The sequence below is a fragment of the Rhyacophila brunnea genome, unplaced genomic scaffold (genome assembly GCF_057557595.1).
Source record: "Rhyacophila brunnea isolate RB1 unplaced genomic scaffold, BYU_Rbru_1.0 scaffold_20, whole genome shotgun sequence".
NCBI classification, from domain to species: Eukaryota; Metazoa; Arthropoda; class Insecta; order Trichoptera; family Rhyacophilidae; genus Rhyacophila; species Rhyacophila brunnea.
This window is the reverse complement of record NW_028232860.1, coordinates 26,912,670-27,056,848: the sequence shown is the minus strand read 5'-3', so window position 1 is coordinate 27,056,848 and position 144,179 is coordinate 26,912,670.

The window sequence follows — 144,179 nt, the reverse complement described above, 5'->3', positions numbered from 1 at the left end:
TGAACTGGGACTTAATAATAAGGATAATTAAGGATATAAAGCGATAATTAATTAATCAAATAAGATGTTCATGGTTGTTGCAGTTTTTCTAATTATTCTTTCGGGAGCAGACACATTAGGTACACATTATTTTTATTGAAATAATTGTGACATAAATCACAAAGCTATAATATTGTCATCTTAAATATTTAAAATGGTGCAAATTTATATATTTGATTGATGTATGAAAATTTAGGAAACTCGTCAGCGAAGAATGAAACTGAAACAGCGCGGCTTAGTAAACTCGTAATAATTTTGATGCATGTTTAATTAATCGAGCATTAGTGGCGTGGGATGGAACTAAACTCGCACTTGTACTACATTGCGGGCGTAACGTATTAATCGCCCATTACGTATTATAATATCAACCGGCGCTGCCTTGCATCACAGACAGGGGTGGCAAAAAATTAAATAAAAATAAAAATACATCTCAACACACTAACGAGGTCGGGGAACAGATGTGAATAATTATAACAAAAATAGAACATTTTGGGGTAATGTAAGTATAAAATAAAAACAAATAATAAATCTGCTCGAATTATATCAATGTTCTGGAGAATTTTCCCGTTTCAGGATTTTTGTCCATTTCCACTCTTCAGATACTGTAGAGGTCTTGTACTCATACACAAACCTACAAAATAATATCGTGTAGGCTACGCATACAGGCAACGGTCGCATCTCGACCGTCCCAAAATTAGTTGCATTTTGGCCTTCCTACTACGCAGTGAATATACACGCGCAACTCCGTGTAATATTCAATCAAAATTCAAATAATAATGTAAGCCTTTCGTATCAAACAAAAATCAATGTGAGAGTCTAATGTTAATGCCGTGTTAATAATATTAAATGTATTACTACAACATAAAACCCAAGAAAATACCCACTGCGCATTTATCAACTGTGTCTCATTCCTTACTACCCGAAGCACCATACCACACACACACACACACACACACACACACACACACACACACACACACACACACATACACACACAACGCAACCTTCAAGAACAGATATCAATAACATCGGGGCTACGTCAGCAACTTGTATTAATCCCCGATAATACCATCAGACTTTTTTCTTTTTAAACAATGTCCATTCCGTAATAATTAAGGCTCTGGCACACAGAACGCGATCTGTTACAAGTTGAAAAAACAATATGTGTACTTGCCAGATCCATTGCTAGACAAGGATTCTTGGAGGCGCAATTTGGTGTTTATGACCTATACTTACCTAGTACCTAAGGACGAAAATGGAGTAAGAAGAAGAAGAGAGATTATCCAGTCAAAGTAGATATACATATAGAAATACCTGATAGGGCTTCTCTGCATGGTTTCACACAAGTAGAAGAGAAAAGTCAAGTGAAACCACAATTTGTCGTTTATTTTAATGTGATATTTTACAAAGAATCTCTCTTCAAACGTCAGTGCACTGTTCCCAGATCGTGGAATTTTTAGGTTAGGTGTCTAAAGTGGACAAGCACTTGTTTCTTAAAAATGTAATCCAATAATTATATTTGATCTAATATTTCTCAAAAGTTAACCTAGTCTTTCAGATTCTACTGTTAATTTATATCCTACTAGTGGGGCTTCCCGCTTAGCCGTATTCATCCCTTTCCTTTGCTTTACGTAGAAAACAAGGTTTAAATTCCATTATCTCAAAAAGTATAATATACACGATGCATTTGTTTTTTTTAATATCTCAATCTTTTCTTATCTTTTATATCTGAAACCTAGATCTATTAATTTCATATAACGTCATTAAAATAAAGTATTTTTTAAAGCATTGTATGAAGACCACAGTTTGGAGTACTGGATGGTCCCAAGTTTGAATATAATGAATTGTCAACGCTCTGCGTATGCGGGAAATGGACAAAAAATAAACATGACTGTAAAACTAACCAGAGAAATATTACAGATTTTCTAAACAGAGAAATGATGCAGATTTTAGCTTTTAAATTGTGAAAATAGATTATCCGGTACAAGTCGGTTATGGGGAGCCAGCGGCAAACACATTTAATATACGATATCCTGAATTATTTGTTAGGTTGGGTTAGTTTAGGTTAGGCCAAGTTAGGTAAGGTTAGGTTAGGTTAGGTTTTCATTCTTGCAATTCATGAATTTTGCCAAAATCGGCTATGACAATTAGCGTGGTTCCCGCCTGGTTTCCCCATAACCGACTTGTACCGATTATCCTCATAACCAGTCCGATCGATCTATTACTGGAAGAATGCTTTCTTTATCTCATTTTAGTCTGTGGAAATATCTCAAGAATGGAGGTACCCAACATCGAAGAGGCTTCTCTGAATGGAATATGAAGATTGGGAAACATACGCTGATGTGGTTAGTTGAGATGTATGAAAAGACACACGTATCCGGGGTTTGCTGCAGACTGAGAGGAATGGATAGTATCGGTTTAGGGATATGGAAGCCAACGCACTGAGTCATTTTGAACCCACCCCTACTATTAAAATAAAAATAAAAACCGTAAATCACATCCTTCATCAAACACAAAATATTATTGATGATGACAGTCATATTAGTGGTCTAAATCTTTGTGTTCAAGGACGTATCTATTTGAGTGGCTATGTTAGAGGCCTATTTGATGTTAACTACAAGTTACAACATTAAATTGATAATTTTGTTTCAAGAAACTACTTGGAACAATTCAAAAACCGTTTTTAACCGTTTTTTTAATTTGTCGCTTTCTCTTTGAAATAAAGAAATAAATTTTATTTTTCCCATTGTATTTAGTTTTATTGATCAATTAAAATATGTTTGATTTTTTAATTTAATTTGATTATGAATTTCTATGCCTCTCCCCCTTAAGCTTTGTGTAATATTTTATAGACAATTTGTGAGAAATATGATATCTTTTTAAAGATTTAGCTATTTTAATTGTTTGAATTGTTCCCAGGCCGTCTTTTAAATCTTCTGACGAATTGATTGCATCATTTACGTCAAATAAAACCACCGCTGGAGATGAAGAAGTTTCCTGGAAGTCATCATGACTTATATTGGGTTGTTTTATTGATAATAATATTAATATTTGACAGAAATAATTTCCAGCAATTTGTATTGACAAAATACTTCTTTAAAAAACATTGTGAAAATGTGTTCTTGTTTATTTGACATACTCATATTTGCAAAAAAACAATTCCTTTTAAAATGGTTGTATTTGTGGGGTTCGATGTGAGTTACCACTGTGGGAGTCGTCGACGTGTCGTAGGTCATGGTGTTGAGGATGATGATGACGAAGTTGAAGATGGATGCAGCGAGTTTTATTTTCAGCCTAAACAGTCGGTACAAGTACTCGGTACAATGAGATATTGTGCGGGACGATACGGAGATTGATATAGTAACAGACCGGAAACGTATATTCGAGTGACATTTCTGATGATTCGCTATTTATACAGTCAAAATAATATTCTTTTTATTGAAATAATCGAGTCATTTATTATCTGGCGTTTGCGTCAATGGATGACTGACTAAGTGAAAAACGGATATGCGGATATTTATTATTGCCGTTAGCTTCTTACCGAGTTTGCTATAATTTGACAATATGGAAAAAAGATATTTAATTTGTAAATCTGCATCTCTATATATTCTCAAATAACATAATAATAATATTAGTATTAAGCCCGAGGGGTGGAAAAATACGTAGCCCTGCTTTTATTTCGGAGTGCGGCGTCATCTATTTTCGCGCGAGCGAAGCGAAAATTATGGCGGGAAACTTTAACGAATGTCGCCATCGCGCAAATACAAACTGTCGCGTCGCCACTTGACAACGTAACGGAACATGTTTATTATCAAGTGTATGGCAACATTACCAGCCCGTATTATTTTATACGGCCATACGCGATGTTGCAGTACGACGCACCTACAATGTTTCTGCTACATTATATTTTTGAAAAAATACACCGGTAAAATAAAATCACGGAAAAGGATGTAATTTTTGTATATTTCTTATTGTTATCATAACCACGGGATTTTTTATGGGTGTATAATAAAATATGAAAAGATACGTATTTGAAATATTCCCATCTCTATACCCAGTTTTACCCAACATAATAAAATACATAAAACGTCACGGAAATTATAGATCTACTATTCGGCTATATAGTATATATTGACATCTACGTCATGGCGTTGCATGGTAACGGTTTTAGTTCCAGAAACGTCCGCAATGACCTGTGTACGTCTTGATATAGAAGTCGGAGTCTACGTCATAATTAAATAATAATATATTAATACTATCGACCGAAGGTACTTGATGGAATTTGAATTTAAATTCCAATGGATTTAAGTTTTTTACTATTCCAGTGAGTGGTGAGTGTATACAGTGCCTGAAGATGCCGAAAGGCGAAATCCGGGTCGCAAAAAACGACTCAAATGGAATAGTACAAAACTTAAACACATTAGAAATAATAATAAATGATCAATTCTGTCTGTGATCACAGGCAATTAAATATGGCACTTACAATACTCTCTGAAGCGCTTCCGAGAGTCGCAGGTTTGATTCCTGCTGGGTGTTGTATTTTTTTCAAAAAAGATTTTTTCTATTGGTTGTATACATATTTTTTCAGAAAAATTATGCATGTTCAAGAATAATTAATTATCAATATTTACGTATACATAATATGTATATTATTTATTATATAATAATAATATGTTATTCTCACGATGGCCGAGTGTTAACGTCTTGGCTTATATTTATAAAGTTTCGAAAATTCATCTTAATGTGTGTATTGGAGCAAGTGGCTAACATTAATATTAATTTGAATGATGATATAAACATGATGATGTATGTATGTATATATAAAGTGGCGAATAGTGGAGGTAGGCTGTTAAGATCGACATAAATAGTGCACACTTAAGTTTGTCAGTCATTCTTATTAGTTTTAATTGAACTAAGAATACAATTTTCAGATGGTGCTGGTTAGTTTTTAAAATTCAATTAAACCCTGCCTAAACTAAATGATAATAATTTATGTATATTAAGGGATATCCGACAACATAGTGCACACCTTTTTTAATCATACTTATTGGTTTTCGTTGAATTAAGTATACATAATATTACCTACAGGTGGAGCTCGTTAGTTTTTTAAAATTCATTAAGAGCGTACATATGTGAAACGGCAAATAATTTTCAACACTATGGGCTTGCGCAGACAGAGAGCGGTCGGAGTTCTGCGTTCAACCGACCGTTGACCGCTAACGTTCAGGGACAGCAGACAGGTGGCGGTCAACAATAAGCGGTCCATTTGTTTACAAACGTTGTACTGACACAAGCGCTGCATAATGCGAGACCGCTATATTCCGACTGCGAGTGGAAGTGAGAAAGCACCGCTGTTGCGTACTCACTCCCCCGTGTGGTTTCGCTCTATGTTGTGTGACTGCTCAAATTCCTATGACGGGACTGGACGGAAGGTACGGCGTTCTTTGTAATTCCGGGCATAGAACTCCAGAACTCTAGCGTTCCAATTGACCGGCGCGGTCTGACCGCCGGCTGTGTACCCATACAGTATGAAGTCCATACAGTACAAAGAACGCCGAACTCCGAACGCGGAACGCAGACCGCCTGACCGCGCTCTGTCTGCGCAAGCCCTATGTGGCACGTAATTTCAGCCGCGTTGCCATTCGGAGAGCGATAGCCGACTTGTGAGCACGTCAATTTGTTTTGTGATGGCGTCGGAGGAATATATTCTTAAATCATGCAAAGATTACTAAAACCGTTCCGCATGTACTTGAAAAAGAAAATATGTCAATGAATATACTATTATTATTAGTAATATAACAATAAACATAACATTAAATGGACGGATGGTGGATTTTTATGACAAATTATATTTCGTTCGGCTCGCGTCATTTGCACAATCCGCGCATCACATAGTCACGATCTTTTTAGACCATGTCTCAGCTGAGGTATAGCCTTAAGCCCTGCCTAATCCAAACCATAATCGATATTTAAGAAATATCTAAAATTTTGTATGGTTTAATGGTATAATTTTAAATATTTTATAGATAAGCGAATATTTTTTGACTATTATCTAGGTACTATGGCTTGGATCAGGCAAGCTTAATTGAATTTTAAAAACTAACTAACACAGTGTAGTCTTCATACAATGAAAACAAATACGTGTGATTAACAATGTATAGTGTGTAATATTTATGTCGGATCTTAGCCTACCTCCACCCTTCGCCGCAGATAAATACTACATATATATATATACATGTCTTAATTTATGCATTCAAGCTTGTAGCGTAAATGTAACGCATATTCTATATTGATAATAATATTTGAGGACATTCAGGGGGCTTATATTTCTAGCGTTTAATGGATTGCCCCTCAGTAAGTCATTGACCTTAACTGCTGTAGATCCAGTAGTGGATTGAAACCAATCATTAAGTCATAAACCAAAACTGCCGTAGATCCGTGCAGTGGGTTAAAACAGGCTGATGTTGAACTCAATAGTAAACATATAATAAAATCTTTCATCTCTTTCTACTCATATTATTATCAAATTATTTTTCTTTCCCTTCTATACATTTTTCATCAGTAATATATTCCAGCTCGATATTTTACGACAAGAATTTACCATTTTGAGTGCTGCAATCTATAAAAATACGCGGAGATACTCTATCTATATGGAGTTTGGTTACATATATATATTCGTATATTACATAAAAATGCTTGGTTACAGGCAAAAATCTTTTGTGAAGTACTTACAATGTACCTGTTGGAAAATCTGGGGAGTGACCGTGCTTCCCTTTCGTTTTTGGAGAATATGCAACGATCATTTCAAACATAATAAAGAATCCTTCTTCATTTTTTACTCGTTTCTTCGCGCGTTGCATCCGTGTCAACTTACCATGATTTTATTGTTGTGGGGTGGGGTATTTTTGATAAATTCGGTCATTTGATTAAAAATAAATACCACCACACAAAGGCGTAGGCGAAAATATTTTAGAGACGGAACTTAAAATATGAATGAATTTGAAAAAACGTTTGTTTCCTCAGATTAATAATATAAAGAGAGTAGGTATTGTTCCGCAAAATGAAGCCGTATTTCTTGCGTAAAACGCACAGTAGAACCTTAATTTTATTATTTTATTGATTTAACTATGGAACGTTATACCATCACGTTGTTTCTCAGTACGGCTACCAAATTTAAGCACAACATAGTTAACCATATTTTCTACTTGCTTTTCTCTCCACTACCCGCCACGTCTCCACACCCGTTATGCAGGCGTATACCGTGGCGTAACGAACGTTAGGCGCTCTTCAAATTTGTGGTGAAAGTGTCCCAGGACCAACTTCCCAAGACCTTGGTTGGCGTACACTAGAGTGTGCGTGACCATATTATTTTCTACTAAATTTACTAAAAATAATAATAATAACTCTATATTCAATACAAAAATAATAAATTTCAGCAACACGTGCTTGCAGTTTTTAAATGACTGTAGTCATCCAAATCAATATTTACAGGCGACGTGTAGAAAAAATATTTAATTCAGCCGTAGAAATTATATCTTACTCTAACGCATGTTGCGGAGATATAAGCGTGCCAAATGCTTTCTCATTCGCACTTATGGATTGTTTTTGTTCAGGCCTTGTTTATTTCTCTTTGTCACGTCACACATAACCACAACTAGCTACACAGGAAGTTAAATATTGATACTCTCAATAATTATGTTTACTTTGGGCTTATCGTGAACCAACATAATGATATCACAAAGAAAATTAATAGGAAAACTATGGTAAAGAATAAAATATACTAACTTGCACACTTTAACGGCCCACATGCTAGTCGTAGGTCAAAATTGAGTTTTTATTTTATTTTCAAACCATGATCCTGGACACTCCTTAAACGTTGTAGATAATCTATTTATATAATTTTGAAGCCTTAATATCCTTTATATTTATTTTAAACATTTGATTTTGATATAAATAGATTATCTACAACGTTTAAGGAGTGTCCAGGATCATGGTTTGAAAATACAATAAAAACTCAATTTTGACCTACGACGAGCATGTCCCCCCTTGTCACAAGTTTTGATAACCTGGATATAGACTAAACCAAATATATGCAAAAAAAAACAAGACCAAAATGCGGAATTTATGGGCCAATCGGGGTCAGCAAAATTGACGTTAATAGCCTCACCAAACCACACCCACCCCGCACCGGATCTAATCTTAATCGGGCGTACCACAGGACACTACGTTTGGTGTGTTGCTACATATTTTTTATGTCTCAGGAGCAGTTGCCCAGAATTGAGGTCAACATGCACTAAAATGTGTTACATGACTTCAAGTTAAGAGTACTCATGGGGGAGAGGAGCATGTAGAGGCAAAATTAAAAATTGTGGAACAGTATAAGTGAAGAGATCTTCACTTCTGCAATAAGAGGGTGTAGTTCACCGCCACATGAGCATGTTAGTTTGGTTATAAATCCAAGCTGAAAGTGCTTGGCAGCCATTCATTCAAAAAAATGCTACCTTATTATTAGGTCAATAATTATTATAAAACAAGCATTATTCGTAGGATGTTTTATCACATTTTAATGGTCAAAGACATAGCTTATAATCAGTATCTTTAGAATTATCTTCGAATGTGTTAATTGTGCCCATTTTTTTAAAAATAATAAAATGCCTAATTCTTGTCAAATTTGTATTTTGAAATAATGATGTGAACCAAGTAAGTATACCAAAGCCACCCTCCACTTAAATCGCACAATGAAAGACTTCTAAGCATCCTATCACATAGGATCCAGCTAGGACGAGTGACAGTTAGTAGGTAAAAGGAAATTTGATAATGTCCTTTTTCAACATTTAAATTCAGAATATACATAATCAGTAAAAGCTTTAATCTATATCAGCCGTATATCGCAGGTGTGCATACAGGGACATGATTCAGAAGGGGGGGGAATGTTCCATTTTGACAAAAAATCATAATATTTTTTTATTGATTTTTAAGGCGGCGGCAGGGGTGGGGTTAACAAAATCTAGTACGTGCTACTGATTTCCGCATTTACCCCATGGACCTTTGCGTTTCCAGGTACACTCCCCATAGCCAGACACTCCAAACTTTGATTCAAACAATAAATACCTGGCCTGCAGGTATAACTGAGGGTGTTCACCTACGAGTTATTGCGAGCCGTCGGATCCACAAGTGGTTAACGAATGCGCGCGGCTTAACGGTCATAATTATTAGGATCGTTAGTGTCCGTTTGTATTATTCGAGCTTTCTTGTCTTTTCGACATGTAGCATCAGAATATTAAAGCAAATATTGGATGGCTCACATAGTTGTACCAATTTATGAGTACTGCGTGTTTTCCAGTGGCCTCAAGTCATGCGTGTCGTAGAATGCCGAGAGGAGTCTGTGGAGAAGACTGCTCGATAGCCGATTCATCCGGGTCACAATCCTTAGTCATGAGGTCCTGACGAACAAGAAGAAAAAATAATATTCAAGGTGGGAATCCGGACCCGAACCTCCCCTTGTGCGCGCACCTGGTTTATCCACATATCGATGGCCTAATGTCAATATCCCGTATGTGTCTTTTTACAAATTGTGGCGGAAGCTAAAAAAACTAAATATTTAATATCCCGTATCTGACTGTTAATGGTTCACACATGTTGTAACGTTGTAACTACATGGCATGCCAATAATCCGTAACATAAAAAGTGGAAAAGCAAAGCACATAACGCCTAATATAATGATACCATCAAATAAAATGTGACATAAACATCCAAATTTGTTATATTACTTACTGTTTTACCTTTTAAATAATTCTAAAGTGACATTTTGAAGCTGAATTCAACACACGTCATGCAACACGCTTGTCAGCTTAGAGGCAAGATGCGGGCTATTACAGGTTTATTTCTACAATGCTTAGATACGGGAAATTACTAAAATGGCTGTATCATTTTTTGTTAAAATAACTACAGATAATATGGGAATTTCGCAGTCGATGGGCAGTATTTTTGTTACATCAAAAAGTCATTTTTGTCATATAGGTCGGATACGCGGTATTGACATTAGACAATTGATATACTTTAATTTTAAATGGCTATTTGTGATTTCGAAATATTTTACTTTTGATCAGCGTTTTTTGTGTTTTGAGTATTTATATCATACTGAAGCACAATATATGGTTAATAAAAAACGATGTCTGTCTATATAGGTACCTATCTAGTGTTTGTTTTTTTTCTAGCTCAAATATCAACGCGTTAAACGTATCCTTTTTTATATATCTACGATGTACAGATAGTCTGCATGCTGGAAGGCACTAGATTCTCATCCGGGAGAGGTCACATCATTGTGATTCTCTCAAATTTTTGGGTGTGTCGGTGTTTATTTCACTGCTACTACTACTACAACACTGCTGTCATTAGGCTGTTGATCCGCCATACATAGTGCACGTTAAGCTTTGTCAGTCATACGTATTTTTTTATTGAACTAAGACTACAATTTACAGATAGTGTCAGTTAGTGTTTAAAAATCAATTAAACCCTGTCTAATTCAAACCACAATTAGTCATGGTGTGCTTTCGGCGATATCACAAAAATAACAAAATTGTGCACACTTTTTCATTCATACTTATTTATTTTCGTTGAATTAAGAATACATATTAGACGTATAGTTGGTTCATTTTTTAAGTTCATTAAGCCCTGTCTTAACCAAATTATAAAAGATAAAAAATATTATTCAATATATAAAATATCCAAAGTTATGTATGATTTAACTGCATATTTTTTAATATTTTATAGATAGACGAGTATTTTTTAACCATTATCTATTATGCTTGATTTTTGCAGCGTTTTATTGAATTTTTAAAACTAACCAACACTATCTGTAAATAGTAATCTTATTTCAATTAAAAAAAATACGTATGACTGACAAAGTTTAGTGTGCACTATTTATGGCAGATCTTAACAGCCTACCTCCACTCTTCGCCACTGCCTCATGGCCTATATTGTTGTGTTAAAAAAGAACAAAAAATACGAGGTTCAAAATATTTAGAAATATATCATTCACTATTCGTATGTGAAAATCCCATATAATATTATTATATGACTGCATTTTTGCTAATGAGCTTTTATATGATTGTGTAAATGTGTTATCTACCCTACGATAGCCTTGGTGGCTTGTATTATGCAGGGTGTTAAGGTAATCATTTTCTATTTAGTATTATAATAGATTATATTTTGTTGAAGGGTTGTGTTGTTGACTTCTTAGCAAGCAATTAATTATATTTTGTCACCATTTGTCAGTTTTGTCACTAGGTGAGGGGGAGGGACCACCTAGATTTGAATTTAGTTGCCTGAAAATTATCATTTATTTATGTAGTAAAGGGTTGAATAAACATAATTATTAAATATTCAAAAGTAGGTAGAGTAAAGACAATATATTTAAAAGCTCATTTGAATAAGTATTTTAAAGCTTTGGAGTGAGGCATTGAATAATCGTAATCATTAATGTATATTATTTGTGTGTAGGTTCTGTAGGTATACCATAGTTAAAAGCGAAAGAAAAATAAAAAAAAAAACAAATTATTATATCAATATTATATATAAAATTCTAAGAATTAGGTTTTCAATCCATATATATATCAGTCCACGTCTCGCAGCCATACGTGAGCACGGGTAGTGGACCCTCAACACGAGAGATGTCCAAAGGCTAAGAGTCGCACAGCGAGGCATGGAGAGGTGCATGTTGGGCATCACGCGAAAGGACCGTAAGAGAAACGAATGGGTTAGGAAGAAGACAGGAGTACTGCGATGTAATAGACGTTGCCAAACAGCTGAAATGGGGATGGGCGGGACACATTGCTCGCCGAAAGGACGGCCGCTGGACAAATGCCGTCATCCAGTGGTACCCAAGGGGCACAAAACGGCCACAGGGTCGGCCTAAAAGCCGCTGGATTGACGAACTGGTAAAGTTCGTCAATCGAACGACACAGGATCGTTAGAGTTGGAAGAAGCTTGGGGAGGCCTTCATCCAGCAGTGGATTGACCCCGGCTGATGATGATGATGATATATATCAGTGTCATCTTACTTGTATATGAAATTTAAATCTTTAAAAAAATATTGTTTATAAGTATCTAATATTATCATTATGATTTACTCGATAGACGAAACATCTGCTTCGTACAATAATTAGAGAGATTAATTATACATACTTTTTTTCTGAACGTTTATTAAATTTAGTATCTAGCTTCTTATAAAACAGATTTAATTTGTTACTGATTGCCTTTTTAATCACCACAAAAGCGTTGCATCGCCCAAGTTGATGGATCACTATAATTTAACTATTCAATTAATTTTCGTATTCTCGTGAAGTAGCCGACCACTAACATTTTGAAAGCGGTACGGTCCAACTGTTTACTGTAATTTTAATAACCATTTTGATACTAATCTGCATATTAGAAAAACACTCTAATCAATTCTCCATAAAGCAAGCATCTAGTCGAATATCATAAATAATAAATTGCACTAGGATTATTCATAAATTTGAGACATTATTTTAACCGTGGCTATCGTGGTCTAATGCACAAGGCACTGGTTTATCATATCGGAGGTTTCTACAGGGCTATTCTAATATATCACTCAACTCCAAAATCAATAAAAAAAAAATGATAAATATGCCGAATCGTATTCGATATGAACTGTCAGGCGTGATGTTTTCAATACTACTTACAACCGTGTTAATCGTTTTAGATCGAGATAGAGAATGACAATTACATTTGAGAATTAATATACATATTTTTATAGAGATATAGAATTACAAATTAAATATCTATTTTCCATAGTGTCAAATTATAGCAAACTGGGTAAGGAGCTGACTGCAATAATAAATAATATCCGTATTTCACTTAGTCAGTTATTCATTGACGCAAACGCCAGATAATAGCTGACTTGATTATTTCAATAAAAAGAATATTATTTTGATTGTATAAATAGCGAATAATAATTCATCGGAAATGTCAATCTCCGTATCGTCCCACACAACATCTCATTGTACCGAGATTCGGACCTTGGAATATTATCGTAAGTATTGTAACATAACTACTGTAACATACTATTGTACCGACCGTTACGCCGCAAATAAAACTAGCTCCAACATCCATCGGAGCAACCACCAAATAATATTGACTCTCCATCTACATCTCCTGGGCATCCATCACACCATGAACCCCACATTCATGACCCACATCGAACCCCACATTTTTAATACGCCATGATCCTAAGCGGATACATTTGGAATCAAGTAAGATGCAACGCCGCGTGTCTTAGCCCACTTATTACTACGTTACAAGCTATTATAGATACCCGCCTTGTATACGGAATTTCCCGGAGTGATATCTGTGTTATTTTTGATCAAGAAAAACAACGGAAATATGTTAAAAGTGTTAAACTAGTTAGAATAGTTCTGCTAATCCAATTTTAGGTGAGGTCACAACACCTACACGAATACTATTAATCGGATTATCTCAAGCCTTGGTGTTTTTGTGATCGTGATTTACAAAATGGAAACAGGAATTATATTTAATTCTAGAGGTTATTAGACATTAGTAATGCGTCAATTACATTGAGCTACTTTACGAGCTGTTTGTTGGCGAATTTAAAAGTAGGCGATTCAGCTACTGTGATTGTGATGATGACACACAAAACTTTCCATTCACTGAGAAGAAAACAAGCAAGCGACTATTTTGACAGAACGTAGTTAGTTTTTTACCGGGAGGTCGCTACTACGCTCTACTGTGCAGACGCAGTAAGCCCACACGGCGACGTGTAGCGTGTACAATTGGCCGGCTTTCAACTTTTCTCGGTAGATTGTTTACAATCTGCTTGTTAGCTTGTTCGATGATGACACTGGGCGACTTTAGTCAGATTGTAAATTCGCCAACAAGCAGCTCGTAAAGTAGCTCAATGTCATGGACGCATTAGTCGATAGCTATTTAGATTGTAACACTATTATCCAAAAAACCATATGATATTTAGTAAGCTGTTTAAAAGTAAATTTAATTATGTTAATACGGTTTCTAGCCTAGGTAGGTACTAGGATATTATTTCTGAATGGTTGTTGAAATAAAAAAGACGGATGATCCCGCCTCTTTCTGTAAGTTATTACACATACACAGATCGTTTATCTTTGTATTCTTGTAGAATCTAATATACTTTACTGTTTTGTCAAATTGAATTCCATTTGGTAATATGGTAACTGAATGAATTAATTGAATTCAGATATTTTTAAAAGAGTTAAAGTTACATAATAATATCATAGGTTTTATTATGTTTACGGCATTTTTACTAGTGTGACAGTTCCCAGTGCATTTCCTTCTGTGAAGGCGTGTCGTAAAATAGAAACGATCAAGAAAAATCAAAGACTGTGTTTTCGACGCGGCGACAAATCGTAAAATTTGTTCCGGTTTTCTCGAATTTATCTTCAAATTCGTTTCAAGCGTCGAGAAAAATATGTTGTGATCGAGTTGTAAAAGAAAATTCGACTTTGCAACAGTGTCGCTTTTTGTTACAGGGTATATAATATTATATTATAAAATAACAGGTTGATTGCAAAGAAGTCTTACCGTCATTTCGTAATTTTTATTTTATTAATATAATTATTTTTTGTGTTGGTTCGGGGCAATGCAAAAAGACATTGCTATCCGAATGAGAATGGCTGGAGCAACATTTTACAGTTACATGTAAATTGTACGTAAAACATTTCACCGTGGCACAGTTCGCCGTGAGCTTTCTATCGGAAAGAGATGACCGTATACTATACGGTCTCTAATTTTATTACATTCAATATGAAAATTAATTCAATTTTCATTGCTGATTTTGGCAAAATTCATGAATTCAAGAATGAAAATCTAACCTAACATATAATGCAGTATATCGGCTATTTTTTGTCAGTACTATTTTTATTTCAGTACTATACGACCCAAAGAAGTTGGACGGTCTTTAACTCATTCGCTGCTGACTATATAATGAGATTTTAATTAGCACCTTTAAAATGCACGTTAATTACATCGATCGGCCGCCTGATCATTACGCGCATGTGCGTCTTCAGCGTCCAAAGTATTAATATACGGCCATATATTTCCGATACAACATTTCACGGTAAAGTGTGATACTTCAAACTGCATACGTACAAGTTTCCTGACACGACATTCTACTCGATGCGGAATGTACACAATTAAATCCAAATGCGGAGATAGGAAGCCGGACCATACAGCTTACATTGACAGTGAAGAAGCGACGATGGACATGGTTCAGACAAGTGCTGCGGATGCTTCAAAAGAGTTTAAGCCCGGCCTGTCTATTCAAGCTATTCTGATTCTGATTCTTGCTTATTCTGGCATCTTGAAAGGCCGCTAAATTTCGGGAAGACGCAAAAACGACGAAGATCACAGGGGGGGCACCACGTGATGTCCATAATATGTTTCAACTAAGAAACGGACTAAATAAAAATAATTAAAAGATAAAAAGAATTTTTTATATACCACGTTTTTAAAGTTTCTGTTGAATCATATAAACTTGACAATTCTATGTATTAATAAAAACTTTTTATTGTACTTGATAGAAATACTGAATAATTAATATGGAATACTGAAATGTCATTTCGACATTTCATATTGATTTCCATAGTAACGCACGTATATATTAATAATTTAGTTGCTAGGACCCCCTTAGCAACCAACAATAATAACTTTCCATACAAAATAGAATTAACTGAAAATGAATTCAATTCTGCTTAAAAATGGCTAAAAGTATTAAAAGAATGCGTTGCCGTCGTGTTCTGATATATTATAAAAGTTTCAAATGTCCAGCTAGTCGGGAAGTTAGTTAAAAATCTTCAATCGTCCAATACAAATCTTGGACAAAGAATAAAAAAAATGTACTGAACACACAAGAAAAAATAAGTACTGGACAAACAAGAATACGAGGTAATAAAAACGTGGTAATAGAATACCATATTCGATCATACGCAGAACACATGGGGCGGGGGCTCCTTGCTTCCGGGGGCTCCAGATTCGACCCGGTGAGGTCACAATATATTTATATGATTTTCTCAAAACCTGCGTGTTTATTATTGTTTCTCTTTATAACGAGTATTTGTTCCATTCACCAACCCATTGAGCTTTTACTTTGGATCAAATAGACTTAGTAAAAATATACGGTATATTCTTCTCACTGAATACAGCTTTCACCTCAACATCACTCTAAGCTGGCTAAATGCAAGCCCCAATGCGCGAAGGATACTTACATCGGTAGTTTAATTGGATGAAAGCATCCTACTCGTTAAAAGATTTTTTGAGGCTTTTGAATAGGTATTTAATGATGTGTATTATAAAGAAATTTAATCTGAATTTTGATGTTTCATCAATATTCAAACCCAGGGATTGCAATACCGAATGAAAAATTCAATACCGGTTTTTCGGTATTTATTATTGAATACCGGTATTAATACCGGTATTTCTTAAAAATTAAAAAAAACAGAAGTAGGTACTTATCAATAAATATAGCTAATAAAATCTTTTTAAAATATTGTTTTATAGCAAAAACCTACATACCTATATTTATTATGTTGACATTTAAAAATATGTTTTGTTCATAATTGTAGAACTAGTGATTTTTTACAAATAATTTGAATATATTGATAATTTGAACTATAGCCCTCAAAAGTTCATCAAGTGCAAATAAGTCCGGCTGCAGGAAAAGTTTCTTAAATTCAACGCTTGTACAGTCATCAATAATTATAGAATAACTGAACATTTTTGCCACGGATGTTTTCTATTTCGAAATAATTTAAATTTAAATTTGGAAAATATAATAATCGATGAAATTTGTTTTATTATTTTTTCACCTCTGTTGGATTCACTCAATATATTTGCATTTTAGCAGCACATAAACTTATAATTCATTTTCAAAAACGTAAACGAGTGTGCTTTCTTAATACCGAAAATTCCGGTATTTTGGATTTTGAAAACCGGTATTTCAGTATTGATAAATACTGGAATACCGGTTTTGAAATACCGGTAATGCAATCCCTATTCAAACCATGTCGCTTAGACGTTGATTTACGTATTTTTGATAGATTTAATTTAATATAAAATTTCCACGTAAGCATGCAATGACATTTTAAAATATTATCTTAAATCATGCGATCGTAATATTAATAATAAGAAAAATGTTATATTTTAAATCGGCTCATTTTTTCTTATTTTGCACACATGAATGATGTCATTGCAATTTAAATTTGCAACGTGATTGACAGTATTTTATTATGAAAACACGATTTTGCTCTTAAACGATCTTTACGTGGTTTCTTACATATATAATATAATCACTATCATCAGCCAGTTTTAATCCACTGCTGGATAAAAGCCTCCTCAAGTTCTCTACACTATATTCGTTTTATTCACCGAACCTTAATATTTCGTCAAATCGGCGTTCCCTGGTGCTAATATCTTCCAGTTAACACTGGATTATCGCATTTGCCCATAAGTCATTATATGCTTACAATTAAATTATACGTAAAACATTTCACCGTGGCACAGTCCGCCGTGAGCTTTCTTATCGGAAAGAGATGACCGTAGCTGAGTTTGGGAAAATTCATGAATTCAAGAATGAAAACCTAACCTAACCTAACCTAACCTAACATAACAAAGTATAATACAGTATATCGACTATTTTAAAAATCTGTTTGTTGTTGGCTTCCTGTAAAGCTTAAACCGACAAGAATCGTGTTATATTTAGACAATTTTATGACAGTACTATACGACCCAAAGAGGTTGGTCGGTCTTTAATATACGGTCATATATTATTTTCGATACAACATTTCACGGCAATGGTGAGCGGTGAACTGGATGCGTACAGGTTTCCGGACACGATTATATTGTGTGACTGGCCTATCTTAATTTAATGGTACAAATGGCGGGACTTTTGAAAATTATAAAATTTAACTCGACATCTCGGTCAAGTCATTATTTTCCCGTCAAATCATAATAATACATCAGTTTACAAGACTCACCTATGGATACTACACCTGTTCGTCTTAAATTATCATTTTAAGGCGTGACCCGCAAATCCCAGGATTATAAACCCTCGTTTTTATACTTGCATAATAAACGTTTTTTAATTCCATAAAGTGCATTCTGCATTCATTATAAGTTGCATGTAAATAGCATGCATTTAGGTCAGCGATTCAATTAATTTTGTTAATAAAACAAAAACTGCACAATTTGAAATACATTATTGATAATAGAGTAAATTAACATAATAGTATTTCGTTACGGCGATAATTTATTGGATTATGATTTTACATAATTATAAAATTTTGATTTATTACTGTTTTAATATTGGTATGACTATTATTGCATATTACAGTATAAATAGACGAAGAAAGGAAACCTAACCTATGTAATAGTAAGGTTTGACCAGGCTGCTATAATCAGTTCAAAATAAGTAGTTAACGATGTTATTTTATTAAAATACTTTATTTGATTAATTTATTTGACATTTGTATTAAGAGGTATTTAACATACTAAGTTCGGTATGAAATCTGTAACAAAAGTCCGTCCTAATGGCACTGCGCAACATCTTATTTAGTAAGTTTCACAATAGATATTTTAATGTACCTGCGATATATTCACACGTTCAATACTTCACTGGGTCTTACTGATTGCAGCGTCGTATGGGAAGCGGGATAGTCCCGACTCTTCTGTAGACTCAACCATTTCAATTCGTGACACTCAGTATGCGGGTACACAAAGCGCTTAACGTCAGCGGACAGCAGAGCCAGTTCAAAAAAAAAATCTTTTCGTTCTTCATGGTTGCACCATCAGTCCCGTGCGGCTCCGTCTCGGGACTGGATGAGCACTTAAAATCACTTCTTTCAGACACGTTTAAATCATCATGGAAAACGGCCGTGTATATCCACGGCTGTACATATATGACGGATGGTGGTGGGAACTTTAACGTAGATATTTATTTTTGAATATAATTTTTTAAACATTTAACTATATTTTATGAAAATATTTAAAATATTTTACTATTTAATTTTTTATTTCCATTTCTATTTTGATCATTTTACACAAAGCATCCTAAATATCGACCCCAGGATTTAACATCACAGTTTATTTATTATTACTTCTAACAATAAAACTTGTGGGAACAAGCCTATTCTTAAAAATCTCACACAATAAATCTTCACTATAATAGGTACTTATTATAAAAGGTATCCCTTATTTATTGATTGAAAAACATTCCTTGCGATATTGACAATATGACATATTACTGTGGGAATCTGGTAACTTATTGACTTACATTGTAACATATAAAATAATTATATTTGTTCACATCTTATACCTAATTTCCTAACACCTACAACTGAAATATCTAAATGACATACATACAATTAGTATGTTTGTATAATATAATAATAACATATAATATTTTTTGCGCTTCAAATGCGATGTTTACATTAGTTCGTCAAACATGCATTATTGTAGTAAAGTTAAATACATTATAAAAAAATGTGTCGAGATTATATCAAAAGAAGAATGGTTGATATTATGTATTCGTCAAACCCAAATTATTACTGGCTAATTACACTGCATCAAAGACATTTTTTATTTCAAAGTTATTTTACTAGATCTAGAGAATACTAGGCTTCGAACCCACACTACTGTCCTCAGAGATGGGTGTTCTACTTACTACTCCACCATTAACATTTTTATGTTATTAATATTGTGAATTATTCATTAAATAATATATTAATTTCAAAACATTGAACAAGTGCAAGTACGCCAATAATAAATAATTACAAGATAAAAATAACGTGTTATATACTTACAACGTTTTTAAATTTTCTGTTGAATCTATAAACTTGACTTGACTAGCTTAAACGATCAAAAAAATTGTACTTCATAGAAATAATACTGAAATGTCATTTCGACATTTCATATTGATTTTCGTAGTAACGCACGTATATATTAATAATTTAGTTGATAGGACCCCAGACCCCTAGCAACCAATAATAGTGGATTGGATTACGGATTTCTTCCGAAGTAACTTTTCATACATAACAGAATTAACTGAAAATGAATTCAATTCTACTTAAAGATGGCTAAAAGTATTTAAAAAATGCATTGTCATCGTGTTCTGAGGTATTCTAAAAGTTTCAAATGTCTAGCTAGTCGGGAAGTTAGATAAAAATCGATTGCAAGATTTGTACTGGATAAACAACCACCGGACAAAATAAGAATACGACCAAAAAAAACGTTGTAATAAAATGGGAGAGTCGTGACGTCATCTTAGAATCAATTATAAACAATGGTCGCCTATATTAACGGAATATAGGATAATATTTCGGAAGCAATTTCGACGGAATTTTTAAATTTTATTTTCGGCTGCAAAACTGGTGCACGGGGATTTTTTTAAAGGATGATCAAAGAAAAAAAGCTTTTGAACTTACTTCTGCGTAGAAATTTTATTTTAATTATAAAAGGTGGCAGCACAGTGAAAAAGTTTTTTGGAAGGAACAGTTTAAAAAAGCTCTCGACCTCGGTTCTGGGTGTATTTTATACTCCTGAAATTTCATAAGAAAAAGTTGGCAACCGTATGCAAGTATATTTATATTTAAATCGTATGTACCACATCGCATCACAGTGCACATGTATGATTTTGCAATGATGTCGAACGTGCGGTTGACATATGATTATTTGATGGCACCATTAATATTCAGGGCCGGTCCTAGCAAATATGAGCGCCGATTGGATCATGTGCGCGAGACCCCTAGATAGAGGGCGCAAATGTTACACCCCCCCCCCCCCCAAAAGTGTGGTTAACGGAGAGAAATGTTGCTTAGCGGCGAATAGCTTAGCTTTAGCTTTAGAATAGCTTAAAAATCGTTTTTTTATCAATATTTCTACAGTAAGCATAACAGTTTAGTGGACATTTTGATAATTATAACAAAATTAGGTAGGTAATTAGGTACTAGAGGTTTTGATCGCGAATCTCGTCTTGAAAATTCTAGCGATATAGTTTGAAAAGACCAATCTCGATTCTTGAAAAAATATTTTTCAGGAATTTTCAGAATTCTTATTTCTCGAGATATTATCAATGAGATTATCGAGACTTCAAGAAACTCTAATAATCTAATAAAATCACTAGACTGAGCTGCCGAAAATAAACTGGAGTTTAAAAGAAACTAATTGGAACTTCTCAAATAAAATCGATTTTCTCGGTCAAAAAAAAGGGTTCTGGCAAGGTTCTGGCCTTTGATTTTTAATGAAATTTCAAAAATGGTCTTGACTTCCAATCTAACTGGAATTTATTAACTAATTTGATAATTTGTAGTGCGTCTCCCATGGTGCCAATAAGATATGTGTTTTCCTGCTCGGGCATTGATATTGTTTGATTTTTTATGTAAATATATTTATCTCCATCTCTCTTATTACATTAAGACTTAATATGTCAATGTGACTAATTATTGTTTTCGTATTCCCCAACACGCAGTGACGTCCCGTTGGGGTAGGCGGATTGAGCGTCGCTTAGGGGCGGCAGTTACTCAAAGGGCGGCAAATTGAGGAAAATTATTTGGTATAATATATAGAAATAGCTAAAACTATTTTGTTTACATGTTGTACAATAATAGCATAGTAAAAATCATGTGAAAATAATAAATCTGTGTACCTATTGCCAAATGGTACAAACCAAATAGAACCTCAGACTTCTAGTGATTTTGGTGTCTAACATAATTACCTATATTATATTTATTCGCTTTTTATATCTAAATTTAATTTTGTATATTTCAGTGGTATTTATTTTGTTAGTAATGTATCCATACAACATATTTATTTGATATTGGAGTCATGAAAGGATGATAAAAAATAGTGTATAAAAAATGGGGCAGCATTTTGTCTAGGGATGTCACTGTCAACACGGTTATTAATATAACACTGCATAATATAAAGTTTATACACAGTGTAACAGAAAAGACAATATGTATATATAAATGTAATACATATACTTATTACTAACATAATATTTAAAGTTATAATAAATGAAAAGTAATATTCCCAGTTAATTCCTGATTATTTTCGAATGCCATAAACAATGTTTTTCAGACACCCTCAAAGTCACTATTCCATGCACAGAAATTAAGTTTTACAGCCCTTGCAATACGGATGATATTCGGGAATCAAGGATATATTACAAGGAAATATTATAAGATGATATTCGTAATATCTTATTTTGTAGTACAGTTTTAAAATGACACTTGTATGGTAACTACTCATCCATATATCTATAAGTATCTCCTATATATTATTATCTCCTATATATTATTATCCTACAGCTGTGCCCGTTTTTGCGAGCGATTGTGTGCCTTATTCGTCATGTCCAATAGGTTTAAATGAAACATGCAGTAGAGAAACGTTCTTTATTCAGATAAAAAAAGTGTGAAATTTGATATTTTTTTTGCGTTTTAGAGTTTTTAGGGTTATTCTGATTATTTTACAATAGATTTTCGATCGGCACGTGACTTTTTTTACAACACATATTAATTGGGGAATTTATTTTTTCGATGTCTTTGCAACACTGAAAATATTTTTTTCAAAATGGCGGCTACTCCGTCAATCGTCCTGACAATATGATAAATAATGCCTTTGTATTAGAAACAAGAGATGTTTATTTAAGTTTTGGTGACTTTTCAAAACGGATACTACTCTCAATCAAGTGATTCGGCTAATTATTTATGTTTTAGTGAATTTTTAATCCGGATATTATTCTCAATCAAGCGATTTGGTGCGATCTTAATTAACATAATATTACGCGTTCAGTAGAGGTTAAATAAAATTACCTAATACATGTGTACCTTTATTATATTAAAACACTATACTTATCCTAATAATACATACAATCATTTGAAGTTGTTATTAGATAATATAAGATTATATTATTATCTCCTATATATTATTATCCTAAGAGATTTTGGAAAACGCACTAACAGCTCATTTAAGCGACATTTTATTGTTATTTTTACATCTTCACTTCAAAATGTGCGCTACCGATTCATCTACCGATTGAATTGAACACATTTCAGAAATTTTCCATGATTTTACATGTACGTGACGTTTATATCCGATATTTTCTTACACATCGTATACAATCGCCATATTTACTGTTTACGCCTCACAGAATGACGTCTTCGTCGCTTAAGACCTTCTAATCCTTTATTTGACAATCGAATTCGATTATTTTTATTCAAATATCCTAATGTAGGCATTGGCGCACTTTTTTCCGGTGAAAAAACCATAATCCTGGTACAATTCACTACGTATAATATCTTTTGACAGCAGCGTGCGCCACTGTCAGCCATTTCATAGATAACGTGATATTCCAAATTTGATTTTTTTAAATGCTTCTTTGTGGCTGTTCACACACTATTTTTATTATTGAATAATTACCTAGGCTACTAATTTCCATAGATCACGATATAGTTGCCATTGCAAACAATGAAAGAAATTAATACGAATTGTTATAGATATTAAAATGTGTGATATTGCATAATATCTACTTATTTTTATCGTCCCTATCATCATCATATCCTATCCACTGCTGGATGAAGGCCTCCTCAGCCGTATTCTACTCCTTACTTACACATGAATTGTTATATTTATCAAAATCAGTGATATTATATTATTATCTACCTATCTATATATAATGCCATTATTATCACGAGCCTCAATAAATCCACTGCTAGATGAAGGCCTTTCTACGTTGATTGTATTCTTGACAGTATTGAATTTCTAATGTTATTTATCTACATTATTCATATCGTCATCATAATCATCAACCAGGATCAATCCACTGCTGGATGAAGGGTTCCGCAACCTGATTCTACTACTATCGTTTTAACGAATTTGTGATAATATACCTATTTCTATCATTCTTATATCATCGACCTGAACCAATCCACTGCTGGATAATGGCCTCATTAGCCCGGTTCTACTCCTTTCTGTCATATGAATTGCTGTATTTATCAAAATCAGTGATATTATTTTTATCTACATATTCATATCGTCATCATCATCATCATCAACCAGGATCCATCCACTGCTTAATAAAGACCGCCCTAGCCTGACTCTACTCCTAGCTGTCATATGAATTTCTGTATTTATCAAAATCTATAGATGAAGGGTTCCGCAACCTAATTCTACTTATATATTATACCTATTTCTATCGTCCTTATCATCATTGACCTGAACCCATCCACTGCTGGATAAAGGCCTCCCATGCCTAATTATACTTCTTTATGTCATTTGAATTGCTGTATTTATCAAAATCGGTGATATTACATTATATATATTTATATTTCCATTATCATCACGACCCTGAATCAATCCACCGGTGGATGAAGGCCTCTCTAAGTTGTTTGAATTTCTGTCGGTCATATGAATTGCTATATTTATTAAAATTGCTGATATTATATTTACCCATTCATAATATCGTCATTGTAATCATCAACCAAGATCAATCCACTGCTTGATGAAGGTTATCCCAACCTAATTCTACTCTTCTTGGTCATATAAACTGCTATATTTTTTTTAAATTTGTGATTTTATGTACCTACCCATTTATATCGTCATCAAACTTTATCAATCCACTGCTGGATGAAGGCCTCTTTAAGCTGATTCCACATCTTTAGGTGTTATAAATTCATATTCTTATCAGAATTGTTCTATTCCTCTCAGATATAATATGTATTGCTTCATTATTTGTATCGATATGAATATCCCGCACCGGGAAACTATATTGTTTAAGGTTAATTTTTAATTCAAATTTTGATTTTTTTAAATATTATTCTATGGCTGCAAGCATTTATTTTTTATGGACAATGAAACAAAATAATGTTTAAATTAATTTTTTACACTGCTAACCTTCTATTATCTTAATGGAACCCGAAGGAGATTAATATCACGTTATATTAGATCGCTATTTATGATAATCACATAATACATTCTAATGGATTCAAGCTCTGTACTATTCCATTTAAGTCGTTTTTTGCGACCCGGGTTTCGCCTTTCGGCATCTTCAGGCGTCGTGTACACTCACCAAAGGCAAATACACACTGACAAGGTTCCGGAACCTACTTTATTGTATCGATTTACTATATAAGGTAGAGTTAAGGGTGTTCGTTGTCAGTATGTATTTGCCTTTGGTGAGTGTACACGACGCCTGAAGATGCCGAAAGGCGAAACCCGGGTCGCAAAAAACGACTTAAATGGAATAGTACAGAGCTTGAATCCATTAGAATTTAAATTCCATCAAGTACCTTCGGTCGAAAGTATTAACATAATATATTGCTTTATATTCGAATGATTGAGATGTATAATTATTTATCATATTTATCTGCACACACCTACACATATATTGTATTAAAATTAAAATGTCAGTGCTAACAAACGGTGATTGCCAGGTGTTCTGCTAGGCATAGCAGCCTAAGGCGGTGTTAGACGATATTCTGAAGGCCAGACTCCTGAATAGACTACGCATATGAATACATATTTATATTGGCAGCGACGACTTGCAAATCGTAAAAATGACAAATCAGCGAAATGTCAAACTGTCTGACGTGAATAAAAAACCCATCCCGAAGGGAATACTATGGCGCCATCTATGCATACTTCACAATTATATTAAAATCCAACACCGCCAAGCCGTCTGCAAGACCTAGCGAGACAGACTGGCGACCGCCAGCTGGCTCAGCTAGTATATTATAATATTAGATTCATATTTCCGGCGAAGTATACCATGTCACATTAATTTGACAGCTGTATGTTTATGATGTGTCACCGTCACCCTTCTAATTTAAGTTGTGAAGCAAATAGTATGTGTATCTACTGTTGATGAAGTTATACGACAGGTAAGTGCATATGCCGATCCATATAAAAAACTTTAGGAAGCTATTGAAGACGGAGATGAAGAGTGTACCTATATAATAATATATTCAACTTCTCTTTGCGCGATTAACAATAGATGACCAGGGAGAGTATAATGCTCCCAGCAGCACCAATGAAGTGGCTATTATTTATAGGTATATGTAGCAAATCATGGAGGTTCATTATCTCACAAGATATATGTAGCTGTTTGTCTACAAAGCGTAAGCATGTTATCTAAACATTTATATCCTATGGTGTTTCCACTTTTGTTTCCCCGTGGAGAATTTGGCTGGACCCCTGGTTTAAAACATCATTCTGGTTTTATTATTATGACATTATTTTAGTGCAACACTTGACGTATATTATTTACGGTCACATTCATATCTGATATTATATTTTTAGACCTTGAAAAACAATATAATATGTATTTGTCAGGTCCACGACATTATAAGCCGACATGTTAGCCACTCAGTCATTGTGGGTTTAAAAAACCTGAATCAATCCAAACCTTTATCAAGCTTTTCAAGCAAAGTAATTCCATTCTTTTCGTTCATAAATTGTGTTATCAAATTTGTGATAATATTTACCTAGGTACCTATTCAATTCATTATTATTATCACCATCATCCTGGATCAATCTACTGTTAGATGAAGTTCTCTCCAATCTAATTCTATTTATCTGGTAATATAGTATTTACGGTGAGTACGTAGATATATATTAATGTATAACGATGGAATTTGAATTAAAATTCTAATGGATTTAATACATAACATATTTTGTGATACGTTGTCTTGACTTTCAAATTATTAAGTTTTTTAGAATAATAATATTATGCACTATTCTGCTCACGCTTTTCAATTATGTTTGATAGTACCGATCAGTGCTACATTTTTCAAACTGTTTGAAATTGGACCCACTGAAGTTAATTTATTTATTATAAATATTGAGGTCAATTATTCTCTTTCCCCAATTTTGAAATATGGTGATAAAACTAGCTATTTTCACTCCAGGTTAGGTTTGGTTTGGTCTAAAAAGAAAGTTGTAAAATCTCATGTCCACCTCTGCGGCACATTTACTACAGATTTTTTTATTTTTACGATAAATGGATGTTAGCCACTCGGTTAACCTATTAGGTCCATACTGGTACAGTTCGGTTATGAGGAATACAGCGGAAAACACATTTTGAAAATAGCCGATATACTGGATTATTTGTTAGGTTAACCTAACCAAACCTAACATATCGGCTATTTACAAAATGTGTTTTCCGCTGAATTCCTCATAACAGAACTGTACCGCAGAATCTTATTAATTGCATTTTTCGACATTTATCCGACTGTCATTTATTTTATCAGCTGTCACAATAATTCACAATAACAACCATAGACTAAAATATTTTTATTCGAACTTATATATTCAAAGACAATGTAAACATAATTATTTTTAGGGAGGTAAATTATTAAAAATGACATTTACTATAGGTAATTATTACACAACGTTTATAATATTGTTTCATTTTATATTGTAAATATTTTATTAAGTACATAATATAAGTAAAATGCATGCGTGCGTATAAGCAAATAAAATGGTGAATTATGATAATTTCATACCCTAATCACACTATGAATCGTCTACGTCGTAATATCCATTATTTCCATTCGCGTGGTTATATAGAAGAATTAATATGTATCACTATGCTTATTCGCATTCCACTACTGGATGAAGGTTGTATCAATAATCCTATTGGTCATATGAACTACTATATCTATTAAAATTGGTGATATTAAAATTTACCTACCCATTTATATCGTCATTATTATCATGAACCAGGATCAATCCACTGCTGGATGAAGGCCTCTCTGAGCTGATTCCACTCTTTTTGGTCCTATGAATAATCGCTGTATAATATAAATAATCTGCCTATTTATAATGCCATTATCATAATCAGTTTATATCAATACTTAATTACTTCCTCTCAGATCTATGTGTTTCTTCTTTTATCAACATTTGTTTCGATATGAACATCCCGCAGCGTGAAACATATTATCGCTAAAATTTTAATTCAAATTTTGATTTTTTAAATATTATTCTATGGCTGCAAGAATTTTTTTAGACAATGAAACAAAATAACTTAATAGTTTAAATTTATTTTTTATATGGCTAACCTTCTTCTATTACCTCAAAGGGATACGCGCGAGATTAATATTTACATTATTTATTCAATCGCAATCAAACTGTCAGCTATTCTGCTAGGTCTAGCAGCCTGGGATGGTATCAGATGACATCCTGAAGGCCAAAATCGATAATAGACTATACATATGACGCCAAATTTATATCGACAGTAACGACTTGCAATTTGTAAAAGTGACAAATCAGCGACATGTCAAACGGCGCCGTCTCTACATACTTCACAATTTTATTAAAATCCAATATCATGTCATTAGGACGCCAAGCTGTCTGCAAGACCTAGCGAGACAGACTGGCTAGAGCCAGCTGGCTCAGCTAGTATAATAAAATATCTGAATGTCGCGTACATCTTTGTAATAATTCAAAATATCCATTGCAATGACGAAAACAAAATTCATTTATTTCATGAAACCCTTTTCAATCTTTTTTTATTATAATAATATAATATCTGCATACACGGTTCAAAACTCTTTCCTCCAGTAAGGGTGACATTAATGATGTGACAACAACATTTGGTTGCCGAGCATGTTGACAAAGCGCCGGGTATTCTCGGCCCTAATTTTGAAAGCGCTCACAGGCCTGGCCATTATAATGTTTGCGGTCAGGCCATGAGAGGCTATCTATATATGTCATCGACAATTTGATTATCCCCATGGCTGCCTACTCCTGCAGTCTGTTTAAGTTTACAGGGATAGTTGATTTAACGAGGTGGATTTAAATTTGCAGTCAAATGGCAGAGGTCGTGTGTCGTTTGCAAGCACGTATAGAGATACGTCTGTAGGACGAAACCAAGGCTGATTATAAACAGGAGGTAGCACTAATTTGCGATTTACAATGGTAATACTAGTTATTCATTATTTTTTTTAAAATAAAACGAGGTAACATTTTTGCAGAGGTACGTATTAGCAAGCCGTATCTGTGACTAGAGTTGGGTATTTCCCGAGAAAATCTCAATCTCGAGATTCGGGATTTCCAGAAAAGAATTCTCGAGAATTCTTGAGATATCGGGAAATTTAAAAAAATCTGTAAAATTCTAAAATCAGTGTAAAAATAGACAAATTCCAAAAAAATATGTTTTTTTTTATTTATATAAGAAGACAAACAAAATAGAAGTAGGAAAACAAGAACAATTCAAAACATTATTTATATTCAAAAAACCCAGAGTATCAATCGCTGCGTATGACAATGGCGTACCTACGCCTTTGAGACACAAAATTCCCTGATGTTTTGAGTCGACGTTGGCTTAATTGTGTTAAATGCCCCGATCAGTCTTTGAACGTTTTGTAGAATAGTAGTATATGGAAAATCGTTTTTTTAATTAAAATTTCATAATAAAGAAATCCTTTATCCCGAGAAAAGATTCTCGAGATCCGGGATTTCCCGAAATGTTAAAAATTTCAATTCTCGAGATTCGGGATGGAAACTCTCAAAAATTTCTCGAAAATTCCCGTCGGGAAATTCTCGAAACCCAACTCTAACAGTGACCGTTGCAGATACTGTAACCAACTCTAGATGTAGACGTGACGTCAATGACTCCCACGTGACCGATGGCGAACCGTCGTATCCACACTGTTCGTTCTGAGCTGAATTATGTCAGATGAATTTTGTCATTTGGGTCCCATAGTACTCTATTATTTTTGTGAACATCAATTAAAAGCAGGCATTTACTATCATCCCAGTTAGCAGCCATGTTCACGTAAAAAGATGTACAACAATACTATAGAAATATTTTCACTGTTCGCGGCGAGCAACGAGTATCACATTCAATCTCCACGAGCGACTGAGAGCTTCCCTTTGACTCGGGGAAAAACCAACAAACGACCAATCGCTGCTCGCGGCAGGCTCGCGAACTAATTATTTGGCGTCCATACTCTGCAACGATCACAGTTATGGCTCTAATGAGTACCCTGCTTTATAATACTATGTACGGCCAGTCCAACGATCACGAGTTGTGGCGAAAAACGGTGTTTATTTGAAGATGCAGATTATAATATTTTTGCAAATAGGCCAAATTCGAATCATCCAGGTATCCAAATCTATTACCGTTTCCACCGGGTAACGTAGCATGTCCCGGAACCAGCGTTCTTGGAATTTTATCAGCTAACTCTTGGCAGATAAAAAGTTTGACACATAAAATAAGCCTGTTATCGCGAGGGATGGTTTCCAATCCTCAATTACCTACATGGTCGCAGCCATGACTTATTCTAGATCGGAACCGTTTCTTCGTGTCAAATCAGGCACCATTAGCGAGGGGTGCTAGCTAGTAGTCAATGCGCTCCCCAAAGACGAAGACATTTTCTGTGACGTGCTAGGTATGTTTTTTGTTTTTAAAATCTTATTTTTCTGTATAAAATTTTACTTCAGTATGTTTTTATTTTTATTTATTATTATTATTATTTTATATATTCTCTACATCTCTCGTTATAATATAAATCTCATGTTGTGTACGTCTTGAATTTAGATTTGTTATGTCCACAATGTTTTGTTTTCTTAAATAAATAAATTGCAGCTAACTCAGGTTCCGGCGTAAAACATTTTTTTCGATTCATTCCGATATAATGTGTGTCCCACCGCGGAGTAGTTAGAAAAGTGCTTATCTTGATGGTATCCACAAATAATTATTAGCGCTGGGAGTCAGTAACTGGAGAAGGTGAGTGAAAGACCGAGAAGAATGTAACAGTCTCCTCAAAATATCCAAAATGCACACTGGGTTTGAAGAGAATGAGTCTAAATTCTAGGTATTTCGTTTATACCTAAAGTTTTCAATTTCCATCATGCTGCACTGTGTTGTTTTCATTCTTCTTTTCCAATTTAAAAAGCTTTGAGCGATTTTTACACGCGCCAGCTATCTCGCTGCAGAGAGATAATTTAAAATATGCGTTTTCTTTATTTATTATGTAAATTCATTTTATACGCTGCAATCAGTGAGATTAGAGTAACATAATATAGCTAAAATACTTTGGTTTATGCCCCACAAGTTATTAATAATTAGATATGTGTCTGAAAGTTTTGTGTTTAACATTGGGGTTAAAGCAATAACGATCGATTATCAAGATCACGAATTCAACATGTTTTATCGAACATATTGTATAGTTTTACATTTAACAGAATTTTAAATAACCTCTCAAAATGCATAGTTGATTCGACTTGTTCCTTTTCTTTACGCACACTTCTGTGGCAGTTCTGTCAGTTTTTTTAGCATTATTAATAACGATGTCCTTGCTTTTTCGTACAAGGTGGTTGTTTTTTGAACAATCACAAACACTCAGACTTAGAGAAAAACACATATATATTGTGTTCTGACCGGGAATCGAGCCCAGAACTCTCGGGTGGAAGGCAAGTGCCTTACGCACTGCAACACGAGAGCCGCATCTGTCAGATTATTATAACTGTAAAGTCATCTAGAGCGTGATGCAGAACCATACTTAGGCGCGTAAGTTTAAGAGGCCGATTTCGTCGACCTAAGTTCAGTGTGAAAAATATATATAATTCTTATTAGAATGCCTAAGTGGAAGAGAGAAAGAACATATATGACGTGTTTTCCTTGTTAGAACGGGTGCTTAACGTCAACGGTTCTGCAACGCGTTCCTAATGTCGAGATAGTTATAGTTTTACGTAACTTTCTGAATTCTTCCACTAGGTCAGTGGTAGCGAACCTATGGCACGAGTGCCACCAGTGGAACGCGAGATGATTTTGTATGGCACGCGTTTGAAGAGAGAAAAAAAACTATAATAACAATAAATGACAGATCGCATTGTATAAAGAATAGCAAGCAACTACTCTTCAAGAATAAGCATTACGTTTAATTCAAATATATAATTGAATATGTCGGTCCTTAGACTTTATGCTTCACATATAATATTATCGCACTAACCTCATCAGGCGGCGAGGAATGCCGCGCCGCGAACCACTAATTTTGATCGATTTACGATACTTGAGATCACTGTGGAGAGAGAATGCCTCATTTGATCGGAGAAATTCTGGTGTCAATTTGTGCGTAAAGAACTAAACTAATAAAACATTAACAAACATTTATATATTATTTATATTTATATTATTTATATCCGCAACAATTACTAAACTAAATAAGAAACAAAGACTTGACGAGGCTAGTAGTAGTAATTCTCGCAGACAGTTTCAAAATTGGTGGACCGAATGGCGTACAACACAATGCTTACGGGCCCTTTTAATTAATTTTGTAATTAACGTGTTAATTTGAATTTGAAAAGTAATTAGCAAAAACACAATTTTGTGCGGCCCGTAAGCTATGGGTTAATAGAGAAAAGTGATAAAGATATATGTATGCTATATTCTGTGAGTGGTATCTAGAACATCATTTTTTTAATAGAATTTGCAGTTTCTTTTCTAGATTTTCAGAAAGAAGTCATGAAAACACTGTCTTCATGACTTGTTGATGCGTTTTGTTTCGCGCACAAAGTGCGTCAATGATACTTATTATGCACGCCTGGATTTTTGTAGAACTTACCCATCTACCTGGCTGAGAGGCATGCTTTAAACTCTTTAGAGTTAGAAAGCCACTGTCATACACTATCATCTCTATTTACATACTATTTACATGTACCTAGTTATCGTAACAAGGTTTTGACAATGAAAATATTGATACGTTCACTAGCATTGTTTGCATGGCAATAATTTTCCGAGTGACAGATGACAGTCATTATTTTCGCGAAGGTGGACATAAAAAGATGATTGACGCGCGGAAAACTCGCGCAATTTTCACTGTCCGGTTAAAGCGGTCACAATATGTCATTCTTAAAGTCGCGAACAGATGAATGAAATGTAAATTAAAGTTTTAGTTGAAATTTTATTGTGTGAAACTTAATTAAAATCAAGAATCGAGAGATATTGTTCACTAATGAGTATTTTCATATAATTTCTCAGTGTTTAAAACCGTTTAAAAAATAGATTTTTTTTCAGTTAGGTACATGTTCAAACACGCGCGTTAACATGGTCTTACTCCCTACTTCAATTATCGTTTGTCAATTTATGGCTACGGCCGTATGTTGTAGCTTAACCACTGGGAAATGCCAATAGAAATGGCGTATTTCAAAAAAAAAAACAATCATTCTTCGTAAAATGTTTATCACATTTGAATGGTCAAAGACATAGCTTATATACAGTATCTTTAGAATTATCTTCAAATGAGTTAATCGTGCCCATTTTTCAATAATAAAATGCCTAATTCTTGTCAAATTTGGGATCACAGAGATTATAAAATATAATTTTTTATCGTAAATATTTCACTATAAGTATTATAATATTAACATTAATTTGACTAATGGTTTTATAAATGCGTTTAAAAATTAATACATCTAAAAATCTTAACACCACTGCACATTTATGTACTGAAATATGACTATATTCAAAAACATGAGATCGAGAGGTTTAAAAGAATACTATTTTATGAAATAAAAATACTTTATGCAGTCATCAAATATTTAAAATAAATATAAAGGATAATAAGGCTTCAAAATTTAAGAGCATTTAAAGAATGTGCAGGATTATGCTCTGAAAATACCATGAAAGCTCCATTTTGACCTGCACGTGGGCTGTGAAGATTTATTAGAATTACCTACTAGCCTTTTGAACTGATAAAAATTACATTTAACCATACAATCATATTTAATTACATAGAATTGATATTCTCATAATTAATCTTTTCAACAGATTCAGAGTTTACTCAATGGTAATTGACAATAATTTATAAAATGGGTTATAACTTAGTATTAACTACAATATTATTTTTACGACACGTGTTTCGCTCACATGTTATCACACGACACGTGTAGAAAAAATAATATGTACATGTTGTAAATATCAAGTCAGAACCCATTATGTAAATTCTAGCTTCTAAATTTAAGCATTTATTGAATGGTAAAAATATACATGCAGTAAAATAATATTGTCGTAGTTAATTAAGATGCCAGTAGTTTTTTTGGGAAAAACATACTAGTGCGAATCCAGCAGATACAGATACAATCCCGTGGGGTGTCGTATTTTTTTTCTACAAAGTGATTTTTTCTAGTGTGTATTATATCGTCATTGTTCTGACAGAAGACACTAATTCGAAAAAATGACATATTGATTTAGTTATACCAAAATGTTTCTTATTTCAAACTTTACCGTCTGGAAACCTTCTTAATAAATAAACAGTCTTTATTTTAAAGTCATCCTTTTTACGATTACTTAATAAACTCACATGATAGACCATTTCAAACATTTTAACAACTTCAAAGTCAAATTACTCAAAACTAGTATTCTCCAGTTAGTGTGTTCTGCCAGAACAGAGACGATATGCATGAGATGTTTTAAAATTATATATACCTATTCACTTATTAAACACCTGTTTTTTCATATTTAGAATATGTTTTTTTCAATAGTGACGCCTGTATAATACAAAGCATTAAATTTTGTCACGCGAGCGAAATACGCCTTCAATATTTGTAATATTTGAGGACATTCCGGAGGTTTCGTATTTTTTGCCTGACCGTCGTTAAGTAATAAATAAAATCTGTCTTCAAATCCTTGTACTATGCGATTGGCTTTTTTATTTCTGTCTTAATAATCAGTTCTGTGTTTATGATGTATTTGTACAATATTCTCAAGACAAAATAGCAAAAATATCTACTAGTTATATTGTATAATGTATTGTTTTTGGTGGTTCGATTGCGTGGTGTCAATGACATTAATATGGACGAAGCATCTGGAAAAAAATGACACTCACTTTTTTGTCGGGTCTGCCGAATGGCATAATCTGTTCTAACGCCATTACAATAAAGGTGATATTGCTATAAATTCCCGATGCTTTTTGTCGGGTCTGCCGAATGGTTCGGTTCGAACGGGTTCGTTCAAATGAACATTATTACTAGAAACACTGTTCAAAAGCCATTACAATAAAGGTGATATTGCTAAAAATTCCCGATGCGTGATATCGCATAATGGAAATTGCGTGACGTCTACCTATACATGTGCGAATGTCGCTATGCGTGAATTTACTTGCTAGCTGCTGTATTGAGTGCGTTGTCCATTAATAATGTCATTGCGTGGTGTACAAGAAATTAGTGGCAATAGTCGAGCGATTTGCGCGGTTAGCCGGTTGCGTGATTCAAGAACGACCGTAGGCATTTTTGATTTTTCGCTTTTCGAATCGTCTTTGATAGATTTTTAGACAGACACTCTATCTGCAAAATTGCTATACCGCGCATAAAAACGTAATTATATACTATATCAATCCTAAGTGTATGTCAAAATAAACTATAAGGCCAGTCAATATACCTATATTATAATAAATTAGACAGGAGCAATCTCTCTCAGGACACATAAACATATGACATATTGTAGTCGTTCGACTTTAAGCTCCCGATCGACATAAATAACAGATCGCATCAGTGGGGAAGGGAGTCCACAGACGATGCGGCTAGTATGATTTCCTCATGCTCACCTGTCACGGAACACGGGGCCATTAGGCACCTGCCGACCGGAACACCACTCACCAACACCCTACACTCGATTTGATTGATGGCCCAGTACCTATTATTCGTCCCGTCGCCAGCGGACTGCTTTATAGACGATCGTATTTTTTGTCACACGTTGACATTTCGATCATCGCTGCCGTGTTCACGGAAATCTGTTTATGAGATTTTTAACGTATGGCGCCGGATGATTTCCTACTAATATAAACTTTGTTTCTTGCGGTGAATGTTTTATATCAGAGCTGTCATTGCATGTTTAGAAGAAGCGAATCGCCAATTTACATAAATAAACGACGTGCTGCGATAATAAATTAGCTTTTATATACTATCAATACATATGAATCAGCACCGGGATTACAAGAATAATATAAATGATACCTAAGTACCTAATTCATTTTTAATACCATGGTCGATCCTAAGAAATTATATCAGGGAACTCAGAAATAATGGGAACTGAAATACATAACGGGTAAGGCGATAGCAGGTAACCGACTCGAGTAAGGAAGAATCCGTGTTAAACTTACACACGTGTCAAGAATACATTTTACGTCGAATACTGAAAACTGCTCTCGGTTTATGCATTCACGTTCATTTAATGTTGGTGTATTACACACACTATTGCACGTGCATAATGCGTGCTTCATTTTCGTAGGACACTCACACATTCAAAACCCTGCATCAAGATGCGGCGTATTGAATATCATCACCTATAGGTATTCTATTTATTATCTGTTCTGTGGATAATATATTAAAAAAAAATCACAAACTGAGTGTAAAATATTACTCAAAGTATAATATTCATAATTTTTAATTTTCTGTCCCTAAAAAACACATGACCTGTATACTCTCACACAGTAGCGAAGAGTGAAGGTAGGCTGTTAAGTTCTGTCGTAAATAGTGCACATTAAACTTTGTTAGTCATACGTTTTTGTTTTTATTGAACTAATACTACAATTTACAGATGGTGTTGGTTAGTTTTAAAATCAATTAAATCAAATCGATTAAACCCTGCCTAAGACAAACCACAATAGTTTTGGTATAATTTGGCCGATATAATAAAATTGTGCTTACTCTTTCATTCATACTTATCTGTTTTCATTGGATTAAGAATACATATTACACATATTGTTAGTTTTTTTTAATTCATTAAACCCTGCCTAAACCAAACTATAATAAGTATATTAAAATATTATTCTATCTATAAAATTTTCAAAGTTATGGATGGTTTAATAACATTATTTTAGATATTTTATAGATAAACGAATATTTTTTGACTATTATATACCATGACTTAGATTGAGCATCGTTTAATTGATTTTTAAAAACTAGCCAACATCATCTGTAAATTGTAGTCTTAGTTCAATAAAAACCATAACGTATAACTAACAAAGTTTAATGTGCACTATTTACGATGGATCTTAACAGCCTACCTCCACCCTTCGCTACTGTGTGAGAGTATAATACAGGTCATGTGTTTTTTAGGGACAGAAAATAAAAAAATATGAACATTATACACATATTTTTGATAGTAGGTTCCGTAGTTGTGAGATTTCTTCGCCTGCGTTATATATGCAACCTGCACTGTTTCTGGATAAACCATAATACTAAAACTAATGTCATATGCATAGATATAGTAAAGAAACCAATCTGGGTGATTCTATACAAAAATGCTACTAAATAAAATAATTTAAGCCAAGGAGGATCCTAAGAATGGATAATTTTGAACACATTGCACTACCCGCTATTTTTATTTTTTCAAATGGGATGAACCGTTCTTCGACCATGCCGATGGCATGGTACAATTATTGCATTTCCAATAAATCCCTGATTCGGTCTTGGTTTTATTGAAGAACTCAGAACAATTTTTGGTGGGTTATAAGAAAAAAATTAAAACCTCAATAAAAAAAAAAAAAATCACTAATCGCCTGGCAACATCGACATTATATATCTTTGTGACCCCTGGAACCTATTCCAATTGTCAGAATGCGTTCCGCATATTATGTATACGACAAGTCTATGGGATCCTGCACTATAATACACATACGAAAGAGAGTTCAAATATCAAGCTAGGCCCGTTTCAGATGGGACACTGGTGTCGCGCTCGATATAATATAGGAGGCCTTTGTATTCGAATAAAGGGACCTTTGTATTATGTTTATGAACGCCCAGAGCTAATGAGTCAACGCATAATTTCGCGTTATAAATTAGAACATAAAACTGTCTGTAGTAATAAAAACAAGTGTATCGGCGGCTTGAGAATGTAGCAGTCGACGGAAAAGTGTACCGACACGCGTTGAATCATTAGATCTGGGGCGTTCATAAACATAATACAAAGGCCCATATTTTATTCGAATACAAAGGCGAAGGCCTCCTATAGTACATCGAGCGCGACACCGGTGTCTCGTCTGAAACGGGCCTTAGAAGAAGTTAGGAGTGAGATTCATGACCACTTCTGAAGCTGGTACTACTTGTCATATATAACATCGTCTCAAGTAGATGAATTACAAAAGAAAATACGTCTATCATATTATCCATACAAAACCAAGGCGTGCGCGCGGTGCCCTTGGCATAATAATTTACGAAGGTGTGAATTTACGAAGAAGTGGAAGCCACAATCTCTTCACGGGCTGGCATCATGCCTTTAATGTATACTATTGTCGCAGGTAAACGAATCATAAAGAAACTGCGTCCCTTATATTATGTATACTCAATTATACTCTCCACCTGAACTATATAGACGTTTAAAACATACGGATTAATGTATCTACAAATAAAAATATAAAGTTAGAAACACAAAGGCATATATTATTAGGTACTCGTTATTCCTTTATGTGATGTATCTTTTAAGTATTGTAATATTCAATAAAAACTAATATTTAACTAAAATTTAATTTATTTTCCTAGTTTCATAACTTATTTGAATTTGTCTCAAAACTATGTTTTTGTAGATAGGCCCTTGTAAGCATAAACTCGAGTATACCATATATTATTTAAATTTCAAAACTATAACTATTTATAATATGTTCTTCTTTCATAACACTCATATTTAATTAAATACTTGTTTGAAATAAGGTATACATTAGATTCATTACCCAATTTTATATCGTAAGTAAACTTTTGAATTATTATCGTTTTCATTTATGTCAGTCGTTATATTATATTACAATCCACAGGCATGCGTTTGGTTATGAATTATTTACCTGCCTCTAATAGACACTCTTCGATATTGATGCATATGGTGTGATATTGCGGACAATTTAATACTTAATTATAATTTTTTTCTACGTCCACACCTCTAAGAATCTCTGACGATCGCCAAGCTTTGTAGATGGTCTCGTATATCCGTCTTATATACCGGCCACGGATATAGTAGCTTTCCAGGATGTTGGGAATCCAGTTAGTTTGAAAAGTGGGCAGGTCGGGTTGAGTTTCTTCTGAGGCATCCCTCACGTGGCTGAGTCGGCTGCAATTCTATCTTATTTGCTATACCACTAGTCCAGTCTAGTAACTGTTTGTAGCTAGCAACTATTTTAGAAACTCAAAACGTAGTTAGTCTAATAGTCTGACCACTGGTAGGGTGTCATAACTAGCTATAATAAGGCATACCGTCAGAATACAAATATCGAACAGGCGTAATTTTGTTTTAACTAAGTAACTACATCTCCGTGTCTGATTTTTTGATTAGAAAATTAAAAAACAATCTTTTGATATTTTGAAACATGATTTGATGTGCTGGCCTTTGGTTTCGTCGGGAGTTCCATCAATGCAGTAGCCATTGGGTGCTTGTAAACAAGACAGCAAGTGACTTGATGTTATCGCAATAATTATATGGAAGCATGGAAAATGTATGGTTTGGGATACCACTGGTGGATACTCTCGCGGCATCTCACTTGATTAAATCAGTTAAGATTCAGCAGCTCTTTTGGCTGAGTCTAACATAGCCAACCCTTGGGTTTTAGGACATTTGGTTACTGGAGACCATCTGCTTTAGAGACGGTGGTTGAGACCGGTCGTCGCTGATAAAATATATGACTACCATTCAACTGAGTACCTGGGACAGCGTAGAATAGCATAGCAATCTAATGAGGTAATGCAGTCGCTATTTTACATACTCTTAAGTTATCCACGAGACTGGAGGAGGTATTTTAAATTCTTTAAGAAATCTAGCATATCAATAGTTTTATAATAATTGTAAAAATATTAAAAAAAAAAAAAAAAACTAATTAGGTATTATCGTGCAGTAAATTAATCAAATTTTAAATTGTGTTTAAATTGACGTAGCGTAAAAATCATTCTTCCCACAGTAAACGACTTTGTCTTTAAACAATGTATCTCTATTAATTACTGAGTTAAAATGAAAATATAATTTGCATAAATGATTAATAAATATAATCGACCATCTGCAATATTCCATATATGTATTTTAGAGGATGAATAATTTGTGTTCTTAATTTACTAACCGCTATTATTAATTACAATTTTAATATTAATCTCTCTTATAGCACCATTATAGTAGTAGTAGAAGTAGTAGCTAACAACGAACTGGCTGTGTTCTGATTGCTTGAAAATGTAAAATAAATGAAAATCTGACATTTTTGGTTTTAATTCGATATTCAAGTATAGAATGCTGCGGATATGTTGTGGCAATATTAAATAATTACAAGATAAAAAGAACTTTTTATATACAACGTTTTTAAATTTTCTGTTGAATCATATAAACTTGACTTGACTAGCTTAAACGATCAAAAAAAATTGTAGTTGATAGAAATAATACTGAAATGTCATTTTGACATTTCATATTGATTTCCATAGTAACGCACGTTGTCATGTTATTTTAAAACATAACACACTAAGCCAAGGAAGTCTTTACGAGGGCAACACTACGCAAAAGTACGACCGGATCACGCCTGCGCACGGGATAGTTTGTACGGAGTTCGTGACACTATTTCCGGCGCTATACGAGATAGCGGGCTTTTTACACGAAGGTGAAGCAGGAGTCGATCTCTCAGTCTTGATCGCTCGAAGGAGGCAGACGTCTTGGCCAGTTCCGAGCCTCGGACCCGGGGCACAGGGCTTTCGATTTCCTGACGTTTTGGAAACGTGTACGATGGCCATCCGAAGGACGTTCCCCCCCACGCCAGGAGATCGGAGGAACTCCACGGTTCCCACACGTTTGAAGACGGACCCCTCGATTCCGTCCTGGAAGGAATCGAGGGCAGCGAAAAGGCTGGAGAGCCTTTTGTGTAATTGGTATTTATTGTTCTTTTATGTTACGGTCCACCGACCGAATTAGCTTTTGGGTTTTTGTTCTTATTTATTTAAATATTGTATCGCTTTAGGTGCTCGTAATTCACTTAGGTAATTATACTTCTTTATACACTGTAGCCCGCAAGTTATCTTATTTATTAATATACAATTGTTGAAATTTCTCTACTTGCTTTTCATTTAATTATCCTTAACACTATTGTCTCTATGCATCATCATAGAGTGGCGCTCAAATCCGAGATATTTATATTTATTCCATCTTTATGTACTTTATTATTATACAGGAACATCCAACGAATGAGTGTAGTAACCGGACAGGTAACTGAGGTCCTAGAGGTAATTGTCAATCTACCCACGACCCTGCTTCATCCTATTTCCCCGAGTCTCATGCTTATCCCTATCATATATCCCCATCCATACCTATATCCTATATCCCCATCCATACCTATTCCTTACCCCCACATAAATCATTACATGATATTGGCGCCCAAAGCATCGTATTTTCTGGAATATTTCACTTCAAAAACACGATGACTTATCTCTTAAAGATTACAGTTATTTGTTTCGGATTGTGAACTCATTCGTTATTTGGTTCTAATTTTCTAAATTTTATTTGTTCCGATTATAAAACTTTAAATTTTGCTAGTCACGAGTTCATACAATAATTGTTACCGTAACTGTATTTTGTTTTCAGAGTCATTACGTTCTAATTATACCGATTTTTGCCGGCTCACTTTTAAATTTTTTGGTTTACCGTCGTGTAGTACAACAAGCTAGGCCGCACGGCGTGATTTTAGACGCACTTTGATAATTATTCTATTTGTTATAAATTATTAAACTTATAAATTAATTAATGACAAATTAAAACGTATTATTTGCGTAATATTTTTCTTAAATTTTTTTGGTTCGGTGGTCGTAACTATGTGTGTTATATTTTTCTTATATTTATATAGTCTTTTATTGACTTACGCGGTACTTGCAACAGACGTAGGACTAGTCTATGCGGTACGCGCAGAATGGCGATCTAAATGATAAATCAATACGTCATATCAATTTTATTATTGTCCTGGTGGAATTTATTTAATTTTGTGTTGTGAGTTACAATTATTCCTTCGCAAATTATCACTAAGAGTGTTATATATGGTTTACACCTAATTTTGAAATACAATTTGCACATTTATCATCAATACATATTTCTTCTACATAATAATCTATTATTTGATACCCACATTATTGGCGAAATATCAATATTTGGGCATCGGAATTTGTGTTAACCTTTGATTGTTTCAGCAAAAAGTTTGTTTAATGTTTAGTATGGTGCTATAAGTGATTTAATAAAGTTCAAAGGAGAAGGAAGGATGTCAAGCTTGGACGAGATCGACTTGAACATTTATATACCTACTGGATGACAAGAATTATTAACCTCAAATTTGACAGAATCATTGGATTGAAACATACTATGTGGATGTAACACCAAATCAATTGGACAGCTGGATGAACCTTATTATGGAATGGAGTTTACAAAAGGTCCTTTCGTTCCATTTCTATATTGTGAATAATTAATAATTTCTATATCTCGAATAAAATCATTATCGGGTTATTCCACTATTTAGTCGACAGTCGAGCCGTCATCGATTATTTGAGTGATATATTTTCATTCTTGTTAAAATTTGACACTAAATTATTCTGAATTCATTTCTTCTTAATTATCAACTTTCTATTCATTTTATTTTACTATTACAATTAATTATTTGCGACGGTAGAATACATTTATTTCGGATAAATATGTTTTTACATTGTTTTTCTTACTTGTTTGACAGTTCGACATTAGTTTTTTCAAATCTGTTCTTTTTATAATGTAGACAATTGAAATTATTCATTTCGCGTTCATTATTGATAAAATTGAAGTAATCTTTCGTTCATTGAAATAAATTTAGTCAATTTTAATTCCTATTCAATTATTCATATTTCAAATTGATTTTTGTTTACAACGTCAAGCGCGCTTACATTTGCGGTCGCGAGATGACACCTTCGTAGAATTTATTTGAAATATTTAATTTCAAGATTCTGTTCTTTCGTAAGAATGATTATTTATTATACATAAATAATTATTTTTACAGGTAAATATTTTTGATAAAATTTTCCTTCTCGTTTCCTTTATAAAACTTCCGTCTACATATTTTTTTGAATCAATTTAATTTTTTCTCTCCTGTCAAATCCTTTCTAATTTAAAGACATATTTTTTTTAAATCTTTTTGATTTCATTCTAGATGCTTTCACTCAATTATATGCAACTTTCCGTCCTCTCCTAATTTTTTAAAAAGCATATAAGCTAACATTAATTAATATTTTTAAATTCTTTTTTTCTCTTTTCAAATCTTAGCAATCAGCTATTTATTATTCATAAACATTCAATTTACTTTCACTTAAATTATTAATTACATTCTTTTTGATTTTGCAATTTTTTTTATATAAATAAATAATTATTATTTAAAACTTCTCTATATGCATTTAGAGTACATTTTAATTTTGAATATTCTCTTTCATTGATATTTAAAAAATTTTCTTTGAGTATTAAAATTTTTCTTTCAAATACAATCTTGAATTTGATATTTAATTACATTTACATTTGAACTAACTAAATTATTTTTTCTTTCAATTTAACTTAAATTTAATAATTGATTATTTTTTTTTTGTTTGTTCAGCGTGCTTATTTCACTGGGCAAATTTTTTTTAAAAATGCTGATATTTTATTTATTATCAACTACATTTGAAACTTTTAGGAGTTGTCAAACCTTCATTCATTATGACACACAATGTCAAAGATTTTTGTTTTCTTTTGTTATTATGGAAAGGTGTGTTTCCGTGCTAGTCACACTCAACAAATTATTTTGAATTTTGTCAGGGCCGCATTTTAATAATGCCTATTTATTAATATTCAATTTTTTCGTGAAGGAATTTTGTACTGTTTTGTCTTTTGTCTAGTACACACCTCAGATATTTATAAATTATAATTATTATTTTTGCTCTTTTACAAGCTTCTTTTTTGGATTGATTTTTTATCAAATTAATTATTGAAAATCTTATACATATATTATGTCATTGAGTAATACTTTCTATTATAAATTCTATATTTCTATATGTCAATTTCTTAGTGAATTTTTACTCACCCATGGTAAACTATTTCAGCTACTGACTTCTTTCCTGCACATGGCAATACACCCTTGTTCCGGTGAACGTCCATCGCAAAGGTGGTGGTTGCAGACCTTTCGGAAAGGAGACCCACTCAATTCATACCACACAAACAGCATCTGGACCAACTTTTGGTAAACAAGCACAGTTCTAAATACTACCATAGAGCCAGGATGAGTGTTACGATGTCCCCGGAAGGTCCAACCGCTGCCTTGGCGTTTGGAGGGGCCTGTCAGTTTAGCTACCTAGTGATAAAATATCTATATTTAAAATTACCTACAATTGTCTAATTAAGTACATCGCGCTGGGGATCATGTGATCTTTATTTATACCAGCTGCCTTTGTACTTGTTTTTGCGTGACGGTTTTGTTTGCTATTTTTATTATATATATTTTTTTTTTATTGATTGTAGTGATTGGTTATACTTGTTCTGGTCAATGTATCTTTGTCGGTACAGGCTGCGGGGAGATTTTATTATTATTTGTTGGCTGCTAGCTCCTTGGAAGTCGTGGGAACTGAAGGTGTCTCACCAGTGGCGCATCCAGGATATAATATTGGGGGGGGCCCAAGGAGGAGAATGTAAATTAGTCCCATAGGCTCTTTTTCTTCTTCACAGCCTAATTTCTCGTTTATCGGTCTTTTGTCTATTGCACTCGGTGTACCTACACCATGGTCCTAACATCCTGAAACGGGCCCTCAGGCTAGGATATTTGGCGGCCCCCCTACCTACCGCTAAGATTAAAGTCAGTGTGAAACACTAAATTAACGTTTTCCCAATTGTGTTTTAGTTCAAATTAAGGGTACTTATACGGTGAATCATTGGCGGTTTTTAATACATCTACTTTAATAATGGAGCTGTCGAGTATCGACACATAATAATCAGAAAATATATTGCACAATTATATAAGTAATTGAAAATGGTCATGGCCATGAAGAATAATAGCGCCGCAGGCGACTTTTTTTACTATTAAAGTTAATTTATGATGTGTGTTTATCTCACTTATCTGGTCAACCCGACACGCCGGGCCCCCCATAACCCGGGCCTCCAAGCTAGAGCCCTGTCAGCCCTCCCAAGCTATGACCTACACCACTACGGAATTCGGGTGGAATCCGGGTGGTTTTTTGACAGTTCCATTAGGGGTTGGGTTTCTAAAAAAACCCGACATTTGTATTTCGAAATTTTGTGTTAGAAATTAAAATCTATTTGTCTAAGCCCTAAGGTATAGTTTATTGGCTTTCAATTACAATGTTTAAAACGGGGGTTTGTTAAAGTTTGGTAAAAGTTTAAAATGTTTTAAAATAGGGGTGCCAGGGCCCCTTGCCCCCCCCCCCCTGGGTGCGCTACTGACTGTTGGTCACTAAAGACTAAAATTTTTGGGGAGGTGAGCCTTGAATTTTTATTTTCTTATTTCGGGGGCCCGTGGTATGAAAAAGTTTGAGAAGCACTGGTCTAGACTCAAGAGCTACAATATGTATGCCAAATTCCACCGAAAAAAATGTTCTTTTGATTTACACCACCGCCGACTGTGGTGGTTTTAGTCGTTCTTTTCGCCGAATTTTTATTGTCGATTTTTTAATATTGAGGTTCCAAAATATTAATTGACAATGGACAAAAAAAAGTATTATTGTATTAAACTTATACACAAACCTCTTCAACACAATACAGCCTAATTTCTCGTTTATCGGTCTTTTGTCTATTGCACTCGATGTACACCAGTCCGGAATTCGAGTGGACACCGAGAATTTTTTGACAGTTCCATTAGGAATTGGGTTTCTAAACAACCCCGACATTTTTGAAATTTTTGTGTTAGAAATTAAAATCTAAGAAATTTTTCTATAAATGTGCTGGTGAATTACATTCTGATAATTTTTATTTTGGGGGGTGCCAGGGCCCCCTGGCCCACCCCCTGGGTGCGCCACTGTGTCTCACTACTGTCCTGTTTGTTTTAGTGATCCGGGGTGCCGAAGATGTTCCTCGGACGCGTCTGATTTTTTTTCCCTAGCAGTCAACCCTTTTGGTATTTGGGTTGAACTATCGGCACTGAAGGCAGTTCCGTTAGTCCCCTCTCTTTTTGGCGGTGGAATCTGCCGCTGATTGTGTGGATTCCACCGCACTCTGATGTTTATGGTGATGGTGAGTTGGCAGGCGTGATGCGAATAATAGAAGCGATCGTCTGCCGACACTGATGATGTTGTGCAGCGGCCTGAACTGTATGAAGGAAATCAACCTACTTATCAAAATTCCTTGAGGGAAGAAAGTGGACGTTATTATACGATCTCTTTAGCCTTTCATTTTTTTATTTTGTGCAGCTCCAACTTGAATGTCGGATCAGTTGCGAACCATGTTGTTCTTTTAATTACATTTAGTTTCCGATGTGTTCATGGTTTCCTCGTTGTTGCCTGGTTTTCGTGTGGTGCTTCCTTAACTTCGTTTTCTAGCTCATCCGGATCAGTTCTCTTCTTGCTGTATCACAGGCACCGAGGAGGGATCTGTCTCGAGTCATCGTCTCTCGCTTTGCGGGGTCAAGCGGATTCTAGCATTCACGGTGTGGTAGATTAAGCCCCCTAGAATAAATTCCCTTAGACTAAGCTCCTTTAGAGTAGTCTCGAAGATTGAACCTTGCTTGCTGGAGTTTGCAACACCTCGTTACGCGATCGCAGATGTTAACGTAGTATACTAAAATCGATGATTAATTTTAATTATATATTTTGTACTAGGAATTCTTTTCTAGCTTAGTTTTCTCCTTGTTCGCGTCATTCTATTTGTGGGAGCGCTGCTTGGGATCCGGACCATGGCTTGGAATTCCATCACACGTCATTTGTTCTTTCAGGCTTAACAGAGAATCCACATCACAGCTGTTGGTTGTTAGCCACACTGTTATTTTTATTCAGATTAGACATCTGAAAGTAGTATATTTTAGTAATGTTCTTTTTAAATATTCGGACGGTGCTTGACGCACAGTATTTATTACTTTCCGACAGACCCGCCCTCACGCAAAAGCAAACTGGCACTCATTGTTTATTAACTATTATATTATTTGTTCGAACCAAGTTGGTGAATTTATTGTATTTATTATTTTTTATTATGTATACTTGCCAAAAACCACGGCTTATACGATTGAGGATTTATATATTTTTTGCTTTGTGCACTTTATAACTTTTGCCAACTATTAAAGGTTCATCTTTTTTTCAATAACTTAATATCATTTGAAATCAATTTATTAAATCATTCACTGATCTATTATTATTTTCAACTTAATTACTCAATGCTTATATTATTACTCAAATTATGGAAGCAATTTTAATTTCTTGAATATAATTCTATTAATTACTTTATTATATTATACTATCTCTGCAATTTTATCAATTAATGAATTGAATTAAATTTCTTGAACTAAAATATTAATTCCTTTATATACAATATATTAATTTATTATACCATTTCATATATTATTATTATCTGAGGTGCATTTATGTAAATTATTGGCTATTATTTCAATTTTTTATACTGATATCAAATCTTTTCAAACTAATAATTATTATACAACCCTTCCTATCTTTTTGGAAGCTTTATCTAAATCAATTTTTATACATTCTAAATATTGCAGTTTTACACTGCTGGGTTGAATCCCAACTATTTGTTATGTTGTGAATTATCTGTGATAAACTATAATATTTTATATATTTCTATATACACGAGCTTAGGTGTTTTTATATTTATTAGATCTTTTTCAAAATTTATAAATTATTGGTGGACCGGTTAGGTAGGGTAAATCTACGAGACCTCTCCCAGCTCTTCACTCTTCAGCAAATAATCTTCTTCGTTTTTTGGATTCTTCATAAGCCTCTCCCTCTGTCACCAAATAACAGAGTGGAAATTTCATCTATATGTCTCCTTCACTTCGCCTGTAGCCGCGCTATCTCTAAGCATGCCGTCCATGATGCCCAACCCCTGGGAGGATTGATGCTATCAGAAGACCCCCCCGAGAAGTTGTCAGTCGAAGTCCTCGCTATGACTTGTCCTTCTCTTACCGAGGTTGGAGGTAATGTCATGTTATTTTATAACATAACACACTAAGCCAAGGAAGTCTTTACGAGGGCAACACTACGCAAAAGTACGACCGGATCACGCCTGCGCACGGGATAGTTTGTACGGAGTTCGTGACACTATTTCCGGCGCTATACGAGATAGCGGGCTTTTTACACGAAGGTGAAGCAGGAGTCGATCTCTCAGTCCTGATCGCTCGAAAGAGGCAGACGTCTTGGCCAGTTCCGAGCCTCGGACCCGGGGCACAGGGCTTTCGATTTCCTGACGTTTTGGAAACGTGAACGATGGCCATCCGAAGGACGTTCCCCCCCACGCCAGGAGATCGGAGGAACTCCACGGTTCCCACACGTTTGAAGACGGACCCCTCGATTCCGTCCTGGAAGGAATCGAGGGCAGCGAAAAGGCTGGAGAGCCTTTTGTGTAATTGGTATTTATTGTTCTTTTATGTTACGGTCCACCGACCGAATTAGCTTTTGGGTTTTTGTTCTTATTTATTTAAATATTGTATCGCTTTAGGTGCTCGTAATTCACTTAGGTAATTATACTTCTTTATACACTGTAGCCCGCAAGTTATCTTATTTATTAATATACAATTGTTGAAATTTCTCTACTTGCTTTTCATTTAATTATCCTTAACACTATTGTCTCTATGCATCATCATAGAGTGGCGCTCAAATCCGAGATATTTATATTTATTCCATCTTTATGTACTTTATTATTATACAGGAACATCCAACGAATGAGTGTAGTAACCGGACAGGTAACTGAGGTCCTAGAGGTAATAGTCAATCTACCCACGACCCTGCATCCTATTTCCCCGAGTCTCATGCTTATCCCTATCCTTACATCCCCATCCTTCCGAAATCCCCATGTCAAAATCATCCCATGATAACGTATATATTATTAATTTAGTTACAAGGACCACCCACTTAGCAACCAATGATAGTGGATTGGATTACGGATTTCTTCCGAAATAACTTTTCATACAAAACAGAATTAACTGAAAATGAATTCAATTCTGCTTAAAGATGGCTAAACGTATTAAAATAATGCATTGGCATCGTGTTCAGATATATTCTAAAAGTTTCAAATGTCTAGGTAGTCGGGAAGTTAGTTAAAATCGATTGCAAGATTTGTACTTGATAAACAACCACCGGACAAACAAGAATACGAGCAAAGAAAAACGTGGTAATAAAAAACACGCGACACAGATTGTCCGAACTATTAATTTATATTCAAAATTCTTAATAGTCTCAGGTTCGCTACAATCTAGTAAATATCTTTATACATCTGGAAGAATTTTTCTTCACGATAAAACGAGTATTGTCATTGTGCCTCGTGGTTTGTCGTATTGCTAAAAACAATAGCATAAGTTTAGTATATACGACATTTTTATAAGAATATTAAAATCTTGTTCATTAATTCATGCACGAATAATCGAGAGTTTATTATATTAAAAAAATACGTTCTGTATGTCGGTAGAATTGTTTATGGGTAAAAAATAACTTAGCCTGTTTTGACATCTCCATTTATAACTTTTGTATTTATATTAATTGTACAGAATGACTTTTTTTTAAACGTAGAATATGTTTTTCAAATTTCCCATATGTGGTATCTATTATCCTGAAGTACGTGTCCGGAAATTTGTGCGTATGCAGTTCGCCGTATCACATGTCACCGTGAAATGTTGTATCGGAAATATATGGTCGTATATTAAAGATCGTCCAACCTGTTAGGGTCGTATAGTATTGATATAAAATTCATGTCTAAATAAAATACAGTTCTTGTCGGCTTACAGGAAGCCAGAGGCAAACAAATTTTGAAAATAGCTGATATACTGGATTATTTGTTAGGTTAGGTTAGGTATTTTAGGTTTTCATTATTGAATTCACTAATTTTGCCAAAATCCGTTAAAAAAATTGAATTGATGTTCATATTATTGAATCTGATAAAATTGGAGACAGTATAGTATACGGTCATCTCTTTCCGATAGAAAGCTCATGGCGAACTGTGCTACGGTGAAATGTTTTACGTACAATTTACATATTGTAATCCCTGAAGTTGGGGTGTAATGATATTAGTAGCAACTCTTAACAGCTATAGATAGCTCAACACATAATCAGTGGAAAGTAACAAATTATATCTTGTTGACAAGTCAAAGGTCAAAAATTATCAATAAGATATAGGCTAGGGCCTAGATATCGCGCACAAAGTGCGGGGCTCGCCGGGAGGGGGTATACGATTATCCCGAACTGCGCCAGTCTGTAAACTTCAACCAATCATAACGCACGAACCATTGTCCGACAAAAAGATATCGTCGATAACCGGAAGTCACTGTAGTCGCATATGGAAGACTTCTCAGTGACGTACCTGTCATGACAGCAACGCGTGTTTAAATAATGTATCGGTTCTATTTCTAGATGAGACACTTTTTCTTCTTCGCAATAAACCAGAAGTTTAATAATAACAATTCTAATATCACTCTTGGTCGTTTTATATATATGTTGGGTCACTTTAGTGTGTGGTGTTTGATGTGTAGGTAGAGGATGATGATAATGACGAAGTCTACGATGTAGCGGGGTGAGATTTCTTAGCAGCGTATCGGTACAATAGTATATTATACATGATAGTTACTAGCTATGTACTCTGATTCGAGTGACATTGAGATAAATTGTTCTTCGTTATTTATACAATAAAAATTAACACATTAACATCAAAACTCTGTTACATAATCATATTGAACTAAATATAGAGTCAGCGTTTTAAATTGAATAGCGAAAAGAAATATTATTTGTTATTACAGTTGTAAGAAAATACTATGAGAAATGTTTATTCAGCTCATACACCGTAATGGTATAATGTGCTGTGATATGATGTAATAATACACCGTCTCTTATTTCGCCTAATCGACTTGCTGGTCTAGCTGCGTTGTTTACTGGAAATAGATTGGGAATATATTACTGCAAAGTAATTTGATATTTTTATAAACAATAGATATTCGATCGCTTATTATTCTGCAGCTACATATATTTTTATTATAAAAATTATCAAATTACGTAAATTGATATATCCGTACACCACGGAAGCGAAAAATGAAATTATAAATTTAGGGGCGTTCCTCATTTGAAACGGAAGTGCACAATTTTAACACCTGTAAGAAGTTCTTGTTCGACAATACGTAATTTTTTTTAAACTTGAATTAAATTGAATTTGATTTTTTTTTGAATATCAGTGCCGCAAATCTAACTAAATAGTGAAGCGTGTTACTTACAAAGTAATGCAAAATACCGAGGAGTTAATTTAATCATTAACCTTACAATGCTTTTAAACTTCGCTATTATAATATAATTATAAAAGCTTCATTTTCATTATATGTAGGATTTTCTTTAAAATCTTTGATATTTATGTTGTCATCATGAGTAGAAAATACACTAAGTGTAATAAATAAAGTCTTATAAACGCTGAAAGAAAGTATTAACAAAATTTTGTGGGATTAATGTCTAAGCTTTTCAGACAACTAATCGTAAAACTAAATTTGTAGCTAATTTATATTCAAAAAGCTTCAGCCGCTAACTGTATGTAAACAGTGAAGCCATTAATTTAAAAATTCGTAAAAAATAATCTCGTTAGGTGGATTACACTGAGTGATGTTTACTTTTCAGTATGATAGGATTAGAGTAAATTTAATATAAACTACGGTTTAAAAATAAACTTTATTGAATAGAAAAAATCGACGGAATCGAATTTAAATGAGTAATGTTAGAATAAATACGAGAGTCAAAATACCATTGAAAATAATATAAACAACACAAATATAGACCCCTCCAAACCAACCTGTCCCGCACCATACTCGGTCTTAATCGAGCGTATCACAATGTCCTACGTTTTGATGTGAAGCATAAGTAGTTTTTTACACTTGGGAATACCTAAGGAGCAGATTCCCAAAACTGAAATCGCCACGCTCTCAAGTGAGGTTTGACTGAGTTTACTGAAAGACGTAATTTAATAAAAAGTGTCATGTGAGACAAAGGCACGGAGATTTAACAGAAATTGAATTAAAATGAATTCAATGATATATAAAATACAAAGAACAAAGCTAAAACATAACGGGCAAACAAAATTATGTGAAGAGATCTTCACATATTTTTTTTTAAATTCAATATAATTGGCCTTTGTGGCGACCAGGTTGGACGGCCCAATAAGCCCAACAGCTGGTTAGACCGACTTAAGCATCTCTTCCCACTCGAAGCACATTTTCGGACATTCCTAGATAATGTGGTTTACATTCTGTGGGAATCCAATAATATAAACAGATTTTTTATATGTAGGTCTATAAATAAATTGGATTAAATTTGACGGTCTTTCTAGTGAACTTAGAATCCGAATGGGTATGGCAGGCATATATTCAGCCAACTTGGAGTCATATGGAAATCAAGACTATTGTGTGATTACTAAATATCGTTTGTTCAATGCGTGCGTATTGCCTGTGCTCCTGTATGGCTGTGAGATATGGCATCTTACTAAGCTTCAAAGGTCTTGGCTTTTGAGTTTTCATAATCGATGTCTCCGCCGAATTTTAGCGGTACATTGGTACGACCGCGAAAGCGGACAAAGGCACCCTTCGTGATTGAAGTAATCATGAAGAGACTTGGCTGAGACATGTGTTCCAGATGCTGTTAGAGAGCGCGATATTCTGTACTCTTGTGGCACAACTTCAAGGTTTTCGTCGCCCTGGCCGGCCCTGCCTCACCCTACACCAGTGCGACAAAAACGATCTACGTGCTGTGCAGGTATGAAATGGCGAGAGGCTCGAGAATTGGCGACGGACTGAGGGAAATGGTTTCATTTACTTACACATGTACACCGTCATAAAATTAAAACAAATGTATTTTTAAAAGAAACCTTAATTGGATCATCTTGTTTTAAATATTAAAATTGAATATATAGTAGTTTAAATGTTTAAAATGCCATTCATATAAGAAAAAACTTCTAGACTCTATACAAAGTTTTTAGCGTACTATGGAAAGAGATATCTACGTAGTTTTAAAAAAACTAAATCCAAGTAGGAAGTTTTACTTGAAGCTATGCAGGCACGCCTTTTTCCAAACAGTATTTTTAAAGAAAACTTCGTTAATATTATAGTCGAGGGCAAATATTGGAATTGAAATTTACTTCAGGGCTTTAGTAAATTACTATTTGTAAAAACTTTTCTAGACGTTATAATGCGCACTGCTTAAGAATAATATTTATTTTCTTCTCAATGTTGTGCTACCCCCTATTCCTAAGTAATTTAAAATAGTTATTATCTAGAAGTATGTATACTTCAGTGAACAAAAAAGCTTATATTATATTGTTTCTGAAACAAGTTACATTTCAACGAATGATCTCTCATATTCATTGACGTCCCGTGCGAGTAGGCAGATTGAGCGTCGCTTGGGGGCGGCAGTTACTCGAAGGGCGGCAAAATAGAAATAGTATATAGAAATAGGTACCTAAACTTATATCTTTCAATTAAAAAGTTCAGCTCACTGGTTGGAAACAAAATGTATTACTAATTAACATAAAAGGTTTAACAGGACTGTATTTTTTTGTCGGGGTTGCGATGTCTAGTTTACTTCCGTTGTACTTGAACGTCACGTCCTTGATAATCAGCAATAACACGTGAAGATTTGCGAATTATATTTGAATTATAGGTAGGTGCATACTAACATAATTAATTTATACAAATATTTTTACTAGTCACTTGCGAGTTTCGAAGGTTGTCAGGAGTATTTTTAAATGCATCTGAAACCGTGGACTCGCAATATTGAAGTAAAGATGGCATTTAAATTAGATCTAATGTTATGTATTGTGTTAGTAATGTACCAATCCATACAACATATTTTATTAGATATTGGAGTCATGCAAGGATGATAAAAAATACTGCTTACAAAATGGGCGGCATTTTCGCGCTGCCTACGGGCGGCATTTTGTCTAGGGACGTCACTGCTTATATTATAAACCTCTGACTGTTTTTTTATATAAGTATTGAGATCACAGTATGCGTACGCCAAAATTTGGCATGACTGATGGAAGACGATACCTGTTATTAGAGTGCAAAATAATTCGCAGTAAGCATTGATTATTTATAATTTAAAAAAATATTGAAGATGCATATAACGCAGAATTACGTTAAATCGAATTATCGTCAATATGATATGCATATATGAAAATAATTTATTAGCAGCTGCGAAAATCTCGAGGTATTCAGGCAACGTCGTATAGGAAGACAAAAATCCTTGCCATATTATAATTTTCAATTTTCAATTTCCGATCCTAATTTTTAATTACTTTTTAATTGTCATACAATGTTAAAAAGTATGCAAACGGCGGGAATATAAATTGATTAATTATAAATTGTTGTTTTTATTCAATAAAACGCAATTTTTTATAGTACTTATTCCACTTTTAATTAATATATTAGGAACGGTTTCGTCCGCTTCAGTGGGACATTTTCGACATGTCCTACTGAAGCGGACGAAACCGGTCCTAATATATTAATTAAAAGTGGAATAAGTACTATAAAAAATTGCGTTTTATTAAATAAAAACAACAATACAATGCAGTTCCACCATGAATTGACAGTTAACAAAATAAAGGAAATTAATTATAAATTAACAGTTAATTCATTAAAAAAGTTAACCGTTGCTTAATCGGTAGTTAACTGAATCAATTAATCTATTATGGATACAGTATACCTAGTAACGTATACTGGATTTGTATATAATTCGTTGACATGGCAATAAATTGTTATATTGTACTCAGAATTGTGCCAATAGTATTGATAATAATATCTATATTTAGACGTATTTAATACTATTGGTCATTCGCTTGCGTATTTAATCGATAATATAAGTATTTAAAAAGCTAATCATAGTTTATTGTTTGTATGAATACGCGACTGACAGATGTCACCTGTCACTAGTCGTATGTACATGTTCTTATAGGCACCATGTTTGTTTACATTTTTAGCAGCATTTTAAACAGCTGACTAATGGCAAAATAGAGTACATATAGCGATTCATGACATTCCATATATCTCAGGCTTGGCTTATAAAAGTAAAAGCTTGCATAAAAATATTACAACTATTTATTTTGGTCGCAGAAAATTTAATTGCCAACAAATTGTCCTGAATTTAATTTGATATTTGTGACATCATAATTCGTACCGGTGAAATTGAATGCCGCGACTTGTTTGCACTGACCGGAAATGGGTGAAGAATAAATAAAAAAATATTAAAACAAACACCAGGTAAAAGCGGAAACTGTCCGGAATACCTAAATGCGCCATTAGGTGCTTTTTCGAACCATTAACCGAGAGTGTTTGGTTAAGGGTAGAGAGTCTATTAACTTTGTGTAGGTACATCTGAGTATATCTATATTTTTGCATTGCAAATACGATCACAGGCGACCTTTTAACCGACCCAGTTTTAATAAATTTTAAACACGCCGCGAGATTTTGTAATTCTGTCCTAATAATATATTGTTATATGCGTCATACAACATAATAATATGATCGATTTAACATACCTTCATTCAAGTTACAGTGAAATTGAACCAATGTTAGTTTAAGGGCGGACGTGCTCAGCTTGGGTCAAAATGGAGCTTTTTTTCTATTTTCAAAGCATGATCCTGGACATACCTTAAACGTTGTAGATAATCTATTTGTATAATTTTGAAGCCTTATTATCCTTTATGTTTATTTTAAATATTTAATGACTGCATAAGGTATTTTTATTACATAAAATAGTATTCTTTTAAACCTCTCGCTCTAATGTTTTAGAATATAGTCATATTTCAGGACATTATGTGCAGTGGGTTAAGATTTTTTACATTTATTCATTTTTAAACGCATTTATAAAACCATCAGTATAATTTATATCGACATTATTATAGTGAAACATTTACGATAAAAAATTATATTGATAATCTCTGTGATCCCAAATTTGACAAGAATTAGGCATTTTATTATTCAAAAAATGGGCAAGATTAACACATTTCAAGATAATTCTAGAGATACTAATTATAAGCTATGTCTTTGATCATTCAAGTGTGATAAACATTCTATGAATAATGATTGCTTTATAATAATTATTGACCTAAGAATAAGGTAGTGTTTTTTTGAAATACGCCATTTAACATTCGTAATTAAATTTTGTTTATCGATTATGGTTTGGTCAGGCAGGGCTAAATGATTTTGAAAAAAAAACTATCCAACACCATCTGTAATATATATTCTTAAAACAAACTAAAACAAATAAGTATGACTGAAAAGGTGTGCAATATTTTTATAGCATACCTAAACTATTATGGTTCGGTTTAGGAAGGGTTGAATTGAATTTTAAAAACTATCCAGCACCATCTGCAAATAATTGTATTCTTAGTTTATTGAACACAAATAAGTATGACTGACAAAATTTTGTATGCACTATTTACTCGAATCCTAACAGTCTACCTCCACCTCTTGCCATTGGTAGGTCCATACCATGGCCCCCACAAAAGGGGGAACTGACGGGGCCCTAGCCTGGGGGCCCGGGCTTAGGAGGGGCCCGGTGAGGCGAGACGACCAGATAAGTAAGATAAACACACATCAAAAATTTGTTTTAATAGTAAAAAAAAGTTGCTTACGGCGCTATTTTCCTTCGGTAATATTATTATTTAAAGTTATGTGGTTGTCAATACAATTTTTAATTGTGTATCAATACTCGACATCTCCATAATTCAAATGGATGTATTAAAATATACAATAAAACACTAAACATACACATTAATTTAACCGCGTACACCATTTGGAAAACGCTACTGTAGAGCGTCACACTGCCTTTATCCTTAGCGATAGGTAGGGGAGCCCGCCGAAGATCCTAGCCTGGGGGCCCGCTCCACGATGTGGGGCCCATGGTGCATACTAATATCATCGTAAAATTAAGAAAATATAAAGAGTTAGTTAGTTTTTAAAGAGAGAATTTGATTTAGCTGAGATGTTGTAATCTCGATCCCTGCCGATAAGTTAAAAATCAATTCTCTAACCGTGTATAGGCAAATCGTTTTACAGTGGCACCATGGGTACGGCAAATGTGGCTTGCAGTTGTAGTGGTATTGTTTGCTAGCATTGAAACAGGCATTGTCGCAAGCAATTCAATACACGCGCGAATCGCCTATGGTGCCACTGTAGAATGATTTACCTATACCATAGGTATAAAATATGTATTTTGATGTAAATTAGTTCCAAAATAAATGTGCTTGGTCAGACCCAACCAGAAAAGAAGTTCCTATTATCAATTAACCTTCTCTCGAATCTACCTATTCATCAATAGTAATACCATATTATTATTGTTATTATTATCTTCTTAAGACCCATGACTGACAATCACCTATGCCTGCCTACCTATGCTCAAAAGTCACTCTCCGCTAGTCGCAGCTATGTAATGATTGTAATGCATTAACGAATATTTGTTTTTTTGTTCTGGGATTTAGAGTTCTCATCACACTCCCGTAGATCAGGATAACAGCATAGCCGAGAGATGGTTATAAATGATTGCTTCGGACGAAAACAAAGCGGTCGCCAGTGCATTATCCGGGAGACTCGTTGATTATTCAGAAGGACTCATTCGATACCCCCAGCCGTTCCTTACCCCCTGTTACCTCCTGCCAGCCGCATTTTCCGCCTCCCTCCGCAACGCTGATCCCCCCGCCTCGCACCCAGCCCCCCGGCCGACGTAAACCGCTGTCAAACGTTCGTTAACGGACCGCGCAACTCATCTTTTCAGCCGTGACGTCATCGGACAGAATTTCTCACGAAGATATCACTACTATGTAATATAATCAATTTTGAATGAATACATCATGATACAAAGCAGAGCGTTGGAGCGGAGCTCGGAGTAGGAGCACGGGGCAGTGGAGCAATGCGGTTTTACCCAGAGCAGTAGCGGAGCCAGAGCACCGAAAATTTGTGGTGCTCCACAGTTCCGGATGTTTTTTTTATTACTAAATTTTCGCCCTTAAATCCAATGTTATATTTGACATTTTGCAACACTGGAATTATTTGAAATACGGCAACACTGCCGGAAGATGCAAATACTGCAAGACGATTTGCTGTCGGAATTTTTTTTAATAGAATTAATAATAAAAATGACAAATTTGTATACATATTATAATCTTTATTACTACTACTGATTTAATACTAATAACTTTTTACCCGGAGCGAAGCAGACCCTGGAGCAGAGCTGGAGCAAGTATTAGGTCCCGGAGCGGAGTAACTCAAAAAAGAGTCCGCTTCAACGCTATGATAAAATGAATGGAGAATTATATTACAATGTGTGAGTTTAAGTTATTAATATATACAAGTGACGAAGGGTGGAGGTAGGCTGTTAAGATCCGCCATAAATGGTGCATACTAAACTTTGTCAGTCGTACGTATTTTTTTTTCATTGAAATAAGACTACAATTTACAGATGATGTTGGTTAGTTTTAAAAATTCAACTGAACCCTGCGAAAACCAAGACATAATAGATAATACTCGTATATATATAAAATATCTAAAATTATGCAATTAAATCATACATAACTTTGAATATTTTATAGATATAATAATATTTTTTATCTATTATAGTTTGGTTTAGGCAGGGTTTAATTAATTAAAAAAAAAAACCAACAATATGTATAATATGTATACTCGATACAACGAAAACAAATAAGTAAGAATGAAAATGTGTGCATAAATTTGTCGTATTGCCCAAAATATACCAAAACTATTATGGTTTGGTTAGGTATGGTTTAATTGATTTTTGAAAACTAACCAATATCATCTGTAAAATAATTGTGGTCTTAGTTCAATAAAAACAAATACGTATGACTAACAAAGTATAATGTGCACTTTTTATGGCGGATCTTAACAGCCTACCTCCACTCTTTGCCACTGAATACATGATACAAAGGCTGGGGAATTATGTTACAATGTGTGAGTTTAAGTTATTAATATATTATGTAGGTCCATTCCATTGTTCAACTTAATGTATGTATATTTGTCCAGTTCTTATGCAAAGAGCCTACTGCGCAACGGTAAGACGAAACTTCGCTTCATTTTAAAGCGCGGGGACTTGCATTTTCTCTTTCTATACTTTTAATGATACTTTTAATGAATCAAATGATACGACCAGGTCACTCAACCTTCCTCATGGTATTCAACAATAATGTTTTCCTCCAAAATGACATCATTTATTATATTACAACTAATTGTACTCATATACGTTTTTTAATATTTTGACGATCGACACATTTTATATACCTGATATAGGTTTATGATGGACTATTCCTTACTAGACCATCTACAAAATTGACTGCTTATCTCGTAATAGGCCGTAACTGGCTTTCGACGGTCTTATTACCAGGAGTTGGCAATTTAGATAAGATTATTATATATGATTTTATATTTTATGTTTATGTACATATTAGCTTTAATAATCGTAAAATATAGCGGACTATCGCGTGACATAAAATGACCTGCTTGTGAGCCATCTCTTATTCCGTTACAATGAGTTTCCGTAATGGAGAAAGCCATCAATAAGCAAGGAGTGATAATGAGATATCGTCACTTGCCACTCACCCGATGACGCAGGTAAAGGGTAGTTGGAACGTGGTCGTTTAATTATTTTACTTGAAAATTGTAAACTGTACGCTGTTTGTCTTCATTTAAAAAATATAAACCGTTCTCCATAAAATTTCTTGTTTCGTCAATTTCTTTAATTTTAAGTACATATTATAATGTGCATTTTTAACGTCTGATAATAAGAAATTTGATACCGACTGTGTTTAGGAGAAAGGGCGACCCTCGATTTTTCGAAAAGTGCTTTTATTGGATGTTAACAATGCATACAACTAAATACACGTTCTGTAAAAAGGAAGTAAGCCGCAAATGCCGATTAATTATCTAAATTCAGGTTTTAATTTAAGGAAAAAATCATTTACCTTCAATTTAAATGATTTTTCTGTAATAACTTCTTTAATTATTAATAGATTGAAAAGATAAAACACCAAATCATCAATCATCATACACCCAGTCTGTGCCCTTTTTTTATTAATATTGAACCAAAATCATTCAAAAAACGTTTTTTGCCTCTCCTGTAAAATTTGTTCTGTGTGGGTTACGCCCTTTTTCCTAAACACGGTCGATACGTATTGGGAGAAAAATGATGGAGTTGCAAACTGACTCATATAACAGTGCAGACAGAGCTTATTTTTCCATCAATTTTGTCTATATTTATCTGTTTATTACCTCTTTCTTAATGCCTTGCTAAATGCGTGAATTTTAAACAAAAATGGAATAGGCTCTGGTAGTACATTGTATATACAAACGAATACATCGTTTTTACCGATGTATTATTACGATGGTAATAGTACTTACCGATTTATTTTTGTTTGAAATTTGATATATTAATTATAATGTAAATACAACAACAATAATGAATAAAAAAAATATAAAAAGTGTTTACTTGACACGTGTATAATATTTTTTGTAAAAAAATGATGATTTTTCTTTTATTTAATAATAATATAATATGCCAATATTGTTTTCAATATAATGCAGGATAATGAACTTGTTATTATCAAAACTAAGAATTTATTGCAACTGCAATCGTATTTTCTACAGTGCTGTAAAATACTATTATTATTAATTGTCATCGTGTCCAATCCAATATGAACTTGACTGTATCCAGGAAATGTCTCCATTTTACTTTGTCTGTCTTTTTCGACACAGTTCAACCACCGACAGCTTTAGGTCGTTGGTTCTTTCTTTTCCCTGATAGTTCAATGTCTTTCATCCTTGAGACATAGCCCGACCAACGGAGTTGCCCACTTTTACGTGAGATGACGTAGAATAATTGTACGACGCGTATCGTAGAGTTCATGTTCGCACCTTCCATTTGTATTAAACTAAACAAATTCCATCATTTACATCATCAATACAGTAATCCTATAATTTAATAAATATATCTGCAAATTGCAAATGAGCACGTTTATGTTATCAGGCTATTGTTAACGGCTCATAACAACTGTTGCTTGAATATAGTGGATAAAGAAGTATAAGAAAACTCGTAGAATATAGCAGTATTAGAAATGTTCATTGTGTACCCCGAAACTTATATTTAATGTAATATCTAAAATAGAGTTTCGTTTCCCAACTAATGTGTAGCAAGAGATTCGGAAGTGTGTCGCAAAATTTAATACAGATTAGAATCTTGTGAATTTTGATAAAAAGCAATATTTTTTTTAAAGTTGGTTCAATTTAGATACAATAAAAAAGTCGCCTGCGGTGTATTTTTTTTTTATAATCGTTAACATAGAAATATATTCAATATAATTTTCGCAAAAATAACACTACTGTCATGTGAGCTTGTTCTTTTTAATAAATAAAATATATTAATAAAAAATCTCTTAAACTCGACAGTAAGAATCTAAATTATGTAAGTACAGCTGTGCATCTAGTTTATACACAAGACTGTTATCGGCCGCTATCGGCAGCTATCGAGGGTAGTGTTATATTGAAGTATTAGCACTTATTGTAACAATTTGTAATTATTACAATAAGTTAATTGTAATTGTTACATGATTTAACAGCACCTCTCTTGGGTGTGCTAAATTTTGGAACAAGACAGTTTTGACTGTTTAGACGGCTAACCTATTCTAACAATTATAATACTTCGATACAAACATATAAAAAACTACCCTCGATAACTACCGATAGTCGCATTGTGTATATAATAGATGCGGTAGTCTTAATAAATAAATATTTACATTGGTAGGTGACATGGCAAGAGGAAGTACTGATCCAAAATCGAGATATTTTTCTAAGATTTCCTTCCCAATTTAATTCCTCTCTACAATATACGTCGACAGCTTTTATTTTTTAGCTGTTCCGCCAAAAATAAATTCTATCTAGAATTTAAAAAAGAAAATTGAAAGCTTTCTTATTTTGCTTTTCTGTATATTTTGTTTTTTGTACCAACGGAGTTTTTCCCGATATGGATTTCCAGCAGGCCACGTTTAAATAAACGCTATGTTTAAATTTTTCTTAGCGATAAAAAATTTGTACTGACTTACAATTCTAAATTTAAATATCTTTTTAGCGGTATTTTTCAAAAAATCTCTTCTGTCATATTATTTCGACGTCACAACCAACACACCCCATTCGTTCCGTATCCCTTATACGCATGGACGTGTATATGGCGCGCGTATTTATATAAGAGAGTGTACTGGCAGCATCCAGGCTTAGTTGCCCGCCGACCGAGCTCGGAAAAGCGCGTGTCATTTCCCGCGCCGCCGCGAAAATCTACCCCCGATTCTCTCGCTTACGAATAAGCGACTCGTCAATAGGTTATATCTATGCACCATTAGACAAAGCAGATTTTTCAATGTATCTGTGAACAGTTTCCACCATTAAAAATAAATTTGTAATTCATTGAATCACTGTAAAGATATGTGTAAGTTTATTGGTGAACAAAAACACACTGCATTTACTGCAAATTTCGTATAATAATGTAAGTATTATTTTTACCATTCACACTAATATTTTACTGCAAATTTTCATTGTAGCTAAATTATATTTAAAAAAAAATTCTAGAGTATCATTAAACGTACAATAAAATCCATATTAAACTGTCAAGTGCTAGGTTATTTCTTCTTTTAATCGTGTTTTTACAACACATTCTAAATACATAGATGGGTATATGTCAGCATTAGTATTAATTATAAATAATTTGCAGCAAATCACCGTTTCAATAAATATGAATAAGGATAAATTATAATATATAAGTATATAGACAGATTATCTTAAAAATATGTTTATTTTCATTATAATACTAATGCAAATGCAAACACGTAAAGCAATTTTTTTCAATTCTTACCGATAAAAGTGAGATATTTACTGAACGGAAAGATGACTTGCGAATAAAGTTTTTAATAGTATAAAAGTATTAAAAGTTAATACAACTTATTATCCAATAATAAATTTTCTTTTGAATATAACATTATTATTATTTAACCGGTGGTATATTATCCCTATAGTATAACATCTATGAAGCTGTATGTACGGGTTCGAATTACACATTTTGACAGATTAATATTGTACCTGGTATTTTTCAATATCTATTTGACACAGAGTAATTAATACTAATTCTTTAAGCGAACGGTTAACAACTCCACTGATGCCTATACGATAATTATTATCAGCTGTTATGGTGCCATAAGATTTATTAAATTTAAAATACGTGAGTAATGTGGCAGTAGTTTTTTTTTGGTTAGGAATTCTTATAGATACAACAATGTTTTTTAATTCCAATTCTTTTTGATAATGAGCATATGATATATCAGTTAGAACACAATACGCTCTATGCAGTTATTAACATAATAAAATTAAGTGATTTTACATTATGTTTATTATTTTAAAATTTCCCTTTGTCATGTAAATATATTTTTTATGCATTTTTCTTTATAATGTGTTGGCAATTTATATTCGTTTTGGCTTTTGACATTGTTAAGCTATAATATTATAATATTATTATTGTTGTATTAATAAATTACCACCCACAGTGGCCCCGCGGCCAGCGGTCCAGCGGTGGACTATCATGTCGTGGGTCCCAGGTTCGAATCCTGGGTCTGGCAAGTACACATATTGTTTTTCAACTTGTGTGTGAGTCAGGGTGACATCCACCTCTCGTAAAAAACAAAATCTGTTAAAACAAAACCTCTACTCTGTTGAGGCCCATATGATCCTATTAGGATCGGACATGGTCGGGAAAAAAATATAATATACGGTTTTTGTCTGTTTAGTGGAAACCAACGGCAAACAAATTTTGAAAATAATCGATTTACTGGATTATTTGTTAGGTTAGGTTTATCGTTCATTCTTCATGAATTTTGCCGAAATCGGCTATAAAGATTGCCACTGACTTCCAGTAAACAGACTTGTACTGAATATTTATTTCGTATAAAGCAGTTCATATTACAATTTGATGCATTTCATAATTTAAAATAATGAATTTTGAGACAGTAGATTTAAAACTGCAACGCCATATTATTATGTTGTATGAAATTTCTCTGAATTCATATAAACCATTCTTATCACAGTGTCACATTACATATATTATTATTTGCTTTGATTACATATTATTGTAATTATAGAATTTATGTTTAATAATGTATTGAAGTGCTGACTATTGAGGATTGAAAGAATTCAAGTGAACTGGTAAACAAATTGATTTAATCGACTTATAAGTAAACATAGCTACCTAGTTATTTTAAATATTCTATAAATGAAGCCCTGTTTCAAAATGATACACTATTCATATGCCAATCTATTGCTTAATGTTTATTAAATTTTTTAGTATCTAAACAGGTAAAAGTTGTGTCAAAATATTAAAATTAAAGGAAATTAGTTAAATGATCGTGAATCAGATGATTTGGCCGTCTTCTCCACGGCCTGACTTCCCCCTCTGCATTTAACGACACGCAATGCCTTTGTCAGTATAAAACCTGTGGCATTTTTGATTTGTTTTGTTCAACTGGAAGGATTTATTATTAGTCCAGTTTTTCTTCGCATTCTTGCAAATTTGTTTCAGTTTCAGCATATGAGTCGCCTAGAATCTAGAGTCATAACTCACATTTTGCAATTTTGTAATTTTTGAGTTAAGTATACTAAGTGACAACCCCGTGCCACGGTTGCCGATGATGGTGGTATTTCTAGTGAGCTTGGAATCCGCATGGGTGTGGCGGGGTCTGTGTTTAACTAACTTGGAGTCGCATGGAGGTCAAGGCTGTATTCTTTGAGGACCAAATGTCATTTGTTTAACGCGTGCGTGCTACCTGTGCTCCTGTATGGCTGTGAGACATGGCATCTTATTAAGCTTGAAGAGTCTCAGGTTTTGAGCTTTGAGAATCGATGTCTGCGCCGAATCTTAGGGGTACATTGGTACGACCGCGTTACAAACACCCTAGTTCGTGAGCAGATACAACAGTCTTCGGTGATTGAAGTTATCACGAAGAGATGATTTATGTGGCTGGGAAACGTATTCCGGATGCCGCCAAAGAGTGCGGCACTTTTTACCCTTGTGGCACAGCCTCAAGGGTTCCGTCGCCGTGGCCGGCCCTCCTTCACCCTGCAGCGATGCTACAAAAGCGACCTACGTGCTGCAGGTCTGACATGGCGGGAGGCGCAGGAGTTGGCGATGGACCGAGGGAAGTGGCGCCAACTTGTGCTTGCCCTATGCCCAAATGTTGGGACGTGACAGGGTGGAAGAAGAAAGAAGAAGAATACTAAGTGATTCTAAAGGCATTAATTTAAATAAAGAAAAATAGTTGGTTATCAAAAGTCACTTAAACCGTGTGAAAATCGTTGACAAAGTTGACTGTTGGTGTCATAACTGACATGTTTCAATAAATAATAACCTAACCTAACCAAATAGAGAGCTATATTTTTCATAGTGTGCTGTGTCTGTAGCCTTAGGGGTATGAAATATTATATATTAAAAAAATATTGTACCTAAATCATCTCACTCACTCACTAATATTCAAGGGGGCTTCATACTTTACTTCTAATTACCAAAAACAGTGCTCTGGTAGTTTTTGCAATTTATTATCTCAAAACTCGATTTTTGGAATATGTAGGTTATGACTCTAGACAACTCAATTACCTTTTGCTATTACAATTCTCCTTTGATATCAGTCGTACATTCGACCTTGTCAGGTATGCTCGAGAAATATAATACAAAATTAAATGCTAATAAATAATTTATATTTTTTAAACTGTGGATCCAGATTTTTACGCATAATATTAAATTACGAATATTACACATTGGTTGAGCGTGTTATGAATAATGCGAGCTCACCATTGAAAACATTTTCACAAGATCACTCCAGATATAATTCTAAACGTTCGATATTTGAATGAAACATTTCGGTACATATAATGCATTGTCCTAAGTCTACGTAATATTGAAATTGTATTGAAAAGCAATATCTGGAAAACTGCTTTGTATTTATATATATAATATTTTCTTGATCGTAGCGTTGTGTAAATATTAATCGAAATATTGTGTTTCCTTCAAATATAGTCTGTTTAATCTTGACTGGAGTGCTTTGACCGTCTGAAAAATGTCTTCAAAACCAACTTGTCATTGTACATAATATAACGGAATATGTTCAATCAGTATGACGTATCAGTGGCGAGCAGTGGCGCACCCAGGGGGGGGGGGGGGGCAAGGGGTCCTGGCACCCCCCAAAAATGAAAATTATCAGAATGATTTTAAACATTGAAATTGAAAGTCAATAAACTATACCTTTGGGATAAGACAAATAAAGTCACGGCAAAAAAATGATTTGTAATAATTCTCCAGCACCCTTTTTAGAAAAATTTCTTAGATTTTAATTTCTAACACAAAAATTTCGAAACAGGTTTTAATAGAAACACAATCCTTAATGGAACTGTCAAAAAATTCTCGGTGTCCACCCGAATTCCAGAGTGGTGTAGGTCATGGTTGGGGAGGGCTGACAGAGCTCTAGCCTGGGGCCTGGGCTGTGGGGGGCCCGGCGTGTCGGGTTGACCAGATAAGTGAGATAAACACACATAAAAATTAGCTTTAATATGTAAAAAAGTCGCCTGCGGCGCTATTATACTTCATAGCCATGAACATTTTCAATTACTTATATAATTGTGCAATATATTTTTTGATTATTATGTGTCGATACTCGACAGCTCCATTATTAAAGTAGATGTATTAAAAATCGTCAATAATTCACTGTACCTATAAGTACCCTTAATTTGAACTGAAACACAATTTGAAGAACGTTAATGTAGTGTTTCACACTGCCTTTAATATTAGCGGTAGGTAGGGGGCCCGTACAATATCGTAGCCTGAGGGCCCGTTTCAAGATGTGGGGACCATGGTGTAGGTACACCGAGTGCAACAGACAAAAGACCGATAAACGAGAAATTAGGCTGTGAAGAAGAAAAAGATTCTATGGAACTAATTTACATTCTCCTCCTTGGGCCCCCCCCCAATATTAAATCCTGGGTGCGCCACTGGTGGCGAGGGTGGAGGTAAGATGTTTGCGTCTGAAGCAATCATTTATAACCATCTCTTGGTCATGCTATTATCTAGATCTACGGGAGTGTGATGAGAAATCTAAATCCCAAAACGAAAAAACAAAGGTTCCCCATAATGTAATGCACTAACATTGCAAATGGGGATTGCAATACCGGTATTTCAAAACCGGTATTAAATTATTTATCGATACCGAAATACCGGTTTCAAAAATCCAAAATATCGGTATTTTCGGTATAAAGAAATCGTACATCACACGTTTGTGTTTTTCTAAAATGAATTTAATATTATTTTTTCATCACTTAATACTATATTGTAGATTAAATTTAGTGTATAAGTTTTATGCTGCAAAAACGCAAATATATTGACATACTTAAACTAACAAAACTTAAATAATTTTTATCAAAACCATCACTCAAATATACTTATTGAATTGTCACGATGAATTAAGGCAATACTTCAGTTGAGGCATGGTCTAAAAAGATCGTGGCTAGGCGATGCGCGGATTGTGCGAATGACGCGTGTCGAACGAAATATAATTTGTCATAAAAATCCAACATGCGTCCTTTTAATGTTATGTTTATTGTTATATTACTAATAATAATAATATATTCATTGAGATGTTTTCTTTTTTAAGTACATACGTAAAGTTTTTTAGTCATCTTTACACGATTTAAGAATATTTTCATCCGACGCCATGACAAAACAAATCGACGTGCGGACACCTCGATGGTTGGTCTCCGATTGGCGACTAGTGAGAAATTTCGTCGCACCTACTCTTAAAAATTATTTGCCGTTTCACTGAAGTACGCTCTTAACATATTTCGAAAAAGAAAACATTCGTGGTAAATATTTCCAATAATTATTATATAACTACTATCGATCCAACGTTGGTAGTACATCCAACAAACATTGAATTTGAGAGAGATTTTCCAGTATTCGGACATATAGTATTTGTAAAAATTAATAGTTCTATAATAATAATATGATCTATACAATTTTATAAAAGTCAACATAATAAATGTGGGTAGGTATTTTAAGTTGCTATAAAATAGTGTTATAAATAGATTTTAATAGTTATATTTCTTGATAGGTACTTACTTTTTTTTCTACAATATTTTTTGATGAATACCGGTATTCAATTGGAAATACCGAAATACTGGTATTGATATATTCTATCGGTATTGCCATCCCTAATTACATAGTGGCCAATAGTGACTTTTTGGCCTAAGTATGTAGGCTATGGCGATCCGAAAAATAGTACATAGGTGCTTGTCAGTCATACATACTCATGCTATTTAAGAAGATAATAATAATATGATACTACTATTGATGAATATATTATAGTAGGTACCAGCCACAAGGGGCGGAGGTAGGCTTTTAAGATTCGACATAAATAGTGTACACTAAACTTTGTCAGTCGTACTTATTTGTTTTTATTGAACTTAGAATACAATTTGCAGATGGTGCTGGTTAGTTTTTTTACAACGTAATAAATTCAACACTACTACAACCACGTATATCTTATGAAACGAATTATATGTTTATATTCACTTTTTATTTTAAATAATATTCTTTTGTGGTCCATTGGGTCTATTCTATACTTATCGAACACTAAATTGATAAATAGTATCAAACTTAGGGTAGGTTTGTATCAAAATATTAGCACTTATTGTAACAATTACACGAAGCCGCTTTTTATTGTTGCAATAAGTGCGATATTTTAACAGCAGCAAGATAGGTGCTGTTAAAATATAGCACTTATTGCAACAATAAAAACCGGCTTCGTGTAATTGTTACAATAAGTGCTAATATTTTGATACAAACCTACCCTAAGTTTGATAATATTTTTCACTTTATCACTTTAGCGGTCGATAAGCATAGAATAGACCCACATATATATGTAAGTATATTGTAATTGATATTATCATGGAAATATATGTAGCTTTCTTAAAAAGTTTACAAATTGTTCACGATTACATTTAAAAATTAAGCCAACTTTTTCGGCGTCTTCACAATCTGATTATTTTAAAATGTATAATACCCACTTCATTAAAATATTGTCACTCTATTTTTGCCAAAGAGAAATTTTATTTTTAAAATACATCGTTATCAGCCAGAATAGAGAACTATTTTTTTCGTCTTTATTTGTTATATTATAGCTACAAGAATCTATATTTTGTATCATTTGAGAACCTATCCTAAACATTATTCAATTATGCGAAATAAATACTAAGTACAGTCATACAGTATTTATTTTTTAACTTGTATCACATAATTCTATGGTTTTCAAACTTTTCTGCCATGTGCCACTTTAACACCGGCCTAAAAATGTTAATAATTAGTGGAATAGGTAATTGAGTCTGCTGTGTATTTAGTGGCACACGTAGGTAGAGAAACATTCTTTTTTGGCTTCAAATTTCATGTAAAGTAATTACCTATTTTTCTATCTTTTGAACATGTCCAATCCTAATAAGATTATATGGCCCCCCACAGAGGGGAGGTTTGTATTTTTTTTTACCAGAAATTGATGTTAGCTACCTATTAGTTCTATAATCTGACTCTAAACACAAATTGAACAACAATCCGTGTATTTGCTAGACCCAAGATTCGAACATGGGATCCACGACATTATAACCTGACGTGTAAGCTTCTCGGCCATCGTGGGCGACCTTAAGGCTATACCTCAGCTGAGGCATGTTCTAAAAAGATCGTGACTAGGCGATGCGCGGATTGTGCAAATGACGCGAGCCGAACAAAATATAATTTGTCATAAAAATTCAACATGCGTACTTTTTTATGTTATGTTTATTATTATATTCGTAATGATAATAGTATATTCATTGACATGTTTTCTTTTTCAAGTACATGCGGAACGTTTTTTAGTCATGACTCGATTTAAGAATATATTCCCCCGACGCCATCACAAAACAAATTGACGTGCAAACATGTCTACTAGCGCTCTCCGAATGTGGCAACGCGTCCGAAATCTCGTTTCACATACAGTTGAAAATTATTTGCCGTTTCACTTATGTACACTCTTAACTACTACTAATTAATTTTATTTCAAGATTTTTTTATTCATTTATTCCCATCGGAATCCACTCTGAAGCATTATATTTCTTCCTTAATCTGCCGCCTCCAAGCAACGCATGACCTCTTAGACACACATGACGTTAATGCAGTCACCCTCATTTATCTTATACCTTAAAACCATGTGAAATTTATCACACTATCTCCCTAAAAGTATTTTTGAATCCTGTTAGTATTGGAAGATATTAAGTACTGTATTTAATATTTTTATGTCGTTAGAGCGATCACTCATGGTGGCCGCGCGCCTATCACGCCGTGTGTCTCAGGTTCGAATCCTGGGTCTGACAAGTACACATATTGTTTTTAAATTTGTGTGTGAGTCAGGGTATGGACCTAATAGGTTGAACAAGTGGCTGACATCCATTTCTCGCAAAAAACAAAAATCTTTTAATAAAAACCTCTACTCTGTGGAGGTCCATATGATTCTATTAGGATCGGACATGGTCGAAGAAAAAAAAAGCGATCTATCATTGTGTTGTGATCATGTATCAGCATATTGTTCAGATTGTATAGAATAATTATTATTTTCAAACAGTTTGCGATGCATAGTTTCAATAACACTGTAATATAATTTATTCATTAGTAATTTAAAAAAAAAAAAACATTTTTAAAGTCTCAACAAAAGGCACTGCTATATTTTGATCATATAGCATCCAAGTTTTTTTTAACTTGAATTTAATTAAGCATATTGTATGAACATCACATATACACATTAAAATTATCTCAAAACAACACAAAAATATTCTAACCTAAGATAAGACAGAACAGGGCTGACGATATAGCAAAATCCCAAAGATCATTATCAGTATCCTGCCTGCAGGTACTCATAATATTTACTATATGAGATAATTCTAAGAGGGTTGTCCAATGAAAATTTAATGGCTATGTTTAAACGTATAAGTATCCCCATAGGTATATTTGAAGTTGGTACGCTATCTTAAATCAGAGCCTGCCATTGGCTGACCTTTGAACGTATATTATACTAAATTTGTTTGCCAGTACATAAAACATTACCATTACATTTTGAAATTGGTTTAATTCACTCTCTACACGTTGATTTAGTACTTTTATTGTTATAAAGGATACTTGTTATGATTTATGTATTCTTTAAAGTGTCTAACTAAACTATTAAAGAATAATTTAATTTTTCATCGTAAAGCGCTGTACACACCGTCAGTTTTTTTTCAAACTTTGAAAGACGTAGAATATTTTGAAAAAAAAAATGTATTAATGATCAGCGGTCGGGAAACTTTCTTCGAAGTGAGTATATTGTTAGCTGTGATGGCGGAGTAAATCAGATTCAATTGTGCATCGATCGTAAGGTCTCATGTTCGGATACGAACGCAGCCCGATTTTTTTCGGATATGAATAGAATATAAAGATAGAAGTGCGAAAGTTAATTGCTATAGACCAAGACTTTGAAGACGGACTCAGTTTATTACTTTATGATGATTATATAAATATATATAGTATATTTAGCATATCCGATCTTGATAAGTTCATATGGGCCTCCACGGAGTGGAGGTTTGTATTAATAGATTTTTGTTTTTACGAGAAATGGATGTTAGCAACCTGTTCAACATGTTAGGTAAATACTCTGACTTTAAACACAAATTAAAAAATAAAATAAAACGTAGGTACATTTGCTGGACCCTGGATTTGAACATGGGACTCACACTCGCAACCGGGACAACCGCTCGGTCATTGTGGAAGTTAAATACAATGTAATACAATTAAGCCATTAAATACACGAAATACATAGGTCCCCGAATGTCCTCATATATTACAAATATTGAATGCGTGAGTCGTTTACGTCATAATGATACATATTAATATTAATAATAACATATTATTTAAAACGCGTTAAAGTTTATTCTATATTAAAGTATACCCTTCTTACTACCATGACGAGAAGATAACACCTACTTTTCTTATTTTTGTGTTCCCTGGTATTATCCCAATATAATTTGTTTTCGAGTATATTGTTTTTTTTTTAAATTTATACAGAAATCAGAAAACTCAGAGAGCTTTTAAATTCAAAACAATTTATTGAATTCATTTGTATGGATAATACAGTCTTTTAAGAATTAAAACAAAATAATCAAATAAAAATAAGACGCACAAAATAATAGAATATATAATAATAAACATCTCAATATGGAACTAGGAAGGTCATTGAAAATATTATTTTCACTTTGGTTTTTGAGAAAGTAAATGATGAATTATTTTTGATAAAATAAAATCAATATTGGATCTTTTTGATATCAGATGATTTTTATACTGACTTCAAAATTCAATCGAGTTTTGTACTTTGTTTATAAGTTTATGCAAGTAGAAAATTATCCGAATGCTATTTTTAATTTATTAACAGCGAAATCTCGCTTTCCAAGGTCATCAAAAGTTATGATCATACAAACAATGAAATTTATCCTCCAAATTAGATTCGTTTCATTTATAAAATAATATTGTTTGTTGATTATTAATATTATTACACTTATGAGTCTTCCATTCATTTTGATTTTATTCAACATGTGGTAATTTACCCCAATTCGTCGATCCCTGCCTTATATACATATTGACTACGGAGATTAAATTACAAAATAACAATGAAAAACATTTAAAATTGGCACATAAGTACACGAAATAGCAAGTATTTGTACATAACTATATTATTAAGACATGGAAGAACGTGTCTTGTTTGAAATATCAAATTATATATGCCAAAAGACTTATATATTATAAATATTATAATTGTAAAGAATATATGATTGTGATGACAGATGACATATAATTATCTATGGGCACATTACACGTCACTCATACGCGGGAGTAGAGCTTTTTTGTCTAGAAACATTTAAAAATCGAACGAAAAGACAATATGAAAAGGGAAACAAAATAATGATAATCAAATGTCAAAACAATAAATGATTTGAAATTGGAAAAAATGAGAGATTCAAAATTAAATGGACACACATGACTGACGTGAGTAAAATATGAGTTTGGAGCGGTTTTTACAACACCACATACCTATTTATGCATTAAATATACAAACAATTATTCCTAAATGGTAGGTATTATAATTTTCATAACAATTTTTAATATTTAACTAACATAACCTAACCTAACTTATATAAATGCAAATAGCAAATACACGAATACATATTTTTCTTGACGTAAAGAATAATGTTTCATTTGTCTTTTTTTCGAGACACATTTACCTTTGAAGTCGATTTATTTGCATTTATAACCAATGCATTTGGATTCTTTTAATCCCTAATTTCTCAAATATTATGTTGTTCAAATCTACCACAGATATTATATTATTGTAATACTATGTGACCAAAATATTTTAGATACAGTTTGATTCGTATGCTGTTAATTATTATATTAATATTATCGACCGAAGGTACTTGATGGAATTTGAATTTAAATTCTAATGGATTTAACTATTCTATTTGAGTAACTTTGGGCACTCGGTTTTGCCTTTCGGCGTCTTCGGGAAATATGTACACTCGCCAAAAGGCAAATATACACTGACAACGAATACGACTTACTCTAACTTATATAACAAATTGTACATGTAATCTACATGAAATATTAGCTAAACGCTGTGTGAATCCAGTTATTATCTCTGAATTGATGAATATTTTGTACATGTAGAACAAAATTATTTCAAATTGAATGGTAAATGTTATAAACAAAATTTAGGCTTAGCAATGGGAAATTGTCTTTCACCTTTACTAGCATAGTTCTATATAGACTGTTTAAAAACTATCCTATATTTTAAAATAAAACTGAAATCAGGGATATCATAATATATTGGTTTCAATATGTAGATGATATAGTTACTATGTTTGTTTAATGGTACAGATAGACAACTGACCATTTTTTTTAAATTGTAGAGAGATGACAATATTAAATTTACATTTTAGAAGTTGGTGTTAAGAAAATTAAATTTCTCCATCTAAATATTAATATAGAAAAGAATAAGCATGAGTTTAACATGTAGTATTTATTATCCGTTGTATAATCTTAAGGCCATGCATTAGTTGAGGCACGGTCTAAAAAGATCGTTGCTAGGCGATGCGCGGATTGCGGGTCGCGGGTGCAAATGACGCCTGTCAAACGAAATATTATTTGTCATATAAATCCAGCATACGTCCATTTTATGTTCTGTTTATTGTTCTATTAGTAAGCCACCAACAACCGCCGCAAGGCCCGGCGTGTTCTTTTTTCCTACACAAGAAGGAATGGAATCTCCGGCCACTAAATAAGTCGTCAAGAAAGCCATCGTGCCCGCGGAACTAAAAGTCCAAATAACGGGCTTGAGAATGGTACGTGGAGGTGGGGTAATCATTCACCCCAGAACCGAGGAAGAGGCCAAACGACTGGCCGCCGCTCCTGGTCTAAAGGAGGCCGGTCTCCGGGCTGAAATCGCAGGAAAAAGGCTCCCGCGGATAATTGTATTCAACGTGCCGGTCAAGACGACGGAGGACGACCTTAAGGAAGCCATTAAGGCCAACACTCAAGAGGTCACGGGTCTCCCCTCGGAGGCATACCGCCATGTTAAACTGAGCCACAGGGCAGGCCCCAGAATCGGAAAATGTCACATGGTGATATCAGTCCCGGCAAAGGTGAGGGAAGCGCTCATCAATGACGGGCGCATATATATGGGATGGGAATCCTTCACAACCAAAGACTTTTGTGGCGTCGTCAAGTGCACAAGGTGTCACTTATACGGCCACATGGCAAAGAATTGTTCGGCGAGAAGCGCCACATGCGGCCATTGCACCGAGGAAGGACACGATAGGGCTGAATGCCCTAATATTAAGGCCCCCGGAAAGTGCCCGGCCTGCGCCAGGCACAAGAAGCCGCATCAACATGCAGCGATCGACCCTGATTGCCCAGCGCGCAAGTACGCAATGGCACAGGAGCGGAACCGAATGGATTATTCGATTCAATGATTCGGTTCGGTCAGTTAAATGCGGGCAAAGGGAAGGCTATAACGGCGGAGCTGATCAAGACGGTTCGGGAAATGGACATCGATTTGGTCCTGGTGCAGGAGCCTTACTCCTACGGCCCCAACCTGGGTTTCAGTGGGGGTCGGGTAATGCACCACGGCCTGGGGTCCATGGCCTGCATCTTCGTTGCGAATCCTACCCTAGTGGTGCTACACCTTGCCCACTTGTCGAGCGAACTCTTTGCCGTAGCGGAGGTCTCCGACCGATCGGGGAACTCCATTGTGGTGGTCTCTTCTTACTTTAAATTCAGCGTAAACATCCTGAAATGCGTCGAGCAGCTCGATAAAATTCTGGTTGCATGCCGCGGCAAACAGATTATAGTGGGAGCGGACGTCAACGTTCAATCATGGCTGTGGGCCCCCCGGGGGCCGCGGTCTGGCCGGGACAATCCGGCGCCCCTCGAGGAACTCGTGGCAACTCACGACCTGACGGTGCTGAATAACTCTAATGGTCCAGCCACATTCTCTACCAACAATGGGGAATCTCACATTGATGTCACTTTGATATCCAATGGTTCTGCCGGACGCGTCGTGAACTGGACTGTCCATTTGGAAGCGTCAGCAAGCGACCACCGTCTGATCACGTTCGCCTACAGGACCGAGAGGGGCCACGCGTCTCTCGCTCCACTTGTGAGCGAGTCACTGCCGAGGCGTTTCAGGACCAAGGGAACCGACTGGGTACGTTTTGACCGCAAGTTTGCTGAGGGTCTGGACAGGATGGCCTCGCGCCCTCCGCCAAAGGACATGCACGCTGCGGCTGAGGACCTCACGAATCTCATTATTGAAAAAGCGGAGGGCACTATCGGAAGGACGACCCCGAGACCGCCGAACCTCGCACCCTGGTGGAAGCCGAGACTGACAAGACTGAGAGACACGATGAGGAGGGCCAGAAGGGCCTTACAAGCAGCGCGAAGATCGCTGGAGGGGCCGCTGCACGCGGACCATCCGCTTGCGGTCACCTACAGGACCACTAGACTCAAGTTCAAAAAGGCAATCAGTAAGGCTAAGAAGGTGCACTGGAGAGAGTTCGTCACTGAAATGGGTGGCAATGATCCGTGGGGCCCCCCCTTCCGCGTGATGAAGCTTGGCCTACGGCCCGGAAAAGTCATGTCGGCGGTACGGCGCCCCGACGGATCGTTCACCAATAGCTCTGAAGAGTCCGCCACAGTCCTGTTGGATGCTCTTATCCCGCAGGACAACGAGTCGCTCGACATTGACAACGACCGATTTCAGCAGCTTCGCGTCTATGCGCTGCTCCCCTTAAACACTCCGCGATCCGCAGCCACTACCATGTCCGAGCTAGGGATCCTGTTTGCCAGCCTCCCGATTGGCAAAGCCCCGGGGCTTGACTGCATAGATAACGCGCTAGCGAGAAGGGCGTGGTCTCTTGCCTCACACGAGATCACGCAACTCTACAAAGAATGCATGAGTAGTGGCATATTCCCCGACTGCTGGAAAAAGGGTCATCTCACGGTGATCCCCAAAGCCGGCAGTCGCCCTCCTTGTGACCCGAAAGCATATAGACCGATTACGCTCCTTCCCGTCTTCGGGAAGATATTGGAAAGATTGATAAACAGCAGGATTGAGTCCCACCTGTCGGAAAACTGTCCAATCTCGCAAAGACAATTTGGGTTTAGACCCGGAAAGTCCACCGAGGATGCGATTCGCTTTGTGATCGATTCTGTGGAGAGCTCTGGCAAGGACCTCGTTGCCGGGATTTTTCTCGACATAGCGGGCGCGTTTGATACTGCGTGGTGGCCCTTGGTTCTGGCAAAGCTTAGGCTGAAACAGATCCCCGGGGACCTCTTTGCCTTAGTTCAAAGCTACTTCAGCAATAGGGAGATAACCTACGACTCCGGCCCCAGCCTGATTCACAGGAGGACCACCATGGGGTGTCCTCAGGGCTCCGTCCTGGGACCCCTTCTGTGGAACATTCTGTTTGACGACGTTCTGTCCCTGCCACTGCCTCCGGGCTGCACGCTCGTTGCGTACGCCGACGACTTGCTCCTGCTTGTTGGGGCGACCAGCCGACCGGCACTTGAGCGTGCAGCCACGGACGCCTTGGGCAGAATCCTTAATTGGGGGTTGCTGAACAAGCTGACCTTTGCCCCGAGCAAAACGGAAGCTGTCCTCCTCAGGGGTAGTTCTCGGGTCAACATAACTCGACGGCCGCCCACGGTTCGTTTTGGCCAGACCTCAGTGCGTTTCTCCGAAAGGGTTACGTATCTGGGAGTAATTCTTGATGACAAGCTGTCTTTCGTTCACCACGCCAAGACGGCCGTCTCTAAGGCCAATTCGGCCTATCAGAGAATGGCCCGAATGGCGGGCAGCAATTGGGGACTTAAGCCTAGAGCCCTTAAGGTTGCATACGGCGCAATTTTCATGGGAATTGCCGGTTACGCCTCCAGCATTTGGCATTCTCGAGTAAACTCCTTAACTCTCGTGAGACGCGCACTATTAAGCGGGCAGCGACTTGCGCTGATCTCGCTTACCAAAGCCTACCGCACAACTTCTACTGACGCGCTTGCCGTACTCGCGGGGGTGCTACCCCTCGATCTGCACGTCCAAGTCAGAGGATCGATCACCCTCCTCTTGAGGGGGATCAGCACAATACTCGCCGGTGTCCATCTGACACCACCGCAGAGATCCGAGGACGTTCCTTACAGGAAGACTGTAAGTGACATTGTGTACAAGACCGCATTTGCGGCATGGCAGGCGAGGTGGACCGCCTCCCCCAAGGGGCGGCACACTTACCGTTTTTTTCCAGACGTATTCTGCAGGCACCAAACTAGAAGACTCCAACCTTTGCACTGGATTAGCCAGTTCCTCACCGGCCATGGCAACTTCGCCGCCAGACTCCACGAGTTTGGCTTGATAGTAGATGGGCCGGGTTGTACCTGCGGGCATGACCACCAAGATGTTGAACACATCCTCTGGGATTGCCCGCTTATGGAATTCGAGCGAGCGGAGCTGTTTGCCAGAGTCCGTCCTCACACGGGCCCAATTGGTCATGGAGATCTGGTAGCAACCGAGGCCAACTTTGCGGCATTTGAGAAATTTGCAGCGTCGTATGGGGAGCGGGATAGTCCCGACTCTTCTGTAGACTCATCCATTTCAATTCGTGACACTCAGTATGCGGGTACACAAAGCGCTTAACGTCAGCGGACAGCAGAGCCAGTCCAAAAACAAACATTTTCTTTCTTAACTTTCTTCTTTCAGCACTACGGTGCATGGTTGCAGCATCAGTCCCGTGCGGCTCCGTCTCGGGACGGAATGAGCACTTAAAATCACTTCTTTCAGACACGTTTAAAGCGTCATAGAAAGCGGCCGTGCATATTCACGGTTGTGCATATATGACGGGTGGTGGTGGGCACTTTAACGTATGTTCTATTAGTAACAATAATAATATATTCATTGACATGTTTTCTTTTTAAAGTAAATGGGTAACGTTTTTAGTCATCTTTACACGATTTTAGAATTAATTGACCCGTCGCCATCACGCAGCAAAGTGACGTGTTTCTGACTCGACATTCTCTCACTGAATGGCAGCGAGTCCAAAATTTCGTCGCGCGTACAGTTGAAAATTATTTGGCGTTTCACTGATGCGTCACCTTAATAATTTTCAGAATAATCATACATTCGTGTATTGGTATCAGTTGGTTATTATGGATCATTCCGCGACTAATAAGATATTTTAAATGTTCTGACAAAATTATTTTATTTTCGTATAAGTACTTATAATATGCATAATATTCGGAATACTGTAATTTTTGATGAATTTCCATCGCTGATGCACAAAAGCAGGGTATTAATTGTTGTCTTTCGAGTCGTATCAACCTCTCATCAAAATCTTATATTATGGATACAGAGCTTAACATTTTGATGCCGTGATGGTATTCAAATTCAGTACCTTTACAGAGAGTGTATTGTGTATTTTAACAAAAATAATATCAACGTTCGAAATTCAAAATTTATTTACTAAGTTTTATTATTTACTAAGAATTCGGTAAGACCACAGAGCAAAATGCTAATATGAAAAATACACACAGCTGTTCCTAAATAATGTTTTCAAATAACAACAAAATATAAGTAAAATATATAGTAATAATAAACCAGAGAAATAACCGAGTCAATTCATGGATCGTGGCTGCTAGACAATCAGAAATAATAAAATCACAAAGGGTATTTTGAGATGTATAATCGTTGTATTATGTAACATTTTTTATCAGTCCCGATGTTCGAATTTCAAAATAAATTATTTCGATAACCGTTTTTTATAACAAACTAGCTGAAGTACCCGACTTCGCACAGGGTCGCTTCGTGGTTATTTTATCTGAGATATTTAAAAAATAATAAGAGGTAATTGTTTTTTTTAATATTAAAATATCTGTGTAATACAATATGGCAATATGAAAACAATTCTAATAGGAGTAAATGTCAAACAAAAGAACACTAAATTTAAATCGAATCCAAAATATAAAAACGTTATTATTGTCAAACTATGGGTCGCGACCCACCAGTGGGTCGCGAGCGAATATTGAGTGGGCCCTTGCCACTGCCATACATCTTTTCTTCTGCATACAGAAGTTCGCTGGTTATCCAAGGAAAAGTACTGACACGATTAGTGGAATTGCGTAATGAAGTTACATATATTAAACATCTACTGGACGAAGAATTCATTCTCAAGCTCACTTATTTGACGGATATTTTTTTGAAATTAAACGAACTTAATTTGTATTTGCAAGGATCAAATGGATCAAACATTTTTGCAGTTCACGATAAAATTCGAGCGTTCATGAAAAAGCTTATGTTGTGGAAAAGTTGTATTGAGAATGGCAAGTATGATTGTTTTGAAACACTTGAAACATTTATTATTGAAAACCAAATGCAGCCTAAGATGAACGTACTGTCTAAAATTTCCAGTCGTTAATAAATAACTATGACGATTATTTTGGGGAAGAGATGAAAAAGTTTGACTCGTTGCGTTGGATTTGTAACCCATTTCAAGACGACTTACCAACTAGTATATCAACATACCAGTTGCAGTTATTACCAATTATCCTTGCCTGTTCGATGAAGTTATGAAAGTTCTCCTCCTCTTTACTACCTCATATCTATGTGAGGTCGGATTTTCGGCTATGGTTAACATGAAAACTAAATACCGAAATAAATTGGATATATCAAACTCACTGCGATTAAAAGTAACTAAAGTTGAAGTTGATGCTAAAACTGTAATGAAGAAAAATAAGAAACAAATACATCCTTCCCATTGAAATAACTTTGTAAAAAAACCTTGCAGGTGTAAGTATTTAAGTAATATTTATTTTATTTAAGTTGTATTTCTTATTACAACAGTCTTTCATTCATATTGGTAAGTAACACTTATAAAAAATATTTTTTTTATTTCAATTAGAACAATTAAGTAGTTCCACGACTCGCCACTAGGGAATCTGATCATTAACAATATTTATGCCCTCTTTTCTCTAAGACAGCTAAGAGGTGGGACCCAAGGTTGGAAATTTTTGTTAGATGGGTTGGAGCCCAGTCAACTTTGGGAACCACTGGCCTATACTCTTCGCGCAAGTGCAAGCAATAAGTTGACAAAGTTTTATTGCAATCGGATGAACGGTATGGCAGCACATAAAATACGAACAAACAAACAAACAAATATTGATTTTTATATATTAGATTAATATGGTCAGATTTATATTTAGCTCTAAATTAAGGGATAAAAAAGATTTGGGGGAAAATTTTAAGTGACATTTTGGCCACTTAGATTTTCGCCACAATTTTCATTCAGTTTTTCAGAACATAGATCTAAAAAATGCGCATCTCAAAAGTTTTCGTGTGAAGTGGGCATGCAAAACTTTATTCACAAATTAGTTTTTTTAAATATTCCACTTTTAGTATTAAACCCATACATTTTCTCTACTTAAAATATTATTACTTGCATTACGTTTTGACATGTCGGGGGAAAGCTACATTTTATGAATTAATTTACAAGTATTTAATAGCGTTTTTTTTATATTTCTTTCAACCATGTTCGATCCTAATAAGATCATAATATGGGCCTTTACAGAGTAGAGGTTTTTATTACAATTTTGTTTTTATGGAAAATGGATGTCAGCTACTTAACCTATTAGGTGCATATTCTGACTCATACACAAATTGAAAAATATTATGTGTACTTGCCAGACCCAGGATACGAACCTGGGACCCACGGCGTTATAGTCCAACACTTAAGCTGCGCGGCCACCGTGGGTGTTATTTTGTTTTATTGTTATTTAACTTTTTTGGTTTCAGTCAATATATTTGGGTTCGATATAAATAAAAAGGATTTCAAGTTATACACATTTATATTTTTATAAAAATCAATGTTTTTTTAAATAAATATAAAACATATTAAAACGATGAATTAGTCAAAAATCTAAACGACAAAAAATCTAAAACTTAATATACCTACTAAATTTTGATAATAAATATGACCATAAAATATAATGTAATAATAAGATGTGACCATGCAACGGATTCACATTTTATTACATTTTTTTACAATTGTAAGTTTATCTATAAATTAAAAAAAAAAAAAATCTTTTTAATGTTTTCAGATACATATTTATTAATTAATACAGTTTAAATTGTAAATTATCAAAAAAAAATCCCAAATTGCAAGCTTCGTATTTTTCCGCTAGGTTCTCTGCTAGCATGCCTCTCCCCCTTAAGCCGTACGGCGATGTAGTGATAGTATGATTATATTATATTTTCACGTAATATTAAATTCACCACAAATTAGCATTTCGCACATCACACCACATTTTTGATCACATAGAGAGTAGTACATATTAGACAGTTAGTTACAAATTATATTAAAATAGTATTGACTATTTGCAGATTTTTTTATTGAACATTTTATATTAACTAAGCCAAATTCCAAATTGTATATAAGTATTATAATACTTAATACAATACTTATAATACTTATTACTTATTCGATGATTTTTAAGACAAATGCATGTGGTAAAATTAGCATTAGTTTTAAATTAAAGCATTAAAGATTTGTAGGATAATTTTACTTGACATTCCAACTACTTGGATAATGAATTGTATTAATTATGTCATTTTAATTCAATTTATCCGAGCATAACTTTCGCGTGGAGTGGGAAAGCTAAACATTATTCACAAAATACTTTTTTTTATTGCTAATATTTAACTTTTAGTTATTAAACCCGTATATTTTCTATAACTAAAATATTGAAAAAAATCGTTATAATAATTTTATCTATTTATTTCATTATCAAATATTAACTCCCACGCCACACCACATTTGCTGGCATATAGAGCAGTACCGGGCAAGTAGTATATGACAGAATGTCTACAAAAACATACTGTGATATATTTATTATTGGCGAATTAAATTTGAAACATTAAACAATGAGTATTGATTCGGTTTCCACGTATTTTGTTTTTGCAAATAGAAAAAAACCGAATTATAAAAATAACGAATTCATTAGATTTAAGCTTCCTTTTAGCTGTTATTATGTAAATTTTGACATGTTAACAATGTTTTAAACAATAATTATAAATGAATATGACATATACAGACTACCTACATAGTTTTTACGTAATTAATTTATTTTCGTAAATATATCTTCCAAAATTTATTTAAATAAATCAACACTGGTTTTGGCAGTTAGGATAATTTAAATTGATACAACACTAAATTTTGTTTTTTTTAATATAATATTAGGTACTACAAAAATAAATAACCACCTGTCAACGTTATTGTACCATTTAGCTAACAATAATATTATAAGTAAATCAACATTAGGGTAATATTATTCATAGCTAAATAACGTGTCGAATTGAATACAAATATATATTGGTAGGTATTTATTTCGATAAAGCCGGTGTTTTTACGTGAGTTTTAATTCAGAGTAACAGTCACATGAAAGAGCTATCTTATTACTATGCAGTGCAATGCGAATACTCTGGGGCAGACAGAGTGTGTGTGTGCTACGCGACGTTACAGACAGACTGACTGACAGATAAATGAAATTAATATAACATATTTGATATAATGTGATGCTAGTAGTAAACGTCCGATATGGTTGTGAATAACAGAGGAAATAAGGATATGCGATTTAGGTAAGTACCTAATAGAGTTTTCTAAAATCCTCAAATGCAAATAGCCACATAGCTTGAAGATGAACCCTAGACAAATCTAACCAACCAGTGCTACTCAAGACGTTGAAAATGCCAGAGAGGCGACTGAGGAATATAATAAGTCTGGAGAGGTTTTCACCTAGCAGTATATTCCAAACTGATGATGAACATATTACCTAATTACAACGCTTTCCATGAAAGATTAATTAATACAAGGAAATGTGTTAATAATTTTAACCCTTATCATAAGTAAACTACAGTGAAACACAAAAAATGCATTATTTCGAAAGTATTCTTTGTGTATATGTAATAATATATATTATATTATATCCATGAAAAGTATCCAAATGTTTTTTCGAATTTTCATTCAGAGATTTATTTAAATTCACATTAAAAATTTGCATCGAAATATGCTTTTGTGATTTATCGTTCAAACCTGCACATAGAGCCTCCTGCAAAATGATCTACTGACAGGAAATAAAAATAATGGTGTAAAATATTAAAATTATAATAAAAACACAAATATATGTTTGTATCCAGAGGCTAGGCGGATTATGTGATTACCTACAAAGTTGGCCTTTGTGGTTGTTACAATATAATATATATAGGTACGTCATACGATGGACAAGTTACGCAAATTTACGAGTATATTAAGTTTTTAGATATCAGCATTAGGGAATCCAATCCCGAGCCAAAATTATGATCCCGGGATCCCGGTACTGGTCCCGGGATTGGCATTTTTTTCCATTTTTAATATAAAAATTTTATATTTACAAATAACATTGATAAAATCGGTCAAAAATAAATCTAGTATAATTTATACTATTTAAGACATTTATTGTTAATATTGTATACGTTCAATCTCGTAAATACACAAGTTTAATGGATTAAATAATATTGTAATATAAATAATATTGTGAATTTAATATGAGATTGCTGTTTCTGATGGTAAAGAATGGGTTAGTGAGATTTAAAATATTAAAGCAAATCTTGGTGTACTTATGGCCTTTCCACTTCATAAATCTAATTAGTCAGCCAAATATGAAACTGCCGTAAAACGTATGAGATCATGGTGGAATTACTTTGTTAATAGTGCGAAGCATTGTTTTTTTCCAATCTTTCTCATTTTTATTAATTTACGTGAAAAAATAAAATGAATCGGCAACTTACACATGGGTATAAATCAAACTTCATTAAAACTCAGTTTATTTCTAATGTAGTTATTTGTTATTAAAAGTATTTTTTCTGTTATATTTTCGTTTTCATTTTATTTTCCATAAAAATTGATAAAAAATCAATCCCAAAAGTTTCGAGACTATGTTTATTAATCCCGGGATTCATAGGTATCGAACATAGCTCGGAATCCCGGGATTGGAATCCCTAATCAGCAGTGTGTAGTAGCCAGGTGAGAGCGCGCGTCTAGATCTAACGGTTACTTGTGTCATTGATTAAAAAAATTGAATTAGTCTATTCTTATGTGTATGTATTGCTCATGGGCTATCGTTCTTGCTAACCTATCAATGCGTACTAATAATACTTCAATGCCATTTCTCATGTTCAAAGATAAATGGAATTTGGCAGAAAAAGTAATGTCACAACAATTTGACTTTCACACAAAAACTATGACATTGCAATGATAAATAAAATTATCTCTATTCATAGTACTATATTTTATTTAATAGTGATACACACGATGTCTTAATTTCATTATATATTTATAACGTAACTGTAAATTCATGGGGGCGCTGACGATTTAGATGATTTCCACCACATTCGCATTCCGACCCATAAATTTATGTTCCCTCCATAGGATTATCGTGTTACTATCAGATCGCTTGTCATCTTGTTGACAGACACCACGAGACTTCTGCCTTTAGGGAACTGCCAATGATACCAAAGAGCGCCAGATCACATTATTGATAGCAGCATGACAACTGGTATCCCACAATTACATCTGTGGTGTTTCTCTATGAATAAAATTTTAATAGACTGCGAAATCTTTAATGTTAGACCTCGTGGCGGCGCTCGTGTTGTATCTTGTCAATAGTTTTCGATTTCGAAGTATTGAAAGGAACAGATGTAGTTCTCCAAGCTGCCGCCTATCACAGCAAAGATTTCGCACTATAGTAAGTATTTTTGCAAGAATTGCATTTAAAATATCGAAATAATATGATGTGAAATCACGAAAACATAGATACGACCGTTTGTCATGCGATACAGTCATATTTGACTATTTATATATAATATATTATAATTTGTAAACACACAGCTATTTTTTTAATGTAAAAAAATATAATAGTGACATAATAGATTTTTGATATCGCTTTTGTTTCCCTCCTGGAAGTTAATATTTTGAATTTGGAATATATTATTTGACATACCTTTTTGACAGTTTCCGAAAATTTAATAGCAAAATCGATGTTTGAATTAAGATTTAAAAATTAAGAATTAAGAGCGGAATGCACAATCTAAGATTTCGATCCTAAGGATAAGTCGCCGAAAAGCATGACTTAACTATAGACAATCTTGATTATAGAGTTAAGGAATCCTTAACCATATACTACTTTTGTTATGAACATGCCCCTTTCTGTGTTATCATTTACCACTGACAGCTGCTGTCAAAATAAATTCGCATGTCTATAAAACAGTCCATACACTCAAATTCATTTAACAATGTATCTAAATATGGATATTGATAGTGTTAATTCGTTTGGCATGTACTTGCAGAATATTATTTTACTTTTATACGCCAGCCCGCAGAAATACAAAATGCCAGGTGAAGAATGACACTTGACGCTAGTGTTACCATGTTAAAAAATATCTTGCGGTGCCTGTGGAATCACGTATAATGACTTATAACGGAAACATAAGAGTAATATAATTAAATATTTATATGTATTTATAGTTATTGCATTTATAAAATGCAGTTGTCATATTTTTGTCATCGTTTAACAATTATAAAATAATTTACCTAAACTATAGAAAAGAAAATTTTTAAATATGGTATTATTTTCAATAGAAATTATCTTAACTAAGGACAATGTTTCTGCATAGTCTTTTCTGCTAAGGAAATTTTAGTTATGAAAAATGTTTCTGCATTCCGCTGTAAGCTTCCAGTTGAGTGTGATACTGACGTATGATAAATTATCGCGAATAATTGCGATACTAGTAAGTAAAATGTGATGGTGTGCGAGCACAGGGGGGTGCGCCTAAGACTAATCGTTGTCTATCATATAAATTAAAAAATAAATAAACATTACTTATCATTTATGGCACTACAACCCTTGCCGGATCTTGGTCGCCTTCAAAAACTTCCTCCATCCTTTACCTACGATCCAGTGCCGACACTCTTCATTTCCTTTTACCGAGCATTATTAAATCTCTTGTAACGCAGTCAAGCCATGCAGGTCTTCTCTTGCCTTTGTAGGTTGCTTACATAACTCGCCTTGCTGGTATATCATCTGGCATTCTATACACATGACCAATCCAGCACAGTCTCTGGATTTTTATATGCCACGTGATCGTTTTGCCCCTATAAAGTGTGTACGGTTCATCATTATACATTGACCTACAAATGCCACTTTCTTGAATAGCCCCAAAATTCTTCTCAAAACTGTCCTCTCAAAGATATCCATATTTTTGTCATCCTGTTTTCTGAATGGCCAGCATTCTGATACATACCTACGTTAATACTGGAAGCACGAGAGTTTTACCAACCACAAAATACACCAAATAAGATTATCTATGATTTATAAATATCTGTCCTCGCTAATAGAAAGTATTATTTGATTTTTTCAAGGATGACTCCATGAATAATTCCATATATATATATATGCCATATAAACCACTAATAACACGTGTTACACATTGCTCAATTTGTCAAATAAAATAAAATAGAATGCCTACTACTAATTTAATACGTGATTATTTTGGGAATGGGACAATTGGACGCAAGGACGATTGGGCGCCGCACTGTCGAATGAAATAAATAGACGTTCGTTACGATTTTATACAGACAATAGACGAGGAATTTTAATCAGTTTCTGTCTACTACTTAGTAGTTTTAATTAATTTTGCTCTTTTTTTTTATTACGGATTAAGAATTATCATGTTTGAGGCTTTATATAAAAATAAAAGAACTCTCTTCTCGTTGGAACTTAAACATATGCACAATTAAATCATTATTATAAAAGTATATACTGATATAATAATTTAAAATATAAATAATAATATTTAATATATATTTTAAAAGTACCTATAATTCACGAACGTCTATTTATTTTCGAATTTCATTCGATTGCGTGGCGCCCAGTTGTCCCGGCGCCGAATCGTCCTACACCCATTATTATGTATTAATATATTTTGTGAGTTACAGGATAGGCTTAGATTAATAGACAATAGAGGTAACTTACTAATTTCCGCATCCTCTCTAGCGAAAGAAATTCCAACGGAATAATATAATGATGTATAATATAATATTTCCTTTTCGGAAATTACGTACAAAATGTTTGTTGTGATACTTCTGAAATGGAATTATATTATTATACGTCATGCTATACATATAAAGTGGGCGGGTTATAATATTTGAATGTAAATACAGATACGGTCAGTGAAGTCATCTAGGGGTAGGCAATACCAATCATTATAAAAAAAACTTTACTGAAAAACGATATGGCAGCCAGACTAGGCCATCACGTTAGTCTGTTTAGAAGAATGTGAAAGCATTCAAATTTAGATTCATTTATACAATTATTATTGTTAAAAAATATGCTTCATTACTTTGTACATTGTTAAACGTTACCTTATACAATGTTTGAGACTTTGACAGTTGTTTGTCATCGTACTTATAGATTTTTAAGTTTTCACCGCGTGTACTTCTTCTTTCTTTCTTCAACGTTTGGGCTCATTCTCAAGAGATATATTTTATCATGACTGGAGACGTATGAATGCGAACGCCGCCCTAATAATCAAATTACATTGGCAGATTACGTCTGGCCACCGCCATCTTTAGATTAATAAAGCCTGAGCATAATTATTTGCACAAACAACGAGTGGTCCACTTTTCAGCTATCTAAATCAGATCCCAGATTGCTTGCCATATTGATTCGCCCTTTCTCGTTTCAAATTGAATTATAAAAAATTCTCACATCAAATATAATTATTAACTATCAGTGTTATTAATAAATAATGCAAATTCCTGTTATTCATCAGCTGTCAAAGTCAGACTAGTCCTTCACACAAAAACCAGTGGTAATATCGATTTCCAAAAAATATGTAGGATTGATCTATGCATTACATTTGTAGAAGGTGTGTTAATGCTAGTGTATTATTTATCATGTAACTATTCTGTCCAAATCAAACCATTCCCTGTGTGAACACGACAGATGCATCAGTATGATCACTCTATAGAACAATGACAGGTCATCCATCCACAACAACGAGAGGGGCGGAAAAAGTAGGATCAGTCGTTGTGAATGTATCAGCTTTCTACTTGAGTCGGCAATGGTCTGGCCCGATCGTCTGCCACGATTGCCAAAGTCTATTATCTATGGTTTTCCGGGATCGTGAACGATCATAAGCAAATTGGAACAATCCTATTTCCGTCTGCCACGATTCACTAAGATTCAAGAGAAGATCGAGAATATACAAAAACATCCAAAGATATAAACAAACCTACCGCCCGCTTGCGAGATTAGGTTTTACAGGTTTTGACGTAAAATTGCGAGGGAAAACTATTCATTGTAGCCACCAATCTAACGAAGAAATAGTTTTCGATCAACATATATTTTTAATTATAGCAACACTATGTTTATTTTAAGCAAATAAAAAGCAAGGACTAACGTGATCGAATCATTGCGTGTAATTGGTTGTCGTGTAAAAATGTTGGTCACAACGGTCGGCGTGGATCGTTGGATCTAATTGGATATGCGCGTCTGCAGATGAAATTAAGCTTTAAGAATATCAAAAGAAATCCGATCAGCTGAGAGCAAACGTTGCTCAGAGTAATGTGCTGTGTTAGTTGTAATGACCAGATATACCGGATCAAATATTGGATTTATCTTATTAAAAAGACTTATTATTAATATTAATCTGTATAAATTATGAATGGAAATTATTGTAGTGGTCAAGGGTAGTAAATTAATGAATCTATGCTATTATTACAAGTTTTGAGAAAAGGTTTCGTGAAAGTTGAAATATTTTGGGTTGTGCGATCAGATGATTAAAAAAAGTCATTCACACTATGTATCACTTAATTTATTAAATACCGTCATCTCCGAAGGGTAGTGGAGTGTACTTTGTATTGAATATGGTATCCCCTGATGATGCGTATGAATGGTTTATCATCTCTGCTTCTTCCTGGTGGAAATTTTGATTATCAACACGGATTTTCAAATAAGCAGTGTATTTTATTTCAAATAAAATATCGATGTGCAGGTTAGAACGTTATAAAATATTAAGAATAATTTGGCGGTGAATGAGACGTCTTAGAAAGTCTGCGGAATTTTATTTTTACAAGCCTCATTCTGAGAGTGTAGGTGAACTAATCAAAAATGGAATACCGCGTCTCAATCCATCCAATCAAAAATGAGTTAGATCATGGAACAGATCAACGTTATCCTTAACATATTGCGGATCAGAAACAAATTTTAATATTATTATCAATAATGAATAATTACATTTTTCTTGGCTTAAAAACTGCTGTCTCGTAATCAACCCTGCTCATATGAACCTGCCCCATAATGATTCCGGCCTTTTTAAGGTTCAATGGAATTTTATCCTTAGAGAATGACACATTTTGGTGATAGTGGTGAATACCGTATAGATGTTCCTATATTACTTTTATTTTTATTACATATATAAAATATAAAGCTCATGTATTTTTTTTAAATACTCAGCAACAGTTACAGCTGTTTCAGAGTTTTCCTAAAATTTGATTATGTCAAATATCTTTTAGGATTAATGATAGTTTTACAGTAGGAATGAGAATAAAATCGATTACCCACAAAAAAATTATTTAAAAAATAGTTTAAAGTCAATTAATTTTTTGCGTAAATTGACAAAGTTTGTAGTATTTTTTCTTGTTTCTCAAAGACACGTGTCCACCCTACCAACCACGTACGCAGTCCAGTTAGAAAATATTTCTCCTTTGAATTTTGCTACTTCGCATCTTGTATAGCAGAATGAGGGTCCGCCATCGTGAAGCAACAAATTTAATCAACTAGATTAAACTTAATTTATTCTGCTTATTGAACAGTAAAACTTTAATGAAATAAATAATTGTGCAAATTAATAATGATATCAACTAGGAATTGCAATACCGATAAATATTTATATACTTACCAGTATTTCGGTATTTTTTTATTTACATTTTTACATTTTACCGATACATATTCGTAAAAACTTATTATAGAAAAAGTAAAATAAATATAAGTAAAAGTGTAGTATAAGTAAAAAATAAGTATAAATATAGCTATTAAAATATATTTCACACTATTTTATAGCAAGCTAAAGTATCTATATACATTTATTATGTTGACCTTTATAAATATGTAAGTATACTTAGATTATAATATTTTAGAACTGCTAGATTTTTTTACAAATAATATAAGTCCAGATACAAGAAAATCTCTTTAAAATTTAGCATTTGTTAGATCTTCTATCAACGTTGGATCAATAGTTATAGAATAATTAAAAATATTTGACCCGAAAGTTTTCTTTTACGAAATTTGTTAATTCATCGCGACAATTCTACAAGTATATTTTTGAGGGATTTAGTTTTTTTTACGACTATGTCTGATCTTAATAGGATCATATGGGCCTCCATAGACTAGAGGTTTGTATTAACATATTTTGTTTTTACGAGAAATGGATGTCAGCCACTTGCTCAACCTATTAGGTCCATACCCTGACTCACACACAAATTGAAAAACAATATGTGTACTTGCCAGACCCAAGATTCGAACATGGGACCCACGGCGTTATAGTCCAACGCTTAAGACGCGCGGCCACCGTGGGTGTTATTTTGTTTTATTGTTATTTAACTTTTGTTGGTTTCAGTCAATATATTTGCGTTTATGCAGCATTAATCTCAAATAGCTAAATTTAATATACAATATAGCAGTAAGCAATGAAAAAATAACATTAAATTTATTTTCCGGTATTTTGGATTTTTGAAACCGGTATCGATAAATAATTGAATACCGGTTTTGAAATACCAGTATTGCAATCCCTAATAGCAATGGTCGGCAAATGACGGCCCGTACACAGCATGACGTGTGGCAAATGTGCATTTTTGCGGCCCATAAATTGTTTAGTATGTTACACTATTTCATATACCTAATGTAAATCTCTATCTGCAGTTGCACATTTGCAGGTATTATTGAAAATTTACGATTTGAATTTTCAACACTTTTAATGGGTTAACATAAAAAAAGCAGAGACATATTAACATTTTTAAACAGTTTTAATGTAGAAATCGATGACGTACTAAATCAACTGTAGCTTCTTGCCTGAACTTAGTATATGGCAGGCCTCGGGACGCAGCACGCGCGTATTACACAGAAAAGCATACAGTTTCAAATTAACATAATAATATAATCAAATAAAATAAACGATTATCAAAAGTGTATACCCACACGTGTTTCCCTGTTCGCCCTTCCAAACCAATTCCACACAACTATTATAGAAATAGATTTCGGAATTATAACATAATACATTGAAAAACAAGCACCTAAAATCCTCCGACAGTTTCATATACCTTGGTTCTCTTGTAATTCGACATAATGATATTACAGAAGAAATCAACAAGAGAATCATGTCTGCGAATAAATGCTACTTTGGCCGGTTAAGACATTTTAAGTCCGGCATACTATCTCGCCGAACTAAAAGCACTCTTTACGCATCGGAAACCTGGACATTAACGAGCCCTCAACATTTTTGAAAGAAAAATTCTCCGCCATATATATGGACCGATCAGGGACGACACCAATTGGAGGAGAAGATATAATGGTGAGCTCTACGGGCTGTACGAAGATTGCAGCGCAGTTCAATCAATTAAGATTGGAAGACTGCGATGCCTAGGTCATGTGCACCGTATGAATGACAATGAACCGGCAAAGATAGTGATTTTCAGCAATTCAATAGGGCGTAGAAGAAGAGGCAGGCCAAAGATTCGCTGGTTGGATGGAGCTGCCAGTGACTGCCGTATTCTGGGGGTACCAAATTGGAAAACGGCCATACTGGATAGGGACATGTGGAGGGAGCTGTTGGAGGAGGTCAATACCCACACCGGGTTGTCGCGCCCCTGATGATGATGAACTGAAATCCTCCAGATTATCAAAAATCACACAACTCCAACTATATAATAATATAATATTGCTTCGACCAGTATTAAACCGATAATATCAACTGTGAATGATACCCAGAAGGTACAGGTGTTTGAGTGAAGAATCTTGCAGGAATACATTTGACTCAATTTGCGAGTAAGACATGTGGCGATGTCAATATAATCATGAACTCTACAAACTTGTTAAAAAGTTGGCAACATTCATTGTTTGCGATGAGCCAGTCACGTGAGATGTATGGATTAAAAAGCGCAAGTGTTTTACGTTTAATTGTCATGAAGAAAAACGGAGTGCGGGAAGACGGCAACTTCGGTGGTTTAGTGGACTACAAAGAGAAGAAGGGTAGCAGAAGGCTGGGCGAAATGAAGAAGTCTCTTCGAAGCGGCCATGGTATACTCCGAGCCATGGCCCCTACATTCTAAAACGGGCCTCCAGGCTAGGATCTTTTGCGCCCCCCCTACCTATCGCTAAGTTTAATGTCATGAGTGACCCACAACAAAAGCGTTTTCAAAATTGTGTTAGAGGTAAAAGTTAGGGCCTTTGGTTTATTTTTAGTGATTTTATGTAGTTTTAATACACCCACTTGAATTATGGAACAAAATATAGTCAATTTTCATCTTACAACCTCATTTTTTAAAGTTTAATATATGTGCGTTTTTCTCACATATCTGATCGACCCGCCACGCCGGGCCCCAGGCTAGAGCCCTGTCAGTCCTTCCTTGTGGGGTCATTCCCCTCCCCTATCTATAGTGAAGAAAAATATAATATTTCAGCTAAGTAGAATGATTAAAAGACGAAATACTCATTTAAGTCAGTTGCATCTTTTCCATAATAATAATATTATATTTTTGGTACTATTCATTTTATTTGTATCCGATACCTAAACATAATAATGGAAACACAACATTTATTGAAAGACCGCAAATTAAGCAAAAACAATATTTTGTTTTGGATTCCGTTCTTGTTATTTAACTGCTTGATTGAGTTATCCAATAATATTTTCAGATTTTACGAAACAAACCTTGGGTGATTTATTTCTCAATATAAATGGTCTAGTAAGCATATTGATTATTCCAGAAATAGACAATCTTTCATCAAAACGATTAATAAAAATTCAATAATATACTTTCGTTAAATTTATTAAGATCTGGACCAGGTGAATATATTATGCTTCTTCCACATGTCGTAGCACATTCTCTTGACTAGGGATAGCAATACCGATATTTTGAAAACCTGAGCCCCGGTATTCATCGATACCGATAAATTGGTTTTAAAAATTCTAAATACCGGTATTTTTGTTATGTATATATTATGTTATGTTTTTTATTTATAACATATAAACACTTCTGGTTTAGTATTTATTCAGAGTTCACAGAGATTAATATAGAGGTAAAATAAAACAATAAACCAGTACATAACGATTTATTAAACTGAATAAGAATATAAATTGTAATCAGTTAAATATAATATTTTATTTTATTTTGTATTAATTGCCTAGCAACGTCGTACCGCAAGTACAGACGGACATACTTATCCGAAGAATGGGATGGGAGAGCCATTGTACAACCAGACGAAAACCCAATCAAGACTCGTAACTGGACAAAATCTGTCATTCGAATGAAATTTTCAAAATGGCGTCCTATGGTAGTTTGTAGTTCCATTTTTGGCCATTCTACAGATAAGTTTGTATGTCTGTACGTATTTTACACTGTTTTTATTAGCTCTATTCTTGTTTGTCTTGTGGTTCTTTGTCCGGTACAAATCTTGCAATCGATTTTTAACTAACTTCTCGACTAGCTAGATATTTGAAACTTTTAGAATATACCAGAACACGATGCCAATGCATTTTTTAATATGTTTAGCCATCTTTAAGTAGAATGGAAATCATTTTCAGTTAATTCTGTTTTGTATGAAAAGTTATTTCGACACCAGTATTGGTTGCTAGGGGTCTGGGGTCCTAGCAACTAAATTAATAATATATACATGCGTTACTATGGAAATCAATATGACATGTCAAAATGACATTTCAGTATTATTTCTATTAGTACAATTTTTTTTGATCGTAAGTCAAGTTTATATGATTCAACAGAAAATTTAAAAACGTGGTATATAAACAGTTCTTTTTATCTTTTAATTATTCTAACTGCTTTTATTGTAATATAAATAATACCCAGAACGTCTTATAACTGCTGCCTTTGTTGCATCCGTGATTAAAAATAATTTAAGAACGATGGTTTTTTTAATTTATTTATAACATAGAAATACTTTGGGTCCACGTTGGTCGTCAGTTATAGTATTTATAGAATAGAAACACTTCCGGTTTAAGTATTAATTCAGAGTTCACAGAGATTAATCAACAATAACGGATAATACTTCAAACGGTACACGAAAACAGAATGACAAGATGAGATGACTCGTTCGACCAGATAACGGACCAAAGGATTAGTTCAGTTCAGGTAGGTATCACATTTGACAACTATAAACCACATGTATCACTAGAAATGAATTTCGATAGTGTAAAGTGCTTACTTTCAAAATAGAGGACCTGTATGATCAAAAGGGTCAGAGCTAATCAGACTAAGCTGACTGGCTGTAAGACTGTGAGAGATAAAAATTACTGAGTTAACATAGAGTTAAATCCTAATCCGTTTACTGGCGTCCAGTCAATGGGCAGCGCCATCAATGGGTCTCTTTTTGAAGTCACGCCACTACAGGTATTAATAATTCAGAGAAATTTAAAAAAACCACATCTAAAATGACTGATGAATCATCCAACAAAACTGAAATAATAACAAAAAAATATTTTTTTGAACGAAATTTGACAAAATAATATACAAAATCCTTCCAGTCGACTTCGGTTTCTGGACAAAGTTTTCGTTCATTTTGTGCGAAAGGTTGATGGAGTTTTAACGAATACCGGTATATATGCTGGCATTCAATATGAAATACTGGTATTTATGTTTTCATTCGGTATTGCAATCTCTACTCTTAACGTTAATAATAAAATTTACGAATATGAAGAAAGACTGTGTCAAGGGTAGTTGGTAACATGGTAACAGTGGCGAAGGGTGGAGGAAAGCTGTAAAGATTCGAAATAAATAGTGCACACTAAACTTTGTCAGTCATAATTATTTTGTTTTCATCAAATTTTCAGATGGTGCTGGTTAGTTTTTATAATTCAATTAAACCCTGTCTAAACCAAACCACAATAGCTTAGGTATGATATGGGCGATCCGAAAAAATAGAGCACAGTTTTTTAGTCATAATTATTTGTTTTCGTTGAATTAAGAACATAATATATTACAGATGGTGTTGGTTAGTTTATTTTTAATTCATGCAATGCAATTCGGTCGTAAATTTATTTATAGATTCTTGTCATATATCTAATAATATGTTATAATACCTTTTGTATGTGGTCAGTAGAAAAAAGATACACATTAAAATTAGAACTTCAACTATCCGTACTTATTGAAATCAATGATATTATTAATAGACAACGCACTCAGTACAGTAGCTAGCAAGTAAATTCGCGCATAGCGACATTTGCACATGTATAGGTAGACGTCGCGCAATTTTCATTATGCGATATCACGCATCGGGAATTTATAGCAATATCACCTTTATTATAATGGCGTTAGAACAGTGATTCTAGTGTCAATGTTAATTTGAGCGAACCCGTTCGAACTGAACCATTCATCAGACCGACAAAAAGCATCAGGAATTTATAGCAATATCACCTTTATTGTAATGGCTTTAGAACAGATTATGCCATTCAGCAGACCCGACAAAAAAGTGAGTGTCATTTTTTTTCCAGATGCTTCGCCCATATTAATGTCATTTATTGAAATGAACGAACTTAAGATGTGAATTAATAATCATCCAGTTGAATCTACCATGATATCCGGAATGAATCAATTGTCATCAAGAATTTTCCAATCATATATTAGCTATTGTAAAATAGTTGTTATATTGTGTCGATAGAATAAAAAAAATCCTCTATGTGTCTTTAGAACCTACTACAATCATAGAAATCAAGCTTTATTTCAGCCGCACGTGGAGGGTTTGATTTTTTTTGTTGTTTAGATTTATCAATTATTTATCAACAGTTTCTTCCATCTGCAGTCAGTAGGTAGGAACATAATCGGCATTCGTTGCCGCAATACGTGGATCCACGATCACCACATGTTATATTTATTTATCGAGTTGGCCTACTGCGCTAAAAATATTTTAAGAGAGAGAGAGAGACTCGTAAAAGTTGTCTCATATGAGATTCCATAGTATTTGGTTCGATTTATACTAGGTATTATCATTTTCTAATAAACGGGCTCCTAACCTTATTAATGTCTCCAGTACCTAACTAGTCTTCTTGGGATCTACCCCACAATTTATTCTCTAAAGCTCTTTCTTAATTGAGCTACTATTGGCTACCGGCTTTTGTATTTTAAATCAAAGTAGGTATTACTTTAATTAATAACCGTCCTCACCCAAGATATTTTAGTGTCGTAGCTTCCTTGATCTTGCTAATAATTTTTAATTAATTACTTTTTTTATTCAACGAATAATTCACAATTTCAGATTCAATAATGTGACATTCTAGTTTTTGAGCACACGTCATTTTGAAAACACTTCTGAGAAAATATATTATAACCAATAGAAAAAATCTTCTTAGAAAAAACCCCGCAGGAATCAAACCTGCATCTCTCGGGTTTCGCGCCCACGCACATAGACCGTTAAGTTAACCGTCTAAACCAATGATGCTCAACCTTTTTTTTCTTCGGGTCAAATACATATATTTGTAAAGTAACGCGAGCCGCATCACTATTGGTGTGACGAAAAAAATCATGAAACTCCCCCTTTTTTACAAAAGATTTTTGAGATTTAAAAAATTATGCGTGTTTTTTAAATTAATCGTGTGCAATTGCAACACTCTTATACCAGATCTGATGTGGACCATAATGACAATCCTCTTCGGGTGTTGAAAAAGTCGAAACGAATCTCAAGATATACGAAATTCCTGATAATAAATGTGTTTCGGGCCGCAGGTTGAGTATCGCTGATTTAAACTGCAAAAAAGTGCTATGTTTTAACAGCTCCTCTCTTAGCTGTGTTAATTTTTAGAGCGATATAGACAGTTTTGTCAGTTTAGATGGTATAATATGGATATGATGGATAAACATAATCTCTTTAGCCGTCGATAGCCGCCTTGCATTTAGAACAGCTTCGCTAATGTACAATATACATGTAGATACGATAATATATTATACTATAATGCGGTCTTAAACGTTGTGTTGACTCTTCAATAATAATATCATAAAATGTTTAGAAAAACATTTACATTTTAAACAGAAATAATGTTTACCGAAATGTTTATGAATTGAAGAATGTGTAACAATTTATTTTGACACAAATAATATTATGTACATTCTTAGCTACTTTTCTTGAAATAAATTCTTGAAAATCAAACATAATAATATAATATTCCGAGTATTAATAATTGTCTACACCGAACATCAAAGCCTTAATATACGGTACTTAATATAAATTTAGTAAGAAAATTTTTAAATGCGTCGTTATGTTTTTAATACAAAGAAATGTTTAGAATTACATCAGGAAAATTTTCATGAACAAATCTCGAGTCCTTGGTGATAATAGAAAGAACATGAAGTATTATTTTTTTTCTCCAAAGAAATAAAAAAATCCCCGGAATTTCTGAAACAGAGAGATCATAATATAATTTTCTTACTCAAATTCCAAGTACGAAAAAACAGTATTTTTAAAATACAGGTAATTTGCGACTACTTTAGCTATCAGGCGTGCGGATAATCCTGGGATCAAATCTTGCAGAACACATCGTTAACTTTTTGTAATACAATACTGATTATTGACGTTTCCGGATTGTAATTAGTGTGGTTGACGGTATTGGCAACATTGCCATTAAAAATATATATTCTATTTATTGGCAACGTTGTAACATGGCGGTATAAACAAAATGGTTGACTGTTTACACATGTTGTTTTATTATGATATTATACAGTAATTTACGATTAATCATGTATATTCATCGATCTTAAGGGGGGACATGCTCGTCGAAGGTCGAAATTGAGTTTTTATTGTATATTCAAACCATGATCCTGGACACTCCTTAAACGTTGTAGATGATCTATTTATATAATTTTGAAGCCTTATTATCCTTTATAGTTATTTTAAACATTTGATGACTGCATAAAGTATTTTTGTTACATAAAATAGTATTCTTTTAAACCTCTCGCTCTAATGTTTTAGAATATAGTCATATTTCGGTACATAACTGTGCAGTGGTGTTAAGATTTTTTACATTTATTAATTTTTAAACGCATTTATAAAACCATTAGCATAATTTATTACAAGATAATTTTTGTAAAATATTCACGATAAAAAATTATATTGATAATCTCTGTGATCCCAAATTTGACAAGAATTAGGCATTTTATTATTCAAAAAATCGGCAAGATTAACACATTTGAAGATGATTCTAAATATACTTATTATAAGCTATGTCTTTGACCATTCAAGTGTGATAAACATCTTATGAATAATGATTGCTTTATAATAATTATTGACCTAAGAATAAGGTAGTGTTTTTTTGAAATACGCCATTTCTTTTGTCATTCCCTAGTGGTTAAGCTACAACATACGGCCGTAGCCATAAATTGACAAACTATAATTAAAGTAGGGAGTAAAATGATATTAACGCGCGTGTTTGAACATGTACCGTTTAAAAAAAAATAAAAAAAAATTCAGTTAGGTACATGTTCAAACACGCGCGTTAACATAATTTTACTCCCTACTATAATTATAGTTTGTCATTTCATGGCTACGGCCGTATGTTGTAGCTTAATTACTAGGGAATGACAAAAGAAATGGCGTTTTTAAAAAAAACACTATCTTATTCTTAGGTCAATAATTCTTATAAAGCAATCATTATTCATAAGATTTTTATCACACTTGAATTATCAAAGACATAGCTTATAATAAATATCTTTAGAATTATCTTAAAATGTGTTAATCTTGCCGATTTTTTGAATAATAAAATGCCTAATTCTTGTCAAATTTGGGATCACAGAGATTATCAACATAATTTTTTATCGTGAATATTTTACAAAAATTATCTCGTAATAAATTATACTAATGGTTTTATAAATGCGTTTAAAAATTAATAAATGTAAAAAATCCTAACACCACTGCACAGTTCTGTACCGAAATATGACTATATTCTAAAACATTAGAGCGAGAGGTTTAAAAGAATACTATTTTATGTAACAAAAATACTTCATGCAGTCATCAAATGTTTAAAATAAATATAAAGGATAATAAGGCTTCAAAATTATATAGATAGATTATCTACAACGTTTAAGGAGTGTCCAGGATCATGGTTTGAAAATACAATAAAAACTCAATTTTGACCTTCGACGAGCATGTCCCCCCTTAAAATATCTCAATTTCCGTAGAGCGATGTTTCATTTGTTCGCTGGCGTGATTTTCTTGTTTATTTCAGTTCATGGGAGAACCAAGGCAGAATAAACTATCGACTCTATTAAGTTTTTACCTGTGGCTGTCATCGGATTCCTGTAACCCAGATCTCAATTATAATATTATTTATTGAATATTCACTTTTCACGTACAATCAGCCAGTACCTATAGGTATATGAGGCGTCTAATTCCAAAGAGCGATAAGTCGACATTTGGTCAAAATCGAGAAAAAAATACGCACGTATTTTTTGTATAATTTTGCACAATATGTATTGATCTATAAATTCCAAAACGCGACATTACCCTACGAAAAAAAAAAAAATTAAGTCTCGATTTATTACAAAATGCGCCAAGTCCGTGTTTCATATTATTTAAAGCTTCGTTGATTTCGCGCGTGCTTAAGTCAACCAATAAGGGACCGTTCAATATTGAAAAGGGCGTCTCCCATGCTGTAGCATCTGGTAATCTCATGACAGTGCCACGGAAATATATGCCTTATGCGGGATAAATTAAAAAATGAGGTACAAGTAGCGCTACGTCCAATTTTATTTTGCCTATATTTATTACATTTAAAAGTTTATCGGCTGCCATTTGGTTCTAATTTTGACATAGATTACAACGGAAAAAATAATCTAACGTTAAAACAAATAATTGAAGCTTGAAACATAAAAACGTTGTTTCCCGAAAATATTGAATTGTGGACTTATCGCTTTTTGTAATTAGACGCCTCATATAATATGATTTCGCAATGTTATGAGATAGAGGATCTGCAATTTCATAACATTGCGATTTAATAGTATTTCATAATAATTTTAACATATTATTTCATAGTGCGCCGGTTAATAAATAGCGGGTCAGAATCGATTGGATATCTCACTCGATTACAAGTTTCCGTTAAAGACACATCGCACCGAATTGCCGTTATGCCAATTTATTATATTGCATCGATTGTACCCTTGTAGTTATTTGAAACAGTAAATAAATAATTCTCGAATCCTACATCATCACAAACACCTATTTTCCTACCGTCTTTAATCTGCAATACCTATCATCTGGCGGCTCTTGTGGTGCAGTAGGTGAGGTGCTGGCCTTTAACGTTTCTGGGTTCGGTTCCTGGTGAGGACACGATATTTATGTATTTTTCTCAAAGCCTGGGTGTTTGTAATTGTTTAAAATTACCCTCTACCACCTTGTACGAAACAGCAAGGACATAGTTATTAATATTTCTAAAAAGAAACCTATCTTCCGCCGAACCAAAGCATACAACATACCTATGTACCGATGTCGAAAAATAAATAATCACACCACATTGTCAACTGGATAACGTAATATCGACTTATTCTAACACTTTATTGACAGGCTATCCCCAGCAATACTAGATTCAAAGTATGGAGTGGATGGGTATATAAGAAATGTCATGTAATAAAAGAGTAGGCTTATAAAGCTAAAGCTACGAGAAGCTATTATATTAGGCGGATTAAATATGGAAGTTAGTAGCACCCGTTAGATTTCAACCCCCTCTTTTCCTGCCTCCCTTAAAATAAATAATTACAAATCATTATGGATATGTATTTATAAATGGACCACCACATACCATGTTTCTGTGTGTACGCATAATTCTTAGTCACAAACTTAGCAAGTCCAACGAACTAAGCGATATAATAATATGTTTAATTCATGTAAAGGGATAATGTAACGATTCAGAATGTGATTTTTTTAAACGTTTGCTTGTCATTGATAAATTGTAACATATTCAATAAACATTATTTAAAAACATTCATTCATTATTATTTAAGCTTTTTTTTATATAAACTTGACATAAAGATAAGATACGATCCTACAGAATAAAATTACATAACAACTCCACAAGCGTAATGCAAAATCATACTTGGAAGTATTATTAAAAAAGATAAATACTTTTTAATAACACGTTACATATATTTTATTAATTTTTTTTTACTTAAAACTAAAACTTTCATTAAAAAAATATAATAAAAAATACTCTAATAGTATGTTTTCTCATTCAAACTAGGTCATCGTTTTCGACATCATAACTTAGACGTATATCTTTTAAATATGCGTTAAGCTTTAAGTCTTACTCTAGAAGGAAATTAATAACGATATATACGGAATGTTCCTTCCAGGAACCGTCTCTTCAATATATGTTTTTTTATGAGAACCACTATGTCTTGTAATAAGTATATAAAAATAACACTTTCAGAAAAATCCAATTTGACATTTTTCAAGCCTTTGATAGTGATAGAATTATGGCTTTATATAAAACATTGCGCCTAAAAATAATATATATCGTCACCCTTTTCCAATGTACCAATATCCAGAATAATATTTTTTCTATAGGGTCATTCATAATTTCACACTTTTGAGCTCTCCCCATTGTTATAAAATATTTTACGCCCTTTTCTAAATTACGTCAAATTTTTGAACTTTCCTCGCATTCGTTAAAAAACAAAAACACGAAAAGAGGTTTTTTTATTTTGTGACGTCATATATTTTTATCCCCCTAGTGATATAAATCAGAAGTACTCTTTCTACCTTAGGACTTGATCTTATATAATATATAGACGACCAATATGGCTACCAACAACCAGTGACGTCTCTAGACAAAATTCCGCCCCTAGGCAGCGCCAAAATGCCGCCCCATTTTTATATAGTATTTTGTTTCATCCTTTCATCACTCCAATATCTAAGAAATGTGTTGAATGGATGAATTAACTACTTTTTAGCTTGAATCATTGCGAGTCCACGGTTTCAAATATATAGGTATATTTAAAAATACACCTGACAACTTACAAAACTCGCGAGTGACTGGCAAAAATATTTTGATATGTACATACCTACCTATGATTCAAAATGTAATTCGCAAATCTGCACGTGTCATTTCTGGTCATCAATGACGTGACGTCCAAGGACAGCGGAAGTAAACTAGACATCGCGAAACCAACATTAAAATTACAGTCCTGTTGTTGTTTCCAACCAGTGAGCTGATTTTTTAATGGAAAGATATTTCCGTTATTACTAAGTTTATGTACTTACCTATTTCTATATAGGTATACCTAATGATTCTCCTCGATTTGCCGCCATTCGAGTAACTGCCGCCCCCAAGCGACGCTCAATCTGCTTACCCACACGGGACGTCACTGCCAACAACCAAGTCAACCACACGTAAAAAGTTCATAAGACTAGGTACCTCTAGTTGTAAATATCAAGCCTCTTTGCAAACGAGACATTTTACTATATATTTTATTATAATTAGTATATAATATAATTGTATAGATATGTGTCATTGACTTACTAATAGGACGTCTGAGAATTTCCATTATTCAAAGTTCTTAATTATGCAATGGAAGATATTATGCATCTAAATTCAGTGGAACGTAAACGATCTGGTATACATCATATTATATTATTATTAACATAAAGTTTCATTCGTTTATTGAAATTACGTACATATTTAGAAACCGTGAGAAATTCTACGAAACATCCAATCTGCCTATTTCAATTTTAAAACAAAAAAACAAAAAAAAACAAACAGTTGCCGAACAGAATCATATTTATGGTCAAGAATAAAGTAACGGGAATTGAAATAAAAATAGTTTCGGAAAGAAAACAAACGAAAAATTACATACCTGGTCCACAAATTCAAATCGAATTTTTTTAGTGTATTTTAATGCCTCGAGCTCTACTCTGCAGAACCATGAATTTTCACAGTGATCGAGTGGATTTGTTTTGTTCTCTTGCCTCTTTCAAATTAAGTTCGACCAAAATTTAGGACTTATTATTGTAACTTTTATTATATATTATTTAACGATTGCTTTTTTATTGCATTTTTCTTTTCATATATTGTCTGTCTTCTCTGCATATATACATTTTTATGTATTCTTTTCTATTTTTAATATGATTACTACGTTTTTTTTTTTAAACCATTTTCAATAACTACCCAACGGGTCTAGAACGATTCGGCGCCAGGAAAACTGGGTGCCACGCAATCGAATGAAATTTGAAAATAAATAGACGTTCGTGAATTATACTCGTGCTCAAGTAATTTTAAAATATATATTTATATTTAAATTATTATAAAATACTTTGTGAGAATTTAAATATGCACACGTAAATAATGATTTAATTGTGCATATGTTCAATTTTTATATGAAGCCCCAGGCATGATAATTCTCAATATTGAATAAAAACATTATGTTAAGAGCAAAATGAATTAAAAGTACTAAGCAGTGGAAACTGATTAAAATTCCTCGTCTACTTTCTGTATACAATCGAAAATGAACGTCCATATATTTCATACGACAGTGAAGCACCCAATTGTCTTGGCGCCCAGTTGTCACATTCCCGTCTCCAACACATACTTCATAACTGTATTTAATATTTGATCTAATTTAATTTGATTTATAATGCTTTTTGAGTCCACCTTTTATTGGGACCATCACATATTATTTTATTCTATACATATTCTCATTATTCTCTCTTATTCTCTGTGATAGGTCATGTTAGTTTGCCTAAAAAAATTAAAATAATAAAAACACACCAGAGGCAGCTAGTGAAAAAATACGAGGCTTGTAATTTGAGCTATTTTATTGACGATTTGTTATAATAATAGTGTTTCAATAATAATTAATCAATAAATCAATATAAAAACATTAAAAAGAAAACTATTTTACAACGTTTTTATTAGCTCGTATTATTGTTTTTCCAGTGGTTGTTTGTCCAGTACAAATCTTGCAATCGATTTTAACTAAGTTCCCGACTAGCTAGACATTTGAAACTTTAAGAATATATCAGAACACGATGTCAGATGCTAGTAATTTAAGAAAAATCTGTAAAAAGTAAAAGACTATTATTGGTTGCTAAGGAGGTGGTCCTAGCAACTAAATTATTAATATATACGTGCGTTATTATGGAAATCAAAATGAAATGTCAAAATGACATTTCAGTATTCTATATTTGTTTGTTTTTTATTTACTTCATATCAAGTAGAAGTTTGAGCATATTGACCATAATAATTCAACAGAAAATTTAAAAACGTTGTATATAAAAGGTTCTTTTTATCTCGTAATTATTTTTAATTAAAGTCATAAACATCAATATCGTGATAACGATAATCTTATTATTAAATAATATTTTAAAATTATGTTTATCATTTAAAGTTAGTTTATTATTCTTCTATTTGAATAATTCATAGTTTTAATGTATTTTTATATTCATATACTTATTTTAGTAATCAACGATCATTGTAACATAAAATCCTTTTTATTTAGATATATTGAATTTAATTTAGGCATTGTCACAATGATAATAATATTGTCTTAGGGAGCTTCGTATTTTTGAACTAGGTGCCTCTGGTAGGTTGAGCATTCACCGGATGAAAAAGCTTAATACAGTGGCTTTGTCAAATATAATTTATTATATTACAACGTGTAATTCTGTATATTATATATTTTTATTAGTTTGTCAATATTTTGCAGCCGGCATTTGCGGGCACGATGTTGTAAACCCCCGATATAATTCAATGTTTTAAGTTAATTTTGAAGAAATAAACTTTTTTAATTAAACTTCACGCAGTCAGAATTGACTAATTTATTGCCGACAGTTAAAATTAGTACCTAACTGAAAACTTTACAAATCGAGTTATGTATATTTTAAACCTGAATTACTTAACCTAATAAAACTTAATCCTAATGTTATTGACGCGGGTCTTACGGGTAAACTCAATTCTAGTTCTGACTAGTTTAAACCAGGTTAGTGACATTTGACAAAAATGTTAATTTATTATGGTAATAAATATCTAAGTATATTAATTCACAATAAGCTTTAATTTATGAGGTAACAGAAAACGGTAAAGATCGAAGATATATAATATATTATAAAATATTAGAATATAGTATCCTAGCTATATACGGATTAGATTTGATTTTCACACCACCTCACCACCACTGGTAGGAACTTGTAGTGAATTATTTGCATTTTTTTATTACGGATATCGAGATATTAACACCAACAATATAGTGGTGGCGAAGGGTGGAGGTAGGCTGTTAAAATCCGCCATAAATAGTGTACACTAAACTTTTCCAGTCATACGTATTTGTTTTCATTTAAATACGATTATAATTTACAGACGATGTTGGATAGTTTTTAAAATTCAATTAGATCCTGTGAAACCAAGCCATACTAAATAATAGTCAAAAAATACTCGCCTATCTATAAAATATCTAAAATTATGCAATTAAATTATACATAACTCATGATATTTATAGATAGAATAATATTTTTTATCTATTATAAAGGGTTTAATAAATAAAAAAAAATTAACGAAATATAATATGTGTAATATTATATATTTTTAATCCAACGGAAATAAATAAGTATGAATGAAAAAGTGTGCACAATTTTGTCCCAACGCCCAAAGTATACCAAAACTATTATGGTTTGGTTTAGACAGTGTTTGATTGATTTTTAAAAACTAACCAACACCATCTGTAAATTGTAGTCTTGGTTCAACACACCACAGGTAGGGTCTAGGACGATTTGGCACCGGACAACTGGACGCCACGGAATTCTAAAATAAATAGACGTTAGGTACTTTAAAAAATATATTCAATATTATTATTTATATTTAAATGATTATACGAGGGTGGGTCAATAAGTCCTTAGAAAAGCCGACAAGTGGCGCGACTAGTACTGTAAGCGGTTTGTTTTCATGCAGCGGCACTACCGATTCAGTATGCTGCGGAGTTTCAATCAGATTGGTCGGGTTGTTGTGTGTTTCTCGTACATTTAAAAAAAAAAATGCTTGTGGAAAATGGAAAAATGGAAAATGGAGAAAATTGAGTTTAGAGCTGTTATTAAACATTTTAATATAAAGGGTTAACAGCAAAGGAAATAAAAAATGAGTTGGATTTAGTTCACGGCATATCTGCTCCTTCACTTGCAACTATTTATAACTGGTTAAATGAATTTAAACGTGTTCGTACATCAACAAAGGATGAACCACGCTCAGGACGTCCTGTAGAGGTGACTACACCAGAAATGATCAATAAAATCCACGATATGGTGTTAAGTGACCGAAGATTAAAGTTGAGTGAGATAATTGAGGTTACAGGGATCTCAAAAGGTAGCGTCATTTCTATTTTACATGACACATTGGGCATGAAAAATATTTCTGCAAGATGGGTGCCGCGTTTGCTCACAGTCGACAATAAACGCAATAGGGTGGTGGCCTCTAAAGCCCTGTTGTCGCTCATGCAACGCAATCCGGATGAATTTTTTCGTCGCTTTGTGAATGTAGATGAAACATGGATACACCACTATACTCCCGAGACGAAAGAACAGTCAAAGCAGTGGATTGCGAAGACAAACCATGTCCAAAGAAGGCGAAAACCGTAAAATCAGCTGGTAAGGTTATGGCTACTGTATTTTGGGATACACGTGAAATTATTTTCGTTGACTATTTGGAAAAAGGAAAAACAATAACAGGGGATTATTATGCATCTTTATTGGACCAGCTAAAAAACGAAATTGAAGAAAAATGGCCTCATTTAAACAGGAAAAAAATCCTCTTTCATCAGGACAATGCCCGTGTTCACACATGTTTACGATCAATGGCTAAAATTGAAGAATTGAAGTTTGAATTGGTCGACCACCCACCGTATTCGCCAGATTTAGCCCCCAGTGACTTTTTCCTTTTCCCAAACTTAAAAAAATGGCTAAGTGGACAAGGTTTTTTTGCAAATGAAGAAGTCATCCATCGGACAAATGCTTATTTTGAGGACCTTCCGAAAACTTATTTTTCTGACGGTTTAAAAAAAATTGAGAAACGTCTAACCAAGTGTATTGAGCTCCAAGGAGATTATGTTGAGAAATAAAAAAAAAATACAAAAATAAAAACTGTTTTAATGCTTTTTTCTAAGGAATTATTGACCCACCCTCGTATTATGATTTAATAGTTGATGAGAATATAAATATGAAGACGTAAACAATGATTTAATCGTGCATATGTTTAAGTTCCAACGAAAAAAGAGTTTTTTATTTTATATAAAGCCTTAGGCATGGTGATTCTCAATTCGCGATAAAGAGTATATTATGTTAAGAGTAAAATGAATTCAAACTACTAGGTAGTAGATAGAAAATGATTAAAATACCTCGTCTACACGTGTCTACGACAGTGCGGCGTCCAATTGTCCGAAGGCCAGTCGTCCCATTCCCCAACAGGTATACCCTAAAACCATAATTACAAGTGCATATTTTATAACTTTGAAGTTGAAACTGGATTATTATATGTTATGTTCTTGTTTCCGTTGTCCACTCTGCACGTCAATCATCTAGTTCTCACGAAATACGTCTTTGTCAAGTAGGTATAGGTAACAAATAGTTACATATTACACGTGGCACCAGGGGCGTACAAAATATGTTAGGTTATCATTAACAGATTTAAATAATATAAATTAAATCATTACTAATAATAAATTAACGCCCATAAACAACTCAATTCGTGTCAACATGTTGAGCGGCGATATTAAATACATTACGGCAATTATAAATTTTTTAACATCCATTTCCCATAGTGTCCAATTATGGCAAACTCAGTAAATAGCTTACTGCAATTATAATTTCCGCTACATCCATTTTTACACATAGTCAGCTATATCCGATAATCTCCATTTAGTTAATAGCTGACTTAAATATAATAATTATTTCCTAAATATTTCTTTTCAAGATATTATTTTGATTGTGAGTACGTCAATAAATAGCGGATTGCTAGATAGCGGATAGCGGATGATAATAAAATGATTTGCCCGACTCGTTTTCTTCTAGGCATGCTATCAATGCAATCCCTGTCCACCCGAATAGTGATTGCTCTTTTAAAGCATTTCTTTTTACTTTATCGTGGGTTCATTTACAATCCGTATATACTGGCAAATATTAATTTTTATGTTCCCACCAATATCACTCGTAACTCTACGGTCTTCAAGATACCTCGTCGCAGGACAGATGTTATGTTTCATGATGCTGTGTATCGTGCGATTAACTTATTTGATGGCACCATAAAGGTTGATTTATTTTTTATTAACTATATAATGTTTGTGGACGTGTTAAATTGGTTAAATTTATAATTGTATATATTATCATGTTTCTTTAATATTTACATAAACACATGCTGTCTCTTCTACTTTATTGTTATATTAGTTGTTATTTGTAATTCAAATATTTTTATATTTTTTTTATTTATTATGTATTATGGCGCATTGGCCAATTGCTGTAATGCCATAATACTCTTTTTCTAAATAAATAAATAAATGAATAATTCATTGGACATGTCTCTCGAATATACGTACCCGGTCTGTTAGTATCTCAGTCTCTGTATCGCTCCGCACAACATCTCATTCTACCAAGATTCTGACCTCGGAACGGTATCATAAGTATTGTAACACAACGCTCATGTGACATACTCTTGTACCGACTGTTTACGCTGCTAATAACACTTGCTCCTCCATCCATCGGAGCAACTACCAAATCTCGACCTCATCCCTACACTATGAAACCCACATAGCCAAGCAGCTTACTAGTCTGCTTATAATGTCGTGGATCCCAGGTTCGAATCCTGAGTCTGGCAAATATACATATGGTTTTTCAATTAGTATATTATGAGTCAGAGTATGGACCTAACAGGTTGAGCAAGTGGCTAACGTCCATTTATCGTAAAACAAAAATCTGTGGAACTGTGGAAACCCATAAAATGATCCTATTAGAATCGGACACGGTGAAAAAAATGAAAACTAATAATAATATATAAGTATTCAAGGCTTCCTAAACTGAACATAAAATTAAATAATCCCCGTTTTTTTGGTCACTATGAAAATAAAAAAAGCCCTTCAAATACTTGCTGATAAAGGAAAATCATTGAATTTTCAACATAAAATATAACTTACCTAGACGAAAAAAATAAGAAATCAATAAAAAATAATTTAAAACTGAAAATCATTTATTATTTTAAAAACAATAAACACTAAAAAACACGCCTTAATTTGGTCATCAGGATACAAATTTCTTTTAATTTTTCCAGTTTCTACTCTAAAAATTCTACGATCTGGGAACACTGTACTGATGTATACCACATTAGCGTGAAGTTCGATAGTTTTGACAAACACTAGATACAGTCGGAGGGGTTCCGAGTGACAATAAGTGATGCAATATTATTTATGTCACTACAGTACACAATAGCGACCGTGATAAAAATCACATTTGCCTTTCCTAAATTTTGCGCACTACAAGAAGTCGCATCTGCGCAATTTCAACGTTACATTGCGTCACTATAACGTAATAGCCCCTGTACACGTGCTTGGAATTACTGTCGCCAATCGTGTTTATTTTAAACTAACATGACAATAACTGTTTACACGTAAAAGTGCTGACTGTCTCTGCAATCTCATTCTTCAAGAGTAAGCGAGACGCGAGGTTGTCATTTTATACTAATATCTGACAGGTCGTATTGAAAATTGGATCTAAAAATGAGTAGTTCGTTTTTTTACGGGCATGCTCGCCCCTATCGCTCTACTGTGCAGGCGCAGATCAAAAATAATCTTACTTGCGCGCAATACATCATCACAACTCGGAAGCTTCCAAACTTGTTTGATTTATTACGCAATCTTGCCAACTGCAGAATAATACATGTTTCCCCATACATTTTCTTACTGTGCACAGTATATCCATGCACGTGTAAACGGGGTATAATCTTTTTTTTATTATTTTCGAAATTTAAAAATAAGCACATATTATTTGTTTACTAATATTTTTGTAAAAAAAAATTCGTTGACAAGTGATCCTAAATACGATATCATCCGTACAAAAATGTATTTTTTTTTGAACATTTTCTACGGTCAATGAAACTTCACTTTTGCGCCCTAACTAGAGTTGCCACCAACTGGGACATCTATCGTACTTGCCTAACCCTTGTTACGGCACTGCTTTGTACATAACATAAGTGTTATGTTATCAGTGAATATAATATAGTGTTATAATATAATTTACCTCACGAATCACGGCAAGATATCACGTTATATTATGGAATCTAAAGGTCACACGGTGCGGTAATAGCTTCCCTCTAGTAAACAATAATGCTATCTGAACCAATTAGAATATGGTCTAGGTAAACTCTAGCTAATGGGAAAATAATTTATACCATTAATTAAAACAGATCTTAGAGTTTCTATTACAAGGTTCGACATACTTCCTGAGTAAACATTTGTCGTGTCTTGAATCCCATTAATAGTTTGCGAAATAAGATATACGACACGAGTGTCCAACCGGTCGATCGTAGAGCCATTTTTGGCCAATCTTGAATCAAACACATCCGTTGACAATATACAGAAATACTATCAATTTTCCCTATTCTATGAACCACTGAAAAAAGTGGATTTATATATTTTCAGCAATATCTCTAAGGGTTTTTTTTTCGATTCTGATTTCTTCATAGTAAAAATATCTTAGATATTTATCAATATCAACTAGCATTTCCAAAGAAAATTTTCGCGTACTGTGTTGAAAGTTTACTTAAAGAAGAATTGTTGATTATAAAAGATTCTTGCGTTTCCATTGCGTGTACTTCTTCTTTCTATCCTCGACGTTTCGGGCTCGCTGCAGAGGCCATTATCAAGAGATATGTGTTATGAATTCAATCAATTATATGAAGGTATAATATGAGATCGTCATCTGTAGTACTCGCGTTCGTATACCTATTAACGAAGAGCGCATGGCTCTTCGTCACTGGTCTAAAGAATAAAATGAAAAAGAAAAATAACTGGGACAAATAGGGTTAATACAGTGGTTTCTCCTTCGAATTGACGGAGTCAGCTTTAGATAATTAGTGAGATATTTAGTCGAAAGCTCGGAGATACTGAGTGACTTTGTAATCATGATGAGCTATTTTTTGAACTCCTCACGATTGAATATTGCTGACACTGAATATCCCGTCAAGTTCGGTCAATTACTTCTATTGAATATTGGCTGACTATGTGAGAAATGCATATTATAAACAGTATTATTTTCCTTTTTGATACCTTGCTTTTCCCTCCACCACCCGCCCGTTATGCAGGCATATACCATGGCGTAACGAACGATAGGTGCTGTTCAAATTTGTGCCGAAAGTGTCCCAGGAGCAACTTCCCAAGACCTTGGTTGGCGTGTACTAGAGTGTGCGTGATCCCCAATTCCATATAATGTATTACGGTCAATTCTCGATGAGAAAAGACCTTCTCGCTCGCCGTATAATGCCGCAAACTTTTTAAAAGCTGAGAAATTTTCCCTCGTAGATACCTTTTTTGATACCGCTGATGGCCTGTGAAAATGTACATTAAAAAAATTGAATAATACTTTCGGGATCGACTCGTATGTCGTGGATTTTGCTAATAATGCTTGGCTCTCACTGGACCCGTTGCTCGCCACATATTTATTTTGGTATTGCCATAATTATTATGTCGTCAATCAATTAAAAAAAAAAGAAGTATCTTTAAAGTCTACGAAGGTTGGATATCCGTGCGACACGAAATTTATTACTATGGCCGAAACATATGTGAGGTCTTAGAATTAAGTGACCGAAAGATTAAAGTTTTGAATGTCACGCAACAAACTTTGTCCGGGTAATTTGATCAAAAGTAAATCTGATTTCTACTGAAATAGTCGTATATTGAAGTTTAATTTGATTTTATTGTTCTTTTTTCTTTATACATATTATATATTATTCTTTCCAGACTACGTTATTAAATAAAAATAATAGTGACATTTTCGCTTCTAAGTACTAAATAGTTTGGCTACAGTCAGTGCAGTAGGGAATGGGACGACTGGTCTCCGAATAATTGGACGCCGCACTGTCGTAGACACGTATACAGAACGCAGACGAGGTATTTTAATCAGTTTCTATCTACTACGTAATTAATTTTACTCTTAACATAATGTATTCTTTATCGCGGATTGAAATAAAAAACTCTTTTTTCGTTGGAACTTAAACATATGCACGATTAAATCATTGTTTACGTCGGCATATTTACATTCTCACCAACTATTAAATCATAATATAATCATTTATATATAAATAATAATATTGAATATATTTTTTTTAGTACCTATAAGTACCTACCTAACGTCTATTTATTTTCGAATTCCGTGGCGTCCAGTAGGCCGGTGCCAAATCGTCCTAGACCCATGCAGTATGCGTAACTACGTGAAATTTACAGGGGTATACATATAATAAAAACGCAACCGTAGACTGCATTATTGGATGCGCACGATTAAGGCTATATTTCAGCTGAGGCATCGTCTAAAAAGATCGTGACTAGGCGATGCGTGGATTGTGCAAATACGCGAGCCGAACGAAATATAATTTGTCATAAAAATTCAACATGCGTCCTTTTAATGTTATGTTTATTATTATATTCGTAATAATAATAGTATATTCGTTGACATGTTTTCTTTTTCAAGTACATGAGGAACGTTTTTTAGTCATCTTTACACGACATAAGAATATATTCTTCCGACGCCATCACAAAACAAATTGACGTGCTCACACCTCAACAGTCAGTCTCCGATTGGCGACGACTGCAAAATTTCGTTCCACCTACTGTTGAAAGTTATTTGCCGTTTCACTTATGTATGCTCTTAAGGCTTTTAAAGATTGAGGTATATTGAGAAGCTATTCTAATTTTAGAAAGGTGAAAAAATCATGTGCAAGGTATTCAAAAATATAATGAATTTATAAAAACTAAACTCCACCTAAACTCTCACGAAAGATTTGGTTAAATATAGTTAATGCTCGTCCAATAATTGAAACCACTAATAAATATCAGGATAGTTTAGCGGTTTGGGAGAACAAGTAACTGATACTCCCGATTGTTAAGGTCTTTAAATAATTGTCAAGGACTCGGACATAAAGACTAGCAAGGATGGCAGAGTACATACTCATTTATATTTTATACATTTAAGTCTAAACGTAGTCAAATATATATGACTTTCAATTTATAGAGTCTAAAATTCAGAATTTAAGTTAGTCCAGTGCGGAAGTCACTGGGCTCTCTCCCGGAGGCTCCGGATTCGATCCCGGTGACATAATATTATGTTTATATTTTCCCAAAGCCTGGGTGTTAATGTGGCTGTTTTAATTCTACTATTTCACTACATTACTACACTACAATGTCATCGGGTATGAGGACCTGTTGTAATATTAATAAGGATAATATATATATAAAAGAAACTGTACCAATGATTAAATTCGCTTTGTGTAATTCATGCGCACTAGAAGAAATCGCATAAATTCTAAGTAAAATACAAAAGTTTAATTTTTCCACTATACTATCTATTTCTACACAGATCATCCACCTTTACGAAAGTTTCCTGACTTACCTTGTCCTCAGGGAACACAACTATAATGGAAAGTGCCTTCTGGGTGACGGTGTGACAAGTTTTAAATCTCGAACGTGGATAAATATCAGATAAAGGGATATGATGTTTTCAATAATAATATAATATGTATATTAAAGTTAAGTTTGTCACGTAAACGAAACATGTATTTAATATTTCTAATATTTGAGGGCACTTGGAGCCCGTTACGTTTCTTGTGATTTATGACATGACCGTTTAAAAGTAATAAACTGAGTCCAGCTTCAAAAACTTGGTCCATTGCAACTAGCTTTTACATTATTTTCAATGTTATTAATGTGTTCTATATTTTTCTCTTTCGGTCTATTGAAGACAAATGAAGTGTAACTGATGTAGTTAAGGATATTCCATTATTGAGAAATAGCCTGCTTAACGGAATCATAATAATATGTGTTTAGGTTATCGTTGTAGAGGGACGAGAACCTTGGGGTAACAGCGCATCTATTATATACACAAAACTGCTTTCGGCCGCTACAGCAACTATCTAGGGTATGAAAGTATGGAATGTAAGTGCTATGTTTTAACAGCACCTCTCTTGGCTATGCAAAATTTTAGAACGAGATAGAGACAGTTTTGACTGTTTAGACGGTTAACTTATTGTAATTATTACAATAAATACTAATACTTTAATACTTTTCTACCCTAAATAGCTGCAGTAGCGGGCGGCTGAAAGCAGTCTTCTGTATAGAATAGATCCGCATGTGTTGAAATGAGAAGAGACTGATTCAAGGTTGTTCGGATGAATGGAGGAGCGAGACTTTATTGCTGCGAAACAGCATATAGGACACAGGTGATGCACAAATAAATAACGCAGGAAAGATTTTAGCAGTACGAGGCTCGGTGGAAGGGATGCTTGAGTCCCTGGAAAATGCTTCCTGGCGGGGCGTGGCGAGAAAATGCCCTGGTCCAAGGCTTGGTAGAAATGAGTGCTATGTGGTGTGATATTGTGACTTAATTTGATATAATCCATCAACAATACTATGACTCGCTATTTATATAGGTACATGAATATTTGGTAAATTGCGAGTCATTGTTGATGTAGTTAATAATTCCGCAATGCCGCATTGTCGCAACTTCGAAGTGTTTCGGTTACAAAGCCCGAGGTAGTCGACACTCATCAATTTATGTCACACCTTTAGAATATGCTGATGCGATAGTTAAATGAATCGCTGATTCTTGCGTTGTCGTAATTACGCTGACAAGGTCCGAGGTTGTTGCCCGCTACATGTGTAAGCCAATTGTGTTGTGGTGTTATATGATTTATATTTTATAAAAAGCGGAAAACTCACTTTCCCCCGAAAATACGTTTTCCCTCAACACGTAACAAAAAAAAAATCGAATTTAAATGATCGCACCAAAAATAAACTTCCTCAAATAAAGTGACAAAGAATGGCCATAACTTTCATTTTTTTCCCATGAATTTTATCAATTCTCACAAGGAAATAGAATTCTCAGCGGAGGAGGACCATTCATTCGAGGACCCCAAAAAGGTCGACTGTCTGATAACGCCACTTTATAATGGCATTTCGGAAAAGGAAGCAACTCCGTGGCTTGCTAGTCAAAGAAACTTTCTTTGGGAATTTAATATAATATTATTATACAGCCAAGATAATAGCTAGGAATTCTTTCGTTAAATTTTGCAAATAAATTATCCCACAAAAATAAATCAAAATAAAATAAAGCTTAATAATAATGCTCCTTTTTTATCGTATATCTCCTCAGCCCAGTTTATTTTGTATATATCCTCAACTGTAACTAATGTTTGGCTTTTTACCAATTATTGGAGGCAGCATGAATTCCTCCTGGTTTGCATACAATACACAAATTAATAGAACCTTTTAGTATAATGTATGTTAAGTGATGATTTGGAAATTATACAAAATGCCCGACCATTATTTATAACGACCAGAACAGGCGGATATAAAATATATATATTTAATTTATTAATTTGACCGTTTGTTGGTACAATGCTACATACTGCTACCTAAAAGCAATAGTGGGATATGTCAAAAATACTAGTTTTTTAAGGGCCCACATGCTTAGCGTAAGTAAAAATGGAGCTTTTATAGTATTGTCAGAGTATAACCTTGGACATTCTTTAAACGTTGTAGATAATCTATTTATATAATTTTAAAACCTTATTATCCTTTATATTTATTTTAAACATTTAATGACTGCATAAAGTATTTTTATCACATAAAATAGTATTCTTTTAAACCTCGCTCTAATGTTTTAGAATAAAGTCATATTTCAGTACGTCCATGTGCAGTGGTGTTAAGTTTTTTTAGATTTATTAATTTTTAAACGCATTTATAAAACTATCAGTATAATTTACATCGAAATTATTATAGTGAAATATTTACGATAAAAAATTATATTGGTAATCTCTGTGATCCCAAATTTGACAAGAATTAGGCATTTTTTTATTCAAAAAATGGGCAAGATTAACACATTTGTAGATAATTCTAAAGATATTCATTATAAGCTATGTCTTTGACGATTCAAGTGTGATAAACATCCTACGAATAATGATTGCTTTATAATAATTATTGACCTAAGAATAAGGTAGTGTTTTTTTTAAATACGCCATTTCTATGGTAACGCGCGTGTTTGAACATGTCCTGTTAAAAAAAATTGGTTAGGTAAATGTTCAAACACGCGCGTTAACACGATTTTACTCCCTACTTTATTTATCGTTTGACAATTTATGGCTACGGCCGTATGTTGTAGCCTAACCACTGGGAAATGCCAATAGAAATGGCGTATTTCAAAAAAATACTACCTGATTCTTAGGTCAATAATTATTATAAAACAACCATTATTCATAAAATGTTTTATCACGTTTGAATGGTCAAAAACATAGCTTATAATCAGTATCTTTAGAATTATCTTCAAATGTGGTAACCTTCCCCATTTTTTGAATAATAAAACGCCCAATTCTTGCCAAATTTGGAATCACAGTGATTATGAATATAATTTTATATCGTAAATATTTATATTATTTAAATAGTAAAAAATTTTACTAATGATTTTATAAATGCGTTTAAAAATTATTAAATCTAAAAAATCATAACACCACTGCACATTGATGTACTGAAATATGACTATATTCTAAAACATTAGATCGAGAGTTTTAAAAGAATACTATTCTATGTAATAAAATGCAGTCATGAAATGTTTAAAATAAAATATATAAAGGATAATAAGGCTTCAACATTGTACAAATATATTATCTACAACGTTTAAGGAATGTTCAGGCTAATGCTTTCAAAATACCATAAAACTCCATTTTGACCTTCGTTGGGCATGTGGGCCAAGAGATTTTTGTATAATTCATAGATTTAATATTTTTAATATTTATTTTTATATTGGAACATTACTGTCTGTAATGCACCAAGAAGAACGCGTATTTTTTTCAATATTAATGCTATATGTATATTGTAAACTTGTTTTCCGGTACGACAGCTCACGGTAAAATGTAATACATACAATAATTAACATGTTACCTAAGAAAATACCCCACCTGTGTATAATATTTTAGATTATTTAGTAATTAATAATTATGAATTCAATTGAAACGCACGAATTTTCTTCTGTAGCTCTCCTTCAAATATTCTGCTATGGAAAATGATTCGGTTGGTGTTCATTAATTTAAATTTTCATCAATTTGCGATAAGTGTTTAGCCGTTTAATTTTTACGATGTTTTACGAAAATAGAAGAACCTTTGTCTTAATTTTTGCGACCTTTTTCTGGGTGACAGCTTTCATTGAAAGTTTGAGAGCAATTAACTCAAGTGACTCAAAACTTATTAACAAACGAGAACTTTGAGAAAGATGAATGTTTTGTATCACGATAAATTTAATTACACAGCGGAAAGTTTAACGTGAATCTGTTTAAACAATTGACTCGTACAAGGAAACTCCCACATATAAGAAATTGAATTTCAATAATACATATTCACAGATTAAGTCGAATATATGAATACTATCAGCAATAGAAAAATCAACTACACGTTTGTTTAATTAAACATTTCGTTCTACCGTTATTCATTACAGATTATTTCACGAGTCATTTAAATCTCAGCTGTTTGACATAATTAATTAGAGTTCTTAATAATTAAACACAAATTAAATAAATAATCTTAATCTTAATAATCTTCTAATAAATTTAATATTTTATAATTTAAATTAATTAATATTAATTGGTAGGAAAATACTTGAAATATAATATAACATGTCGAATCTAATTATGTGTGGGGGTCATTCTAGTGTGGTGTTCGATGTATAGGTAGAGGATGATGATAATGACGAAGTCTACGATGTAGCAGGTGAGATTTATTAGCAGCGTATCGGTACAATAGTATATTATATATGATAGTTACTAGCTAAGTACTCTGATTCGAGTGACATTGAGATAAATTGTTCTTCATTATTTATACAATAAAAGTTAGTACATTAACATTAAATTCTGTTACATAATCATATTAAACTAAATATAGAATCAGCGTTTTAAATTGAGTAGCAAAAAGAAATATTATTTGTTAATACAGTTGTAAGAAAATACTATGAGAAATGTTTATTCAGCTCATACACCGTAATGGTATAGTGCTGTGATATGATGTAATAATACACCGTCTCTTATTTTGCCTAATCGACTTGCTGTCTAGCTGAATTGTTTAAATGGATCGCTGGAAATACATTGCTGCAAAGTAATTTGATATTTTTATAAACAATAGATATCTGATCGCTTATTATTCTGCAGCTACATATGAATAACCTTAAACCAATACTCATACCAGGAAACACCCATACATAAAAAAATGAATTTAAATAATACACATTCACAGATTAAGTCAAATATTATATTAATATAATTAGGTATATCAGCAATTACATAAAATATAATAATGATCAGCCATTATCGATCCACAGATTATTTATTTAAAAAATACTGCAACGGGCCCAATTTTTCCAATAACAGTAAGGTTGTAGTAGTAATGCATTAGCATTTCGTCGGTGTTTTGTAAAATGGGCAAATCAACCATTTTCACGAAATCGAGATTTTAATAAAAAAAAACAATATGTACCTCACTTGTTGTGTAAAAACTGCGAATTTGTATCTCCACAGGAAAGTACTTAAAAACGATAATCGCAAGGGCGAATATCCATTTAGTATTACGAATAAAAAGCAAATGTGACATATTAGGCCTTTTAAAATATTATATTATAATGCCTATTATAAAAACAATATTCTTCTTAAGCTTTATTATAAACTTGTTAGACATTTATACCTATCCGCAGGTAATTAATAAATTTAAGTCAAAAGTTAAAAATCCTCCTCTGGTAAAATAGCATTTTGGGTAATTCGACCTTTTTACAAAACACCGACGATATATTTATTATTTGTGACATCACTGGGAATTGAATCTCTCAGATAGGAGCCAGTGTTTTACGCATTGGACTACGAAGGTTGCTGAATTTGTAGCACCCTTTAGCCTCTTTCAATCTTGTCTGCTGCGTAGTTATTAGGGATTGCAATACCGGTATTTCAACACCGGCATCTCAGTATTTATTAATACCGAATTACCGGTTTTAAAAATCCAAAATACCGAATTTTTCAGTATTAAGAAATCACACGCGTTTTTGACGATTAATTTAATGTTATTTCTTCATTAGTTTGTACTGTATTTCCTATTTAATTGTGGGTATAAGTTATGTACTGATAAAATGAAAAATATTGACTGAATCCAACATAGGTGAAATAACAATAAAACACAATTCATTAAAAAAATATACTTATTTATAAAATTGTCTCGATAAATTAACATACGTTAAATAAGGTACTGATATTATTTCGAAATATAAAACATCTGTGACAAATGTTCAATTATTATTATTATTATTATTACAAGTGTTGAATTGAAGAAGCTTTTCCTGCAGGCGCGCTTTAAATGTCACATGAAATTGTAACAGCTATATTTACTGATAAGTAGGTACTTACGTTTTAACGAATACCGGTATTGGTATTTTCAGTCGGTATTGCAATCCCTAGTACCTACTTATGCTAAACTTGACGAGATCCAGTGGGGTTTGACACAGTTCTATATACGACAAGGGGGTCTAATTTTTCAATTAAATTTATTTGTATGAATTTATCTGTTTATGAAATAATGCATTGTGTATGATGTTGCTATATCTAAATATCTATAAGCAGGGGAGTAATCTTCAGATACCTTGTCTCATAGTATGTCAATGATTGAAACTATTATAATCTCTATATATATAAAAATCTCGTGTCACGATGTTTGTGGTTGCACTCCTCCAAAATGGCTTCACCGATTTTTATTATTTTTTTTATGTATATTTGTTAGGTATGAGAATAGGTCAACAAGTATATTTCATACCGCTAGGTGATTAGGGTATCTCTATCCAGAAAAAAATTTCTTTTATTTTTTTGACAATTTTTTTTTGTATTTTTTTATTATTTGGCATCAGAAAATACCTATAATCCCAAATTTTTACCCTCCTATACCCACCCTCCCATTTTTTAATCGCGATTTTATTATTTTTGAATGAACAAATTTAACCGTCGTCCGTATTTCAAACAGAACGAAATTATTTATGTTGTTGAATGACAGATGGCGCTACGTTTGAGAAGAATTCAAAAGAAGCATCGCGTCATTTTGACATTTTATTCGGCATAGCACAACGCAGTGCGTGCAAAATTTTGTACGATTTATTTTAATTTATCTATTTTTGTGTGCGTGTATTACAGTGCACAACGCCTGCAAGACGCAAGGTGGGCCATTTGGGCCGTCGAACGAATAAAGCAACAAGCATGCGAAATAGTAGAGCAAAAAGAACAGACGAACAAATCCAACAAGATAACAAAAACGTGCGTGTGAGCATGTCGCAATTGCGTGCATCTCATTCACAAGAGGCACGAGCTGAACGAAATCAACAACGACAATTGGAAAGGAGCCAAGCGCGCCGGTTCGTAGTTAACACACGCAGAGCAAATGACCGACAACGCCAACAAGTACATCGAGCATTTACATCCGCTTCGTTCCTTCGTCTTGCATTCGAGTAGGAGCCAGATATTAAATATTCCGCTCATCCGAAAGTGCTGATTGGTGCTATGGACAAAGAATGTCCCCATTGGCATGCGCTCAAATTCAAACATGAGTCAGCCGGGATGTGTTGCGCATCAGGAAAAGTACAACTACCAGAAATTGAGATACCACCAGAAACATTGAACGGCTTGCTCACCGGCACGGTTCCAGATTCAAACCTGTTCCTGAAGTCCATTCGCACATTCAATTCATGCTTCCAAATGACTTCTTTCGGAGCAACAGAAATAGTTCACAATACTGCGGCAAATTACGTTCAAAATCAAAGGCCAAGTATACCACAAAGTAGGCTCATTGCTGCCAATGCCAAACGAACCACATACATTTTTACAAATCTACTTCATGGGCGGTGAGGACATCAATAGTGTGGGTGCACGTTGCGGCTACAATAACCTCAATTAGCCTAATGCCAGGCGCATCGTCGGCGAACTGGACGCCCTATTGAATGAGCACAATGAATTATTGAAATTCTTCAAAGCACACATGCACGAATTCCAAAGTGACAATCACGCTATTGTCATCAATCCTGATAAAACATTAGCTGGAGAGCATGTGCGTCGATTCAATGCGCCTGTTGTTGACGACATTGCTGGAATCATGGTTGGCGACCGCACATCGACGCGAGAAATCGTGATTCGAAGAAGAAACAATAATCTGGAGTTCATCGCTGACACACACCGTTCATACGACGCTCTCCAATATCCGCTAATTTTCTGGAAGGGACAAGACGGATATTGCATAAACAACGAGATCCTGTCACAGGTAATTCATTCATTATGAACATCATTACTCATTTTGAATTGAGAAAATTAATTGTCATATATTGACTTTAATGTCATATAATTATTTATGTGGGGGTAAGGAATAGGGATAGATGGGGATATAGGATGGAGGATGTAGGATAGGGATAAGCATGAGACTCTGGGAAATAGGATGCAGGGTCGTGGATGGTTTGACTTTTACCTCTAAGACCTCAGTTACCTGTCCGGTTACTTCGCTCATTCGTTGGATGTTCCTGTATGATAATAAATTACATAAAGATGGAGTAAATATAAGTATCTCGGATTGAGCGCCACTCTATGATGATGCATAGAGACAATAGTGAAGGATAATTAAATGAAAAGCAAGTAGAGAAATTTCAACAATTGTATATTAATAAATAAGATAACTTGCGGGCTACAGTGTATAGAGAAATATAATTACTTAAGTGAATCACGAGCACCTAATGCGATATAATATTTAAATACATAAGAACAAAGACCCAAAAGCTAAGTTCGAAACAAAGAATAGTTCCGGTGGACCGTAACATAAAATAACAATAAATACCGATTACACAAAAGGCTCTCCAGCCTTTTCGCTGCCCTCGATTCCTTCCAGGACGGAATCGAGGGGTGCGTCTTTAAACGTGTGGGGAACGTGTAGTTCCTCCGATCTCCTGGCGTGGGGGGGGACGTCCTTCAGATGGCCATCGTCCTCGTCTCCAAATCGTCAGGAAATCGAAAGCCCTGTGCCCAGGGTCCGAGGCTCGGAACTGGCCAAGACGTCTGCTTCCTTCGAAAGGTCAAGACTGAGAGCCCGACTCTCGCTTCGCCTACGTGTAAAAAACCCGCTATCTCCTATAGCGCCGGAAATAGTGTCACGAACTCCGTACAAACTATCCCGTGCGCAGGCGTGGTCCGGTCGTACTTTTGCGTAGTGTTGCCCTCGTAAAGACTTCCTTGACTTAGTGTGTTATGTTATAAAATAACATGACATTATGGATGGTGTTTTTTTGTTTTTATCGGCGGTCATTATCTACAGCGCTCTATTCCTCTTTCTGTCATAGATCCCATCCCCACACACTTACGATATATTCGTTTATTTTTTTATTTAACAACCAAAATATTCACTAGAAATAATTTATATGGCATAACAACGTTTGCCGGGTCAACTTGTATTATATAAAATACAAAGTTTGTGTTTTGTTTGATCCATCCAATTTTGATTTTTTTTACTATATATTAATAACATTAATAACGTTTGCATATTTTGAATTCGATTTTAATTTAGTGTTCTTTTGTTTGATCTTTACTCCTATTAGAATTATTTTCGTATTGCCATATTGTATTAAACTGATATTTTATTATTAAAAAAATAATTACCTCTTATTATTTTTTAAATATCTAAGATAAATATAACCACGAAGCGACCCTGTGCGAAGCCGGGTATTTCAGCTAGTATAATATATATTTCAGGAAAATATCTTATAACTTATAAGTAATAAAAAAACTTATCTTTATTGTTTGATTTAATTGCTATTAAATAGCTATCGAATGGAAACTTTTACTTAAATAATAATTAAAATGAAATTATAATAAATCGGATAAAATTGAGAGGAATCGTCAGTTACGTTTGAATATTTGTCACGTCTGAGCGCGGAATTTTACGAACGTACAAAAAAAACTTTCCAGCCTAGAGACATTTTATGAACGTGTACTTTACTATGATCATGTTTTTAATAAATTAAATGCTGTATTATTGTCAACGTAGCCACTCTTGTACACTGATGGATGAACGTATTTCTTTATTGTTTTCACTCTTCTCGGTTCATAGTCATTCGTTGCTACATAAAATTTATTATCTCATCGATTCTGCGAGCTCTTGGTCAAAATTTAGGTATTCTATATATCTATTGTGTACTACTGGATAATGGCATATTATGTTCTCCAGCGATGATTTGTTATTCGAGCGATGTGACTTTTATACTATGCCATCATCAACATCAACAGCCTTGGTTCGATATACTGCTAGATGAAGGCCTCGCTTCAAGTTAACTTCACTACTCTCAGTCCCTAGTTTTTCACTGCTACGTGTATATCCACCGAACTGTGGTTGTTTTCTGCCCCTTGGTTACCGCTGCATGACGGCATTTGTCCAGCGGGTTTCCATCCGCTAAGCGACATAGAGCGCATTGCCATTTCATTTGTTTAACGACCTATATTACATCGCGTACTCTTGTCTGCTTCTTTATCCATTGATTTATTTTATGATCATTTTATGGAAACACCTTTCCATACCACGTTTCGCTGTTGCATTTTAAAACGTTTTTATTAGGTCTTATTCTTATTTGTCCGGTACAAATCTTGAAATCGATTTTTAACCAACTTCCCAACTAGCTAGACACTTGAAACTTTTAAAATATATCAGAACACGATACCAATGCATTTTTAATACTTTAAGCACATCTTTAAGTAGAATTGAATTCATTTTCAGTTAATTCTGTTTTGTATGAAAAGTTATTTCGAAAGAAATCCGTAATTCAATCCACTATTATTGATTGCTAGGGTCCTAACAACTAACTAATTAATATATACATGCGTTACTATGGAAATAAATATGAGTGTCAAAATGACATTTCAGTATTATTTCTATCAAATACATTTTTTTGATCGTTTAAGCTAGTCAAGTCAAGTTTATATGATTCAACAGAAAATTTAAAACGTTGTATATAAAAAGTTCTTTTTATTTTGTAATTATTTTTAATTTCTCTCACATTAAAAAGCCATGTTTTACATGCATATCTAACAAATGGTAGCACACATTGGTTGAACCTTTAAGACACAATATGATGTACTTTTGAAGATAATATTCAATCACCCAAATACACTCCATACCGGTTTTATTCTGCGAGCCATCACGTCATACATACCACCATCAATGTGATGTTTGCCATCGTCCAAGATAGACAATTATGTATGGCATCCAAAACTTTTGTTTGTTTTATTGTCCATTTATTTATTTTTCGATCCTTCTCTCATTATGTCCGATATACAATTCTCTATACGGACTCTTAAGTATAATAATTATAATGTTATGCCAATCCGAACCAAGCTTCATCAACGTTTTTAAGATAATACCTTTAGATATCAATATATTCCACTAATTGGTGGATGTTGGCTTATAAATTTTTAAGATAGTGACTATTTAGTTCACTAATTAGTTTATGTGCATAGTCTCTTATACTGGTATAATAATTTTCACGTTTTTTCTTATTACGCTATTTTTGTTTATATTTGGTTATTGTATTACCTATATAATGTCATATTGGGGACGTATTTAATTTCTCACTTGTGATATTCGCTATAAAAATAAAACAAAATAATGTAATAATTATAATTGTCTTGTCTTGCTCTCAAATATACATAGCCTTTTGCTGCTACATTAAATTACATCAATATAACTAATTCATAATTATGTTTCTCAACGTGTCTTTGGATCAAGAATATATAACTAATATATAAAATTAAAAAAAATAATACGTTATTAATTCGTCACTGTTCTGGCAGAAGACACTAATTCGAAAGAATGACATATTGAGTTAGTTATACCAAATTTTTCCTTATTTCAAACTGTACCGTCTGTCTTTATTTTATTTTAAGGTCATCCTTTTTACGATTACTTAATAAACTCACATGATAGACCATTTCAAACATTTTAACAACTTCAAAGTCAAATTACTCAAAACTAGTATTCTCCAGTTAGTGTGTTCTGCCAGAACAGAGACGAATTACAAGATAAAAAGAACTTTTTATATACAACGTTTTTAAATTTTCTGTTGAATCATATAAACTTAACTTGACTAGTTTAAACGATCAAAAAAATTTGTACTTGATAGAAATAATACTGAAATGTCATATTGATTTCCATAGTAACGCACGTATACATTAATATTAATAATTTAATTGCTAGAACCCACTTAGCAACCAATAATAATTTTACTTTTTACGGATTTCTTCCGAAATAACTTTTCATACAAAACAGAATTAACTGAAAATGAAATCAATTCTACTTAAAGATGGCTAAACGTATTAAAAAAATGCATTGGTATCGTGTTCTGGTATATTCTAAAAGTTTAAAATGTTTAGCTAGTCGGGAAGTTAGTTAAAAATTGATTGCGAGATTTGTACCGGACAAATAACCACCGGACAAATAAGAATACGAGCTAAGAAAAACGTTGTAATAAAAAATAGAATGTAATAATTCACGAAAATTGGAGGTACTAAAGATATTTTTCATCCACTTCTTTGACCGTTCAATCCCAAAAGCAGTTTGATCTTTAATCGCTGACCTATCTGAAAAGTTATCTGGAAATAGTTTTAAATGGGGTCTGGAAAAGGTCATCGCACGCATGCGAAGGGCCAAACCAGTAATCGAAGTTTTTCGAGAGTCCCCTGTAAGTTTTTTTGTTTGTGAGAGCTTTGAATGAAATTTAGATTTGAGATTTGATACGATAGTGGTGACAGTTTTAACCCTGTTTCAGACATACGACACCCGTAAAAAAGGGTCTAGGACAATTTGGCGCCGGAACAACTAGACGCCGCGAATTCGAAAATATATAGACGTTAGGTTCTTATACGTACGTACTTTTAAAAAATATATTTAATATTATTATTTATATTTAAATTATTATATTATGATTAGTTGGTGAGAATTTAAAAATGCACACGTAAATGATGATTTAATCGTGCATATGTTTGAGTTCCAACGAAAAAAGAGTTTTTTTATTTTTATATAAAGCCTTAGGTATGGTAATTCTCAATTCGCAATAAAAAAACATTATGTTAAGAGTAAAATAAATTAAAACTACTCGTCGTCAAAATTCATCGTCTACGTTCTGTTTACGTGTCTACGACAGTACAACGTCCAATTGTCCTGGAGTCCAGTTGTCCCATTCATCATCATCATCATCAGGGGCGCGACAACCCGGTGTGGGTCCTGGCCTCCTCCAACAGCTCCCTTTACCTGTCCCTATCCAGTGTGGCCGCTTTCCAATTTGGTACCCCCAGAATACCGCAGTCACTGGCAGCTCCATCTAACCAGCAAATCTTTGGCCTCCCTCTTCTTCTACGTCCTATTGGATTGCTGGACATCACTCTCTTTGCCGGTTCATTGTCATTCATACGGTGCACATGACCTAGCTATCGCAGTCTCCAAATCTTAATTGATTGAACTGCGCTGCAATCTTCGTACAGCCCGTAGAGCTCAGCATTATATCTTCTCCTCCAATTGGTGCCATCCCTGATCGGTCCATATATATATACCAGTTGTCCCATTACCGTAGAAAATACTACGGAAATTCTATTCGTAGATAAATAGATATAATATATTTAGAAATAGGTGAATAATTTTTCATGTTTGATATTATAAGATATTATGTTTTCTGTACCTAAATTGTTTTTAATCAACGCGGTGTGAATTTCGTGGAATCAGCCATATGGCGATATAAAATAAAATGGAACTACTAGGAATTCACATATAGGTCACCTTCAGCAGTAAGCCTTTCCCTTATTCCCTCCTTTTGTATTTACCTGATAACCTCAAAAATTTTGATGTCATTTTTTACCAGTTTTAAATAAACAGTTTTGAATGTCGTTTACTTGTTTCTAAATAAAGAAGATTTTATTGAGTATCGATTCGACACGCAAATACGAAATTCTAACAGTAATAAATAATATTATATTTTATATTAATGTACGAATTTGACTGCCATATTAATAAAAAAAATATATGGTTTCAATATAACTTTATCTTACAATCTACACTGGATTCGCAATGCTTTATTTAACATAGTTAACCACTGATATTATATTTATTAAATAAATTTATGTATTCAACGAATAAGTCACAAGATATAAGAATGAAACATTCTATAATATATTGAAAACATCTAATGCATATAAAACAAGTGGTTTATTGAATTATTAGCAACTGCAAGCACGTTATAAAAAGAAAAACTAAATACTTTGAGTTACTTCTGATGCTGGTTAGTGATGAAAGCATTTGATTGATACATACCCTACATTGATTTAATACACAAAAATTGATTTGATTACCATTATTTTATGTGAGAACTACTAGTTAAATTAATCGTAATTAAGTAGGATACCAGTAACTTAATTAAAAAAAGCACAATGACATGAATCCAGCGGTTATAGGTTAAGTAACGACGGGAATTGTATTTTTTATAAGATAGATTTTTTTCTAGTAGGCGTGGTTGATGTTGTCAAATATTATAAATGTTTATTTATAAATTATTTAAAGTTTATGTTGACTATTAATTTATAATTAATCAAGGTATACTGTGTCCTTTGCATTGTTTTATATTCTTGACAGTTAAATATGTATTTTAATCGAGCTAACTTTAGAAATACCTTGTAATTATAAGTGTCGAGGAAAAATACCAAAGCCTCTCTGTTGTTAAGTACTTGGGGATCAATATCTGCCGAAAAAAGGGATGAACTTCAAACTCGTCAGTAGAATGAAGAGTGGAATTGAGAAACAAAAGAAAGCTCACCAAGTATTCGAAATTCAAAATTCTTCGAAGAATACTTCGACTGTTTAAAAAAAAAAACAAAAATAACGCATACGTACGAATGCTAATCTCTGTGAAAAATGTAAGCCCAGACTTAGGCGTTGTTAGATGCAATGGATCTGGAGCTCAAGTTTATGAAGGAAGTCCTGTAGTCAATCGGAGATGAATGGATAGCGTTCAGAGAGACTTAGAGATGCTGAGTGTAACCGACTGGATAGAAAGAGTTCAACACAGAGATTCCTGTAGTATGGCTGTGCAGTGTAAAGGTTTTACCCAACTCTACAACTGACATATTTTTATCTATACTCATTTGTAGAGCATAGAAAATAACTAGACGGAAACGTCAGAACATAGTTGTCAAAGAGCGCTTCTAAAATGTAGATGTTACGAGACGCTCGGCATTACATTAAAAATATCAAATGTATACGTATCATTATAAACCTGTACGTGTAAATTCATAGATTAATATAATACTTTCGTGTTACCCGGCTGTGTAATATCCAGCGTAAACAATTATGCTTCATACAAAATATAAAACGATATAAATACCCACGCGTGTTTCCTTAAGGGGGGACATGCTCAGCGTAGGTCAAAATGGAGCTTTTATTATATTTTCAAAGCATGATCCTGGAAATTCCTTAAACGTTGTAGATAATCTATTTATATAATTTTGAAGAATTATTATCCTTTATATTTAATTTAAACATTTGATGACTGCATAAAGTATTTTTATTACATAAAATAGTATTCATTTAAACCTCTCGCTGTTATGTTTTGGAATATAGTCATATTTCAGTACATAAATGTGCAGTGGTGTTAAGATTTTTTAAATTTATTAATTTTTAAACGCATTTATAAAACCATCAGTATAATTTATGTCGACATTATTATAGTGAAATATTTACGATAAAAAATTATATTGATAATCTCTATGATCCTAAATTTGACAAGAATTGGGCATTTTATTATTCAAAAAATGGACAAGATTAACACATTTGAAGATAATTCTAAAGATACTACTTATAAGCTATGTCTTTGACCATTCAAGTGTGATAAACATCATACGAATAATGATTGCTTTATAATAATGATTGACCTAAAAATAAGATAGTGTTTTTTTGAAATACGCCATTTCTTTTGGCATTCCCCAGTGGTTAAGCTACAACATACAGCCGTAGTCATAAATTGACAAACTAAAACGAAAGTAGGGAGTAAGATCATGATAACGCGTGTGTTTGAACATGTACCGTAAATTTTTTTTTTCTGTTAGGTACATGTTCAAACACGCGCGTTAACACGTAATTTCTACAACGTTTAAGGAATTTCCAGGATCATGCTTTGAAAATACAATAAAAGCTCCATTTTGACCTACGCTGAGCATGTCAGCCCTTAATAGAGACCCATATAATATTACATCACACATCCAAACGCAACCGTCTGAATACCTATTTTATATTAACAGGGATAAGACACCAATAACCGAACACCCCCTAATAACAGTCAGCGAAATTAAAAATGGCCACAATAATGACGACAGAACGCGATGTTACTAATTAAAAGTTTAGCATCTGTCATTGTATTTTGATCTATGCATGTTATATTGGTTATATTTCGATAAGGCCATGCATTAGTTGAGGCACGGTCTAAAAAGATCGTTGCTAGGCGATGTGCGGATTGCGGGTCGCGGGTGAAAATGACGCCTGTCAAACGAAATATTATTTCTCATATAAATCCAACATACGTCCATTTTATGTTCTGTTTATTATTCTATTAGTAACAATAATAATATATTCATTGACATGTTTTCTTTTTAAAGTAAACGGGTAAAGTTTTTAGTCATCTTTACACGATTTTAGAATTAATTGGCCCGTCGCCATCACGCAGCAAAGTGACGTGTGTCTGACTCCACGTTCTCTCAATGAATGCGAAGCAAGTACAAAATTTCGTCGCGCGTACAGTTGAAAATTATTTGGCGTTTCACTGATGCGTCACCTTAATATAACTCGAAATTCAGTGCATCTACGGATAATGGAGTGTTCGCTATTCTCGTGCTAGAATTAAATTATACCTTGGGAGGGATCCATAGGACTTAACATATAAATGAAACAAAAATTAAGGAATAAAAGGGTTGGAAATTGCTACCTAAAAAACTTGTACAATAAAAATAAATAGTCAGGACCGATGAATTAAAAGGAAAGGAAAGGGGGAAAAGTTTCTTACCTACAAAATAAATATATATGTATAATAATAAGTCTTACAAGGATTTCAGTGAAAAAAAGAAAAAAGCTGTTGAGCAATGTTGAGAATGGAAGGAAAGAAATATACATTTACTTGAAATTTTCAGATATTTTCGAGGCTTTATTTTGCATTTTTTTTAGCTGGGGGCTAATTTATCGCTGAAATAAGCCACCACTGATAATCCTGCGCATATTTGGCCTGCAAGCGTTTCCATTATTGGCACCATAACTTCGCCGAAATTTCATCGCCGCGCCGCTGCGGGGTTGAATATTCTGAAAGCACCCTGCAGGATATCTTAAAACCACCCCTGGTGGCCGTTCCGACTAATTTATAACCCGGGGTGGCGAAAGAACGCCTTAAACCTAACATCGCGCGCTATTCACTGTACTAAAATATAAAGTGAGCACGCGTCGAGAATTCGCCATTTTTTCTCCTACGTGCCGAGGGCTTCTCTTTCGCAAACCACACAAAACTGACGAGACTATAGAAAACACACATTTGATATAGATAGCTTATCGGTCATGCACCCTGGGTCATTTAGAGTCCTTGATACTGTGGTGTGACAAACGTTAGAGCTTATACACATAATGAAAATGTCGTCGTCGTAATAAACTATTGGTTTTAAAATAAAGTTTTAATATCTCCATATTTCTGGGTTAGATAACTGTGTCACAGTAGCGAAGGGTGAACGTAGGCTGTTAAGATCTGTCATAAATAGTGTACACTAAACTGTCATACTTATTTGTTTTCATTGAAATAAGACTACAGTTTACAGACCCTGCGAAACCAAGCGATAATAAATAATAATCAAAAAATACTCGTCTATCTATAGAATAGCCTAAAATGATGCAATTAAATCATACACAATTTTGAATATTTTATAGATAGAATAATATTTTTTATTGTAGTTTGGTTGAGGCAGGACTTAATGAATTTAAAAAAATGAACCAACAATATGTGTAATATTATGTATCCTTAATCCAACGAAAACAAATAAGTATGAATAAAAAAGTGTGCAAAATTTTGTTGTATCGCCCAAAGTATATACCAAAACTATTATGGTTTGGTATAAGCAGGGTTTAATCGATTTTTAAAAACTAACTAACACCATCTGTGAATTGTAGTTTTCGTTCAATAAAAACAAATACGTAATATGACTAACAAAGCTTAATGTGCACTGATTATGGCGGATCTTAATAGCCTACCTCCAACCTTTGCTACTGTGAGTGAGTGAGTGTGTCAACATTATATTCGGGCCAAAGGCACGAATGTGTCTTTTTGGGTAATTTGACTTATCAGTATGGATATGCTAGAAACAGACCAAATTTTATTATGCCAAAGACCAAAAATGCTACTCTAAAAAATAAACAAAGTTGTTTTTCGATATGCCAAAGATAAATAATAAACAACAAGATCCCAAATAAGTAATATTATTATATAAATCAAAATTGTAAGACTCATGATAATCCTAAGATAAGGTAATGAATTCCAAAAAATGTTTAAACTTGATTATCTCAGAAGTGACATTTTGCACATTGGTGACTTTGGCTTGATTGGGACGATATAATATAATCTATATATCGTATAGAATTCGATAGAAGAAAGTCAGTATAAATCGGTAATGTGGAATATTTTGTATGTATTAGGTACCTAGGTGTCAAAAAAAATACACATTTTTGTAATTATGGGTAGCCATTTTAAGTTATATCAGTACAAAAACAGAGGGATAAAAGAATTTAAAAAAACTATACTTTGTCCTGAAAAGATGAAATTGTCAAAATATTGATCAAAGGGAAAAATATTCCAAAATTTGAAAATCACAGAATAATTTTATTATTATTAATATAGATTAGGGTATTTTTCCCTCTACATTATGACAACACTCGCAATATTATATACTGGGCAGTGGACTAATTTGATAAAAAGACTATTGTGATTGAACTATGATATTACTTCAATCGTTTTTTTTTATGTGAGATGTAGCGGTCTTTTTCTTTTGATGCTATTGAAGGTTGGCGATCAAACTGCAGGACACCTCCCGATCCGGATGTTACCTAGCCAAGAGAATCTCCTTCTACCGACGTTTCTACCCCCTCCCTACCCAAATTAGTGGCAGAAAATTCCATACTAAAATATTTAAATAATAATAAACAATATATAATTTTAATAGACATACTGTAATTTACCAATGACCTAGTATGTCTGTAGCTATATAATATTATAAATTGATTATCTGCTTGCCTAACCGACCGACACATAAGTGACACCAATACAATACAAAAGGCTCAGAGTAACTTCGAATATTTCACGCATACATACGTATTGCAAAAAACACACATATACCATGTCAAAACTACTGTAATAATAACACGTGACGCGAGGTTGTAGGTATTTAAGCTTAACGGACCGTCCGGTGCTTATGTAATTTTTCTAACATTCATTTACTTTCGGCATACTGAACCCGATTGCAAATAGTGTGGCGATCAAAACGTTCAACTATCGTGACAGTACAAATTTCCAGTCGGAGTAGAAATACTAATCTATTTTAGTGCCTCTTATCTTTTTTTTAGTGTAATGTCTCTTATAAAAGGTAAAATATAATATTTTTGTTCAGTAAAATACTGAAGATGATCAACATCATCATCGGCACTACAACCCAATGAGGGTTTTGGCCGCCTCCAGGAAACGTCTCCACTCCCCTCTGTCTGCCGCAATATTCCTCCACCGCCGTAGTCTCAGAGATGCTGTGTCTCTTTCTATAGAGTCCAGCTACCGCAGTCTAGGTCTCCCGACCCTCCTTTTCCCTTCTGGTCTGTTGAAGAGAAGCCTCTTTGATGGTTGGGTGTCTTCCATCCTTGAGACATGGCCTACCCAACGATGTCGCCCCACTTTCACGTGTGAGACTACAGGGAGATTTTCATACAACGCATATTATAGTTCATGGTTGTACTTTCCTTGCCACGTGCCATCCTCCTCACATACAGCTCCGAAGACACTTCTTAATAATCTTAATATCTTTCTTTCAAAGATATCCAGCTTCCTCTCATCTTTTTTTAATGAAGCCCAGCATTCCGACCCATAGGTTAAATGGGTCTGATGAGGGTTTTGTATAACTTTATCTTAGTTTTCTTTGAGAGGAGTCTTGATCTGAAGTGTCTCTGTAAACCGTGATGAAGATGAACAACATCCATATTCAAAACTATTTTAGCATTTTTTCAGTTGCACTAAACACTACAGCCAATCTATCTTCAACATACACCCTTCGCCATTGCCCTGCATTATGAGTTGGGTGTAAATTATTATTACGAATAATATGGCCGAAGTTTGCAGCTTTTCTGTAAGTATTTGATTATAGCAATACGTTCACTGTTTTATTAGCCGTTTTAAAACCTCTTAAAAAGTTTTGTGATCAACCCTGGACATTACGATTAATCCAATTATCATTCAGTTATATCATAATATTTACGTTCATGACAATTTATTTATTTAGTATGTATCTAATATATTTCTTTTTTTTTATTTTGTCGATACTGTATTTTAAAAGCTCGTACGAATGTTATTTCATAATATTAAATTCGTAAAAAGTTAATATTAACAGTAAAAAAAAACTTGGCAGACTTGGCCTGGGAAATCAAGAGCTACGTAATATTATGTTTAATATGCAAAAAAATGAAACTAATAAAACGAAATGCGGTGTATTTTAGTTTGTGGTTTGATGGAATTTTATGCTATCGATTTAGCAATATTGTGGAAAATGAAAACGGTCGCGCAAAAAATATGTTTTTAGACTAGCACGTGTAGGAAAGTATTTTTAACAATATTTTTTAATATTTTTATGAAAATAATAAATAATATATATGCGTATCAGTTACGTCCCGTAGGCGTTCTTCCTCATTCTTGAAGGCGGAAAATTTAATTAAAAAAAATAAAATAAAAGAAACAGGTTTCGTGGAAAGAAGATTTTTTTATTGTATATATTATCCATTTAAAATAGCCGACATTACACTACATGTAATGAATTATATATAATTCAAAAATAAACCTGTGGGCTGTATTTTAATTCTACTTAAGGGCAGCAGTTAGCCTAAGGACGCCAATGAAATGTTTTGATAATAATATAATATATAAAAAAATGTTAATAGGTTTGTCAGATTTTATACGGATGCGAATCTTATGTTTATAATACACTGACCACATGGCTAACTTCTGACTAATTTCGTTCTAAAAATCTACTCAGCATTTTATGAAAGGTGGAGTAGGGATTGCAATACCGAATGAAAATGTCAATACCGGTATTTTCTATTGAATACTGGTATTCGTAAAATAATTGAAAAAAATAGAAGTATCAATAAATATAATATTTATGTAAAATCTTTTTAAAATATTAATATTTTATAACATGTGTCATTGCTCGTCACCAAGGATGATAAATGGCCACGGAAGTAAACCATACATCGCGTAATCCGATAAAAAAAATCAGTCCTGTTAAACCCTTTTATGTTAATTAAATACATTTTGTTTCCATTCTCAATGCCGAATATATCAGTATTGTCTGATTTTTAAAACCGGTATTTCGGTATCGAAAAATACTGGGATACCGGTTTTGAAATACCGGTAAAATTATTGGTCAAAAGTATACGAATCCACAGTACAGCATATCTGAAGCTAAGGGAGTTTAAAAAAAGTGGAGACGATTCTTAAAAGCGGTCAAGATCCACATTCGGTTGTAGTTCCAATGATGTCGATGATGGTGGATACGCCATCTATATAGCTGGTCTTAACAACTGCGAGGCCCGATTGGACCACACGGACGAGGTCCCTAGGTATGGGTAATGAATTTTCCACTCCAGTAACGGTTTGCACCCCCTCCTCTTCCCGCCACTATCAGTGTAAATAGTTTATTTGAAGCTTATATAATATCTTTTGAATCTTCATCAAGAAATAATTGATTATATAACAATTTACAAGACATTTTAACAATACCTATAATAAAATTACTTATATTAAATCAAGTTGACATTTTTATTGTCTATTTATCGGCAAATAAGTCATAAGTATTCAGAATTTAAACTTCTAACTTTTTTATTAACGTAATCAAAAAAACAACAAAATACTCATCGAGAAGTATTGTTTTGTACTTAATTTTTCGTGATGCTTATGAGATAATTTGAAGGGAATGGGATAACTAGGCGCCAGGACAATTGGGCACCGCACTGACGAATGAAATAAATATACGTTCGTTACGAGTTTATACATACATATTAGACAAGGATTTTTAATTAGTTTATATTACTAGTTTTAATTCATTTTGTCCTTAACATAATGTTTTTTATTGCCGATTGAGGATTATCATGCTTGAGAAAATATAAGAACTCTCTTCTCATTGGAACTTAAATATATACACAATTAAATCATTCTTTACATTTGCATATTTAAATTCTCCGTATTAAATATTATAATACCAATTTAAATATAAATAATACATTTAAAAAAATATATACATTTAAAAAAATTACCTGTAATTCACGAACGTCTATTTATTTTATTATTATTATATTTATTATTATTCGATTGCGTGGCGCCCAGTTGCCCCGGCGCCGAAATGTCCTAGACCTAATTTGAAAGCGTTTTTTGTCAATTTTAATTAGGTTCCTAAATAGGTTTATTGCGAAAACGTCGTTTTGGATTATTTCCATGAATTCTATGATTCTACTGCAATTCAAATATTATTAATAGGAAATATAAACCAACTTTAATGTATCGTTTTATTATTTTGTTTTATTTATTTTTCTTATGACACCCGAATTCACTTAGGACGCGAGGACCCCCAAGAACACGAGGCCTGATTAGGCTCCATCGGTCCAATCGCCCTACGACGAGCCTGGTCACTCGTCTTGTATATTTACGATCCGAAAACAAATCAAAACTTTGAAAGGAAGAAGTATGTATTAACTTAGTGTTGTTTTGTTATTTTCTTAGACATCAGTTAAGTATTCAAAAACTTCTGCCGTTATATTTTTTCAAAAGTCCATTCCGAATTAATGGCTTCTCGCTCGCAGTCCGGCCTTGTTGATAATGAAAATTGTTAAAATATTTTCAGATATTTTGTTTCATTGCATAAGCATCTATAAACTCGCCTTCCGAAATGAGGTGGTTTTGGAATTTTGGGAATAATCTACCGTAACAAGAAATTAGCCATTCTGAATTTATAATAGAGAAAATATTTGCAAAACACCAGGGAATTAAAATATTAATGTAAAATACATCGAATTCTGTACACGGAATTTCTAGAGAGGAATTATTAATATACTGTACCCGGTAACCACTGTACCAAGGTATATAGTAATTGAAATAAATATAAATCTTTCTAGAGAAGTAAGTTCATCATTATTTATTATATTATTACATACATAATTTAAAATACCTCACAAACATACGTACACACTAAAAAACACAACCTCGGGAAGAAGTTGAACCCACATCCATCGGTTTACTAATTGAGCCACCTGGATCCTACCTAATTACGACGAAAATAACCAGTAGTCATACAACTGAAAAGCCTTGGCAATAATTGGCTTTGATGGTTTAAGGTGAAAAAAGGATTTCAAGTTATACACATTTATATGTTTTATAAAAATCGATGTTTTTTAAAATAGATATAAAAATATTAAAACTATGAATTAGCCAAAAATCTTTTAGGCGATGCTTTGAAAACTTAATAAACTAAATTTTAATAATAAATATGACCATAAAATATATGTAATAATAAGATGCGGTCCGATTCAACAAATTCACATTTTATTACATTTTTTACAATTGTAAGTTTATCTTTGACTTAAAATAAAAAATTTTTTTTTTTAATGTTTTCAGATACATATTTATTAATTAATATAGTTGAAATTGTAAATTATCAAAAAAAATCTCAAATTGTAAGCTTCGTATTTTTCCGCTAGGTGCCTCTTTAAAAAAACCTCAGTAAAGGCTTCACCTTAAATCAAAGTATCAATAATAGGTACTTACTTTGGTTCCTAGCCGACACCAGGATCTCTCGAAACTCTAGTTTTAAGATACCTACTTGCACTTATTTATAATTTAATAAACTATGTATTTGTTTTCAAATTTTCATTATCTTCTTTTCCTCCTTTGTTTCTTCTGTCAAAAATATGAGGTTATATTTTTATCACTCGGTAGTGTTGTCGTATTCCAAATAATTCTAGTGTTGCAAAGTGTCAAATATAATATTTTCATTGGATTTTAGGACGATTTAATAATGAAAAAAAACATCCGGATCAGTGGAGCACTACAAAATTTCGGTGCTTCGGGTAAAACCCAATTGCTCCACTGATCCGCACTCCGCTCCAACGCTCTGGTTTAAACTAATATCGGAGTACTTTCTAACATAACGACTGCATCATAATATGCTTATGATAAACCGCCATTGCTTTCAAAAGTTGTTATGATAGTATTCATTCTTTAATTTGACGCCCCTAAGCGACAGATAGCCTGCCTACCCCTACGGGACGTCACTGTATAGAAAAATTAGGTACTTTTCGGTTATCAGGAATACAGCGGAAACCACATTTTGAAAATACCCGATAAACTTTATTATTTGTTAGTTTGGGTTAGTTTAGGTTAGGTTAGGTTGGGTTAGGTTAGGTTTGGTTAGGTTAACCTATGAAATAATCCAGTTTATCGGCTATTTTCAAAATGTGTTTTCCGCTGTATTCCTGATAACCGAACAGTACCAAAAATTCTTTGGGTCAATTTGTTAGTGAACCGCCGTCTTTTTTTGGGTTTCACACTTTTTTGAGAATATTATAACAAATTCAGAGGTATATTTACACAAAAGCCGTATTAATATAACGTTATAATGTTATAATACTTATAACATACGTGTTTTTGTTTTTAGTGAAGATAACATGAAAATCTCTTTCGCGCCGAAACCTGCCGATAAAAATTGACTGTAACTGAAAAAGATTAGGCTGGTTTTTTTTTATCTTTCCGTTGGTTTATTTACCCTTACAACCTATAAAATACATCGCTGCCTTCGCGAGTGCGAGCGGGGCACATGTTTTTACAGGCGTTTGCGAGAGATCTCTTATATAATGTTTATTTGCATTTTAGCTTTATGCGAAGAATAAAAATTCCTTCTCGAATTTTAAAGAGATCACTTTGAATCGTTTTTTTCATCCATATTTTTTTTTATTTTATGCTTTTGTTTTTCTTTTGAATAATGTTTTCAAGGAAAATCAAATTAAGAACACCTACGCTTGACAGACAATGTAGTAATTTGAGAAGTTTCATAATATTTTACAACTATAAGTACCCAGTATTTTAAAATAAAACAAAGAAATAAATAAAATATATTTCTTTTATGACTATGATGTTATATTTTTCACTGTCATAATGCTAGAAAACCGTAAATCATGAATTTTCATAGTGAAGTTTAGGTATTATGTTTTGTATTTTTAATAATCTTTATCATTATACGTAATATTTTTTTTAAATTTTATTTTAGAGTAAAAAATAGTACATACCTACTTATTATAAATATTCGACTGTAGAAAGGCACAAATACGTTTATGTTATGGTTTTCGGTCAAAGTTAAAAAACAAAAATGATAATTAATAATTTGGTTTTTATATTCCTAATCTGATATTAATTATTGAGTTAATTAAAGAAAAATGATGGCTAAGTCGTTTTACCGACTTCACTACTTTTTTTTTTTTAATTTCCAGCTAAATTTAGATAATAAATCGTCATTTGCAGCATACATCCTTTGGACACAAAGTGTGTTTAGTCGTGTACAACGTTATTATCCAATAAAACCTATTTTGAAAAAACTGAGGGTTACGTGCTTTTTCCTTTCTACAGTTGCAACAAAAGCATTTTAACCGGTGAAGTTTCCACAGATATTACATAATGCCTAAAATGATATTGAAAGTGAAAACGATAACATAAAATATAAAGAAATCAGGAGAGTACAAATATAAAAATAATATTATACTTAATTAGAAAAACTTACCAAGTGGCAGTGTCAAATATCAACGTTCTTAAATGTGGTGATATGGTAGAATTTCACTATAAACATTTTTTTTTAAATTTATTAGGTCAACCAACAGGATCAATCACAGATAATAAGTATAATGAGAATAATATAAGTATAGAATAAAAGAATACGTGATGGTAAAAAAGAAATATCAACCTATTATGAGAATGTCCTATCATTTGTTTTCTTTCACGACCCGATTCAAATAAACTATATCTTTGTCAATTTACTTTTTAAAATTTTGAATTTGTGTTTACGTGTATGTCTGACATCACCTACACATTTATTTATATTTTCTTTCATGAGTTACAAACAGCCAGATAGATAATCAACACAAATACATTGAATCAGGGATTATATATTTAAGTGGAATTTTCAATGTATCATAATAGAATTGGCCGACGATTATTCCTACAACCATCGAGGATAGGTTTGTTTCGAAGTATTAACATTTATTGTAACAATTAAAATAGTTTAGTTATAATTTTTACAATAAGTACTATGTTTTAACAACACTTCTTTTGGCTGTGATAAATTTTAGACCGAGATAGACAGTTTTGACAGTTCAGACGGTTAACTTATTGTAATTGTTACAATAAGTGTTAATTATTCGTTACTTTCCTACCCTATTTAGCTGCCGTAGTGGACCGAAAGTAAGCCTGTGTATAAAATAGGCCCGCATGAACGACTAACAGTAACATTTTAATGAGGCAGGTATTTGAATGATTGTCGACGAAAAACACGATACTTACATGTTTTTGTTCACGGCCCAGAACGTGACATCCGAGCGGGGGATAGTTTCACGCGAAAATTCAGCCAAAAATTTCGATTTTTTTTTATATACCATGATAATAATTCATACTGGAATTGAAAAATTCACATTTCATTGCGTATATGGTAATCGCATCCACCCACTGAAATCCTGAATGCCATCGTAAAAAGGTATTTTATGGCGCAATAAATAATATTTTCACTTGAAAACCATAAAAGCTTCGTTTATTGGACCATATCGTAGATTTGGACTCACTCTTGATAAAATATTGTGAGAAGCCAAACACACACGCGTGCAAACACACATATGTATATATTATACACACAGGCTTACACAATAAGTCAATCTGATTAAGTATAGCTACTTGATACCGGTTAACCGACTATACGACATAGTTCGTCTGTCAATTATTCGACTTTTTAAATTAAGTATTTTTTGAACATACATAATTTTGAAAACACTTCTGAGAAAATAATATATTATAACCAATAGAAAAAACCTGGACTCTCGGGTATTGCGCCCACGCACATAGACCACTATGCTAAAGATGTCATACTTAATTGCGACAAATTTTAACTAATGGCTCTTAACACTCTTTCAAGCGCTTTCCAAATTGAGCTACTATTGGCGAAAGCTAGCCTTTTCAAAAAAAATATTCTATTGGTTATAATATGTTTTCTTAGAAGTGTTTTCAAAATAATTATGTATGTTCAATAATTAGAATGTTACATTCTTAAATCTTGTGAATTATTCGTTGAATAAAAAATAGTTAATTAATAAGTATTTTTTGTTTTATACGTCACTTAATAAAAAGTTTAACAACAGGCACATATTGTTTTACTAAAAGATTTTGAAAAAGGTACCTAAGAAAACATTATTTTTGAAAATAAACGAAAAAATGTCAAGCCAAGCATGACTTGAACCGCTCATATTTTTCTTTCTTGGTGAATGCTCTAGCTCCTGAGCTATTGGTCTGTTTATGATTCATACAAATTAAATATAATATATACGCGCTCTGGGGTATTAAATAGGTTAGGGAGGTATCTAAAAATCGATATTGTAACATTTTTTTTTTAAATAAGTATATTATTAATAACCATATTCTTGCTTTTTCTTACAAGGTGGTTGTTAGTAATTTTAAACAATCACAAACACCCAGGCTTTGAGAATATCACATAAATGTACTGTATCCTCACAGGGATCGATCCCACTGCTCCCGGATGGAAAGACAGCGCCATACGCACTGCAACACGAGAGCCGCCCTGTTCTTCTAACATTGACACCTCGTATCTGACCTTTAATATTTTTGACAGAGAGTGGAGTTAAAATTTTATACAAAAAACTATAAAATAAAATTATTTAGTTGAGAAAAATTTAGTTTATTTTTTAAGGTAACTGTATTAATGTTTTATTTATTGTGATTACCTGATTTTTTTTAAACATTTTAATTCCCCCTATCAAACATATGAAATGTCAGATACGAGGTGTCAATCTCAGGCCATCGATATGGTGAATTCTTCTTCTTGATCGTTCCTTCATAGCTAACGATCGTAATAACTTTGAAATACAGCCATCTTATGTGTGACCAAGGCTCTCCATTCCTTCCCTGATCCTCGCAAGGCACAGTGGCAACTGCCCCTAGTAAACTTCTTTATTTGATATTTTTCTCGCACCCACACTCTTCTTCTGCTTCTCTCTCCCTAATAACCCTCCCCACAACCACTAGTCTCTCGAGATTATCAGCTGACCCATGACGAAGAATATGTTCAAAAAACTTCTGAATGTGTCTTGATATTCGTCAGCTGAATGCAGAACTATCCTAACTCACATTTGAAATATTTCAGAAGGGAGTTCTTTGAAACAACCCACTTAAATTTTTTATTATCTATGTATACCTAAATCATATTTTATTAGGACTATTTATAAAAATAATGATGCATAAATAAGGCTATATAAATAATAAATAACTTAAATAGGATGATTCAAAGAAAACCTCTGTAAAATTAATTAATAATTATTGTCGATAGTTGTTCCGTTATCTACAGTCTCTAATGTAATAAAATAAACAGTTGAGAGGAAGTTGGAAATTCTTGAAAGAAACTTTGAAATGGTGTTTTTGAAAAGATTTTTTTCACATGTGGTAGAGTGAATCTTATTTATGATTATGTGTAACGCGAAACCGCCAGGAAAACAAACGAGTCCTGAACGTTGTCGGAAAATCCCGACAACTCATGACTCCTGAATGCTATCGGATATCTTCGAGGATCGACGAGAAAGGACACATACATTATAAATATCGCTCGGTTTAAAAATGCATAACGTGCTTGTAGCAATTATGATACCCAGCATTAAATTAGCGCCACGTAGGTCAAAATGGAGATTTTATGGGATTTTCAGAGCAAAAGTCTGGACATTCCTTAAACGTTGTAGATAATCTATTTTTATATTTTTGAACCCTTTAACATTAGTAAAATTGCTGTTAACATATAGTGAAATAGTTACGATAAAAATTATATTTATAATCTTTGTGATCCCAAATTTGACAAGAATTAGGCATTTTATTATTCAAAAAATTGGCACGATTTACACATTTCAAGATAATTCTAAAGATATTGACTATAAGCTAGGTCTTTGACCATTCAAATGTGATAAAACATTCTACGAATATTGATTGTTTTATAATAATTATTGACCTGCGAATAAAGTGGTATTTTTTTGAAATACGCAATTTCTATTGGCATT